This window comes from Lynx rufus, unplaced genomic scaffold (genome assembly GCF_022079265.1).
Source record: "Lynx rufus isolate CCGP_SWC_20201006 ecotype Redwood Valley unplaced genomic scaffold, mLynRuf1.p SCAF_7, whole genome shotgun sequence".
Lineage (NCBI taxonomy): Eukaryota > Metazoa > Chordata > Mammalia > Carnivora > Felidae > Lynx > Lynx rufus.
In genome coordinates, this window is record NW_025814889.1 from 115936626 (window position 1) to 116080804 (window position 144179).

At 43.6% G+C, this 144179-nt stretch overlaps 1 protein-coding gene across 1 annotated transcript; it reads right to left on the reverse strand.

The window, feature by feature from the left end:
* Positions 1-224: 224 nt before the first annotated feature.
* On the reverse strand, positions 225-74790 carry TMCC3 (transmembrane and coiled-coil domain family 3). The gene is made up of 4 exons (XM_047066651.1): positions 74713-74790; positions 9591-10507; positions 6101-6236; positions 225-873 (listed from the first exon to the last, which is right to left on the reverse strand). The coding sequence occupies exons 1-4, from the start codon at positions 74788-74790 to the stop codon at positions 571-573; spliced, it is 1434 nt and encodes a 477-aa protein (XP_046922607.1). The 3' UTR covers positions 225-570.
* Positions 74791-144179: the final 69389 nt, after the last annotated feature.

Genomic DNA, 144179 nt, shown 5'->3' on the forward strand with positions numbered 1-144179 from the left:
ACTGACCGCTATGGACACTGGGAACAGGTGGGGCCTAGGGTCCTCTGGACAAGTGGACTGGATGACACAGGATTTTCTGTACTTTCAAAGGCCACGAGGGTTCACCGTGGCCAATGCGTGTACTTCCCCTCCCCAAGTCCTGCTACATCCTTGCTGCTAACAGGACTCAGGGAAAAAATGCAACCACAAGCAACAGTGAAGCTCGACTGTGATAGAGACTTAAGAGAGAGACAGAGACTTAAAATCCCTTTTCTTCTGGATCATTAATTATGTCAAATGCTCAATAACCAGAGGCTGGCCATGCTGGGCTAGTCAGGTGGGTAGAAGATCTGGTGTGATTAAGGCAGTGAGCGACGTGGGGAGAGCTCTGAAACAGATTCACATTCGCTAAGGATGGGGACTGAGCCGGCAAGTACTACCGTGTGAAGGGAACTGTAGTTATTTACAACGCACAGCCCAGGCCTGGTCACCTCTAGTCAGCACAACCCCGTTCATTTGAAAATTTGGTAGGATGCACAGTTTTCTTTAAAACATAAATCTGAAAGAACCTGAAGACAGGAACCCGCGGCTTCATCTGGGTATTATGATCCTTTCTATGGCACACAGAATATGGTCCCAGTTTTTACAAAATATCGCAAGAAGAGTCACGGCGAAGAAAGTGCCGAGAATGTGGAAGCGGCTCTTCATCATGGGCGAGACAAACTTGGCAATGGTAGACACACACACTAGGATGACAGTCATGAAGGCCAGGATCACGTTTATGCACCTCCCCAGGAGCACTTTGGCATTCACGGTGTCTGTCTGCAGGACTTGCTGCTCTTGCTGGTGGAGCTCCAGCTTAGAAATGCGAGTCTGGCAGGATTCCAAGGCTTCCTGTGGGCAAGAGGGAGAGCAAGGGTCACACGCTGTCGGGACCATGGGCAACACGTGAGCACATGCTTGGACGTGCACGGAAGCTCCCTGGCTCAGGACACTCGATGCTGAGGCAGCTTCAAACAGCCAAGCTGACGGTGATGATGATGACAAAGAAGGGACACGAGAATCCCAAGGCTCATTTATTCTGTTATTCACGGACAGAAAGAACAACCATAAAATACCATAAACGGGGACTTACAGTTAAGTATTTTGAAATAAAGCACGTAAACTACTGGCATCCGTTGGTATCATCAGGACCAAACCAGAGGAGGGGTAGGCCACTGTGGGACAGGCGACTACCCCCAGCCATGGAGTAGGTGGTACCTGTTTCCACTGCTCAGTGGATGTATGCATCCACTTATATAGACTGTGGAGGATGAAGGGAGAAGGGATGGGGACAGGACTGACCACGGGCGACTCGGCTCTCACTTGCTCTCTGAATGCTGTTACTCAGGACACTATCCACTGCTGCACATCCTTCCCAGAGCTCGTTCTTTCTAAGGCTTCAATCGCTAAGACACAGAGGACCCCAAGTGTCTCTCTGGCCAAGTCATCTCCTCTGAGTTTGACTCATGTATCTACATGGCTCCTTGACATCCCCCTCTGAGCTTCTCAGAAGCACCTGGAATGCAACATGTCCAAGTGTGGATTCACATACCGCACCCTCTCCTGCACCTGCCATCAGTCCTGTTTCCCTTCTGGTGCTCCTTTCCTCGGAAAACAGCACCTGGCTCAGCCGGTTCCTCCCACCAGACACTCATTTCCGCTAATCCGTCCCCAGCCCTGTCGATGCAACCTACCGCATCTATCTTTAGGGGCCCATTTCTCTCCCCTCCCAGTCTCCACCCCCCTGCCCCACTCACCATGCTCTGGCCATGCTGGCTTTTTAAAGTTTGGAAAAGGAGCATGTTCGGGGCCTTTGTACATGTATATACTGTGCCTGAAACGTTTGGTTCCCCACTCCCTCCCCTCCTCACCGGTGGATCTCCCTCCCCTCTCAGGTCCCACCTGGGAAGCCGTCCCTGCCCCATGGGACGATGTGAAGTTTCCCCCAGCCCTCTCCCCCAACCAGAAGACCACAGCTGCACAAGAATTGGGACTAGGCCACCTGCTGTTACCCCAGCAAAGGGCCGGCCATGCAGCAGGGAGCAGACAGGCGCCAGGAAGGAGGCATGAGGCTCATGAGAGGGAACTGTGCCTCTTGGGAGAACAGGACCTGACTAGAGGTGGTACAACGAGCCCCTTTTTAGTTCACTAGCCTACTGTCTAACTCGTTTACCAACATGTGCTTGCTTGGTTACAACACAGCCATCTTGTCAGGTTTTAAACAACCATAACAGCTGTAACACTGATTCGCTTTTCTTCCGCTAATATACTCTATGGGCCAAAGAACAGAGTTCTCTGTTACTATAGTAACTTTCATGACATGGGTTACCAACAAACAGAGAAGGTAAAACTCCTTCAGATTTTCACATTCTAAAAAAGCGCTGGCCTCCTAAAAGAGCAGGCACGTGCCCCAGAGATCACGAATTCTTTTCAACTATTTGAGCTCACGGTCTCCTCTTTTTTAGACGCGGCAGGGAAAAGCAGACAGAACAAGACAAAAGACCAACATTTTTGGCAAATTCATTCATCTTTAATTGGGTACACACGTTACATATATAAACAGACTAATCCCAGAACTGAATTCCTTGGAACTGCTATCAAATTTTTTACCAAAAGAAAGATCCAAGAAAACTAAGTAGTGAGTTGCAAGGAATTTTAGTTACAGCACCCGCTAAGTGATGGCCCCGTGATTCTTAGCGCTTCTTTGGATCCAGTGTTTAACTTAACTGGGGACAGGGACAGAGAACTGACTGAATTATCCTTAAGCCTGTTTTAATTGGGAATTCTAATAAAACAAAACTCAATTTCTTAAAACAGTAAAACCCTTGCCTCCCTGTGGACAACAGCCACCCTCACCTGTAGCAGCTCTTCCCACTGTAGAACCCTGCCTGTACGAACAAAACAAACGCGAACTGAAGACGAACTTGAGGGGGCCCGATTGTGAAAAGCCCCGAGGAATAGGGCTCCTCACCAATATAACAGAAAACACGGCCGGCATTTATTTTTTTGACTGCCTGCTATGCGTCAGGAAGATTGAAGTACTTTATATATATTATCCATTTAATCCTCCTGACAGCCTTTTGAGGTGAAGCTCACTGATGAGATTTCCATTTTACAGATAAGGAAACTGAGGCCCAGGGAGCTAACTTATCCAGAGTCACACGGTAAGCGGTAGAGCCAGGATTCTCACTGTCTGAACAAAGAAGACTCTATAGTCACACACACAGATGTCCTCTTTGCATTTGTGAGCTGGAGACGAAACCAGAAAAATGTTCAAATGAACTACTCTATATAGTGAAGCTCGCTTTCTGAAGTCCCTCACTTTATCTTACTCGTTCATCTTTAAAGTATGTTTTTTTTTAAAAAAGAAAAGGAAAAAAGAACACTAACCCAAACTATCCCCTAAATAAGAAAACCACATATTTAGACATAATCCAGTGGCATCCCAGACATGTTCTAAAAACAGAATGTTTTAATAAAACTGACTGCACTGTTCGCCCTGCAACACTTACTAACATTTAAATGGGTCACATTCTTTAAACCAGTCAATGGTGATGCTAAGTCTCCTAACCCAGAGCAAGGGCAAAACCTCCCTAGTGTCTCCCACACCTCGGTCCTCAGAGGTAGAAGGTTTCCCACCAGCTCCGCCTGATGCTCTGGATCCCAGAAACATCCAAGTAGATGCCTGGGATTGGCATAGACTCACGCCTGCGACACAGAGAAGAACAAAACGTGGGCAGCTGAAACTCCAGCTCACACACTGTGGGGGAAAAAAAAATCTCCCTTTATATGTTTCAGTTCTCTCCCTCATAAAGTATGGCTGGAGAAAACCACCACTGCCTACAAAGACAAGTCGTAAAAATGGAGCTGAGCACTACTTGGAGAGTGTGCTTTCTTGCTTTTTAATTATTATTTTTTTTTGTAAAGTTTATTTATTTTGAGAGAGAGAGAGAGAGAGAGAGAGAGAGAAAACAAGCATGAGTGGGGGAGGGGCAGAGAGAGAGAGGGAGACAGAGAATCTCAAGCAGGCTCTTTCCTGTCTGTGCAGAGCCCGACGTGGGGCTCGAACTCACAAACCGTGAGATCGTGACCTGAGCTGAAATGAAGAGTCGGATGCTTAACCGACTGACTCTTCATTTCAGCTCAGGTCACGATCTCACGGTTTGTGAGTTCGAGCCCCGTGTCGGACTCTGCACAGACAGGAAAGAGCCTGCTTGAGATTCTCTGTCTCCCTCTCTCTCTGTCCCTCTCTCCCTTTCTCTTTCAAAAATAAATAAACTTTGAAAAAAGAAAAAAAGAAGATCAATAGGAATGTAAATTGCTGCAGCCACTATGGAAAACAATATAGAAATTCCTTAAAAAATGAAACCTAGAACTCCCTATGATCCAGCAATTCCACTTTTGAGTATATACCCGAAAGAAATGAAACCAGTTTCTAGAAGAGAACCCCCATATTCACAGCAGCATTATTTATAACAGCCAAGACACAGAATAACCTGAGTCCATCAACAGATGAATAAAGAAATGTGGTACACATATACACAATGGAATATTATGCAGCCATGTGTCACTTGTGGATGGACTCTGACGGCATGATGCTAAGTGAGGAGTCAGACGGAGGAAGACAAACAAGCTGTATGATCTCACTTATATGTGGAATTGAAAAAACAAACACTCATAGAAACAAAGAACAGATTGGTGGTTCCTAGAGGCAGGGGTGGAGGGTAGGGGAAATGGGTGAAAGTGGTCAAAAGGTCCAAACTTCTAGTTATAAGATGAGGATGTAATGTGTAACGCAGATGACTACAGTTAACAGTACTGTATTACGTATTCGAAAGCTGTTAAGAAAGTAGGTCTTAAAAATTCTCATCGCAAGAAAACAATGTGTTAATTATGTGAGGTGATGGATGTTAACTCAGGCGATCATTTTGCGTGCGCTTGCTCGCGCTCTCTCTGTATATAAATCATTATGTTGTACACTTTAATGCAAAGTTGTATGTCAATTATCTCAGTGAAAGTAGAAGAAAAGAAAGAGACCCTCTAGTAGCAGGGAAAAAAACGCACTCAGGAAGACTAGGGCTGTTTCACTACAGTGCTGCCATCACATTAATCCCGAGACGTGCTTTTGTTTACACTGACTCAGCAACCCCTTCCTTCCTTCCTTCCTTCCTTCCTTCCTTCCTTCCTTCCATCCATCCATCCATCCATCCAGATCTTACCGATCCCTGCCAAGTCCCACCCTTTCTGGACATTCATTCACGTTCATTATTCAAGGACTGTCCACAAAACCTCATCCAAGTCACTTAACCTCTCTGCCTTAGTCTCCACAGCTGAGAAATGGGGAAAATAGTAAGAACTGCCCGAAAGGGTTATTGTAAGGAGGAGCTGGAGAGAGAAGGGAGACATGGCAAGTGCTCTGCTAACGTATGGTATATGGTATGCACTCAAGTCCTTGAAATTCTTACAAATATCCAAGCTATTTTTAGTCTACAGATGAGCAAACATATCCAAGACTTGCTCAGGGTCACATAACTGGTAAATGGCTGACCTGGGACTAAAATCTAGTATCTGACTGCAAAATGACCAACCGTCCCACCAGTTCATAGCTTGTTGGGCACTGTGTGTCTGAATCCTGTGGCTTTTACTGTCTGGATCACATAATTTGGCCCCTGTTCACGTTTGCTTGAGCCGTTTGGCAGGTTACCCAATCCTGACTCCCCATCTAGTCAGTAAGCTTCCTGAAGGCAAGGTTTGCCTCATATTTAAAAAGTTTTGCAATTTTGGTAGGGGTGGTGGAGGGGGCGGGGAGGGAGGAGAGGTTATAGGCGATGGGCTTGGGTAGATAATAAATATTTGTTAATCAAAATAACTACACAGAGACTAGCCTCTTTACTCAGTGACACCTAGAACACGAGCTAATGGGGTTAATAAGGTAGAGAATGTTTGTGCAGAGAAAACATTTTGCTGCACGTGCCAGGAATCCTGTCGGGTTTATGGGATAATGCATTTAGAGTTCGTTGAATGACTTAAAGGCTGGGAAGAGCCCACGTTGAGTGCCTGACGGCGAAGGGAATGGTACCTGGATGTCCCGTGAGCGCTCATAGGCCTGGTAGGCCACCTTCTCCTCGATGCTGGCCAGCTCCTGCTTCAGGTTGGCTGTCTCGTGCTGATGCAGATCCGTCAGGTCATGCAGCTGGTCTTCCAGTCGCTCGTACCTTTGCAAAGACAGGAGCTGATTCTGAGTGTGACACTTCAAAGGTCTCCTGGTTTTCATTCCCCAGAAGACTATGCTTCCAAAAGAATACGTCCAGCTACAGGGAACATGCTTTTGGCTAACCGTGAATTCCAGCTAAAAGCACTGGTCTCTGTCACATTACCTTCTGCGTCCTCACTCCTGAGGTTTCACACACACCTAAGTTGGCTTCCCCACCTCATCAGACAAGCTAAGAAATGGGGAAAATAGTAAGAATTGCCCAAAAGGGCTGCTGTAAGGAGGAGTTGCGGTGACGACACAACAGGCCTGATGCACTCACCAGTGCCGGTCAACGGACAGGGAGGGCTGTCTGGGGTCCGGCTCAAGACAAGGACCTGCTGGTGTCCCCCCCACCCCCTTCTGCCTGCACAGCGCCTTCTGGTTCACAGGCATGGCTCTCAAGCCCAGAGAGCCCGTAAGGAAAGAACCAACTTCTACACTAGAGTTAACTCCATTTCCCAAGGCATACTCTGATTCTGAAAACATGCTTCAATTCTTGGAACTTAGTGCTGATAAAAACATTAAACTCATTAGAAATTATAGGGAGCCTGGGTGGCTCAGTCAGTTAAGCAGCCAACTTGTCATGATCTCAGGTCATGATCTCATGGTTTGTGAGTTCAAGCCTGGCGTTGGGCTCTGTGCTCCCTGCATGGAGCCTACTTCAGATCTTCTGTCTCCCTTTTTCTGGCCCCTCCCCCACTCAGGCACTCCCTCTCCCTCTCTCTCTCTCTCAAAAATAAGTAAACTTAAAAAAAAACATTTTTAAAGAAAGAAATTATAAATGACTTACAAGTGGCATTTCCAAAAGTCCAAATCTTAAGTAACGGAAGAACAAAGATTGTCATTCCCACCTCCCATTTCCCTCAAAGAAGAGGGATTTGTCTTATATTTGAAAACTTAGAATGTTTATTTGAAAACAGGAAGCACTATTTGGGTAATGCATTAGCCTGCAATGACTTCTATCAATGTCAGCGTTAGATGCTTATATAGGTCACCTGACAGAATCATATGAGAGAGAGACAGAGGGAGGGAGACAGATTATATGTCAATTATACCTCAAGAAAAAAAGTGAGATCAAAAAGTAATTTCATGCAGGGGTTCCTGGGTGGCTCAGTCGGTTTAATGTCCGACTTTGGCTGAGGTCATGATCTCACAGTTCGTGAGATTGAGCCCCATTTCGGGCTCTGTGCTGACAGCTCAGAGCCTGGAGCCTGCTTCAGATTCTGTGTCTCCCTCTCTCTCTGCCCCTCCCCCACACGCTCGCTCATGCTCTCTCTCTCTCTCTCAAAAATAAATACACTTAAAAAAAAGTAATTTAATGAAGATTTAATAATTATTCTCAGATAGGACTTCATAGGTACCCAATGTTGGCATAAAAGCCTTTTAAAGATCTCTTACAGCAAACAATACAGTCAGAGGCTAACCCTTGGACAATCACAAACATAACTACACGACAAATGAGGAAACTACCCTAAATTTATATAAGTAGGTATTTGTGAGTTGGAATAAAATTTGGATCTAAAGAGTAGTATATCCCGAACTATTCAGATGGAATTGAAGTATTTTCTGGAAAACCTGTGACTCAAAAATAGTTATGTGAGAAAGACACTAGAGTCAAAGATGTATGCTGAAAGTTTTAAAAAATGGTTTCATAGAATATAAGAGCTGAAAAAAGCCACATTTACAAATTAATACATTTAAAACCATTTTGAGATATAAAGTATGTAAGTTAAATTTAAAGTTTAACCTTACAATATGTAACGGGCTTTTAATATTTTTTTAATTTTTAAAATTTTTATTTATTTTTGAGAGAAAGAGAGACAGCATGTGAGCTGGGCAGGGGCAGAGAAAGAGAGACACAGAATCCGAAGCAGGCTCTGGGCTCTGAACTGTCAGCACAGAGCCTGATGCAGGGCTTAAACTCACGAACCACCAGATCAGGACCTGAGCCAAACTTGACGCTTAACTGACTGAGCCACCCAGGTGTCCCATGGGCATTTAACTTTTTCTCTACATTTTTATAAGTTAACATGTTCGTTTTGACTAAAAACAAAAAACAAAACAAACAACCACAATTTTCAGGGCGCCTGGGTGGCTCAGTTGATAGCAAGCATGTGATTCTTGATCTCAGGGTTGTGGGTTCAAGCCCCACACTAGTACAGAGATTACTTAAAATCTTAAAAAAACAAAACAAAACAAAACAAAAACTTTGGGGAATCTTTTTACTGAGAAATAGTAGAAAATCACTTCTTATTAATATTTTTATTAATTAGTTATAGGCACATAAAATCTAGCCTATAAATACCTTTTAGAAGTAGCTAATATAGGGGTGCCTGGGCGGCGCAGTCAGTTAGGCATTGGACTCTTGATCTCGGCTCAGGCGATGATCTCATAGTTCGTGGGTTCGAGCCCTGCATGGAGCTCTGCACTGACAGCGTGGAGCCTGCTTGGGATTCTGTCTCTCCTTCTCTCTGTCCCTCCCCCACTTGTGCATGTGCTCTCTCTCTCAAAATAAATAAACTTTAAAAAGATGAGCTAATATAAAAAAATAAAATTAGCTAATATAACCCACAAGATTTGAATTTATACTTTACTCTTAAGATTTCTTTTGAAAACTCTTTATTTATGGTGAAAAGTTTAGTGAGCAAAATATCGTACATAAAAAAAATGTACACTATATAAAAACTTGAAGATTAATGTGCCAAAGAAAATCTACCTTGTTGAACAATGCAGTGATTTCTTTTTAAAATGGTTATTTATTATTTTTGAGAGAGACAGAAACAGAGAGCATACGCGTGCAGGGGAGGGGCAGAAAGAGAGGTAGACAGAGGATCCGAAGTGGGTTCTGCGCTGACCTGATGTGGGCTCAAACTCACAAACCGTGAAATTATGACCTGAGCCGAAGTAGGACGCTTAGCTAACTGAGTCACCCAGGTTCCCCAACCATACAATGGGTCATTTACTTGACAGTTATCATGGAGGAAAATAAAATACAGACCTATGAATTAGTGTAACAAAACTTTATGACAGAAGTCTACTGGAGCTTAAGAAGGAACTCCATGTGCACATGAGCTACAGACTATATAGCGACATTTTAACAGACTCACACAACTCTCTCTGAAGTATCAACCTGTACGTCACAAACTATAAAGTTTAGAATCACGAAGTATGGAAAACACTACTGATTTTAAATGTTTTTTTGATCCACATCCATATTCATGGAAAACACAACCACGAGCGTGTCACTTCCAAGCAATCTCTCTGCACTTAGTAGGTCATGCTTCTAGAAGAATTCCAAGAGAACATTCTGACATACCTGTATCTTTCCTCTTGCAGCGTCTGAGAAATAAAACCGTATTCTCTCTTAAACTGCACCTTCAGCGCCTCGATGTCCTCGGCCAGCTGTGCCTGGGTGTCCTTGATCTCCCTCAGCTCCTCCAGGATCATGGTGAGCTTGCCCTGGCTGTCCAGCGTGCCGGCTCCGCTGGCCCCGAAGGACTGGTTCCCGTTACTGTCGGCGGAGCCCGACGTGCCACTCGAACACTCGTCATCGCTGCCGTACTTGGGTTTGTTCACAATGGTGGCGCTGCCCCCATAGGCCCGCGGACTCCCTTCAGGCCTAAATTCCTCCAGGGAATTTTTTAAGTGAGCGATGTTATCGGCGCTGCCAAACTTATTCCGGATCAGGTTGGCAAACTCCCTGGACTTATTGAAGACGAACACGGGCGGGGTGAGGGACACGCCCGGCATGCCCGATTTACCGCACTCCGTGCCGTGGGGAGCAGTTCGAGACTTCGCATGGGCATCTTTCAGGGAGTGCGGCACGTCCTTCAGGTTGTCTTTGGCAATGTCCTTTGCGCTTCTGGAGGCTCCATTCTGCTCGATCTCCCTGAGCTTTCTATGATACTGTTCTAACTTCTTCTGAAGCTGGGCAATAGAGTGAGCAGACTTCTGATTCTTCTTCTCAAAGACTTGCTTGATGCGGCCCGCCTGCTGCTTGTCTGCGCTGTTGACTAGTTTCAGATACTCTGCAACATTGCCGTCGCGGGACGTCTGCTCGATTTTGATCTGCTCTGTCACCTTCAGAATTTTTTGTTTCAGGCTGTCCGCACTGAGTTTGACCTTGTGGAAGTCCAGGATGCCATCCGGTACGTCAAAGTTGAGGTTGGTGTCGGACCCCCCTCGGCGAATGTTCAGGGGCAGGCTTAGGGTGTTCATGTCATGTCGCTCTACCTGAAAGACACAGGGAGGAAGCACTTGAAGACTTGAAGGCAAAGGCACAGTTACTGTGATAGAATCTGTGCACACACTACAGACATACTTCAGGTCCCAGATCTTTAAACTGCAAGTATTCCTAAGATAAAAACTCCCTACTATTCTCCCAGTTGAACAGAGGACAGCCCAACTCCTTCCTGCATCCATGTGTACTATGAGATTCAGGTTTCCCAGGGCTTCCAATGTTTTGTCTGATTACATGTAATTGTCAGTTGCCAGGGTGGAAAATGCACAATGGGACAAGGTTACCCTCAGTCCTAGTTTCCCCAAATGCCCAGGTAACTAGGGTGCCTGCCATGCTCCACGCATGGTGAATTTCGACACTGTGGGAAATGCATCCAGTTCAGACCTCAATCACTTAAGAAGAAGAATGAGGGAAAAGTTCCAGCAGGTACATTCATCATCAACACAAGAAATTATTTTCTTACTGGAATCATTAAGCAGATGTGATGGGATAATATGATGCAAGATTAATTTTACTGAGTAACAGGACAGTGTGTACAGGTGGAAATAACCCAACCACAACGGAAGTGATTACAAAAAAAAAGAACAGCAAGTGATAATACGCTGTGAAATGGCTTTCTCACTCAAGGGCCACCTGGGGAAGAAGTGCAAAGTATCACTGAGCACCACAGGTTTGTGCCGGGAAAGGGAAAGGGAAAGGGAAAGGGAAAGGGAAAGGGAAAGGGAAAGGGAAAGGGCAAAGGACAAAGGGAAAGGGAAAGGGAAAGGGAAAGGGAAAGGGAAAGGGAAAGACGAAGGGAGCCTGGATGCCAGGTACCATGGATATGTGTCTTGTTTGATCCTCCCATGCCAAGTAAAGACTATGTTAAACCCATGTATGTACAAACTGAGACATCAAGAGCCAGGATTTGAATTCAAGTCACCCTTATGGGGTTCTCTGTGTCAGGACACTCTACCAAGGTGTCCCCAAAGGACTAAAAACAAGCCTTTGCAGAGTCTGAACACAACCTCGAAAGATTTGTAACCTCTAAACTGAAGCATCTGATTTGTCAAGTTAACTACCTCTTGATTAGAATAATCCCTTGATACAGAGTCTCACTGGAAACCAAATGGGAGACAATATTCAGCACAAGTTATTTTTTTTTAAGGAACAGTAGGCAGAAATAGCAAAGTATTAATAAGATATTAACACACCTCACCCTGCCTAAGTGACCCAGACTCGAATGTGTTCATTTCCAACAATGAAGTATTAACACTCTGTCCCATGCACAATCCTGCCCAGTGCTTTCTCCCAGAGAAGGGAGCCCAATGGCATAGTGGGACACAATCCCAGGCTGGTGAGTCAGTCCTCCTACACAACTTACAAAAGTTTGTTAACATTATTTCTTGGCCCCTCTCTTCCAACACACAATTTTGCTATGAATAAGAGACACTGGGTGTTTTATCTGGCAGAAGAGTGTCACATAGGAAAGGCTGGAAGTAAATAAATGCCAAGTCACTTGTAAGACTAGAAAAAAGGAGAAAGGAATTCTGACGTCACCTGATCAAGACAGACGGGTGGGCGTAGGGAATAAAGAAGGTTTGGGATAATCATCTTCAAGTCCTAGAGAAGACGAGAGGGAGCTCAAGGAAATTCTGTATCTATGGCTCACTAGTGAACCCAAACAGGAATGGGTTCAAATGACATTAACAGAGAATGCACTAAATCTAGAAAATGTTTATCTGGGGCAGACAGGGTAATCTGTGGTAACCACACAATCAGGAGCCTACAAATTTGTATCACTGCAGGGATTCACTGATCTGATCATGCTTTTCTACTTCTCAGAAACTTTCTTTGGCTCCCCAAAGCCTCCCAAATTGAATAATACAACCCAGCCACTATAAGGCCCTAGCTTACCTTTCAGGCCTCACCTTGCACCTAATGGATGACATTCATCTCAAGTGAACCTTACAACCCAAAGTTCCCAGAATGGAGGGGAATGTCCTATGGATTTTCTCATATGAATGATATTCACAATGCCTGCCACCCATCCACTTCTGGTTATCAAAATCCCACATATTCCAGGGGCGCCTGGGTGGCTCAGTCAGTTAAGCCGCTGACTTTGTCTCAGGTCACAAGCTCATGGTCTGTGAGTTCAAGCCCCGCGTAGGGCTCTGCACTGATAGCTCGGAGCCTGGAGCCTGCAGCCTGCTTTGATTCTCATTCTCTGTCTCTCTCTCTCTCTCTCTCTCTCTCTCTCTCTGCCCCTTCTCCACTTGTGCTCTCTCTCAAAAATAGATAAACTTAAAAAATTTTTTTTAAATCCCACATATTCTTGAAGCTCCACTTAAAATCCCACTTATTCCACGAAGCTTTCCCTAGTCCATCAGAAAGCTGCCTGTTCTTTCTGTGGTCCTCCATGGTGCTTTCACGGTGCCACGTGACTCATCCTGGCATCACTCATCTATGGATTTTAACCCCTCCCCCCCCCAATCCCGGTTACAGGCTCCTTTAGGGAAGAGACTTGTCATACCTACACCCGGTCTGTAGTGCTAGCACTGTCCCTATTCACAGGAGACTATCGATAATGTTTGCCGAACTCAGATGACATCATTCTTTATTCCAGGAGAGTCACTCCGAAATCACTTAAGTTATATTTTAATAGAATCAAGACAGTGACCTTGGATGTTCTTCCCATACAGACCTGAAAATTTCAGGCAGAGATGTTTCCCCACAGCTGGGTAGTAAGTTCTATACCATTTCAAACAGGTTCAACCAAATGAAAACTTTTCTGGGGCACCTGTATGGTTCAGCAGTTGAGCGTCTGACCCTTGGTTTCAGCTCAGGTCATGATCTCACAGTTCATGGGACTGAACCCTGAACCTGGGAGTTCTCTCTCTCTCTGCCCTCTCCCCCACTCGTGCTCTCTCCCAAATTAAAAGAAAAAAAAAATGGAGATTTTTCTGAGAATCAACGTGCAGCAACACAACACAAATACAAATAAGGATTTTTTTTTTTTTTTTTTAAAGTAGGCTCTAGGCCCAGTGAGTGTGGAGCCCAACACAGGGCTTGAACTCACAACCCTAAGATCAAGACCTGAGCCGCGATAAAAAATGAGATGCTTGACTGACCAAACCACTCAGGCACCCCACAAATAAGGACTTTTAAACTTTAAATGAAGTATAACTTACATACAGAAAAGAACACATTTAATAATAAAACTCAATACTCAATGAACTGTCACAAACTAGACATACTGTATAACCGTGACCTAGTAAAAAACAGTAACAACAACAACAACCAGAACCGAAGCTCCCCGTGCCCCCTTCCATCACAAGTACATCACCCCCATCTCTAGGGGTAACCGTGAGCCTCACCTCTAAAGGCATGCATTAGTTTTGACCAATCATCATGCACTCTTGTCTTTTTTGCTCCACTTTGTCTGGGACACTCTGAAGACCTCGCTTTTGCCCTCTGGAGCTCGAAGATCAGATTAAGTTATTTTTAAAAATTCACTGAAACCTGCTTGGCTCTGGAGAAGTCCACCAAGTTGGAAGATGCGGAGGCTTTTATACCTTACCTTCCCAAATGCAATAGTAAATCAGCTCCCGTTCTTCCTTTAATCCTCAGCCCCACGGCAGCTGGCCAGCCAACGCTGGTGTTGCAATGCAACGGCCTCCTCCCTTACAGACTGCTGGGCCAGGACAGCCTCGAACACCCAGGAGCGTTTGCACACAGAGAGCTGGCTGACTTCTGGCTCACTTTAAAACTGTAACAATGCTTGGCATGTCCTCGACGGTCCACGCTGGGGAAAGCAACAGCATTCAGAGCTCAAATCATTCTACCTCACTGCTTGTCAGCAAATCTCAGGTGAAAATGTCTGATGAGGGTAGAAGGTTGAAACTATTGTTGGGTCACACCTTTTTATAGCCTTTTATAGCCCTCGCTCTGCAGGGTAATGAAGGGCGAGGTGTACACATCGTTACCAGATGCCCATGCATTCCCTAAACCCAAAGTGAAATTTCACATACGTGCTGGGGAGAAAGCTGTGGGCGTCCCCCACGTCATCCGGAGCCAGCCCCGCGGGCAAGTGCACGGTGCAGCTGTCTCAGGGCGGGACCCAGGGCGGACAAAGGTTCACGGATCACCCGGAGTCAGCGTGCACGTGAACTGTGCGGATCAGGAGATGCATGTTCCAGTTTCGGCACTGACAGTAACTAGTTACGTCGTTAGCTAAATCAGGTCACGTCTGTGGGCTTCAACTTCCTCATCTATAAAGAGATGGAACCATACAAGTCGCAGCTAACACTGCAAATTCCATGACCTTTAATCCTAGTTATCTTTACTGTGAGACAGTATTATGGAATAGTGAAGACCCTGGGCTCCAGAGACAGACTGCTTTTGCTTTCTGTCTAGGCACCACTTTTACGAGCTGTGTGGCTTTGGGAAAATGATTTAGCCTCTCTGTGCCTCAGTGACCTCTTCTGTAAAATGGAGATAATCTTTCTTCAAAGAGTTGTGAATGAATGAATGAGATAATACACATAAAGTGCTTAAAGAGTTCCTGGCACAGAGAATGGTTTCAAAAAAGGTTTGCTACTGTTGTCATTCCAATTTCATTTAAAAATGTACCTCCATGTAAAAACTGAAAGGAAACAAGCTCCAAACAATGGTTATTTTTGCATGGCGGGGTTAAGAGGAGTCATTCTTGTTTTTATGTTTCCATATTTTCCAATTCAAAAAAAAAAAAAAAAAAAGAACATGAAATACCATTTTGGCAGAATAGATGCTATTTTTAAAAATGACTGCTAGCCCCTTTCAGTTCTCTTAGAATGACTTGGCTATTATTAGTTTACGTGAAAGGCAGACCACCGACATCCTAGTGAAAAGCCATCGCTAATAATGTTTTCCTTCCGGCAGCGGCAACATTTCCACGGTCACCTCAATGTTCTGGAACAAAGGCTACAGAAAAGCCTAAGCCCTGGACTAACATCAAAAACCGACACTGAGTCACCTCTGCCAACCATCCAAGGCTCCGATACAACGTAAGCGAGCTCACCTCGCTCACTGGGAAGCCAGGCACAGCACAAAGTAATACAGTGGCTGCGGGAACACACTGTTCCTGCTTCCAAAGAGGGCTCTCTTCGTGACATTTCGTATCTACCCCCTAAAAGCTCCAGAGGAAAACGAACAAAAGGGAAGGACAGTCAATGCAGGGGCACACCACCCGAACCCCACCCAAGAGAAGTGGAAAAGGGAACACAGTTGGGGGGGATGGGTTGGGGAGTGTGGGGGGGTTTGGGGAGTGGGGAGGGGGTTGGGGAGTGGGGGGGGCGGGCCTGTGGATGCCTGGAGGGCGCGGACCGAGGCATGAGTCCCCGGAGGCTCTGGGGGTCACGGAATGGCCCGAACAAGCAGAGGCACAGAGAGATCAGAACGAAGAGGGGATGACAACTGCCTGCCTAGACCCGAGGCCGGATACAATGGACCTTCTGCGTTAAGAAAAACTGCCTGGGGAAAAAAAGAAAAGAAAAGAAAAGCTGCTTGAGCTCAGTCACACTAGGAAAGAGTCAGTCCTTGAAACCGGCGGCCATTTCCTAGGCAACAGGTATTCCCCAGCGCACACGAGCGTGCTCTCACAGACAGGCCCACAAAGGCACTCACAGGTCTCTGTGGCCCAGGGTCCAGGCCCACACGGCTGACATTCTGTACCCTTACGCATTTTAGCCGGAATCTAATTTCAGGTCCAGAGGCAAGGCTGCTCCTGTGGCATGCCAATCAGAATGTGCTAGGCTTTGCTGTGGCAACAATGCCAAAATCTCAGTGGCTTTAAAAAAAAAAAAAAGAAAGAAAGAAAGAAAAAGAAAGGAAGGAAGAAAGGAAAGGTTCATTCTTGCTCATGCTAACAAGACTGCTGGGCATCAGCTAAGGGACCCCAGCTGTGAGGGAGCCTCCACCTTCTGCAGTGTTGCTGGTGGCCATGGCAGGGGACTTGGGGAATCGTTCACTGGAGCCTAAAGACTTCCATCAGAAGAGGCACTTATGGCTTCATCCGCTCACTGTACCGGGCCTAGCTAACTTCAAGGGGGCTACAGGACGGGGAAAGACAATCCCACCACATGCCCGGGAGGAAAAATGTCACGTTAGGGACACGTGTGGCATCTCATTTGTTAAAAATTCTGAGATAGGTTCTACCGTTACTATTTTACGAATGAGAAAACCAGGCACAGAGAAGTTAGATAAAGTTGCCTACAGGCACACAACTAGTGAACAGCAGAGTGGGGACTGAAATCCAGGCAGTCTGTCTCCAGGGCCTGCCTCCCTAACAATGACAGGGTACTTTTACTATGAGTCAGGCATTGTACTAAATACTTTTTTTAGCATTCATATATTCTATACACTAACCCTCTTTCATGAGAAAAGCCAGGCTGATAAATAGATTTCTTGAGGTCCTCCACAGATAATGAATAGCTTAGCTGGGGCTACACTCTGACATACGAAACAGGTAAGACTTTGCAGGACCTAAGCTCAGCCACCAATAGTGTGAGAACCTGCTCTGCAGTGGCCCTACCGGGGGCACCAGGACTTGTGTGGACGCCCTGGGTCTGGTTAAGACTGCTCTGTCAGCACGCTTACCCTCCCTCAGTCTGAACTTGAAAAATTCGTCCAGGTTGCTGCCTAACCACAGCGCTCATGTTGCTGGCTGAAACCACACCAATCTCAGGTTTGATACGGCCTGTGACACTCTTCTTCACCCGTGCTTTAAAATAGGCACAGTGGTGCAGGCAAAGTAATTCTGAGGACAAAAAAAAAAAGCCTCTTGCTTTTACTGAAATCACATGCAGCATTTACAATCACTAAGGGAAGAAAGAGAAGGAGAGAAACAGATGGTTAAAATCAGAGAAGTGAGATAAGAGACCCCTGGAGAAGAAGCCAGCCACGTCTAAGGGCCTAACAACTGAGGGGTTCAGCTCTGGACGCATGTGGGGAAGGCGCTCAGTAGATAAGTCACAGATCTGCCTGGAGAAAAGGGAAGACACTCGTCCCTCTGCTGGGTGATAGAGCAGAGAAAACAAGGGACTGCCTGGCATGGCCCTGTAGGGGTACCTTTTTTACGTTTTACCAAAAAATGCGAGCTTTTTATCACTTTGCTGCTAGTAATGCATACGGCACGACTAAGCCACCTTCCATCTTGCTTTGTGGTAACTTGACGTGCACTTGCAAAATGTCTCCCCACTCAGTGAACCCAGGGAAGCCAACCAAAGCCCTGAACCCCAGCACCAAACGCTTGGTTCTCTTGCTAACTGAGCTAACCTGCACTGGAGAAGTAATTCTGAAAGCTTGTTAAGCAGCCTCATAATGAGATACTAACACATTCATGTTGATACCTACACAAAGCAGTCGATACCTGTATTTTAGAAGAATGCCACTTTCCCTCCCTCTACATGCTAGAAATGAAAAACCTTAGGGAGGCTTGGGTGGCTCAGTCAGTGGAGGTTCTCTTAATTCCAGCTCAGGGCATGTTCTCACAGTTCATGAGTTCAAGCCCCACCACGTTGGGCTCTGCGCTGACGGTGCAGAGCCTGTGTGGGAGTCTCTCTCTCCCTCTCTCTCTGCCCCTTCCCTGCTCTTGCTCTCTCTCAAAAATAAACATTAAAAGAAAAATGAAAAATCTTAAAGATCTTCACATAGTATCCCAAAGATATTTTATTAGTAAAGTGACTTCATAAAATGTTTGTTCTAATTCGCTTAGACAAGGAACACACTTCCTTTTGTAGCTCAAGTCTGACAATAGTACACTGAACTTTTAAAGAAGTTCATGGTGTACAGAACAGGAACTGAATCACTAGTTTCACCGTAAAGGTTTTATTTCCCCTGCCTCTTCCTCTCTTAGCATCATGGACCACAGAAATTCGACAGCATCAGAAGTTTTTAATCCTTGCCTGCAGGTAAAGTTCACCCACCTCATTACTCCGGGATTAAGGATCGTTTGGAACAGGGGACAGACTATGTGTACCTTTGCTGGCCCAATCCTTTATCCCAACACTGCGAATTAACAGATGCAGGAGATTAGACAAAGTGTTTACGGTTCTCAAAAACAAATTCTTCAAGCATCTTCAAGCACTTATGAACACTTGACACTGTAATTAGAAATAATTATCTTCTCATTAAGCCTCTACCAGGCAACAGTGGTAACCTACTTTGAATTACATGCACTAGAAAATATAGATGTCTTCAAAATAGCTTAGAACTCACTTTCAATTAATACAAACTAAACTCTTACAAAATTAGTCTGACCTGATAAAAATTTACTAGATGCCGTGTAATCTACAGAAGAATTAAATCAGAGGGGGAGAAGAAGCTAGAAGGGACAGGCTAGGGTAACGAAAAGCAAGCAAGGTACATTTAATACCAACCGCAGGTAAAGGACAGCCATGGTCCCCTGGGGAGGAGACTGGAGAGGCATGTGAAGCAACACCAAAAGAGGGCTATTTCTTTTTCTTTTTTAATATTATTTTTGGGAGAGCACAAGTGGGGGAGGGGCAAAGAGAGGGGGACAGAGGATCCGAAGTGGGCTCTGTGCTGACAGCAGTGAGCCTGATGTGGGGCTGGAACTTCTAAAATGCGAGATCATGACCTGAGTTGAAGTCAGATGCTCAACCAACTGAGCCACCTGGTGCCCCCAAAAGAAGGCTATTTCTAAGAGAAAGAGTCTCTGGGCATCCTATCTATCTTGCCTCAAAAACAGGCAAGTCTGGGAAAGGGAAATGAACACCTAACACCTGCCCCCCATCTCTACAGGTCGGGCACGAAGAACTTGGCCTTCTTGAAGGAAGGGCTCACAGTTCCTTCTGGTGGGGAGATATGGGATGGGGAGTTCTAAAGGGGAAGCAGGAAACCCCAATTTTAGGACTAAATGCAGAATGAACATCATTGTGGCTTTTAGTTCCTACACTTAGAAGAAACTTGGGGTGTGTGAGAACCTCTGGGTGCTGAACTAACCACTTCCAGGGTTCTGGAGTCCTTCCTACCATGGGAGTTACTCCCCCACCGGTTTCTGGCAGTGGGAGGGTCAGTAAAACCCTGGCAGGAAAGGGACTGAGCACTTGCCTTGAGGACTAGGGGAGAGGTAGAAATACCACATTATACACCAAGAGAACCACCTCGGGAATCGAAGCAGGAGAGACAGCTCTGAAGGAGGAGAAAAATGGGTCTCCAAGGCCCTTAGCCAGTGAGCAGGGTTCTTGGGAGGAACGTGTGCTTAACCTAAGTTTCTGAATGATGACCACACAAAGCCAGCACTGTCCTGCAGTCTTTCAGCATCTCCAATCCGAACGAAGTCTTTGAGGATTTCTTAGTGCCCTCTCAGAGGCACATGACAACAGCTAACTTCACCTGAGGGGCACTGATCTGCAACAGAAGTCAGACTGTCGGCACTGGAAGAATCTTCGTAGATCTCATTTGGCTTAATGCCCGTTTTAAAAAGCAATAGTTTCAATACGAACCCAAGTAACTTTTCATTTCAGTCCACATTCTGTTCATGAGAGGTACTCTTCACAGGAAAAGTAATTTTCCCTACAAGGGGAAGTAATTTGTCCACTGAAGTATAGCTTCTTAGCTAAATACATAAAGTAAATATAATAGTCAATATGATAGGGGTGTCCTATTCTCCCTTTTTGCTGGGAAGTTCAGCCCAAATGAATAACTGTTAGACCTGGTGATTAGCATTCCCCTCCTTTTTAATTTTCAATTTTATTTTTGGATATTACTGCTACTCTATTTCCCATGCTTTATCACACCCTCTTAGGATAAAGAGGTAAATGTGCCTCAATCTACAGATGTTAGGTAGGTCACCCTGCCTGGCGGTGAGCACCATACTCTTGCTCCCATATGTAACAGGGGGAATATGGTCAAACACATCCAGCTCATAAGCTGACACAGCTCCTTCTGTCCCCCATTCCCAGGGCACCTGGAGAAAGCCACACTGAAGATTACAACTTGGCTTGTGTCCTTTGAAAAGTTGCTTAGTAAGACTGAGCCAGGAAACAGAACTTGATACTTGGGTCCCAAAGCACATTCCCAAAGCAAACCTAAGCCTCCTTATTAAGTTTTTCTCTGCAGGTCAGGATTTAATTTGGTTTTGGTACTATAAAAAATATTGCATGCGTACTGGATAATTAGTACAGAATTTTGTTATAAATAGAACACAACTAGTCATCAGATAGGGCTTAGAAATAACATAAAACTGATCCTTACTAGTTTATTTCCCTTTTGCAATATGGAGCTTATTTCCTTTAAGCAATTTTATTTTTCCTAATGTAAGCCAGGAGTATTATCACCAACTAACAATTAGAAATAAAAATCTCCCTTAGTTCTACCAAAATAATAAATAGCACCATATTCAAGGAAAAAAATTTTCATGTCCATGAAAAGAACAATCAACATTTTAGTATTTATTTTTCATATGGAAGTTACGTTAGGCTTCAAAGGAGGCCAAGCAATGTAAAAAAAACTCTGCCTTGGGCCAAATAAAACCATCTTTTTAAAAGACAAACCAATCAAGTCCTGTTCCTTCTGAAAATCTTTAAAATTCCCTAGACTAAGGGTGCCTGGCTGGCTCAGTCAGTCGAGCATGTGACTCCTGATCTCAGGGTTGTGAATTTAAGCCCCACATTGGGTGTGAAGACTATTTAAAAAAAAAAATTGATAATAAAAAAAATTCCCTGAGGCACCCGGGTGGCTCAGTAGGTTAAGCTTCCCACTCTTGGTTTCGGTTCAGGTCACGATCTCATGGTTCATGAACTCGAGCCCCACATTGGGCTCTGTGCTGACAATGCAGAGTCTGCTTGGGATTCTCTCCCTCCCTCTCTGCATCTCCTGCGCATGCGCTCTCTCTCAGAATAAACTTAAAAAAAATTGTTAAAAAAGAAACTAATACGTGAAATCCTCAGCAAAGAATTTAGAACTCTCTTGATCAGGGTCCTCTTTTGGCCATATTCCAGGAGACTTGCCCATAATGATATTTTGAGCGCATCTATGCAAGAGGCACCACAGTAAGGCTGGAGCTTTGTATACACTCTCATTTCATCCCCACAGCCCCATGAAGTGGGTATCAATAGCTATGCTTTACAGATTTGGAATGGGAAGGCATGAAATAGGTTGTGGTTATAGCTAATAAGCACAGAACCAGGATTTGTACCAAAGCCTGTAAGCTTTCAACCTTCATCTTATTCCATTAACCCAACAAGCCTCTGAATGCTTCACGCACTTTCCTATTTCTGTGTGTTAAGTACCTCCTAGCTCCTCACCCTAGCATGGCCTTGCATGCCTCCACCCCAATTTACCTTTCCAGGACCAGTTCAAACACTGTCTCTTCCACAAAGCTACCCCTACCCCCACGCTCTGCTAGAACAGACGGCTTCCTTTGTGCTCTCCCCAAAATTTGCATTTACCCCTTGAACAGTGTTTATCCTACTAGGCATCTAAGTATTTATATAACATTGGATCCCCCTCCCCACCCCCCCCATACTGAAGCCTCAAAGCTCAAAGGGACGCAATGTCTGATAAGCCACGTGTGCCCTGCCCCACATTCCTTCTTCAATAGGACCTTAGTCTCTTGCTCAATCAATGGTAGACAAACAGCCAACTGGGGCAGCCAGCTGTCCCTCCTGTTTACATTCTCTTGGTTGCTGGCCAGGAGGGAATCAAGGAGAACCCGTAGCCAAGAGGTTATTCAGGGTTGTATTCCAGACAGACTGGACTGCAGACGGTTAATGCCTCTCGATTCAAGCAGAAGATCAAAAATTCAGGAAACTGACGTGTCTCATGGCTTTCTGTTGCTCCAAACAACACAGGTGACCAACTAACACATGACCCACAATGTACAGAATACACAGGCGTACACCCTTCCTCCCTCAGTGACCTTCTCCCTGCCGGCATCATCCTAACTGTTGCTGAGAATCCACATGCTTGCTCCTTCTTTCACACCATGTTTTAATTCAATACGCTATTTGTGATGGCATAAGGATGCAGTCTTAGAATTGCAATAAATGAAAACCTTTTTTTGAAATAACATATCTACTGTGCCAGCAACATTATCAGGTGTAGTTCCCTGTCCCTTAGGAAAACATAATTCAATAGAACGTGAACACAAAAATAAAGAAGTCCTCTTATCCTCCAGAGTCTAAGGAGACAATGACTTGTTTTAAAGGACAAAAGGAAAGGGGTGCCTGGGTGACTCAGTCAGCTGAGCACCTGACTCTCGATTTCAGTTCAGGTCATGATCTCACAGTTTGTGGGTTTGAGCCCTGCTTCGGGCAGGCTTGGGATTCTCTGTTTCCCTCTCTCTCTTGCTCACTTTCTCTCTCTCTCTCTCTCAAAATAAATAAATAAATAAACATTAAAAAAAAATAATAAAGGACAAAAGGAAGGGCTCCTGGGTGGCTCAGTCAGTTGAGTGACTCTTGATTTTGGCTCAGGTCACGATTCCAGGGACATGGGATCAAGCCCCAAGTTGGGTTCCACACTGAGCACAAAGCCTGATTGAGATTTTCTCTCTCTCTCTCTGCCCCTCCCCTCCTCAGGTGCACTTCTCTCTCTCTCAAAAATAAATAACTACACATAAAAAAGAAAATAAAGGACACAAGCAGGCCTCAAGAAGAATGGTTCAAGAGAGGACAGGATCTTGGCAAAATGGTACAAGTTGATTTTAAAAAGAGATGCTACTGGTTAAAGATTTAAGCATCATATAATTTTCCACTTGCTTCACATACATTATTTTATTTTTCCTTTCAAGAATATGAGATGAGAATAATTACTTTACAGATGGAAAAAGCAAGCGACTTGTCTGAAGTCACAAAGCCAATAAGTGGGAGACCCGTGATTCCGGCTGGCTGAGGTCTGCGCTCTAACATTCCCACCTTTCACTGAGAGTCCTGCTGCCTTATGCCAGACCCTTTACTAGACACAAACATGTTTCCCACACCCCTCCAACTCTAAATTTTCGTTCACTTAAAGCACTGTGTATCCATTAAATATTGCAAAGTGGAAAATACGTACCGGAGAGAAACCAGGAGACCAAATACTAACAAACAGCTTTAGGCAGTTCTCGGTGCCACAAGGCAATTACTGGAGATGTTGCCAATTTAACAGTAATGAGTTAGAGAAGAAACTAGCTTAGATCCCAAGATATCTTGAATACAAAATGTAGCCTGCTTCTGTTTTAACCACCGCTACTGACTCTCCACGCCAGTGAAACATGCCAGTTTGTACAGAAAGCCCCTCCTCTGAGTACAGCCCTAGGAGGCAGATAATAATCAGAGGCTCTGCTACGGGGATGAAGCATAGAAGAGGCTTCTTTCTCCCACAGCCACAGCAGTTTAAAAGCACTGAAGATTTATATTTCAGATACAGGACAGTCCTCTAGGAACACACTGCTTTGTAATCTGGAAAAAAGGAAACTACAAAAAAATAAATTGAACTGTGGATTGTGATTTTTAAGATAAACACTATACCATGACCTTTCTTGGAACCCATGTCTATATTTGGGGTGACGATATTTCCAGAGGGAACAGCCTTCCAGGGCTCACTCACACCTGCAGCAACCAGCCAGCTGAGATTCACAAGAAAGCCCCAATTCCAAAGCCATCTGTCCTAAACAAAGGTTAATGGTATTATGGTGGTAGCATATGTTCATGGTTAAAAGCAGATACAGGGCCAGACTGTGTAGGTTCAAATCCTAGCTCTGTCACATTAAATGTATCATTGTAGGTGATGATGATAGGTGCTCATTCTCTCTATGCCTCGGTTTCCTCATCTGTAAAGTGGGGACAGCAGTACCTACTTCACGGGGTGACTGTAACCTTGAGATGAATTAATATTCGTGAAGTGCTTGCAACAGGGCCTCATACAGAGTTAAATGCTCTAAGTATAGGCTATCGCTTATCAAACCCAACATACCCAGACAGGTGGGAACTTGGGAAAAGTCCAGAGCCAAGAACAAAGATGCTGCTGTCACCACGATTACGCTCTTCCCAGAGAAGCTGGTAACTCCCTCCCCACTCCACATCATGGAATCTGCTTATGTGTGCATATGCATCTTGCAGTGGAGACAGGATGGGGAAAGCCAGGCAGAATCTCAAAGCACACAGGAGGTCCCTTCAGAATCAAGTTCCAATGAATCTGAACTGAACTGTAAAGAGAATTTTTCAAAAGATGCCCATTCACCCAAAAGCAGAACACTAAGTATCTGAGTGATCCAACTTTTGAAAAGGTACAAGACCTCAAATGACTAAAATTTAAAATCTCAATATCTGATCCTTAGTTTTTTTTTCAGTATCATTAGTCTTCTATGTCGCTACTTAAGTGAAACTAGGACTCTAAATTAAGGCCCTAAAGAGACATTATCTAACATTTCCCTAAGTCTTTAAGCAAAACAAGGAAAAATTGTGTTAGAAAAACCTATCTAATTATTGTAACTTGCTACTTCCTGTAAAAAAATAAAAATAAAAAAGCCTCCCAAACTAATTCTTGAGAGTATTATGTCATGGAAGCTTGTTTTTACAGATGATGCGTGGGGTTTTTTTGAACTGGGTGATCGTTAACTCCATAACCGTATCTATCAATGGCATCATTCGCTAATTTTGCCCAGGTTCTCTCCACCCCTGACTCAAGCTGTCACCAAATCCTGTTATCTCTTTGTCCAAGAATCTCTCCCTAGACTGACCCTTCCTCGCTCTCCCCAGATCCACCCACTGAATCCAGACCCTCACTTCCTATTTCATCTACACAAAGGGCAAGAGTTTAAATGGGTTTCACTGTGTTCAGTGTTTCATTTCCTCAGTGCAGCCACGGAGGGTCATTATACTCATCTTCTTCGCATTATAACGCTGTCAAAACATACAACGGCTCTTCCTCTCATAAAGGAATTGGGTTCTTCCTCCTGCCGGTACTTAATCCCTGAGTAATTTTTCCCACTCCAACTTGCCTAGGTCTGTCTTCCTCCTACCACCTCCCTGACAGACTCCAGGGCTACGGTGCATTGAATACATTTCTGCACTTTCTTTCCACCCCAATACTTACGTCATTCCTTCTGGGCACACCCATTCCAAGATCTCGGTCTTACCCATATCCTACCATCCTTCAAGATTTCCTCTATGAGGCCTTTCCAAAACTCCTGCCCAAGTTACTTCTGCTCCTCCCGGATCCATTCTGGCCCTTGTTAACACTACTTATTTTATTCTCCTTACTAGATCTTTACGTTGCTGCAAGTATTCACTTTTTTAGATTCCGTACAACAGCACAGAACTCAGCAGTATCACTGACTAGCAAATACTTATTTAAGCGGCCAGCTTCTTTATGCTATAAAGCGGTATATTCCAAATTCTGAATGAGACCCACAGTAAGAAATATGTATTTACCAATATATACATACACATGTGTGCATGTATACATGTATGTAACTTTTATGAAATAATACTTGTATTTACTACATGCAATCTAACTTTATAAGCATATTTTTAAAAACAGCTCATTTTTTGGACCACTGCATATTAGGAAATTATAATTAATTTTAATTTAAGGGTATGTTAATTTTATTATGTAGAGAATGTCGCTGGTTTTGTATACATGTCAGAAGCCAAGTACCTTAATGTCTACGTGTAACTTACTTTGCAACAGATTATATACACACTACATAAAACAAATATGGAAAATTTAATTGTTGAATCTTGATATGGTAGATGGGTATTTGCTGTACTCTTCCTTCTACTTTTCCATATAAAAATATAAAATGATAGCTGTTATGCATTAAATTTATTCCATGACCAATGAATGGGACTCAATCTTGTTTGAACTAGTGCTTTATAACTGGGAAAAAGACAAGCCATATGTTTCTGTGTCCGATTATTAAAGAGGCTCTAACATACTGAAGAATGTCCTGTGGTTACTTCCTGGCCAGTAGGGTCAATAAAGGATTAAACTTTCCAGTGCTGAGTCCACTAATCTCTCCTACAACATTCTTTCTATGAAACTTTCTATGAATCATTACTAAGAGTAACATATCTGATCAAGGAACAGTTTCTTACTTGCAAAGCTCACAGACTTAGAGTTTACCCTAAAACTTCTCAAGAAAAAGCTTTGTGGTTTTCATCAAGGCTTTAAAAGGACTATACCTGGAAACAGCAGAAGTTCAAGGCTACGCACCGAAACTGCAGAACTCATAATAAGCATGTGCACACCTTAGAATTTTCCCCTTCCTTCTCCTTTAAGAACTGGTTCTCAGGGTGCCTGGGTGGCTCAGTCTTGGGCGTCCGACTTTGGCTCTGGTCATGACCTCATGGCTCGTGGGTTCCAGGTCTGCGTCGGGCTCTGTGGGCTCTGTACTGACAGCTCAGAGCCTGGAGCCTGCTTTGAATTGTCTCCCTCTCTCTCTGCCCCTTCCCCACTCATGCTCACTCGCGCTCTCTCAAAAATAAACAAACATATAAAAAAGATTAAATAAAAAAAAGAATTGGTTCTCATAAAGGAATAATTTCCATGAAGAGAGAAACACCTCATTTAATGGCTACTGAAAGAGAAGTTTTATAGATGAGTGAACAGAATCTCTAGATAATTAACATTCTTACCATTTAAGGGCCAATATTTTTAAGCCTTGCTGATGTTGGATTTCTAAACTGCTAAATTCCCACGACTTCTTCCCTATTGACTGGGGCCATCCATATGATCAGGTGTGAATTGTGACAGAGCACGGTGAAGTCACGAAGAATCCTAGACCAGGTCAGTCGGGGACCTGGGGTCTAGTGAACTCTCCAGTCTTAGGTCCCTCATTTGAGAAAACAAGGTGGATGAAGTCTGTGACCTTTAAGGCCCTGGAGGCTTTTCTACTCAACAGTTCTGTTACTGTTAGGTCTGTGAAGCTCGCAGCCCTCAGCACATACCAAGTAACAAACGTCGAATAGGTACCCTTCCTTATTCTCTTACTCTTACTACCAAAATGACGATTAAGCAAAATGCAGTTAAAAAACCACATGCGGCAAATAAAAAGAACGAACAGCTATTCACACACAACATAGACGAATCTCATCGTGTCACACTTCATGCTGTATGATTCTTGTGATGTGGAGGTCGGAACCGCTCTTGCTGGGGAGCAGAGGCAGGGAGTGTGATCTGCCAGAAGGTGGCACAAGGGAGCCCTAGGGTGCAGACAATGGTGAGGCGGGTGGTGGTTAACGTGGTACACACAGGTAAAAATCATCCGACTGCACATTTAAGATGTATGTACCTGCAAGTCATTCCTTAAAAAAGTAAAAAATACAAAAAAAAAAAAAAAAAACTTTAGACAATGAAAATACAGGGGCTGTCAAATTACTATTTTATCTTTACAGTACTTACAACATTGAAAATAAATGAATGTAGACTAATACAGCATTGTATTATATACAATCGTACTGTTCAGTTCTAGCAAAATTAGAACTTTAACTTCTTTAGTGTCAATTCATACTGCGTTTTATCAGCTCTTTAACGTTTTTTAAAAAATGTTTATTTATTTTGAGAGAGAGCGAGTGAGCGAGCACTGTGAGTGCAGAGCCCTATGCAGGGCTTGATCTCACAAACTGTGAGATCATGACCTGAGCTGAAACCAAGAGTCAGACGCTTAACCAACCGAACCACCCAGGAGCCCCCAGCTCTTTAACATTTTTAAAGTTCCTGAAGCTTTCAAGACTCTGCCTAATAAGTATTTATTTTTACTACCAGAATATAGCAGAGCAAATGCACAAAACACAGAAAGCAAAGATATCTGTATGGTATACTAGCAAAGCACTAATATCTGTGGTTGTAACTAATCCCATCAGGTTTAGATACAAAAATATTTAATCTTAAATTCTGCAAAATGTAGCAACATCCAAAACACCATGCTGATGCAGACTGCAAATGACCTGGTTCATTTACGTAACAGTTATTTAGAAAGCCAATGTTTCTCTAAGAGGCCGAATTTAACTATAAAAGCACACAAAGTACAATTAGAGCTTATTCACTTACTTTGAACCAAATGTTTTTATGATAGTTAATGGAATTGATTTAGACCAAATGTTTTTATGATAATTAACAGAATTGACTAATTTAGTTTAATGGAACTGATAGTTAATGGAACTGATTTAGGTTCCACCAAGCCCCCCCCAAATACAGAATTTCTACTCAAAAAATGTTTCCTTGTCTATCTTTTGTGAGCCGGGCAGTATGCTAAAAGCACCAGAGTCAGAAAGGTAAAAATGACAAACTGTGCCTCTGCCCTAGGAGCTCCCTCTCTGGGCAGGGAGACACATGGAACTACAGAAATGCAGAAAAACGTGAGGAATAAAGAGGCAGAAAAAAGTAACTAGAAGCCTTCAATGAGACGGCTTCTAAGAGGATGATATTTGACTTGGACACAGAAGGGGCAGCTCAAAAATCAGCCAAAGAACCTAGCAAGGAGCATAATGTGTCCACAGAGGCAAAAAGCAGAATATTTGGGAAACTGTGGTTTCTTGAGGTGTCTAGAATTTAGAAGGACTGAATCAGGGTACAGTTGAGAGAGTTGGGGCAAAAAAGACGTGCAGGGCAAGTATCTGTGAGAGGGAGGCACGAGACAGAACACAGACCGCCCCGCAGCTGGCTGTGTGAGCCACACTAGACTGGACACAATACCAGGTGAAAGGGGAAACCAGGGTTTTTAAAGTAAGTTGGGATTTTTTAATCATAAAAATACTGAGAAATAGAGATCTTGAAATATCAAAAATGCAAGGGAAAAAAATCACCCATAACACCCTCCCTTAATTAATTTTTTTTAACGTTTATTTATTTTTGGGAGACAGAGAGAAACAGAGAACGAGCAGGGGAGGAACAGAGAGATGGGGGAGACACAGAATCCGAAGCAGGCTCCAGGCTCTGAGCTGTCGGCACAGAGCCTGACGCGGGGCTCGAATCTACGAACCGTGAGATCATGACCTGAGCCGAAGTCAGTTGCTCAACCGACTGAGCCACCCAGGCGCCCCAACACCCTCACTTAAATACAGACACTGTTTAGACTCTTAACTTTTTAGAAACACCGAACTGTGGTTATGTTGTACATAGAGATTTCGGATACGGTTCACGTGCTGTGTATACAGAGACATAAGAAGGATCCACTAATCTGTAGGATTTGGTCAATATATGCCTGTATACTCACACTGCATTGCATACCAACACTAAGCGGGCGTCTGTTGGAGACACAGAGATTCTATAACCAGACCCACTATTTAAAAAAAAAAAAAATCATTTGAAGCTAAGGATAGCTGAGTTCTCATCTAAAATATTATCTGTCACATAATAAGAAATTGGGCATTTTGCCTCATACACACATGACAGATCATTTATTCCATCTCTACTCTCTCTTCTGGAGACATGAGAGGCTACACACGTTCCAATGATTGCCACCCTCAGGCTTTTTACCAGAGGGCTCGACAGATTACAAAGGATAGAATTTTTACGTAAAATGCAAGAAAAGGCAGGAGTTAAAGATGACTTCCCTGAAGGCTACGATTCCTTTGGTCTTTTATTTATGGATTGAAAAGAGAAATCCTTCAACATAGGCCACAAATCCTATTCCCCTCACTCTAAACCATCCATAGTTGGAAAGTATCCCAGATTCTTCTGGCTATAGGAAAGCACCACAATGTACCTGTGTATCTACAGTATCTATTATGACTCAGATTCTATCTGAAAAAATTTAAAAATCCAAATTAGATTAGTAAAAGGGGAGAAGAGGCATGTGAAGAATAGAAAGAAAGCCGTCTGGGAAAGTTTCAATGTCAGATGCTTTTTTCTCTTTACTGTCAATGGTAATGAACCAAATCCTGGGTCCATACCTGGCCTAGAACCCTAACTTCCCAATGAGATCACAAGAACTCTCAGACAGGACACCTGTTGAGTGTATTACAGAACCACCTATGTGCAGAATTACCGTCGAAAAACTTAATTTTATGCCCAGTCGGAAGACTGCCTTTCTTAAGAGGCTTTACTCATACCTAGTTCCCTAAGATATATGAACGATGGGGTTTTCTTTTTGCCTATACTGGGAAAGCTGATGAACTTAGTAAGACTCCAGGGGCTGCTAACTCCATAAAAGTATTCCAGTGTGGTGCACTTTATTAATTCAACAGAGTCCACCTACCTTATTCAGCATTTCAAAATGTTAAAGAACCATCTGTTCAAGATTCACCAACTGCGAACATTATGAAACCTCATTCAGCCCAAGATATTACTCTGAATTTGATGAACTGAAATGTCTTTGATCTCTATACTTGATGCTTCTGATGTCATCTCATTACTCTGGATGTTGTTATGACTGATGTTCTATCAATAAGGCATTGTAAATATATCTGTAAGTATGTCCACAATCCTTGTGTCAGAGAAAAAATGCTCAACTGCTTTTCATCCTGGATAAACATGTAGTCAACAATCAGTGAATATACACTTCATATTACAGGATTGACTCAAAGTGTTCAATCATATCTAATCAGAAGCAAGGGTATGTTTATCTTATTAAGGGACACATTTTTCAAAGGAACCAAACTTTATATATAAACAGTGGGAAAGTGACAAACATAATTAGACAAATTTAAACAATAAGCAGATTTGGGCACCATCATTTATTTTCCACTTATATAACATCTTTCATCAAAAATTTCAATAAATCTTGCCAAGTGTTCAGTGTTCGTGTCCCAACCTGGGATATGATTATCTGAAAGTGTTACAAGTCTACTATGAATTTCACACTCAACAACAGACAGGCATTCAGTCTTTAGAACTCGTTAATTCTTTCCTCCCTCTTGCTTCTCATATCACTAAATCCTCTTTCTTTCTTGATCACCTCTCCAACTCCTAACCCCTCCCTGCCCTCCACCTGACACTGCCCAGTCTAGGTCTTTTATTCTGCACACTGGGCCACTGCAACCACCTTCTTACGCGTCTCACTATCTCAGGCTGCCCCTCCCAGCGGCAGCACTCGGGTTGTCTACAGGAGGAGGTCTAAATTCAGTTCGCTGGAAATCAAGGCCCTCTGTGTCTCAACCTGAACCTGTCTCTCCAGGTTCTGTACTCACACCCCATTACCTGGACCAAATGGCCTATCCAGGTGACCTTTGACCAGATCAAAAGCGACATGCCCACGTGGTTTCCACTGGCTCGCCTCCCCTTGGCTCATGAGCTCCCCCATGGATGCAGTCTCACTACCCCCTCCACCTCCACCATCTACTTGGTGCCTGCCTGTTGGCATGACAGGTGTCTGACATATTTTGTCTCTATTCCTCACCCCAATTCTACAGGTTATGTTTAGTCTATCATAAGGAATATCGAGGAAGTCAAGGACCCTGAAAAGGTCACAAACCAGTGAGTGATGAGCCCCAGTTCCAACTCAGGTCTGAGTCCACAGCCTGTGTTTGTTGTAAAACCTCAGGCTTCCTCGACTGCCACCCCCAACTTTTTACTTACCAAAACCATGGGTTCCCTCAATCTGGCTCATGTTAACCTTTTCTACACGAACTCATTTATCACCTCCAATCTAGAAACCACTGCTTACTCAGAACTCCTGCCGCTCTGAGTCCTTCCTGCAGCACTACATTTTCTACTGCCTCGTATTATTAGTTATCTTATTCTTTCCCCCGCTTTTCTGCAGTCCTAGAGCCTCACAATGTCTTCTGAACACAGCAGGCACACGGCTCTTACAACGTTGTTTTGTACTTTGATATTATTTCCTCTGGGTGAAATGCCAAATCAGGTAAAAAGATCAGACGAAAGGGCTAATTTTGGTGACTTAAAAATGTTATCAAAGACCCAAGCTCTCTCCATTTTTCCGTTCCACCACTCTTGGGACATCTGCTTGTTCTCTCACGGAGGCAAAAAGAGCTACTGAGGTTCTAAGAATCACATGCAGACCATTTCTGGCTGCAGACAAGCAAACCACTTTTCTTTCACATTTTATTAAGGAGGAAAACATTTTCTAGAAATGGCCCAGCAGATCTCCTCTTAGGGCCCTTTGGCCAGGGCTGAGTCACAGGTCCATACACTAGTTGCAAGGGAGGCTGTGGAAGCAGGATCTAACATTTTCAGCCTCTACTTCAGGAGCCGGCTCAGCCAGCTAGAGAGAAAGAGAAAGAATCGTGCTTGCACAGGCAACCTACAGTGTTTGCAAACAACACTGTTAGAGAAAATATTAATGCGATGATAAGCTCTGTAAAAGGAAACCCCTCCATATCCACACAGATGAATCAGCAGAAGTTTGCTAATCGGGTAGAACAGTCCGGTGCTCACTGCACTAGAGGTGGGAGAGAACGGAGCTGGAGTCCCCCAGTTCTTGAAGCAGGAACTTATGAATACGTTTCTTTCCCTCAGAAACTTAGATACCACAGTCTCTTCCACCACAAGGAAGGAAGGGCAAGGAGGAAAAAGAACCTAGTGCTTCTGAGCTTCCTATGTTCTCCAAAGAGCTGCAAAAGGGAAAAAAAAAAAAAAAAAACCTCAAGAGATTTAAAGAACAGAAGTGATATCCAACTATTTATAGGTCTTTGCCTCTTTTTCCTATTCTTTGCTGTTTTTTAAAATTTTTTAATGTTTATTTATTTTTCAGAGAGAGAGAGAGAGAGAGAGAGAGAGAGAGAGAGAGAGAGAAATGAATGAGTGGGGGAGGGGCATAGAGAGAAGGAGACACAGAATCCAAAGCAGGCTCCAGGCTTCGGGCTGTCACCACAGAGCCCAATGCGGGGCTCGAACTCATGAACCGCAAGATCATGACCTGAGCTGAAGTCAGACGCTTAACCACTGAGCCACCCAGCTGCCCCCCTCTTTGCTGCTTCTAACTGGACAGTCTCCTTGAACCACCACCACCAGCACCGTCATCTATTTCCAGTTCCAGAATCAACACAGACACCTATCAGAGGGGAACCTCTTAAGAAAATTCCAGCACAATGGAAAACAATGTAGCCACTAAAACGGAGGTGAATGTGAATGGGCTACACGGACAGCTATCCAAGTCTCATTGTTAGGGGAGAAAAGCAAGATGCACAGCTAGGTCTACACACGCTCATTTGTGCTTTAAAAGAGATAGAGTTTTGGGGTTTATATAAATATATACAAGCGTACTTTAGTTGTCTGGAAAATTTCCAGAAGGAAATCTCAGGAACTGTGAATGGTGGTTACCTCTGGGAAACAGGGTTGGGAATTTGGGGACAGTGATACTTTTTGTTACATATTGATTTCTGGAAGGGTCTGTTGTTACTCACTTTGATATTATTTTTAACAAAGTTCCCAGGGCTTGTACCCTCAAAGTCAGACTAATAGGCAAATACCTTCAACATTTCATTAGCACTCTCAAGATACTTTCCTGCTCACTCCTCTTAGGCCCTATGATTTTACTAATAGCAAAATAACATATTTTTTTAAAAATAGCAAAATAACTGACCTCAGTATTCAGGATAGTAAGTCAAAGAGAGTCACAGAGTGACTACTGGTGACTGTTTGCATATATACAGCTCATGTGACTCCTGAGGGCTAGACTGCTTTATTTGTGACTCTCAATTTTTTTTTTTTTTTGAGAAAGAGCGTACACAAGCGGGGGAGGGGCAGAGAGAAGAAGAGACACAATCCCAAGCAGGCTCTGCATGCAGAGCCTGATGTGGGGCTCAAACTCACGAATCCTGAGATTCACGAAACCTGGGATCAAGAGTTGGACACTCATCTACCTGTACCACCCAGGCACCCCTGTGTTCTCAATTCTTAAAGTTTGGTTTTGCCCTTCAAAAATGGTTTCTGTAACAACTACGAAAAGCAGTAAGGGTATCTCCTTTAGGTTAAAGTGTCTCAAGGGCCAAAATAGGTGGCCCTACTATTTCAATGTAAAAACATTTTCGATGGCTCCAGGATTTAAACAAAGCAATGCTGAAATCAGATTACAAGATATATTTAAAATGTTCATAATTTAATGAATTCTTAAAACATTAAAAATTGTTGGGGCGCCTGAGTGGCGCAGTTGGTTAAGCGTCCGACTTCAGCCAGGTCACGATCTCGCGGTCCGTGAGTTCGAGCCCCGCGTCGGGCTCTGGGCTGATGGCTCAGAGCCTGGAGCCTGTTTCCGATTCTGTGTCTCCCTCTCTCTCTGCCCCTACCCCGTTCATGCTCTGTCTCTCTCTGTCCCCAAAAAAATAAACGTTGAAAAAAAAAATTAAAAAAAAAAAAACCACATTAAAAATTGTTTGCCACATGCTCTAGAGACCCAGAAATTCCATTCCTAGGACCAAATGCTCATGTTAAGAAAGTGTATTAAAAATATTCATAGCGGGGCACCTGGGTGGCTCAGTTGGTTGAGTGTCCAACTTCAGCTCAGGTCATGATCTTGCGGTTTGTGGTTCGAGCCCCGCGTCGGGCTCTGTGCTGACAGCTCAGGGCCTGGAGCCCACTTCAGATTCTGTGTCTCCCTCTCTCTGTCCCTCCCCTGCTCATGCTGGGTATCTCTCTCTCTCTCTCTCAAAAGTAAATAAACATTAAAAAAAAAATTCACAGCACAGGGGCATGCACTTTCAAATGTTCCCTCTGTAAAGACAGCTTTCTTACTATTCTTCCTTTCTAATCTTCTACTCTAAGAAACTTTTGCCTGCTGCTAAAAAAAAAAAGAAAAAAATCATAGCCACAATGTTCACAACAGAAAACCACCACCACCCAGAAATAACCCAAAGGTCTATAGGCAACAGAATGAATATATATACACTGTGTGCATTTGTTACATGGAAGGAGATGAACCATAGCTACAACGTACAATTAAAATAGATCAACCTTAAAATAATCAAGTGGAAAAAACTACATGCAGTACGAATACTACTTTCTAAAGTTCAAGCACAGGCCAACACTTATTTAGGTATAAACACACAGGTGGTAAAATGACGAAGAAAAAGCAAGAGAATGGTTAACACATACCTTAGGACAGCCAGACCTCAGGCTGGGGGCAGGGGGAGAGGCAGGGGTTGTGATGGAGGGGATATGCAATCCCGGAAAAGGTCATGGGATCAAGTTCAATTTCTTACCCTTGGTTTTAGGTGCAGGAGTGTTTCATGTTATTTTTTAAATGCAATCTTTTATGTTTAGTATTTCACAATCTATAAACATTTAAAAAATAAAAGCCATGGAGTAAGTTACACCGTGTGATAAACTCTGTGTGGGTGTGTATCGTTTAAGTTATACATTGAGTGACATCTATCTTTTAATCCTTTTGGTCTATCTCTGGTTCCATGCTTAACTCTTGGGTAATAATGTTAAAATCTGAATTTGAGGACCTGCTTAATGTGACCTGAACTTAAAGGCCTCCTAGCCATCCCAGGAGGGGGTCCTGACTTGGTCCTCCGGGTCACACCCAGGAATGTAAAGGGTATAGTCTAGAAAAAGAGAGAGAGAAAGAGAGAGAACGTACACGAGACCAAATTTCCCTCAGGCTACGGACGAACCCCCAGGCAGCCTGCAAACCACCCTTGTCTGCGCTTGAGACGACTCCTCTGTCAGCTGCTGCAGGACGGCAATCAGGAGGAGGCAAAGCCGGGAGGGGCCTGCCCACATTGAGGAGGCTTCTCCAGAACAGCCTGGTAGACCAGCAGCTGGCAAGAAGAGACCCCTTCCTACATCCTCTTGAAGAGCGGCCGGCGGCAGCAGCTGTATTACAAGCGGTGCCCTCGCGGTCTGGGCGGCCATCTCCCCTTTCGTTCCAACCCAAACTGTACGTGACTGTTGCACTCACTATGCTGGGAGGCTACTAAGATGCTTTGTTGTTAGAATAGGCTCTCCAATTTTTTCTTTTTTTTTAACAACAGAAATTTAATCTTCAAGATGCAAAAGATCAAATGATAAGCAGCACACTCCTCCAACTTTCCACACCCCTCCTCCATCACCAATTGTTTGTTCCCAAAGGCTAGGGATCATTATCAACAGTAAGCCCACCTTTGGAATATTCTAGATCAACCTTTGAGACCAAACTAATGTGTTCAAATAGTTTAATGTCCAGGAAATGAAACGGTATAGGCATTTTGTAGCAATGTACAGAAACCTTCCGTGGCCCAGGCACCCATACAAAGTCACAAATTGAATACAATTTCCCAGGAGATCGGGCAGCTCACAGGGGCAGAGCTCGGGTGACATGAACGTTCTCCAGCCCACAGGGAGCCCTGCATCCATCACCACGGGGTGGTGTCCCAGGACAGCAGGAGGCGCCCTGCCTACAGACCTACACTTCCCACTGCTGCTTCCTCTCCCGGCCCACAGCCGCCACACCCATCTTTCTCATGGGGCACTGACAGTGGCCGACACTGTCACACAAAATCTGTTTTATGGAGTCTGAAGTTTTCAGGAAAGGGAGGATTCAAGGATATCCACTTTTCAAAAGAGCCAAAGTCAGGATACAGAGTTAGACCCAACTCAGTCTGGGTAGAGCCAGGGGAAGTGGATGGAGAACCAGCTCGCTTCGGCCAGGAGCTGGCACACTCAAACACCGCGTGTATTTGCTCATTCCTTAAATCACACAGGCTGGGTTTACATTCTTAAAGGCCCCGGCGAGACGGTTTGGTGGTTCAGGAATTTAGGCAGTTTAAATACCTAGAAAGCCGCTGGGCAATTAGGGAGGATTTGGGGCAAGCACAAAAATAATTTGTATTTCTTTTAAGCACCTCATAAACCATTAATGACCACAAAGCTCTACAGTATATATTTACACAGGCTGCCTGGAATGGGAGAGCGGGTGAAGAGACTTACCGAACACCACACGACAAATCGGAGGGCAGAACAGGGTCAGCAGCCTGCTCACCTTCCTGCCCGAGAGGCATCTGAGGCTGTAAGGCACACGGGCTTGATACTCCGACAGCACCTACCATATGACTCACCCCAGACTTTGGAGATACTGCTCACATATCTGAGTAGTCCTGTGCTTGTCTCAGGGAAACTCCACGCCCTGCAGTGGGACCGATCCAACTGCCAGCAATAATATACTGTGTTCGAGCCACTGCTGGACAAGTGGGCTCTTTGTGCTGCCAGAAGAGGCACATTCTGTATCGGGGGGGGGGGGGCAGACAAGAAGGGGGTCCTGTCACCACACAGCCCGGGGATGGCAAGAGGACCCCAGAAGACACTCAGTCTGGCGCTCCTGGTTTACTGACGAAGAAATGGGCTCAATTCAACACACTCTGGGAAGAGCCAGGGCAAAGGGGTGAACTGAGCACAAGAAACACCAACATGAACGATCGCGGAGCAAGCAGTGAGTGGCTCCAACGCCGAGGGAAGGGCAGTCGCCGGGATGAAGTGAGGAGTCAGGAGACTCTTTCCTCTGTCGCCTCATTCATGAGACAGATGCTCACTGGTGCCTCTGAGTGTCAGGCACAGCAAGGCGTGCTGGAGTTGTAAGGGGACAGTCCCTCCCTTCCCCCACTCTCAGTCTGGCGGCCAGGAAAGCACTGACAGCCTGTGATGAGCGCCCTGGGTGTACCTGTTGCTATAAGGCAGCACTTGGGAAGGGGAGCCCAGGGGGCAGCGAGGAAGGACAGGGAAAGGGACGAGGTGGATACAAGGCAGGAAGAGACTTGTCAATCAAAAGGTGCTTCAGGTAAAGTGAGTTCCGAACCGGTCAGCCAGACAGCAGGTAAGGGTTTGGAGGACTCAGGGCAAGGTGGAGAAGGCAGAAGAACCGGGCTGGCAGAACAGAGATCAGACCTTGAGAGTTCCCTGAAGTCACGCTAAGGTGTTAGGATTTCATCCAACAGGCCATGTGGCAGTTGCTAAAGGGATTAGGAGGACCAGACCTTGGCTTCAGACAAGTCGTTCTGAGAAGCAGAAGGGAAAACACGTTTGGTGCAACAGACTGGAGCTTGCTGTAGGCATCTAAGGCAAGAGTCGGTGAAGGCTGGACAGTGGCAGTGGGGAAGGAGGGCAGAGCACCTGAGGTACACCAAAGAGGCATCGTCAAAAGGATGTGCCACCAACTGGATGTGGAGATTAAAAGGGAGAGTCAAAGAAAATCTCACTTCTTTTGCATTCGTTCTGGTGGCCAGGAAGATCATTTACAAGACAGAAAAACTGGGGAGAGGCAGCAGGAGGAGACTGGGGGCAGAGGATGGATGTGAGGTTCCTGTGGGCCATTCAAGCACAGATACCTAGATGGACGCTCAGAGAAAGGCAGGGCTAAAGAAACAGAACTGGAGCCTATTGGCGACAGCGTCTGGGGGGCCAGTTACTGACGGGATATGCGTGGACTTTAAGGTCCATCGGAACTGATCACATCCCAGCTGCCATCTAGTAGCTTGGAGAAGCTTGGATCTTGCCTTAAACTAAATGTTAAGTCAATACCATACGTTTAATATAAGAAGAACATATTTTCTTTGCTGAATGCACTTGGCCTATTCTAACTCTTAAGCTTGCCTATTCTAACTCTACTAACTGCCATCTAGCTGCCATCCATGTGACCTTGGGCGATGAAGTTAATGTTCTTGAGACTCTAGTCTCATCTGAGGAAATTCCTCCTAGAAATTAATGAGATCAGAAAAAGAACTTGATGTCATACCAGACACAAGATATTCCTTATTTTTCTCTTGCTCTCTCGTGATCATACACTGGCTCTTATTACGATAACTCGAGTACTAACCCCTGCAACGGATTACAAGCTTCCCTGCTGTCAGTCATTTGTCTTTAAATCCCCTTGACCTTCCTTGTATGAAAAGATTCTCAAATATTTGAATTGCCATAAGCCACAAGAAAAAATCAGGCCAGCATGGTCAGAGGACCAGGGGTTTCCTGCCCTTCACATTAAATAACTAATGCAAAGATCTCAAAACTGCTGTGTGGCTTAAGTGGTATTGATTTAATTCTGTGTTGGGGGCAGGGTGTGATGGAGGACAGAGACACTGGGGTCTGGAAAAGAGACAGAATGTTGTCAGTATAATAAAGCCTAGTCAACAGAACTTTACTCTTTACGTAAAACTATACTGTAAGATTTCAGAGGAAGAGTGTCTACCAAAGTTAATATTGCATAATAAGCTTCTATCCTCTGGCTCTGTTCAAGTAAAAGTCTTAAACAAATGTTAAAGATAAATCTAGCAAATGGATCTTGCCTTAAACTAAATGTTAAATCAATACCATACTTTTAATATAAGAAGAGTATATTTTCTTTGCTGAATGCATTTTGCCTATTCTAACTCTTAAAATGAACATCTTAAATTACAATAAGATTTAAAAATCAGACCACTATGGCATACAGAATTCAATTCCACATAGCCAAGCTCATTCACTTTTCCTCTGGGTTTTGACTTCAAATTTGGGCTCCAATTTGTCTTACCTATTTTTATGGCTGCCTTCCTAGTCTGAGAATACCTTGGTCACTGGATATTTTATGTTATCTCCAACTTGCTTGCTAAAAACACATTCACAATCACCTCTTCCTCCCTTCCTAGTCCTTCCCTGGCAGCTTCAGATATCCACTCTTTCATCCATGGCCCAGCTCTGCATACCTACTTCAGGTGTGTGTCCCAGTCATAAATATCTCAAAAAAAAAAAAACAAAAACAAAAAAAACAAACAAACCCAAAAACCAAAACAAAAATAAAAACAAAAACAAAAAAACCTCTCTCAAGTTTCTAATGTGAAATTACTTGACAACTACCTTGAGGCTATCTAGTCATTTGGTTCACTTACTAATTTTGATTAAAAATAGAGAATGATTCAATTCAGAGCTATAGACTTCAGAACTTGTTTTACTCCTGGCTGTCTTCCACCTGCCCAGGTGTGGCTCGGCTGAAGCATGACCAGTCTGAGAGGGCACTTTGGTCCCTGAGTGCTGAGAAAGAACACATACTCACTCTCCAACATGCCACCTCTAGCCTGAGGCTCTTGCTGCTCCCCGGCTGTCTGGACTCTGGATGGCTCCTTTTAGCTCACAACCCACCTGGCCATCCCTCTTAGCCAGCTGTAAGGTTTCAACTCTTACTGACATATAGATCCAGGACACCTCTTCGTTCTTCTCTGCCTTGAATAGATTTGAATTTCCCAGACTTGAATAAATTCAACTAATTTTCTGGGTCTAAAAGATCCCCTCCTATCTTGCTGCCAGTAGGAGGCAAAACGAAGGCAGGTAGATGGCCAGATTAGATGGCATCTGCCACTAAACCAGCAACATCCCCAGGCCACAGGGCTCCTGATTTGTGTTAGTTATCTCTCAGACACTAAGGACACGCACACAGTCTGGGCCAGAAGACTACTGAAAAGTAATTCTTTTAATTTAAACATTACCTTGACACACACACACACACACACACAAACTAGACTGTGACTTGCATCAGAGGTTATGTAAAATGAACAGCATCTCATCACCATGATGCTTCACTCACAAGTGCCCTACAAGATCTACCAAAGGAGCAGCACCATACCCAGGAACAGGCCATGGCTTTCTCACAGTATATGATGCTCCAAGATCGTCTTACTTTCTTCAGAACCCAATTCAGGTTCTGGGACCTCATGTGACCCAAAGAATTCTATTGGCAAATTCAGGGTTATTTGCTTTACTAAGCTATTTCTCTATTTTCCTCTCCCAGGGAACACCTTAAATACCTTTTAATTTTTTTTTTTTTAAGGTTTATTCATTTTTCAGAGACAGAACGTGAGCAGGGGAGGGGCAGAGAGTGAGATACAGAATCTGAAACAGGCTCCAGGCTCTGAGCTGTCAGCACAGAGCCCAACACGGGGCCTGAACTCACAGATGGTAAAATCATGTCCTGAACTGAAGTCAGATACCTAACCGACTGAGCCACCCAGGCATACTCCTTAAATACCTTTTTAAATTCTTGTCTTTATGAAATATCTCTACTCATCCCTCCAACCAGAGGACCTGAGGTACGTCTCAGGTTTTGTGTAAGTAGACAAGGACAGTTAGCTCCTCTCCTGCTCTATTAGAATAAACTGGGACAGGAAAGTCTTTTGAAAATCAAAGATTTCACCAGTTAAATTGATGAAACCTTTGCAAGGGCACTGTATTCCCATCTTTCCTTATTTAAAAGACACATACCCCTTGACTCAACAATCTCTCTTTTAGAAATCTATCCATACATGGTCACAGAAAAAAGATGTACAAAAATATTCAGTACAGTATTACAAAGCAAACAAACATGGAAAAAACCATCACCCTAGAAGGCACTTAAATTGTATATCAATAGGAGACTGGTTAAATAAATAATTGATATGTATGTTTTGTGTAGAAAACATTTATGTAAAAATACATAAGAAACATTAACAGTGCTTATCTCTGGGTTAAAAATTCTAAGTTAGAACATTTTCCACCTTACGTCCTTTATGAGATTTTTCTCCTATAAACTTGCACTTTTTTAGAAGTTTATTTATTTTCTTTTTTTTATTTTTTATTTTTTACAAGTTTTTTTTTTTTTCAACGTTTATTTATTTTTGGGACAGAGAGAGACAGAGCATGAACGGGGGAGGGGCAGAGAGAGAGGGAGACACAGAATTGGAAACAGGCTCCAGGCTCTGAGCCATCAGCCCAGAGCCTGACGCGGGGCTCGAACTCACGGACCGCGAGATCGTGACCTGGCTGAAGTCGGACGCCCAACCGACTGCGCCACCCAGGCGCCCCAGAAGTTTATTTATTTTCAAAGAGTGAGAGCGAGAGAGCAGGGGAGGGGCAAAGAGAGAGGAAGAGAGAGAATCCCAAGCAGGCTCTGCACTGTCACCATGGAGCTGACACAGGGCTCGAACTCATGAACCATGAGATCATGACTTGCACCGAGATCATGACCTGCACCGAAATCAAGAGTGAGCCACCCAGGCGCCCCTAAACTTAACACTTTTTTAAGTTAAGCTAGTTAATAGGGGAGAAAAGTAAACCTTCATAAATTCAGGCTTACACCAAAGTTTTACTAAACTCTTCATTTTAACAATGTTATTCCATCTTTGTTAAACAGTAAATAGAACAAACAAGGCACAAAACTCTACAAAGCAGATACACATTAAAATGTGTTTGCTCCAGCAGCTAATGATTTCATCGTTCAAGTTTAGGAATTTTGTCTTAGAGTCTCAGAAGATCAGTTTTTTTTTTTTTCCTCAAGCACCTGCTGTATGAGTTACAGACCCTTTTTTAAACTAAATGGCTTGATTTAACCACAGAACTTGTGCTAAACATGTGTTTACACTTAAAATCGGTTTTACTCTGGAAACTGGGGTGAGACTGGGGAGAGAAGCCCACAATGTTTGTCAAACCTAAAAAGAGGGGGGCCTGAGTGGCTCAGTCCATGAAACATTCGATTCTTGATTTCGGCTCAGGTGACAATCTCACAGTTCATGAGATCAAGCCCTGTGTCACAGATCAAGCATCCGGCTCTGTGCTGACAGCATGGAGCCTGCTTGGGATTCTCTCTCTGTCCCTCCCCTGCTCGCTTGCTCTCTCTCAAAATACATCTAAAAACAAAAACATGGGAATGCAAGCTGGTGCAGCCACTCTGGAAAACAGTATGGCGGTTCCTCAAGTAACAATAGAACTACCCTATGACCCAGCAATGGCACTACTAGGCATTTATCCACCGATACAGGTGTGCTGTCTCAAAGGGACACATGCACCCCTATGTTTATAGCAGCACTATCAACAATAGCCAAAGTATGGAAAGAGCCCAAATATGTCCATCAATGGGTGAATGGATAAAGAAGATGTGGTAAATATATATACAATGGAGTATTACTCGGCAATCAAAAAGAATGAAATCTTGCCATTTGCAACTACATGGATGGAACTGGAGGGTATTATGCTAAGTGAAATTAGAGAAAGACAAAAATCATATGACTTCACCCATATGAGGACTTTAAGAGACAAAACAGATGAACATAAGGGAAGGGAAGCAAAAATAATATAAAAACAGAAAGGGGGACAAAACAGAAGAGACTCATAAATACGGAGAACAAACGGAGGGTTACTGGAGGGATTGTGGGAGGGGGATGGGCTAAATGGGTAAGGGGCACTGAGGCATCTACTCCTGAAATCATTGTTGCACTATATGCTAACTAATTTGGATGTAAATTTAAAAAAATAAAAAATTAACTTAAAAATAAATAAATAACAACAAAAAAACAAAAAACAAACCTGGGGCAGCTGGGTGGCTCAGTCAGTTAAGTGTCTGACTTTGGTTCAGTTCGTGAGTTCAAGCCCTGCACTGGGATCTGTGCTTTCAGCCAAGAGCCCCCTTCAATCCTGTCCCCCCCTTCTCTCTCTCCCCTTCCCTTGCCTCACATGTGCTCTCTCTCTCCCTCTCTCAAAAATAAACTTTAAAAAAAATTTTTTTTAAAACCCTAAAAAGAAATACACACACACCCTCAAATAAGGAAAAAAAAAAAAAAAAGACCGATGCCCAGGCCCTTTTATAGGACTTACAATATCTTTGGGTCTGGGAGTCCAATTTCTATATTTTTAACAAGTTCCCCAGGTAATTCCTATGATGATGGTACTGTCTCGTGCACACTGGGTGTAACTATGCTTAGCAAACACTGTCTTACCCAATGGAAACAACACAGCATAGAGTCGAAAATTCTGTGAATTCTGCACAACTCCAAGATTTTAAAGCAAGTAACTTTTACAAAAAGCAATGTGGAGTTTGGAGAACCCTCCAAACCCTGCCATCAACCCACATCTTTGGGCTTATTTGTGGTGGTCATGGGCGACATGTGGAAGGGCTATCTTTGGGGCTAGGAGTGAGCTTGAGTAGTACAGACCAGTGTTTCTCAAATTATGGCCACAATCACCTGACTCCTGGGCCCCGCCTAGACCAATGGTGCAGGGGCAGAACCTGGGGGTCTGCATCCAACCGTCTCCTTTCTCCCTCCCATCTCCACCCACCTTCTTACAACCAAGTCAAGTTTCCTAACTACTAAGTTAGTCTGGTATTTCCTGAACATCTGATTGTAAGTCACCTTGGGCCCCTGCTATGCCAGTCCCACCCCAGACCTAGAGAATCAAAATCTCTAACAGAGGTTCCGTGTGTTAAACCAGGGCCCCAAGTTAATCCCATAAACAGGGAAGTTTGGGACACACAAATTCAGGTCAAACTCATCTGAAGATAAAGAAACCAAGGTCCAAGGAAGTTAAATAATTTCCCCAAAGACTTAACACCTGATTAATGATTGCCGGGACACAGAAAACCTGGTGAGCTCATTCTTTGCTCTTATACCAATACTACTTATTAATGTTTATCATGAGTACCTGTGTGGTTTCTGATTCATCATGGTGAGGCTGTAAGTGACTCATGAAGTCTGAACCCAGGGAGCATGTCGGAACATCTACCTGCTCTTTGGAGTTTTTCCACTTTCAATGTCAGGATGAGGAGAAATATAAACACAGCACATCTGATAAAAAAGCAAAGACAGTCCTACACATTCGTAACCGGGGAAGAGGATTCGAAATTCTTGCTATTTCTTTGCCAAATATTAGAACCTTTAGCAAAAAGGTCTCTAACAAATTACAACACTTTCGGTCAGAACATCAGCCCGCACCTTGCTGTGGGAGAGCACAGAGGGCGTCTCCTACCGAGACTCTACAACCTTATCCTGGAACCCGTACCTCTACACCCATCAACGAGGAACAGGGATGGAAACAAGACCCCCAGCTTGGAATGCACACAGCAAGCTTTAATTCAGGGGGCGTTCAATCGAGTTATAATTGCCTCTAATTGGCCCTCCCACACAGTCTCACAATTTACAGCTGTAATCAGTTGCACAAAGAATGAGCTAAATTTCTTTTCTACCTTTGAAATCAGAATCCTCTCCGGTTAGGTTCTTACCATTACTGTTTTGATTTTTTTTTTTTTAATATACCAAGATATAAAAAAGGATGAATGAAGATGCGGGCAGATCTTTTGGAAATAAGCACTGATCCCTATGACCTAATGATAACCCGGTGGGATTCAAATTTGCAACAGAGACTGATGCCAATTCGGGGAAATGTTTCGTTCCAGGGCACGCCATCCAAAAAAACACATTCATCTGGTCAGACATTTTCCATACTCTGATTTTTATCTTTCTTGGCATGCTCGACTCTTCTCTAATAAAGTCACAACCCTTTGTTGCCATGGAACCCAATCAGACATGGAGCCTGTTACTATGACTTCCCTGCAAGTCTAAAAAAAGACCCAGTGACCAAAAGAACAGCCCTTTCTAGAAAGAAAGAAAGGAAGGAAGGAAGGAAGGAAGGAAGGAAGGAAGGAAGGAAGGAAGGAAGGAAGGAAAGAAAGAAAGAAAGAAAGAAAGAAAGAAAGAAAGAAAGAAAGAAAGAAAGAAAGAAAGAAAGAAAGAAAGAAAGAAAGAAAAATATGTATTTCCAAGGCAAAGAAGCTCCAAAAAATGACCCAACCCTTTCATACCCATTGAAGTTTAAGATTTTATGCAGGCTAACTTGAACTCTTGAGCCAAAGCTCAGCCAGTGTTTTATAGAAAAATTTTCAGCTGGGTCATTCCATAGAAGACAATTTTATAAATAAGTACCTGGCAAAGAGGGTAACTCTTCTTAGGATTTTTTTTTTTTTTAATTTCTAGGCAAGCTTCCTGAAATTTGAGTAGCTATTTAGCAAACATATGTCAATCAGCAGCAACCAAACTGCAATATTCATTTCCATCGATACTTAATTTTAGCCAAATGCTTATTATTTCTCTGTGAAGAAAAGATAAGCAAAACAGTACAATCGACCCTGTGTTCAGTCATATCTGGAGCTGGGCTAAACCTGTAGAGAAAAACATGAGACGAACAGCAGAGCCACTTATGGAAAGTGAATTAACATTTGCTGAGCGAGTACCAGGAGCCAGGCGCTTTTATGTCACCGTGGGAACGCTGCAGCAGAGGCAGTTGGTATCTCTCTCTTACAGATAAGGTACCAAGGCTCGGGGAGCTTAATGGCTTGTTCCAGCTGCGATGCTCGAATAGTGTCTGCCTCCCAAAGCCAAAGCAATTCATTCATTAAACCAACATTTACTTTTGGCCTCACAGGTGCTATGCATTTTGTTAGGCTTCTTGTTCCTTACGAGGGAATCTGCAGGCTGTAAAGCTTGTCTGTAAAGAGGACATGGGAGTCTATGTGTAGTGTTCGGGCTGTACCCATTTATACTCCCCACCCTATCTGCCCGGCAGCAGCTAACCCTTGGGAGAATCAGGAGTAAATGCCCCGGCCAATTACATGTGATGACAAGGGGCCGGACACCTACTACCATCCCTCAAAAGGCTGGCTGCTGACGAAGCCTCCCCACCTTCAGCTCTGCAGTGAGAAGGACCCTGACGCTCCAGGCACCTGTTCTTGTGCAGTTTGAGCAAGGAAGTACAAGCCGCACTATACACACTCACAACTATTCTATCCAACACTGGTTTGGGATGATTGGCTTTGACAAATGACTAGTAAAGAAGGAATAAGGAATGGGGGGGCGCCTGGCTGGCTTAGTCGGAAGAGCACGCAACTCCTGATTTCAGGGTTGTGAGTTCAAGCCCCACGTTGGGAGTAGAGCTTACTTTTCAAGAAGGAATATGTAAAAGTATGGAAGTTAATTTAGAAGTTATATTATTAATTATACCAGACTTTTCAGCTAGAGATATTTCACTTATTTCCTCATATAATGAATACAACTACTTTGATTAAAAGAAATTTCAAAGGGGCACGCCTGGGAGGCTCAGGGGGTTAAGCGGCTGACTTCAGCCCATGGCATGATCTCACAGTTCATGAGTCTGAGCCCCATGTCCGGCTCTGTGCTGACAGCTTGGAGCCTGGAGCCTGCTTCAGACCCTGTGTCTCCCTCTCTCTCTCTCCCCCACCCCTCTCAAAAAAAAACATTAAAAATAAAACTTAAAGAAATTTCAAGGGTTGCCCGGGTGGCTCAGTCAGCTGAGCATCCGACTCTTGATTTCGGCTCAGGTCATGGTCTCCGGGTCTTAGGATAGAGCCCCGTCAGGCGCGGCGCTGAGTGTGAAGCCTGCTTAAGATTCTCTCCCTCTGCCCCTCTCCCCTATTTGCTCTCGCTGTCAAATAAAATTTAAAAAAAAAGAAGAAAGAAAAATGAAATTTCAAAGACCAATACCACAGCACAGAGAGACACCACTTCACACCCACCAGTAAGACTATCAACCAGAAGACTGGTTGTAAGCGGCACCGGTGAAGACGTGGAGAAGTCGGAGCCCTCGTGCACTGCCCGTGCCATGTAAACCCGAGCGGCTGCTGGGGAAGAACACTCTGGCGGTTCCTCAAAAGGTCAAGCACAGAACTACCACGTGAGCCAGCAAATCTACGCCTAGGTAGGTACCCGAGAGATAGGAAAGCATATGCCCATGCAAAAACCTGCACACACACGTTTACGGCAACACTGATCCTAAGAGCCCGACACTGGAAACAACCAACCCAAATGTGCACCAGCTGATGAGCGGATAAACAAAATGTATGGTGCAGCCACACGACGGAAGATCATTTCGCAACAGAATGAAACGAAGTGCGGACGGAAGCCACAACACAGACGAACCTTGCAAACTTGATGCCGACTGAAAGAAGGCAGACACAAAAGACCATGTGACATCTGATTCCATTTACAGAAAGTGTCCACAACAGGCAAATCCAGAGAAACAGAAAGTAAATTAGGGCTGGCTTGGCCTGGGGATTTGGGAGGGAGGAAATGGAAAGTGATTGCTAATGGGTAGAGAGTTTGTTTTGGGGGCAATGAAAATGTTCTGAAATTGATTATGGTGGTTGACTGCACAATTCTGCAAATATACTAAAAAACCATTAAGTCTACACTTTTAAATGAGTGAACTGTATGGTATGTGAATTATATCTCAATAAGGCTGTTATTTAAAAGAACAAAAAAGAGGAAAAAAAACAACCAGTTTTTTGTCTGTTCTGTTTTTGGTTATCCTATTAAGAAAAAGACTGAGGGGAGCCTGGGTGGCTCAGTCGGTTAAGCGTCCGACTTCAGCTCAGGTCACGATCTCGAGGTCCATGAGTTCGAGCCCCGCGTCGGGCTCTGGGCTGATGGCTCAGAGCCTGGAACCTACTTCCGATTCTGTGTCTCCCTCTCTCTGCCCCTCTCCCGTTCATGCTGTGTCTCTCTCTGTCTCAAAAATAAATAAACGTTAAAAAAAATTTTTTTTTAAAAAGAAAAAGACCGATGCCTGGGTGGCTCAGTCGGTTAAGTGTCTGACTTCAGCTCAGGTCATGTTCTCATGGTTCATGAGTTCAAGCCCCACGTCAGGCTCTGTGTTGACAGCTCAGAGCCTGGAGTCTGCTTCAGATTCTGTGTCTCCCTCTCTCTGCTCCTCCCCTGCTTGCTCTCAGACCCTCGTGCTCTCAAAAATAAATAAACATTAAAATAGAAAAAAGAAAAGAAAATAGCCCAAATGACAAGACCACCTGACAAAGAAAACAGCCCAAACAAGATGGCCTGACCTTGGACAAGCCTCTGGGGATTCTCTGTGCCTTGTTAAGGAAACAAGGCTTACACCCGCACCAGATGCTCTCTTTAAGGTAGAAAAACCACTTGGATGAAAACCTCTCAGTGTTCAAAAACAGGGGAATCAGACCCCATCTGACCCCCCAGGCCAGGACCTATCCTACTCTAGCCCTTGTCTGATTCTTACCTTCACCCCAGGATCCATTCTTCAACCAACTCCTGAACACCTGCCAGGTACAAGGCTTGATGCTAGACCATTTTCATAACCTCTAGTTCTAAGCCCACAACCCACAGGGGAGAGAAGTATCATTCCGATTCTACAGGCACAAAACAGACTCAGAAAGATTATGCAGTTGGCCAAGTGGCAGAGAGAGCTTTTGAACTCAGAATCAAAGCCTGGGCTGTTTCTCTTATTCCTACATCAGGGTTTTTCAAACTGGCTCCACAGGCATATTCTTGGAAGTTCCACAGGTTTGCTACAGATGATTTTAAATGATGTATTTATTTAGATGGCAAAGAATATTAGTTTAACTGTATTTGGGGGATCCCAGAGATAACCAGCTGCTAACCAAGTACTACCCTGAGGTTCAAAGACCTTCCAGACTTCCACTCACACTGGGCCCAGGTATTAGTACTTCTTCAGTCAACAGGAAACGTGATGGCTGACTCCAGTGTCCTGGGACCGTACCACAAACTGGGTTACTTAACACAACAGAAACGTATTATCTCTCAGTTCTGGAAGCCTGAAATCAAGGTGCCAGCAAGGCCATGTTCCTTCTGAAGGTGCTGGGATTAAGGCGTCTCTCCCAGCTTCTGGCAGCCTCATCAGGCATCCCTTGGCCTGTAGACAAATCACACCAATCCTGTCAGTCTTCACATTGTAAGTACTTTCCCTGGGTCTTCACATCATCTTTCTTCTCTGCATGCCTGTCTCCAAATCCCCTCTTTTTGTAAGGACACCAGTCCTACTGGGTTACAGCCCACCCTGATGACCTCATTTGGACTTCACTACTTCTGTAAAGACCCTATTTCCAAGCAAAGTCATACTCTGAGGTATTGGGAGTTAGGGCTTTTGTAAAGGGCAAACTCACTCCTGTGTCTCCTCTCACAGCTGGTCACCACACAATCCTCCAACACCCGCTGGGTGTCCTATAATTCAACTCAGTTCTGACACTACCGACAGACAGCATCAGATCACATAGCTGAAGGGTCTGCAGCCCCCTATTTCAGTCACCAGTCCTAGTCCAGGTTGTTACCTGTGCTTCTGACCCACCGGCTATAAACTGGAGGTTTCCATGACCCTCTCTCCGGAGTCTATTAATTTGCTAGAGTGGCTCACAGACTCAGGAAAACATTTACTTACTAGACTACCAGTTTATGATCAAAGGATGTATCTCCGGAATAGCCAAATGGAAGATATGCAAAGGTGCATGGAAAGTGTGCAGAGCTTCCATGCCCTCTCTGGGAGCCACTGTCCCTGAATCTCCACGTGGTCATCAACCCAGAAGCTCTCTGAACCACAACCTTCTGGGGTTTTATGGAGGCTTCATCATGAAGGCATTGATAGATTAAACCACTGGCCATTGGCGACTACATCAACCCAGGCCCCCTCCTCTCCTAGGAAGTGGAAGGTGGGACTAAAAATTCTAATCTTCAAATCAAGGTCTCTATTCTATTCTACCCGCCCCCCCCCCAGCCCTATCCTCAGGGGCTTCCCAAAAGTAACCTAAATAACACAAATTCCAGTGCGGTTGAAAGGGGCTTGTTATATAAATAACAAAAGACACCCATTTCACTTTCATCATTACAATCACTTAAGAAATTCCCAAGGTTTTAGGAGCTTTGTCAGAAATGGAAACAAAGACCAAATATATACCTTTGCCCCTTGAACAACAGGAGTTGGAAGGACCCAGGTCCACTTAAAGGTGGGTTTTTTTTATAGTACAGTACTGTATATGTCTTTTCTCCTCATGATTTTCTTAGTAACTTTTTCTTTTCCCTAGCTTTATTGTTAAGAATACAGTATATAATACACATAATCTACAAAATATGTGTTAATCGACTGTTTAGGTTAGTGGTAACCCATCAACAGTAGGGTACTTGTAGTTTTTTTTTGAGCGGGGGCAATTAAAGTTACGCACGGATTTTCCACTGTGTGAATGGGGGTGTCAGTGCCCCCAACCCTTCATTGTTCAAGGGTCAACTACTTGTTATTATAAATTATAATATCACAGACTTCAATATATCTTTTTGAGGGGACACAATTCAACCCATAACCCTAACTTTAAATATAAACGATGCAGCATTTCCCGATGAAGGTCAAAGGGGGTCTCCTCACAGTGAAAGGAGGTGTCATACACAGAATTTTTCTAACAGGGAAGTTAACAGACTGAGCCTTCTCCGTATTATAGAACAGGTAACAGAAGCATTCTAAACGCAAAAGAAAACCTGTCCTGTACTGATTTAGATTATCTGTGTATTAAGCTAGTGTTCAATTGTTACTATCTTTGTATTTTATGTGCACTTGAAAATTTTCATGCTAAAATGTTAGGAAAAATTTCCTTAGACCGTTGATGAAACCTGCTAATGAGGTCTTTGTTCTTAAATTTTTTTTCTTAACGTTTATTTACTTTTGAGACAGAGACAGACAGAGCATGAATGGGGGAGGGTCAGAGAGAGAGGGAGACACAGAATCTGAAACAGGCTCCAGGCTCTGAGCTGTCAGCACAGAGCCGACGCGGGGCTCGAACTCACATACTGCGGGATTATGACCTGAGCTGAAGTGGATGCTTAAGGGACTGAGCTACCCAGGCAACCCATGAGGTCTTTATTCTTAAAGAACACCTAAGTAAAAACACCAATTAGCATCTCTGAACAAACACTTCTTTGTAAGCCAAAAGCAGGGAAAAGATAAATTTTAAAACACAAAGATAAGTGTACCTGTCTTCCTAATTAGACTTATTTAAATAACAAATATGGCCAATGCCTTAACTCATCATTTGAGGTCCTTAAACACTGAACTCCGAAAAAAATAAAGTCCCACCATCTGTTGGAATGTACGAACTCAAATATTACACTAATATCTACAGCGTGGTTTGAGGTGTTGGGGTTTGGAGGCAATGGCCAAGAAAGAATTCTTGAGACAGCTTCGGGGCAAAAGGGTGGTTTTATTAAAACACAGGGGACAGGATCTATGGGCAGAAAGAGTTGCATTATATGTGTGAGGGGTGATTATATAAGATTTTCTATCCTATGCAGGGGAGGGTGATGGGGTCCCAGAAAATTGTAATAGAATCTATAGGTTTCTGGAAAGTTTGGTTATTGGTAAGATTGCTTTTTTCTCGTAAATCATTAAGACAGTTGCAAACTGAGGTGCTTGGGTGGCTTAGTCAGTTGAATGTCTGGCTTCGGCTCAGGTCACGAGCCCACGGTTCATGGGTTCAAGACTTTGTCGGGCTCTGGGCTGACAGCTCAGAGCCTAGAGCCTGTTTCAGATTCTGTGTCTCCCACTCTGCCCCTCCCCACTCACACTGTCTGTCTCTCTCAATAATAAAAACATTGTAAAAAAAACTTTTTGTAATAAATAGAAAAGTTAGTTGCAAACTGATAGAAACACTCAGGTCCCACATGACTGTGATCTCCATGAGGTAACCACAAGTTTTTCCCTTTCCTTTGTTCTTGGGCAGCCAGGAGTGCCTGAGGAATGTCACACAGATCCCACCTGGGGGGAGGGGAGGGGAGGGGGTTGTTAGCTAGTGCTTTGCCTTCAGCTTGCCTTCTGCTCCCTCATTATCTATGCATGAAATTCCTTTTTTTTTTTTTTTTGTGAGTGCACGTGAGTAGTGGTGGGAGAGGGAGAAAGAGAATCTTAAGCAGCCTCCACACTCAGAACGGACCCCAACGTGAGGCTCAATCCTACAACCCTGGGATGATGTGACCTGAGCAGAAATCAAGAGTGGGACATTCCATCAACTGAGCCACCCAGGTGCGGCTATATATGAATTCTTAACTCATTCTTTTCTTCCTTGCTTCCTTCCATTTCTCTATCCATCCAAACACCTATTGTGCATTTTGTGCCAAGCACAGGAGCCACAGTCCCTGCCCACTTTCTGGTGGGGAGAGAAACAAGTCAACCACAAGTGACTAGAATATAAAGGCTCACGGCAGACTTGGGCACAGGCAGGGAGGCCGGCCCAGTGGGAGATGAGAAAGGGAGTCTGGGAAGACCCTTTCAGTATGTTATCTCAGAAGCCTTCCACACCCTTCTAAGGAAAGAATTCTCTTTCCTTTTTACATGAGGAAATGATCTAAGATGAGCTCACACAGTGTGTAAGAACTGAAAACCCAAAACCCTGGCCCATCCTCCCAAAGCCCTGGGACCACACTGCCCCTCAGAGCTCTAAGCACACCCTCGGAGGGCGGGGGAAATGCATTTCGAAGACCTGGCCACTCCTCTCCTCACCTCCGCTGCTGCTAGCACCCTCCTCCCAGGCACCGTCACCACTCCCCACCTGCGCCAGCTCATGCCCACCTTTAATCTGGACCCAAGGCAACCTTGGAAAATATAAACTGGCCTCCCACTACCTCTTAGATCTTATGTCCTCACTCTGCTCCTGCCACAAAGCCTCTGGGATGTGCCTCGCACACAACAGGCACACAACTGTCTCAGGCAGTCTGTACTTGCTGTTCAGGCTCCCTGGATGGCTCTTCCCCTTAGCTGCCCAGCTTACTTCCTCAGATCCTCCCTCACTGACCTCTCTGGGAAGAGCTTTCCTTGAGTTTCCTATTTAAAACTGATTCTTTCTATGGGCCTCCCCAGCCCCCTTTCCTTGGTTTGTCTGTGAACACTTATCACCATTTAACATATTATATGTTTTCCCTGTTGGTCTGGTCCGTCTACCTGGGCTTATCAGAATATAAGCTTGACGAGGGTGATTTCTGCTTTAGTTCCTGGGACGCCTGGCACATAGTAGGTGTTCAATACGTATTTGTTGACCTAGGCTGAAAGCAGGATGGTTACAAGCATGATTCATGCCCGGGCTGCTTATGCATGGGCCCTCCCACACACCACACTCCCGGCTTGGTGAGAGGCAATAATGAGACAACTGGGCGGTACGGGGTGGGAAGAAGCCAGCCCAAGGTTTGCAAGGAAACTCATTTGTCTTGTTTTGTTTTTAATGTTTATTTTTGAGAGAACGAGCAAGTGGTAAAGGGACAGAGAGAGAGGGGACAGAGGATCCGAAAGGGGCTCATGCTGACAGCACAGAGCCCAACACGGGGCTCGAACTCACGAACTACAAGATCGTGACCTGAGCTAAAGTCGGAGGCTTAACCCACTGAGCCACCCAGGCGCCCTGCAAGGGAACTCATTCTTAAACTCGATGCCACGAAAAGGTGCCTGAGCGACTCCTTCTCCATGCCACAAGCTGTGGAGATACAGGTACCATCAACCCTGATGCTACTGTCCAAGGAAGCACATTAGAAGCAGTGGTCCCACAGCTGTCAATCTCAAGGTGTGGTCCCGGGTGACAGGGACTCAGACAAAGAAATGAGGGGAAGTGGAGAGAGGTCTACATTTTTGCCTTCTCTCAAAGTGCAAATCAACAACAACAAACAAACCTCTGTTAGGGCGCTCGAGAAAGTCCTTGATTTTCCGAGCTGAGCTCTACCTGTTCACAGAAGGGGTATTTTCTCACACTGGCCTTTTGAGCCCTGGGTCTCTGAAAGCTCACCAGAGCTACTAAGAGAAAAGCACAGGGTTCAGTTCTCCAGAAACTTTTGGACAGCAAAGGGTGGACTCTGAACTTGCCTACATGGCGCCTGGCGGGAGTCAGACAGTCTAAGCAACTAAGCATCTGCTGAGTCTACAGGGTGACGGACGATGAAGCAGCAGCCACAACAGGATCGCACAGGGTCAAACGGCAAAAGCAGTCCGAGGACGACAAACGGAATACTCTTCCGAGGGGAGGACTGTGTGCCACAGAATGCACTTCTGCCAGATTCCAAACTCATCCTCATTCTACTCCCCTGTGAAAAATCCTGGCTGCGTGCCGCAGACCGAGTGGGGGGCAGGAGAGGAAATGGGAGTGACACATAATAGTAACAGGAGATCCACAAGCACCTGACTTTGTAAGGTTCTATGTAAGGCACTAGGGTGCCATTCGGCTCTGAAATTCTACGAAAGAACTAAAGTCGCTGCAAGGCTGATTCTGAGAAGCAAATAAAACCCCACTGAAAAATGGTACTATAATTTCTCAAGTTTGCGTCAGTCTGTTCTCTTTAGTGAGAAAAAAGGTGACTGGTTTAAGGTTACAAAGGCAACGTTCCACTATAAAAACCTGCTGGTTGCCATGACAATTAATATCTCTGTTCCTCCCTTTCCTGCAGCATCCTTCTTCCATCTGAGTCAAATCAGAGCAGCTCTGTGACGCCCATGATTTAGTGTTTCCTCTGCACAAGGATATCACAGACGTGCATGGACACAAAACACGTACCAAAAGGCTAATCAGAGGTGAACTTAAAAATCTGTCCTCCTCTGCCAATAGTGTCCTACAAACAACTACCAGGGACGCCCCTGCAGCAGGGCGTGAGAAGGGACGGTGGCCCAGAAAGGCTTAACAGCGGACACCCACTCTTTTCTTCGGGGTGGGCTCTGGGTCAGTCCTTCCCAGAAGGGTCCACATGAGGCCAGGGCTCCCTAGAGCACCATCATTATTCGTCTGCAGGCTGTCCTCCCCAGCCTGCGCTCTTTGTGAGCACTGCCCACGTCTGAGTCACCTCAGGGCCTAGAGGAGCACTGGGTACAAAATGGAGCACTCAGGACAAGAAGGGGGCTTTGGGATAAAGCAGATGCACCTCACATTTTATGGTAAGATCTGGAGTTTGGGTCTACCCTGCTTCAAACAGGCCCTGTGGGAGAAAAAAGCCAGAGGAGAATTCTAGATCCACGCTCTAGGGTGCGAAGCTTGGGATATCAACAGTGCAGCCCTGGTCCTGGTTTCCACCACTGCAGTCATGAGTCTTGACCGCTGAGCCTTCCCCAGATCCAGGGCAAAACAAAGTGAAAATCAGAAAGTTATGGCCAATAATGTGATTTATCATCTCGTGATAAAGGTTCTCATCACGTAGCTACATTCAACTGCAAAATGTTTGCTTTAGAAAAGCTATGAAAATACGGGAAAGCCAGAGGAAAGAAAATAGAGCACCCATCATTTTACTACCCAGAGGTGACCAGTAGTCTGCACTTGGGTGTCTGTTATCACCGTCCCCGCTGATGTGGAAGCAGGTCACCTAATGGTCAAGAACGAAGGCTCTGGAATGCAAACCAAGCTGGGTTCAAGTCCCACACTTCTTGTATGACCCTGCACAAGTCATTTACCTGTTTGGGCTTCCATTCTCCAACCACAGAATGAGGACAACTCCCATTCGGCACTGTCATAAGAATTGTTTTAACCCGTGTAAAGCCTGTCACGGTGCTGGCAGAACTTACTTATGCTCGCTCTACTAATATCCTATTTGTACATGCCACTTCATAAACAAAAACGACTGTCTTCTGTGCAAATAGTTTGTAAACCCTTTCAATCGACACAAAAGCACAACCCACTGACATGTCAATACATACACTTCTATAAACTGATGATTTTAATTCTGCAACAAGAGCTTACATGAGACCAGTGGTTCTTCATCTTTTTTACAGGTCACCTGCCACTGACAATCATTCCAAAGAAAGTTGTGGAACTTCTCCCGAAGAAATACGTACAAATATACAAAGACCACAGGGCCTAGGCTAAGACACAGAACAGCGGCCCTGATTTCATGCACATTTAATTTAATATTCTGAAGTAATGAAACATTCAAAAGGTAACAGGATTACAAATTAATGTACTGTGGAAATGGATGCTCTAAACTTTTCATACTGTGGTAGTGACATGAGAAAAACATAAATTCACTCACATGAGAGGCACAGGATTTAAGTCATTTTTCCTCTCTGTTCATACATGCATACTTCAGTACTCCTAAAAATATACTGATTCTACTTATCACTAAAGGGGAATAAAGCACTAACACAGGCAACATGAAAGAATCTTTTTTTTTAAGTTTATTTACTTATTTTTGAAAGAGAGAGCAAGTGAGCACAAGCAGGGGAGGGGCAGAGAGAGGGAAACAGAGAATCCCAAGCAGGCTCTGTGCTGTCAGTGCACAGCCCGAGGTGGGGCTCGATCCCACATACCTTGAGATCATGACCTAAACTAAAATCAGGAGTCTGATGTTCAACAGACTGAGCCACCTAAGCACCCTGCCATATGAAGTAATCTTAAAAGGATTATCCTTAAGTGAGGGGCGCCTGGGTAGGTCAGTTAAGCGTCTGATTGGCTCAGGTCATAATATCACACTTCATGTGTTCGAGCTCCACAATGGGCTCCACGCTGACAGTGCAGAGCCTGTTAGGAATTCTCTCTCTCTCTCTCTCTCTCTCTCTCTCTGCCCCTCCCCTGCTTGTGCTCTCGCTCTCAAAAGAAAGAAAGAAAGAAAGAAAAAAAAGAAAGCATTATGCTAAGTGAAAGAAGCCACGCTCAGAAAGGCTATATACTGATTCCATTTATAGTGCACTCTGGAAAAGAAAAAAAAATCACAAGAATAGAAATCAGACCAATGGCTGCTGGGGCTGGGGACAGCAGAGAAGATGGTCTAAAAGAACAAAAAGGAATTTTCTGGGGTGAGAGAAATATTCTGTATCTTAACTGGATGGTGATTACAAGACTGTGCTTGTCACAATTCACGTAACTGAACACGTAAAGGGGAAGATTTACTATGTAAATAATATCTCAAAAAATAAAATATTGACACATTAATTTTTATAAACATTAACAAGAAAGGCTAAATTCTTGACAACGTCTGAAAAACTGCCTACCAGCAAATTCAAAATAACTTTATATTTCCTTTCAGGCAAAGTTAAAATGCACACAAACTGGAAACAAATACTACTTAACACCTATACAAAATCTAGCATCATTATGAAAATTTCCTGTGAGAGATATTAAAACGGGGCTTTAACAAATCACTCTTATAAGTACAAGTGCTTGACAAAGCTACTTAAGAACAGATGGTAAAGTTGAAGATATTCTTTTTCCTCTGCCCCAGTGCTGTCACTTCTAGGCAGCTTCCCCAGAGAGACTCTCCCACAGTATACAGACCTCTGAATCAAGCTACCTGTCCACCATGAGGAGAATGGCTATACACACTTTGGTTTATTCATATACTGAAATAATGTACAGCAGTTAAAAAAAAAAAAAGGGAATGAAGCAGGATAAATTTTAAAAACACCATGCTGGGGGGAGCCTGGCTGGCTCAGTCAGAAGAACATGCAACTCTTGATCTTGGGGTGGTGAGTTCAAGTCCCACCATGGGTATAAAGATTACTTAAATAGAACTTCAAAAAAAAAAAAAAAAAAGGCTAACCCCCCCCACAAAAGAAAAATAAAAATAGGAAGTGAAAATAAAATAGCAAGTTACAAAAGAGATGTCATGTGTATAAATATTTAATACAAGAAACAATATTACATATTGCTTATGGGTTCATTCAATGCATAAAAGTTTGCAAAGGAATGAAGCACAACAGTGTCAGGTTATGGAGACCGCTGAGGACACTGGAAGGGAGAACCGTATCTGGGGCCATTTATTTCTTAACAAGTGGCAGCAACTGGATGCAAACATGGCAAAATGTTACCATCTGTTAAATCTAGGACACAGGTAGAGGGGCATCATATTTTTAAAATTGTTTCATGTCTGACTCATTTACTAATTAAAAATATATCTGTCTACTATATAACCAGAACTATGTGGTTAATGATTTGATACGGTTTTCCTCATGCTCAGAACATCCTCCCCTGTGTGGATCTGGTTTACTTTTTAAATATGGCATAAGCTGAGGTTTCTGATGGGCCATTTCATTACCTTATAACCTGAGAATCTGATGTCACTGCATTTACTTCCAGAGAACATATCCAAGCAAGCATAGACTTAAGAAAATGAAAATCCACCAAGAATTTAATAAGCTAGCTGCCCCAGACAAACATCCAGGCTCATTTTAGGCTAATGGGTAAATAAACTAAGGAACAAATATTTTATTTCAGTTTTTTTAATGTTTATTTATTTTGAGAGAGACAGCATGAGCAGGGGAAGGTCAGAAAAAGGAGGAGAGAAAGAATCCAAAGCAGGCCCTGCACTGTCAGCATGGAGCCCAACATGGGACTTTATCTTACAAACCTTGAGATCATGACCTGAGCCACAATCAAGGGCTGGCCACTTAACCGACTGAACCATCCAGGCTCCCTGGAACAAATATTTTAAAGAATTACTAACAAAGAAACTGTGATTTCTGAAATGTCCAAAGTATCAGAAAAAATAATCTCTGTAGATGGATTTAGAGTCTCTTCCAACAATATGCGTATTATTTAGCAAATCTGTTACCGTTAAAATTACCCCAAATGTACAACAAATTACTTCAAAACAGAAGGTTGAGAAGGTATCAACATTTAAAGATAGCCACGTAAAACAAAACCATTTCATTCATTTCCTATTTGCCCAAAGAAATAAAAGCTCCCAACAACGTCTGCTGGAGTGGGGCTCAGTTTGCAAAACTGTCCTCAAACAGCAACAAGGCTGAAGAGCTCTCATTCTGACTCTAAGACTTCCTTTAAAAATAAGATCTTATGGGGCACCTGCGTGGCGCAGTCCGTTAAGCCTCTGACGCTCAATTTTGGCTCAGGTCATGATCTCACAGTTCATGGGTTCAAACCCTGAAATTAGGCTCTGTGCTAACAGCGTGTGTGTGCACACACTCTCTCTCAAAATAAATAAAAATAAACTTAAAAAAAAAAATCTTACGGGCACTTGGTTGGCTCAGTCGATAGAGCATGTGGCTCTTGATCTCAGGGTTGTGAGTTCAAGCCCCATGTTGAGTGAAGAGTTTATTAATAAACAAAAAAAAATCTTTTATTTAAAATTTTTAATGTTTATTTATTCTTGAGAGACAGAGAGACAGAGCATGACCAAGGGAGGGGCAGAGAAGGAGACACAGAATCTAAAGCAGGCTCCAGGCTCTGAGCTGTCAGCACAGGCCTCGATGTGGGGCTCAAACCCACAAACCATGAGATTATGACCTGAGCTGAAGTCAGATGCTTCACCTTCTGTCTGAGCCACCCAGGTGCTCCAAACAAACAAAAAAAAATTTAATAAAATAAAAATAAAAATGAGAGCTTAATTTGAGCCCTCAATAGATAAAAACTTTCTTGCCATCAGATCATTGTTAGTCAAATTTCTCAATGGTAGGATTTAATGTGCTCCCACTCACCAAATAACAGAGCATTTCTGAGGGCTGAAAACAGACCAAGATTGGGTAGAAGAGCCTTTGGGGCTTCAAGGTGGTCACAGGACATAAATGAATGAAAGAAGACTCTTGCTTCAGGGCACCTAAGTGGCTCAGTCGTTTATGTGTCCAATTTCGGCTGGGGTCATGATCTCATGGTGCATGAGTTCAGGCCCTACATCAGGCTCACTGCTGTGAGCACAGAGCCTGCTTTGGACCCTCTGTTCCCCTCTCTCTGCCCCTCCCCTGCTCGCTCGCTCTCAAAAATAAACAAACATTAAAAAAAAGAAGAAGAAGATTACCCAACAGATGCCAATTCAGTGAGTAGCTCTAAATTGCTCAGTATAGGAGGTAAACTTTGGCTGGCTTCATACAACAAATTATTACTTGGTAATTGCTTAAAGTCAGGAGGCTTTTATAAACATGATGCCTTTCTCAAATGAAAGCACACACGATGAAGGCATATTCATTCCACCATTAATATGCTCTTGGGTCAGGTTATGAAATGGTAAGTGTTAGTTTCTGGACACACACAACAGTTTTCACCTCCTTCCGTGTCATATGTGAAGATGACAAGGCAGGTGAACCTCTCAATAACTAACATACGTGCACAAAACAACCCCTAAATACCTAGTGATATTTAGCAAGCCACAGGGGTAACTTACAAACAAGGATAATCAAGCCAAATAAAGGGACAGCTTGGGGCACCTAGGTGGCTCAGCTGGTTAAGTGTCCAACTCTTGGTTTCAGCTCAGGTCATGATCTCGAGGTCCACGATGACAGCGCAGAGCCTGCTTGTGATTCTCTGACTCCCTCTCTCTCTCTGCCCCTCCCCCGCTCATTCTCTCCAAACAATAAACTTGGGGCATCTGGGTGGCTCAGGTCATGATCTCCCGGTTCATGAGTTCGAGCCCACATCGGGCTCCACATTCATGGCATGAAGCGTGCTTGGGATTCTCTCTCTCTCTCTCTCTCTGCCCTTTCCACACACTCTCTCTCTCTCTCAAAATAAATAAATAGCCTTAAACAAATAAACTTTTTAAAAAGCTGGGTACAAACTCTTCTTAAATTCATTATCCTAACATGAGTGACAAATGAACTTAAATGTCCTAGTACGAGGATAGCACGAGGGCACCCATGTTTACAAAGAGGAGGGCAGGCCTGAAAGAGGCCTGCTGCCCCACAGAGCACGAAGCTGGGCCCAGTCCCTGCCCTTCCATCTCTCCAGCTGGGATGGTCAGCTACAGGTGAGGAGGGCAGCGAAGCCGGTGTAGGAAGCAACAATACACATTCTTCATACTATAACAGTATGGAGTGGAAGGTCAGGATTCTACAGTAAATAGAACCTGTTGAGAGGCATTATCTAGTTCGAGAGAGAAAGCTGAAAGCAAATGTTTTAAAAAAAACAACAAACTTCACCATCTCTTCCCCTCCACCTTTTGGTCTTTCCTTACTACAAATGGCACTAGAATCATGTCTGTTTGAAAGTTTCTTAAATGAATGAGCCAGAGTTTTCAAAATGCTCATTTCCAATCCTGGTTTGAGCAGGGAAGGGGATATCAATCCAGAAAAAATGTACCAAAATTATAAAGTTTGATTCACTAGTCTTTTTAAAAAAGTTTTAAAACCCAGAGAAAAAGTAGAAATTTTTAAAAATAAAACTACAGATGTGGACAGCAGTATATTTTAAAGGCAGGTAACTATGCAAAAAATGATAGAGGAATAACTGTCACTTATGTATAGACTTGTTAAAGGGAAAACAAATTCTAAATGGGCCAAAGATTGGGGCACCTGGCTGACGCAGCACAGCATGCAACCTTTGATGGTGAGGTCATGAGTTCAAGCCTCATGTTGGGGACAGAGTTTACTTAAATTGTAAAAAATTGGCTAAAGACAAAATTTATAAAAATAATCATAAATAAAATGTCTTAGAAGAACACGGTGTTTGGGTTTTTAAAAGAATCTTAAAGGCCACTGTAAGAATGATACAAATCCTACAAGCCCTCAAATTTTTATATTTCTTTATGGCAAGGTTTGGTTAATATTCATTGTTTGCTACATGCTAGGCTCTATGCTCAGCACACACGCAATATATTGTTGAAACAGTGTACTAGGTAGAATCCTAAGATGGTCCCCACGATTCCCACCTGCTGGTATCCATAACCTATATGATACCCTTCCCTTGTGTGTGAGCAAGACTTGTGACTACGAGGAGGCTTCACTCCCAAGATTAGGTTACATTATACAGCAAACATGAAAATATTTTGCAGATGTAATTAAGGTTCCTAATCAGCTGACTTTGGTAAATCAAAAGGTGGATTATCTGGGTATACTTGGCCTAATCAGGTAAACCCTTTAAGAGAGGGTCTAGAGGAAGAGACAAAATGCAAGAGAGTTGTTCCATTGGTCTTGAAAAAACAAACTACCTACATTATGAGAGGGCCAAGTGGCAGGGACGAGTGGGCAGCTTCTGGGGCTGAGGGCCACAGTCTTATAGCTGCAAGGATGTTAATTCAGTAAATAACCAGTGAGACTACGGACTAGACTGCAGTCCTGGCTGACACCTTGATTTTAGCCTGATGGAAGTCTGAGCAGTGGATGCATACAGCAAATGCTGAATAAATATGAACCAGACCTTATCATGAACAACGTGGAGGATGCGGATAGGCTGCACCTGCCTTCCTGGTCCACGGAAACTGTTACATGGTCATAGGTTTTTAGGTTGCTAATCTATAGTAATCTGTTACACAATAATAGAAAATAGAGTCAGGAATGACAAACTGGAGAAGATATGTGGACAAAACAACTTATTTAAGGAGTAAAAAAAACTTTTGCAGAACAATTTAAAAGATTAATAACCCGGGGCGCCTGGGTGGCGCAGTCGGTTAAGCGTCCGACTTCAGCCAGGTCACGATCTCGCGGTCCGGGAGTTCGAGCCCCGCGTCGGGCTCTGGGCTGATGGCTCAGAGCCTGGAGCCTGTTTCCAATTCTGTGTCTCCCTCTCTCTCTGCCCCTCGCCCGTTCATGCTCTGTCTCTCTCTGTCCCAAAAATAAATAAAAACGTTGAAAAAAAAATTAAAAAAAAAAAATAATAAAAGATTAATAACCCAGTAGATAAGTGGCCAGAATTTATTAACAGTTCACAGCCCAATGATGAAATATGCAAAAATATGATCAACCTTTTGTAGTATGTTACATAAGATGTAGCCACTGGGAGAATCTGGGGGAGGGATACATCCCTATACTATTTTTTGCAACTTCCTGGGGGTCTCTCATTATTCCAAAATAAAAAACGTTTAAATATGACCAACCTAATTTTATCAGGAAAAATATAAATTAAAACGAGCTACCAGTTTTCATGCAGCAGACGGTCAGGATCAAAACATTTTAGAATACACTGTGTCAGAAAGTTTTGAGTTGAGGCATGCTCATACACTGAAGGGTATACAAACTCTTATCAGTTCCATTCACTGCTGTACCCCTAGCTCCTAGCATGTGACAAAGGAGGTACAGTGTTCAATTCGGCAGTTTCATAATTTAAAATACATATACTCTGGGGGGGCTGGGTGGCTCATTCGGTTAAGCATCCAACTTCAGCTCGGGTCATGATCTCAGTTTGTGGGTTCGAGCCCCGCGTTGGGCTCTGTGCTGACAGCTCAGAGTCTGGAACTTGCTGCGGATTCTGTGTCTCCCTCTCTCTCTGCACCTCCCCCGCTCATGCTCTGTCTCTCTCTCTCAAAAATAAACATTAAAAAAAAATTTTTTTTTCAAATACATACACTCTTTGCTGAGCAATTCCACTTTTAACAATTTAGCCTATGGGCACCTGGGTGGCTCAGTCGGTTAAGTGTCCGACCCTTGATCTCGGCTCAAGTCATGATCTCACAGTTTGTGAGTTCAAGCCCTATGTCAGGCTCTGTGCTGACAGCTCAGAGCCTGGAATCTGTGTCTCCCTCTTTCTCTGCCCCTCCACCGCTCACACTCTGTCTCTCTCAAAAAAAAAAAAAAAATTAAAAAAAAATTTGTTCTAAAGAAAAAAGAATTTAGCTTAACTAATATAATCTTCATACGTGCACAAGGAGCATGTCCAAGGACAGGCAATGTAGTCTGGAAGCAATGTACGTGTCCTTCAACAAGGTAGTCATATTAAATAGATTATGGAATACCCATAAACTGGAATCCTGTCAGCAATTAAAATAAGGTAGATTGACCTGCACTGATCTGGCTCAAGAGTAGAGTATCTTTTCCAGCTTCTCAAGTCCCATAGTGCAATTTTGCAACATACCCACATTCACGCATTCATTCCATCAGTATTTACAAAGCCCCAACCGCGTACCGAGATCCATGTGTAGATAAAAAGAACACGACCATCCCATGTGAAAGGATGGAGCAGGTGTCCACAGGCACAGAGGGGAGCCATGGGAGTCCACAAAGAAGGATGCCAGAGTTCCAAGGGCTGAGAGCGGAAGAAAGACAAAGATCAGATGAGAGACTCTGGGCGGCAGGGGAAGAAACTGGCATTCTGTCCTCTTGAAGGATTTAAAGGAAGGATTCACAAGACACCTTGCAAAGCATACGTTGACGGTTTCAAAACCAAACAAAACCAAAAGGAGTGGTCCAGTTCTGAAGAAGTTATAATCTAGAGACCATCTCTGATGTCAACAGAGGTGTCTTAGAGTATCTCAACTTGAGCGCCTGAGGTAAGCTGAGTCACTCGGGCACACCTGTTCAGCTCGTGCCTGAAGATGTGCTAATTCCTATAAAACAGGAGGACTGCGTGAAGTCCTCTTCAACCATGCCATCTTGTGGGGTGGATTCAAAGGAGACACTTCAGACACTGTCCTCATCGGGAGAAATATTTACAAGTGGCCCTCTCAAGCGTCTGCACCTGCTTCACTCCACCATGTTCCACTGACTAGCTCTGCGCCCAACAGTGAAGAACTGAATCAAAGCAGCAAACTATTAAGCTCCGTTTCTTCAATCTTCCTCTCAGCCTTCTGTGCTTATGGTTGAAGCTTTCAAGCACTTTGCCTGATGCCAATACGCAGCCCGAACAGCTCTTACTGAATGGGCCTCATATTTTCAGATAAATTAAAACCTGTGCCAACTAGAGAGTCAGTCTCAAATACAGGCCACCTGTTCCAATTAGTGAGATTAAAATAGTACACCACTGACTATCTGAGATCGAGTTCCACGCCTTCTGGATGATCACAGTATCTTTACAAAGACAGAAAAAAGGGACTTTTGGCCCCAACACAGTTGCACGCACTGGAGTAAATATGCTGAGGTGCTAAAGCAGAGCTTTCACTGAGGGCTTACTTTATTTTTGGACAAGCACTTGTATCAAAATTCCCATGGAAGGCTGCAGCTCAAGGCACCATTTAATTTCCTTACAACAAGCCTACATACACATCTTAATTAAATTCAAGTTTACTTCAGAAAAACAGAGAGCTTAAATTTCATTGCCACCCACTTTCTGTCCTTGCCTGAAATTCCCAGAGTCCTTATTTTCTGACATTGCACTCTTTAGCCTAAGGCCTTCTGTGGCCCCTCAGTTTCTCTCAGGTCGTCAGAAGATGAGACATCTGGCTTGGAACAGGTACGTCTTTCATTTTTCCAACCTCTTGCAAGTATTCCCACCCAGACAAGGCTGCCTTCAAATCACTAGAGTGGGTTTCTGTTCACCTCCAAACACTCAAATTTTCACCAGCCATGAAAAAATATTTCTAAGCATCTTCTAAGTCGTGGGTCTAAAAGAAGTATTTCTAAAAGAATGAGAAGAGATGATACATTAAGACCAGTGTTTTCCAAAAGGATTCTGAATTATTTTAGGTGGCATGAAAAGAAAGCAGTAACACAGAATCACAGTGAGCCAGTAACTTCTTTGAAAACAACCCTCAAGGCCATGCAGGTGATTCATCCAGGAGAAAGTCTCTGTTCAGTGCTAACAGCGCTCTAGGAAAGCTCCAGCATTTGCTAATATTCTTAATCTCAAACTGCAGGCCTTGGGGGCTCAGACAATATTTAGCTAAAATAGGAACACTGATACTTTAAAAATAAAAAAGTTTGAAGGAGTGAATGGATATGGAAATATTAAGTAAATAATAGTACATGTGGTACAAAGCTCTGTGTAGGTGTGGGAATGAGTGAGGTTTGGGGAACTCTGTGGCAGACAACGAGTGACTCAATGTCAGAACAATAAACGCCTCGAGGGGTTTCCTAACACCATTTCTCCTGGTTGTTCACACGCCTGGTAAGTGGAGGACATTCAGGTTTGACTCCCTAGTCCATCTTAACCCTTCACTCATCTTCAAATCCTGAAGTAAACTAAGAGAGTGATGCCGGGGATCAAGAGGAAACAGTGGTTGAGAAAACCTAATAAGTAAACCACTGGATGTGGGGGGTAAGGGGAGGGGCTGAGGGAGCTCCCAAACATACACTGCACAGGGAAAGTATTATCCAGGTGGGGGGACTTGGGAGAATGAATGAAGTCAGACACGTAGACTTTGAGGTGCCTGTGGAACATCCAAGTGGTAACATCTTCTATTATGTGAAGCCACACCTTACTTCCTGGCCGTGGAAGGCAGAATTCACATAGTTTCCCTTGGGGGAGGCGCTTCTCTGAGGACGGGCAATGTGCCCGACCGACTCTACCCCTGTCTTCCTCCCAGTGTGGGGGCAGATGATTGTTTCTTTGGCTAAGAACCAGATGATGTTTCTGGTTTGTTTAGGGGCTATGTTGCATGAAAATTACGTATGCTAAAAACACCTGGTGCTGGAAGATGCCCTCAATTAGAGTCTCACAGGAACAGAAAGCTTCAGAGGTCTGCATTCTAAGTTAAATGTATATATAATGTGCTCTGTGACTTACACATCTGGCACATGTGTTTTCCCCAATATCCTATCCCAACAGTGGAAGGTAAAGACAAAGATGAATTCATTTTGCAAAACTTCACTTTAGGAGTGGATGGAGGGGAAACAACAATAAAATCAGAAAAGGTGATTTTTAAAAGTAGCAAAACATCTAGTGCAGCTACATAGTTTGATGTATGAAATGTCACACCCTCCTCACCCTAGTCCCACCAAAAATTTCCAGGGGCGCCTAGGTGTCTAAGTTGGTTAAGCACCGGACTGTGGCTCAGGTCATGACGTCACGGTTCACGAGTTCGAGCCCTGTATCAGGCTCTGTGTTCAGAGCCTGGAGCCTGCTTTGGGTTCTGTGTCTCCCTTTCTCTCTGCCCCTCCCCTGCTCACTCTCACACTCTCAAAAATAAATATTTTTAAAAAATGTTTTAATAAAAAAAATCTACAAGTTCATGAAGATGATGGCCTAACACTAAATCATCCAAATTCACTTTTTTTCCACCTAGAAAATTCACAAAAGGTAAAATCTGTTCACCAATTAAATCTCTACTGAAAATAATTCCAAATTTCTCCATCTACTTAAATTTCAAGATATTTATCCCATATAACTTAGCAATTAGCTTGGTATCTAAAAATATTTAAAGCAGTTTTCTATTAAGGAATTCTCTTAAGACAGAGACTGGTATAATGGTTAGTCCTAGTCAGCCAGCATTAGTTACGTGGTTTGACTGGTTACAGTCTGGCTGCTGTCACTTTTCTACTCCCACAAAGGGAAAGCTCTGCAGTTCATGACTAAATCCCCTTCCAGTTCTAACAGGTTAAAACCTTTGGGTCTACTTTCCAATACTCTGCCTCACATAGTGAGAAGCATATGCCATCAGTCCAGAGAAGCTAAAGTTCTACTGGGAGATCTGCAGAGGCCAGATTGTGACCAGACTGTCACAAGAAGAACCGCCCTTGTTATATCCTTCAATTGCTCACGTTCTGGAGACCAAACACCAGGCTAGAAGATGGTTCTTTACTGATAATCATTTAAAATTTTTTTAGGTTTGTTTGTTTATTCACTTATTTATTGAGAGAGAGAGAGAGAGAGAGATAGCACAAGTGGGGTGGGGGGAGAGACAGAGGGAGAGAGAGAATTCCAAGCAGGTCCGACACTGTCCGCACAGAGGCTGACATGGGGCTCAAACTCATGAACCACGAGAGTATGACCTGAGTCAGAGTCAGACCCCTAACTGACTGAGCCACCCAAGCGCCCCTTTTTCCTGATGTTGTTAAATCACGAGCTTATTTAACAGCCTTTAAGACTTCTCCAAAATAATGGCAAGAATCTTGTACTGGAAGCATCGTAAAAAGTTCATAAATTATCACTCTACACCATTCATTCAACAAAAGTTTACCAGGCACATAAGACTATATACACCAAAGACTGGCAAAGTGCTGTGTCATAAGAATCCCAAACACAATTTGGCTAGGCACCCTGCAGAAGTTGAACACAACCGTCTTCACAAGGACCAGACAGGTTTACTGAGACTGAGCTGCTTTCCAGTATTCATCTGAGACAGAAGACGGGAAGTGGTTAAAATGCAAGTTCTGCAATTAGATCTGGATTCACCAAATCTTAGCTCTACCATTTCCAAACCGCCACGAGACTCTGGACAGATCATTTAAACTGCCCAGGCCTCAACTTCTTCACCTGTAAAATGGAACTATAAATAAGCTTTGTGAGGATTAAGGAGACAGTGCATTCGAAGTGCTTAACACTGTGGCTGGTATACAGTAAGGAATTGGCACATGCTGGCTGTTAACATTGTTCCTGCACTTTTCATTTATGTTCTTTTTGCCTCCTTACAGAGGAATAATCAACAAATACACCGTTTTCCTTCGGTAGCACCCCCCTTTCCCCAATCCAATGGAAGCAGTTGGATCACGCACAGATCATATATCCTGATGTTCCTTTTCCAAGGAATGTAAAGTCCTCATTCTGATTCACAGTAGAGTGATTCATGGTTCTCTTCCTTCTCTCTCACCAACCCCCTCCACTAACAACTTAAAAATGCAATAAGGAAACAGCAGGGCTGAACGCTGCAGCCTGTCCTAAGTCAAGACATGGGCAATTTCCATCCAGAAAGATCAGGTTGGTTTCTGACCTTAAGAGCAGCGTTGGAAATTCAGGCAGTGGCTCTGAAGCAAAACACATCTTGCCATCCAACTTGGGAGCAGCTGTCTCGGTATTCGACAGCGGATGTGACAAGCGGGTGTGCTGGTGGCTGGCAGTTTGCTCTCCTCTGAAGGGAGAACCGGTGAGCCAGCAGCACAGCCCAGCTCGAAATACACACCCCACATCAATCTATCCGTCCTGAATTTCAGACAAATCGGACTTGAGGCACTCATCATTATTCGCCGTGCTTGTAAATGAACTCTTCGGAGTATAACGCATCACTGATTAAAGGTGGACTCACAAACTACTCAGTTTACCCCTTCACCAGGTCAGGGCCCCCCCCCCCGAGACGGAAGTCTGTTCCCACTCAGTTTTGTTCCTGCCCAGGAAGTAAGCATGCGATCATCAACTTATTACATCATTGCCCAACCACTTCCACTCTGAGAAGGGCTAGGACAGCCTCTTCTTGAACGCTTTTGGCCATTACTCATCAGGCAACTCAGGATCTATTTCCAAACCACAGAACACTTACACAGGTACTACAGGTAGCCACCGTGCCCAACACTGGTTTTATTTCAGATGTTAGAGACTCCTATACTTACTATCATTTCCTCCTGTAAAATAGGAGGGTATTTCCTGGGGCCGCTAGTCTAAATAAAATACAATCACAAAACAAAATACAATTAAGCTTCCAGAGAGAGGCTGTTTCATTCACCATTATATTCCTGATGCCTAGAATAGCAGCTAGCATATAAAAGGTGCTCAGCAAGCATCTGTAGAATGAATGAAAGCTCTTGTTCCCAAAGTGCCAGTGTCTACAGTTTATAAACATAGCGACAAATATGTAAACAATCAATGTGATAAGGAACGTGTATCACAGAGGAGGAACAAAACGCTAAAAATGCAAGAATCTATTCTATTCACAAAATTAGCAGTATTCCCATTTTGAAGCTTATGATCACTTCTCATACAGTAATAACAAAAATGGCTACCATCTAAGGGCGCCTGGGTGGTTCAGTTAAGCATCTGACTCTTGATTTTGGCTCAGGTCACGATCACACGGTGGTGAGATCAAGCTCCGTGACGGGTTCCACACTGAGCACAGAGCCTGCTTGGGATTTTCTCTCTCTCTCTCTCTCTCTCTCTCTCTCTCTCTCTCTCTCTCTCTCTCTCTCTCTCTCTCTCTGCCCCTCTCCAGCTCAGGCTCTTTCTCTCTCAAGAAAACAAACAAAAAAACACAAAACAAAAAAAAAACATCAAAAATAGCTACCATCTACTGGGTTCTTTCTGGGTACCAGACATTTTATAGATGTTACTGCATTTATTCTTCGTAACACCCCTAGGGTGTAGAAGAGGAAACTAAGACAGAGAATGATTATAGGGTACATGGCATCACTAGTGCAAGACCTGCCTTCTGGGGGGTAGCCTAAGGAAAGCAGTTCTGTAGGCAGAATACTCTGGCCCTTGGGGGCAGGATGGAATAGGGGCTGATGAAATCATAGAGCAATGAGGAAGCGAATACACCATTCTCTCTTCCAGAGGTCATAAGTGGCTAAACTAAGGTGGGAGATGACTGGGGACATTGGAGAAAGGAACCAATTCCAGAGAAATGTCAAAGAAAGGCCCAGTGGGATGGCTGACAGATTAGAGACGGACAGAAGGTAAGTACTCAGGATGACGAGCGATTCTGTTAGTCATTTCTTTCTTTCTTTCTTTTCTCTTCTTTTTTTTTTTTAACAAATGCTCTCTTACTGAAGACTCATGATGCACTCACTCCCTGAAGTAGGGACTATTATCACCTCTGTTACAGATGGGGAACTGGAGACTCAGAGAGGTTAGACCTTGCCCCAGTGGTCACTCAGTTGGGAAATGTGAAGAGCCGGGATATGATCCAGGTCACAAGACTGGAGATTCCTAGCTGCTGACCACTATCCACAAGTGGCTCAAAGTGGCATTTTATAACATCTAAAGTTAGAACAAAAATTTGATTCACACATAATTAATAAAAACCAGTTAATCTAGAGCAAAGCAGACTGACTGTGTTCTTAAAATGATGACAGGCTTTAACTATCTAGGGCACAAAAAAAGGTAGGATTCTAATTATGCATGCTTTCTTTTAAAGTAGGGGGATATTTTGTGTGTTGAGTTAACATGCATCATTTCTGAGTTCTACACAGATTAAGCTTAAAACTGTGAATGATCCTGACTTGTCAGCTTAGAGATAATCATGGAATTCATTAGTTATATTACATTTTCACTGCGGGCGGGGGGAGGGGGGTAAGATATCTAGGTTAATCCACCTGGCTGTAAAAATAGATTTCTGCAATGTTAAAATAGTACACTGCCTCATTATTATTCTAGTCTCAAAGGCTTAACCAAGCTCACCCAGAGAGATGTGTATGTTTCCTGTTATCTCAACACGGTGTTAGTTTTGAACTTAAAAAATGACCATTCAGTAACCAAGAACTTGATCTCTTAGAGTCTTAGAGCCTTCCTGGGAGGAAACTGCCTGTCTCTGAAAGGCTAATCAACTCCTCACATGCACCTCCAGTTCTCCTCATAGTATTTTTAGGTGAGCTAATTTACCAAGAGTCCACAAAAAGGTTCTCATAAAATCCTGTACTAGACAGTTTATTGCCAAGGGGAAGGTGACATCAAGAAATTAAACCCTAATACTGCCAGATGTTCTCCTTCTGCCTCACATGTTTTCTGAGTGTAAAGAAAATACGTCTTTATTGTTAACTCTAAATGAGTTCCACAAAACAGGAGCTAGAATCATCTGATGGGATAAATACCTTCCACACAGAAGACTGCTGGTACTTTCCCTTCATCACGGCAGGCTTACTGCAGCCTTAAGGACAGACTCAAAATTACATCAGCCTCACCTGAGAAAAGTTAGAGGCGTTTACAAAATTTCCTCCAGTTCTATTCCTTGCCACCTCAACAGCAAAACCCTAAAAGTAGACAGTCAGAAAGTTTACACAGGGATCGCAGCATCATTGCAACAGAATGTGTCCATCACTGTCTACTAGAGTTCTAGTCCTCCTTGGTCTGAGTTCCTCTAGTCCTCACTAGACTTCATTTGCCCAATGAGCTAATTTAGCATACTCAGTACATATAATGTCTAACTCAGATTTAATACACAATCTATTTTAAAAAGCAGGTGTCGGGGCATCTGGGTGGCTCAGCTGGTTGAACACTGGCTCTTGATTTCAGCTCAGGTCATGATCTGGCCGTTGGTGACATCGAGCCCCGTGTCAGGGCATGGCAGAGCCTGCTTGGGATTCTCTCTCTCCCTCAGCCTCTGCCCCTCCCCCGCAACCCTCTGAATAAATAAATAAATTTTAAAAAATAAAAACAAAAAATCAGGGGTCCCATGCTAACAAAACAATGTAGTAACTATAACATCACCTGTAGAATTTTCAAGAAAAGAAGAAACCCCTTTCGCATAAGGTTGTGGTACTTTAACAGAAAAGGGGTGTGTGGAAATGGAACACGGGCAGAAACCGAGACAAACTAAGCCTGCAGTTAAGTTACATGTTTGTTTTGCCACTTTCCATCTAGGTAGCTCAGGTGGGAACTCTATCAGCACCATTTCACAGAATACGAAGAGCGGTTTTGCAAAGGTTCAGTTTTGCCAAATCGCTTAAATGAGCTCACAATGAGCCACCCATCCCTCAAAGATTACTAATCTTGTTGTTTACACAAAGATTATCACAGTTGTGACAAGAGAAACCAAGCTTCCACACTTTTTTTCAAGTCTGAAATTTCTTCTGTCAACTGAAACATTAATAGACTCCTCCAATTACAAATGCATTAGAAAAAGATCTTCACCTTTCTTCCTGGTTAACTCTGTGTTAACCAGCAGACATCCTTCCAAAAATTTCTAACTGTAGGTAACCAATGATCTTTCACCAATGTTTTCTTCCAAATGGAGTTCATGGTCATTTTCATAACAAACTGCTACAAAACTTTTAAAGAAAATGCAAAACGTATCATGGTGAACATTTTGTAGTGTAACTGTCGAATCACTCACTATTCTGTATACCTGAAACTAAATACAACATTGTATGTTAAAAAAACAAAACAATGTCAGCTACACCCCAATAAAAAACTAAAGTGCAGAACATAAGAATTCTCTTGGGGAGTGGAGGAGCGTGAAGTGGCTGCAGGACGTAAGTATTACTCCACCAAATAAATTCAATCTGTAACTCGATTCTGTAAATTCAATTCTGTTAACTCGATTAACAAGATACTAAAGGAAAAAAGGAAAACAGGAACTAGTTACTTCACTTATAGGATAACTGATTAGTTCTCCGAATTGTGATTAAACACCCAAATCCTGCAACACAGGCCGAACTGCATTTGTCACTACTGCTGCTTTTCCCATCCAGTGGCCTCTCGACCTCGGGAGATGACAGGCCAGAATTTGAGCAAAACTCTACCTGTGGACTTCATACAGGGAGGCTGACACTCAAATGCTGCGATCTCGAACGAGTAGTTAGCAAAGCACAACTCCAGGTTCCTCCGCCAGAACAAGTGCCAGGGTGGAGGACCTGCGGTTTCTCAAGGGGAGGACGGCACGCCGAGGGCCGAACTGCCCGGGAGAGCCAAGGTCCCCCCCACCTTCCCGAGCCCACGGGGGCGTCCGCTCCCGGGAGGGACCGGCGCTCAGGCTGCGGCCTCCGTCTTCATCTCGAAGCACTACAGGGCTCGTCTCTGCTGCTTGCTCTGAGAGCTATTTTCGCCCACAGCCAAAATCAGCAACAGCAAATTACACTGCAAACAATGGAGAGGGCGCCCGCTCGGCACGGCTGGGAACTCCGGGACGGCGGCGCGAAGGCTGACTTTTCACTCGGGCGGAGTCGGGGCGGCCGCCGCGCGAGACCGGGAAGCCGGCCCGCCGCCTCTGCCCCGCGCCCGCAACCCCGAGTGCCGGGGAGGCGCGGGCAGCACCGGCGGTCAGGAGGGCGAGCGAGCCGTCCCGGCGGGGCCCCGGCTGGCGGGATTCCCTCGCGTCCGGGCGCCGCGCGGCGGGCGCTCCCTTGCGGAGGGCGGCGGAGCGCGGGGCCGTCGGGGAGACCGGGCGCCCGGGTCCGGCAGGCGAGCGGGGACCGAGCAGCGGCGGAGGGCGGGGTACGGCGGGCCCGGCTCTGCTCTGCCCCCGACCCGGGCTCCGACGCCCCTCACCCTTCCCAGGCCCTTCGGCGCGGACCCGTGGCAGCAGGGGAGGGGAGAGAGGCGGGGAGCGAGAGTTGGCTAACACCGGAGCCGAAGCCCACCCGGCCTCGCCCCTCGGCGCGGCGCCCCCACCGCCGCCCTGCCCGCGCCTCTCACCCGGCTCTTGCAGCGGTGGTGCCGGCCCGGGTCGGAGTAGGTCCGGTCCACGGTGAGCGCCGTGTCGCTGCCCGGCATGTCGGCGCTCACGCCGGCAACTTTCCCGTCTCCCCCGGCCGCCGCGCCACGAGCCGCCGACCGTGCTCCGGCTCGCCCGGGGAGCCGCGGCCGAGGGGGCGGCGCGGGCTGCTGCAGCTGTTGCCGACACCCGCGCGGCCGCCCTGCGCCGCCGCCGCCGCCGCCGCCGCTGCTGGGGGTGGGGGTGGGAAAGGGGGTGGGGGAGGCGGGGCAGGGACGCCAGAGTCTCCTCCCCCTTCCCCTCTCCCCGCCTCCCCCTGCCCACCCGCAGGGCCCAAGACCCTGACCGGGTGCAACTTCTCCGCCTCCCTCCCTTGCTGAAACTTGAATCTACCGTCTCCCACCCTGGCCTCGTTTCCTTCAAAATTTGATTGACATCTACCCTATCTGTGGGCTTATTTGTATGTTTATGATAAAAGGTGGATTTTTGGCAAGACGTTGAGGCTTGCCTTAAATGCTTTCTTTTATGTTATTCTATTACTCAACATGCACTTACTGGGCATCTACCATGTGCCACGCCCTGGGGCAGGGACCAGAGATTTTTTTTTTTTTTTTAAGTCCATGTTTTTCTTATCCCACTGAGCACACTCCCATTTAAACAAAGGTCTATGGTGTTGTGTATTTTAATTTTGTGTATCTGGCTCACTATTTTATGTGGAAGTTACTTGGAAGTCAAGATACATCTTTTCATATTAGTATTCCCTATTTCCAGGGAATAGTCCCTGCCCACAAGAAATTTGGAGTCTACAAGAGAAAGCACTGACTAGTGAACAATGAAATATGTTACCTAAGCCAACATCCAGTTATGGTTTGGTTAGGAAGGGTGTACTAGTGGGAGACTGAGTGAAAATATTGAGATTGCAGCTGCTCCAAAGAGGGGTTTGGGGGGACAGGTGACAAGCCTAGAAGGAAGGAAGCAAATGCTCCTCCCCTTCAAAGGGTTTAGGGGGAAGGTCTTGCAGGCACAAGAAAAATACTGAGCATAAAAACAAAGGTCCATTGGGAAAACCTCAAGTCACCAGTTTAGGGGGTGTCTTTAGGCACAGGACACGAGCAGAAAAGTAGGTGGAGACCATGTGGTGGTGCTGGGCTTTACCCTCAAGGAGAAGTTCAGTTTTTTCTGTGGGTGCTAGACAGCTGCTGGAGGTTTCTGAACAGGAAAACGACAGTATCAGGATGGAGGTTTAAGGACATCTATCTTATAGCCATGGGAAACACTGACTGATTAGAGATGTGTAAGGGACACTGGTTAGAAGTCCACTGCAAAAGGAGAACAACCTAAATGTCCTTCAGAAGGAGACAAAGTAAATTATGATATATACATCCCGTAGGGTATTAGGTAACTGTAAGAGAATGAAGCAGCCCTTTATGCATAGCCACAGAAATATCTCTAACATACATGGTTAAGTGAAAGAAAGTCATGTGCAGAATAACATACACAGTATCCTACCATCTATGTAAAAACAGAATATATGTATAGGCTTATATATGCAAGGCATATTTTTCTGAGAGGATAAACAAGAAACGAGGGAAACCGACAAGAAACTGATGGCAGGAGAAGGGCCACATACTAGGTGCTTCAATTTATACCTGTGAATGGATGAATTACTCCCATGATCAGAGGCCTGATCACATAGGACAAAAGATTTAGGCCATTTTAAGAACTTTGACTTTAATTCTGAGGTACAAGGAAAGATTTAGAAAATTTGAACTCCTGAGTTCAAGCCTGACTCTTGGGGAGGGGAGGCACAGTCCTAAGTCAGTAAAGCAGGAAGAGCCATTCCAATAAAGTCAGAGAAGCCACTGACCAAGGAGAAATTCCCTAGGGACTCCCAGATGCAGGTAAAAGTAATGAACAGAGCAGATGTCCCCACAGAGCCAAAGAAAAGCCATCGGACTGTAAAGACAGGCATCTGTGTTCATTTAAAAAATAGGGGTTCTGGGGAGCCTGGGTGGCGCAGTCGGTTAAGCGTCCGACTTCAGCCAGGTCACGATCTCGCGGTCCGTGAGTTCGAGCCCCACGTCAGGCTCCGGGCTGAGGGCTCGGAGCCTGGAGCCTGTTTCTGATTCTGTGTCTCCCTCTCTCTCTGCCCCTCCCCCGTTCATGCTGTGTCTCTCTCTGTCCCAAAAATAAATAAACGTTGAAAAATAGGGGTTCTGCTGAGATCAGGGAAGACTCTGACAGGAACAGAATCTCCACACACAGACTTGAAGATCAAAGGAGAACAGAACAGTTGCAGATAGATGGTTGGACCAAACTGACCTCACTCATGTGTTATTTTTTAAATTTGGGATACGGGCACCTGGCTGGTTCAGTCAGTGGAACATGTGACTCTTGATCTTGGAGTTGTAAGTTCAAGCCCTACACTGGGTGTAGAGATCACTTAAAAATGAAATCTTAAAGAAACAATCTTTTTAATAAATAAATTCAGCATAAAATGGAAGCCACAATATGCCTACCTAGACAGCTAGAAGAAAGGGATGAGAAAAAGATTTATTTGTCACTGTATATGCTTTTGGAACTTGAACACTTTCATTGTGTGCACATATTAACTATTCAAAAAGTAAAATAAAAAAATATTTTTAGGGGCACCTAGGTGGCTCAGTCAGTTGAGCATCCGACTTTGGCTCAGGTCATGATCTCACTGTGAGTTCAAGCCCCACATCAGGCTCACTGCTGTCTGTGCAGAGCCTGCTTTGGATCCTCTGTCCTCCTCTCTCTCTGCCCCTCCCCTACTTGTGCTCTCTCAAAAATAAATTTTAAAACATTAAAAAAATTTTTCAAAATACTTTTTTAAATAAAGAGGGCAAACTTATTAAATCTTAAGAAGAAATAGAAAACCCTATATAGTCCTAAAACCATTCAAAAAATGAAATCAACACTTGAAAACACTGCCCACCACACCCCCTTCCCCAGCCCCCAATTCAAGACACAGCTACACAGGTCCGGAAAGTTTTTCAGGCAAGTTCTTCCAAAGCAGAAAGCAGAGAAGAGAGATATCAAGTGTGTGTATGTGAATTTAGCTAGGGTGAGTAGAGAAGGCCACTCTGATAAAGCGACATATGAGCAGAGACCCGAGAAGTAAGGAAGCCAGCGATGTAGATAAATGAAAATTTCAGACAGAAGGAACAGCAAGTACAAAGGCCCTGGAGCAGGAACATTTTGGGAGTGTTTAAAAAAGCAAGAGGCCAGTATTCACCGTAAACACAGTGGATGAAGTCAGAGACATTTCAGAGGCCTGATCACATAGGACAAAAGATTTAGGCCATTTTAAGAACTTTGACTTTAATTCTGAGGTACAAGGAAAGATTTAGAAAATTTTAAGCAAAGTAGTAGATGGTCATGCTCTGCCTTTTCACTTGGCGGGGGGGCAGGGTCGGGGGGGAAGATCCCTACCTCACAGCATACACAAAAATCAGTACCAGATAGATTCAAGACCTGAAGTTGAAAAACCACAGCTTCTAAAGCTGTCAGAGGAAAATGGGATAATATCACTATGATCTCAAGTCATAAAAAGCATAAACCTTAAACATTTTTAACTTCTGCTTATGAAAAAAAAATAATGATAAAAATAAAGATAAACCACAAACAGAACTCAAGCTAAAAGAATCAGTATGGATGAAGTTCACAATCAATACTAAGAAACAAAATAAACAAGCCACATGAATGTACATGAAGATTCATGTAAAGTTAAAAAAGATGAAGAATAATGCCATTTTTATGAGAACAAAGACTTATAACTAAAACTATGGAGAAAAGCAAGAGCTTGAAACACACAAATTTCAGGACAATATCTCTGGTCGGGGGGACAAAGGATTCAGACAGGAGAGAGGTATAAGATTATAATATAAATAAGGTTCTATTTAACAAGTGACTACTGGTACACTGGATGTGTATTCATTCACACACAATGTTTCCAAGTAATTAAAATTTTTAAAGACAGCAAAGACTCAGGGACAGATGTGATAATGGCATCCTTAATCCTGACAGTAAGTTACCAGTTGGGGTATCTGCTCAAATAAACATATGTAATAGCACGTTTATAAGTATTAAAACTTGATGGGGGCGCCTGCGTGGCTCAGTTGGTTAAGCATCTGGCTTTGGCTCAGGTCATGATCTCACTGTTCGTGAGTTCAAGCACCGAGTCGGTTGTCAGGGCAGACAGAGCCTGCTTTAGATTCTGCGTCTCCCTCTCTCTCTGCCCCTCCCCCACTTGTGCATGCACACTCTCTCTCAAAAATAAATAAATTTTTTTAATGTTTATTTATTCTTGAGAGAGAGAGTGCAGGCAGGGGAAGGGCAGAGAGAGAGGGAGACACAGAATCCGAAGCAGGCTCCAGGTTCCGAGCTGTTGGCACAGAGCCCGACGTGGGGCTCGAACCCACAGACCGTGAGATCATGACTTGAGCCAAAGTCAGATGCTTACCGACTGAGCCACCCAGGTGTCCCCAAAATAAATAAACTCATTTAAAAAAGTATTAAGCCTTGTTATAAAAGCAAGAAAGGTGGTTGGGGCGCCTGGGTGGCGCAGTCGGTTAAGCGTCCGACTTCAGCCAGGTCACGATCTCACGGTCCGTGAGTTCGAGCCCCGCGTCAGGCTCTGGGCTGATGGCTCAGAGCCTGGAGCCTGTTTCCGATTCTGTGTCTCCCTCTCTCTCTGCCCCTCCCCCGTTCATGCTGTGTCTCTCTCTGTCCCAAAAATAAATAAACGTTGAAAAAAAAAATTAAAAAAAAAAGCAAGAAAGGTGGTCTATTATTAGTAAGTCTTTATGTCAATCTGATCTCACAAAGATCCATTCTGAAAATCTGTGAAAGTCCATCTCTGGGTTTTTCCCCCTCATTTGCCTGACGCCCAATTTTTTTTTTCCAGCTACTTAAGGCTACGCCAGGTGTACTACTCAGGTGCATTTGTATGTGTAATATGGTGTGCACAACTTTAGAGAGGCCACACCTAAGTGAGGTCCCTGACAAACCAAGGCTGGGCTTTGGTAGTTGTGTCAACAGGCATAAGCTTCCCATATCTATTACTGCCTTGGTGTTCCTTAGAACTCCATCCTGGAAAATGCTGACCCTCGATGAGAATGATGAATTAAAACTTCATTAGGCTCACTGAAATTTCAATTAGCAGAGGATGTTCTTTTCTAGATCACTTATGTCATAAACTAGTTAACCAAAACTGCTCTATGGGACATTCATACAAAATAATGTTTTTTTAAGACACCATTTAATTAGCACAAGCACAAGTGCCCTCCAAAAGAAAGAAAACAAGCAGCCTCTCGCTGATCACCATTTGGCTCTCCTACTGGGAAGTGGGGTCCAAACAGACCAATGCCTAAGATTTTGTCAGTCTCTGAGAGAGGGAGGGAAAGAGAGAGAGAGAGAGAACACAAATTTCAAATTTCTCCTGTCAATATAAGAATTGTCTGTGCCTCTGACACCTCCCCAAGACCTTCTCTCTACCAAAAAGAAAAAAGATTTTTTAGTTTATTTCAAGAGAGAGACAGAGAGTACATGAGTGCATGAGCAGGGGAGGGACAAAAGAGAGTGAGTGAGCACCTGACTCAAGGCTAGACACGGGGCTCGATCCCAGGACTGCGAGATCATGACCTGAGCGGATATCAAGAGTTGGACACTTAACGGACTGAGCCACCCAGGGGCCCCAAATCACACTTTTAATGTCATAAATACATCCATATCAAGAAGGAATACAAAGGTGCAAACTCTAGGGTGTGAGATAAGAATTTACTTCCAGGGGCGCCTGGGTGGCTCAGTCGGTCAAGCATCCGACTTCGGCTCACGTCATGATCTCGTGGTTTGTGAGTTTGAGCCCCGCGTCGGGCTCTGTGCTGACAGCTCTGAGCCTGGAGCCTGCTTTGGATTCTGTGTCTCCCTCTCTGTCTGCCCCTCTGCCACTTGTGCTCTCTTTCTCTGTCTCTCTCCAAAATGAATAAACATTAAAAAAAAAAAAAAAAAAGAATTTACATCCAAAGTGTAAGCAGCACAGTAAGGCAGCTTACTGTGATCCAAAATGGATGCAAAGATTTAGATCCAAAGAAATGGACCGGGTCATTTGTGCTGCAATAGTTTAAAGTTTAGAATGACAAGAAAAGGCTTTGTGAAAGACGTAGGATTCCCCTTGACTTCTGTAGTACAAATCTGTTATGTTTGCCTGCCTAGCGGGCAGCCCTTTATTCTCAAAACGGTGCCTGGATTTTCTTTTTGGGCCCTATGCGACACCCATCCTCCACAAGTGGTTTAGGTAAGGCAGCCCACACCCCTCACCTGGCTCCAGGGAGAGGCGTGCCATCCAGCCTTGGCCAGTTGGAGCTACTGTGACTAATGCAGGAGCAGGCACGTGCCCCAGTCTGAGCCCACAGGAGTCACCCCGATGCCTGCTGCAGCTACTGGGAAAGAGCTGTGCCCCTGCAGGAAGCACTGCTAAGCTGGCGGGATAGAAGCCTGCTGCAGCGGTGGGCATCCTTGCCACCATACAAGGACAGCCCCCCTGAAAAAAGCCGAGCCATGAAAGGAGAAAGATTCATTACTAAATTATTAAGGGACTACATCCAGCTTTTCCCATTATCTATTTCCACATGACAAATCATCCTAAAGTGTATTAGCTTATAACAACTACCGTTCAATTGCCCGTGACTTTGCGATTTGAGCAGGCCTCCAAGGGGGGTGGCTTTTCTCTGTTCCAGGTGACACTGGCTGGGGCTGGAGAGTCCAGGATGGCTTCACTCAGTCCAGGGGGTGGCTGGAATGCCTCAGGCTGGCCAGGTCTCTGTATTTGTTTTAAATGTTTATCCATTTTTATTTTGAGAGAGAGAGAGAGAGAGAGAGTGAATAGGGGAGGGGCAGAGAGAGAGGGAGAGAGCGAATCTCAAGCAGGCTTCAAGCTGTCGTCACAGAGCCCAACATGGGGCTCAATCTCACAAACTATGAGATCATGACCTGAGCCGAAATCAAGAGTCGAGCCTTAACTGACTGAGCCATCCAGGTGTCTCCTCTATATTCTTTTTTAATAAAATAATTTTGTATTTTACAGTCTCCTCTTTCCCAAGGCTCCCCTCTCTCCATCAGGGTAGCTGGACTTCTTTACATAGTTGCTGGCTTCCAAAAGAACAAAAACAAAAGCTGCCAAACCCCCTAAGGCCCAGCCCGGAACTGGCAGGGTATCACTTCTGTCACACTGTGTTAGTAAAAAGGAGTCAAAAGTCCAGTCCAGACTCAAGAGGAGGAGAAACAGCATCTGCCTCTAGATAGGAATGGTGTGCACATACAGGGAGGGGAGAAATTGCAGGCTTCCATTATGCAGTCGAGCCATCACACCAGACACAGCTAGCCCCCCATATGAAGAAATGTATTGCTTTATGGGGGGTAAGCCAGGTTTAAGAATCCTGACTAACATGGCATTAAATGCTGACTATGGGTAGAAAGAAGACAAGTAGAAGGGTGGCATTTCAAGAGGAGGCAACAACTATGGACAGCATGAATACAGGAGAGTGAGCAGAGAACTCCGGGGGGGGGGCGGGGCACAGAATTTTCTCAGGCTACTAGCTAAACAGCCTTCCTTGGTCAATCCATGCCAGATGACCCCCAGCGGACGATTATCTAACTATGTCTGTATTTCTCTTTTTTTTTTTTTTTTTTAATTTTTTTTTTTTTTTCCAACGTTTATTTATTTTTGGGACAGAGAGAGACAGAGCATGAACGGGGGAGGGGCAGAGAGAGAGGGAGACACAGAATCAGAAACAGGCTCCAGGCTCCGAGCCATCAGCCCAGAGCCCGACGCGGGGCTCGAACTCACGGACCGCAAGATCGTGACCTGGCTGAAGTCGGACGCTTAACCGACTGCGCCACCCAGGCGCCCCTGTATTTCTCTTTTTAACACAAAAGTTACAGTATCTTACCATGTTATTTAAATATTTTTATGTGAGGCCTCCTGGACGGCTCAGTTGGTTAAGTGTCCCAACTATTGATTACGGCTCTGGTCGTGATCTCAAGGTTCGTGAGTTCAAGCCCTGCATCAGGCTCCACACTGACAGCACAGAGCATGATTGGGATTCTCTCTCTCCCTCCCTTTCTCTCTGCCCTTCCCCCACTCATGCGCATGCTCTCTCTCTCAAAATAAACTTTTTAAAAAATGTATTTTATGTGATAATTAATATGTGATTCCACTAGATTATGGGTTACCTGAAGGACTATGCCTCTTAGGTAAATGTGTATATTCCTGATGGTCCCTAACACAGCATCATGTATTCAATATATGTTGAATGTATTGTTGAATGATGGATGAACTCAACATTTACTAAATGCCTACTTATTTTCCAAGCACTGGGGCTTAAAAAACAATAAGACATAAGCAAAAGGTAACTCCTGCCCTCAAGGGGTTGGAATGAATAATATACAGGAATAAAATTTGTTGAATAATAAATATTACCGATTTTCAGATGCTGACTAGTTACTGAAGTTTGTGAATTCTCCAACGATTTATCGAGTGCTGTTGATGTGACAGTCTCTGTCCATTCTTGGTACTGGAAATAAAAAATGAATGAGACATGGTCCAGTCTTGAATCCATCCAGACAGGGAGAGACACATTAAAAAGAAAACAAAACAAAACAAACAAGCAAACAAACAACAAAGAAAGAACGCTGTTATGGGTGTAAAGATAGCTATGTCTCAGGTTCAGCGGTGGGGCAAAAAAGGAAGTGGTTCCTCACGAACCTCACCTCCTTAGGTGTTACAGGCTTACATTACAGCAGGGAGAAGGAAACAGACATAAAGAAAAGTCTGACTTTAAAAAGGGATAAAAATGTAAGCCTCTTACAAAGTAAAGGAAAATGTATTTCCTTTCATATTGCATTTTGATTTAATAGTACAAGAATGTGTTCCCTCTGGGAGAAACATTCATAAGACAAAAAGTACAATAAGCTTTTTTATTTTTATTTTTTGAGGACTTAAGGAAAGAAACGAATAAATTGGTATTTAAAAATTTATACAAGTAGCTTAAGGTGAATGCATAATCAATCATATATATATGTGTATGATATAAACATATATAAACAACCTCAATATAAATGAGGATCAAAGAATCTAGGCTGATGCATTCCCAACTGGAAATGACCACTCTTCTTTTTTTTTTTTTAAGATTTTATTTTTAAGTAATCTCTACACCCAGTGTGGGGCTCAAACTCACAACCCCAAGATCAAGAGTCGCACGCTCCACCGACTAAGCCAGCCAGACACTCATGGAAATGACCACTGTTAATGTTTATATTTGATTTTTAACATAAGTTCTATATGACTATAAGAAAACAATCACTGCATTTATTTGGCATTAGCAACCATCTGGCAGAGAAGCCCAAAACTTCTAAAACTTTGATAAAAAATAGGGAAGCACAGGGGCACCTGGGTGGCTCAGTTGGTTAAGCAGCCGACTTCAGCTCAGGTCATGATCTCGCCGTCCATGAGTTCGAGCCCCGCGTCAGGCTCTGTGCTAACAGCTCAGAGCCTGGAGCCTGTTTCAGATTCTGTGTCTCCCTCTCTCTGACCCTCCCCCGTTCATGCTGTGTCTCTCTCTGTCTCAAAAATAAATAAATGTTAAAAAAAAAAAATAGGGAAGCACAAAGACTCAACTCGAGCTCTACAGGCTGGCAAACTTGTCTTCTAATATTCCTTTTTGCAAATGCAATAATTTCATGCTAGTCATTTCTCAGGAGCAATGAAATTAAAGAAGATTTTACAGGAAATCCGGAAATTGGTCTCTAACACTGTCTTCCCTATAGACTTGAGGCTGCATTAAAAAGTCCAAAAAAATGCATTTTACCATATCAAAATGAAACACTTTTACTTAGTGTTTCTTGTTGAGAGGATGAAAAAGACAAAATAAAGATGGGGAGAAAACCCATATCCAACCCAAAACCACATATCCAACAGACTAGTTGGATTAGTGTCTAGAATACATAAAGAACTCTCAAGACTCAGTAGTAAAAAAATACAAACAATCCAACTAAAAATGGACAAAAGATATGAAGAGACATCTCATCAAAGAAAAAATACAGATGGCAAATAAACACATAAAAGTTGTTCAGCATCATTAGCCATTAGGGAAATGCAAATGAAAACCACAAGATATCACTACACACCTATCAGAATGGTTAAAATATAGTGATAGCACTAAATGCTGACAAGGACACAGAGAAATGAGATGATTCATATGATGATTCCTATAAAACTAAACATGCAGGGGTGCCGGGCTGGCTTAGTCAGAAAAGCATGCGGCTCTTGGTCTCGGGGTTGTGAGTTTAAGCCCCATGTTGGGTGTAGGGATTACTAAACTAAACTAAACTAAACTAAACTAAACTAAACATAAAGGGGCACCTGGTGGTTCAGTTGGTTAAGCTTCCAACTCTTGATTTCAGCTCAGGTCTTGATCTTTCGGTTGAGAGTCCAAGCCTCACATTGGGCTCTACGCTGGGCATGGAGTCTACTTTCAAAAATAAAATAAGGGGCGCCTGGGTGGCTCAGTTGGTTGGGCGTCCGACTTTGGCTCAGGTCATGATCTCGCAGTCCGTGGGTTTAAGCCCTGCATCGGGCTCTGTGCTGACTGCTCGGAGCCCGGAGCCTGTTTCAGATTCTGTGTCTCCCTCTCTCTCTCTGACCCTCCCCCATTCAAGCTCTGTCTCTCTCTGTCTCAAAAGTAAATAAACGTTAAAAAAAAATTTTTTTTTTAAATAAAAAAAATAAAAATGAAAAATAAAATAAAATAAAATAGGGGGGCCTGGGTGGCTCAGTCAGTTGAGCATCCGACTTCGGCTCAGATCATGAGTTTGAGTTCAGTTCGTGAGTTCGAGCCCCGCATCGGGCTCTGTGCTGACAGCTTAGAGCCTAGAGCCTGCTTCGAATTCTGTGTCTCCCTCTCTCTCTGGTCCTCCCCCACTTATGCTCTGTCCTCTCTCTCTCCTTCAAAAATAAATAAAAACATTAAAAAAATTTTTTTAATAAAATAAAATAAAATAAAATAAAATAAAATAAAATAAAATAAAATAAAATAAGGGCGCTTGGGTGGCTCAGTCCGTTAAGCATCCAACTTCGGCTCAGGTCATGATCTCATGGTCCATGAATTCGAGCCCCGCATCGGGCTCTGTGCTGACAGCTCAGAACCTAGGGCCTGCTTTGGATTCTGTGTCTCCCTTGCTCTCCACCCCTCCCCCGCTTGCACTCTGTTTCTCTCTCTCTCTCAAAAATAATAAACATTAAAAGATAAAATAAAATAAAAATAAAAGTAAAGTAAACATGCAAATACCATATGACCCAGAAACTGAACCCTTAGGCATTTATCCCAGATTGAAAAGAAAATGTATGCTCACACAAAAGCCAGCGCACGAAGATTCATGTTAGCTTTCTTCACAGAAGCCCAAAACTGCAACCAGCTCGCATGTGCTTCAATACGTGAATAGACTGTGGGGCATCCATCTTACAGACTATGGCTCAACAGTAAAAAGGAACAAGCTGGGGCGCCTGGGTGGCTCAGTCGGTTAAGTGTCCGACTTCGGCTCAGGTCATGATCTCGCAGTCCGTGAGTTCGAGCCCCGCGTCAGGCTCTGTGCTGACAGCTCAGAGCCTGGAGCCTGCTTCGGATTCTGTGTCTCCCTCTTTCTCTGACCCTCCCCCATTCATGGTCTGTCTCTCTCTGTCTCAAAAATAAATAAACATTAAAAAAAAATTTAAAAAAAAAAAAAAAAGGAACAAGCTACCGCTAGACAATGACTTGGGTGAGTATCAGGGCAATTATACTGAGTGAAAAAGCCAATCCCCAATTCCATTTATGTAGCAATCTTGAAATGACAAAACTACAGAAATGTTGAAGAAACTGGTGTTTGCCGAGAACGGGGAACGAGGTGGGGCGGGGAGGCCATCGCAGGAGGGGATGGACATGGCTATCAAAGAGTGGCACGAGGCGATGGAACGTGCTGTATCTAAACTGTGGTGGTGGATGGGGCCCACTCATGCAAAATAACTACAGAGAACTAAATGCACAAATGAATACAAGAGAAACTGGGGAAATCTGAGTAAGATCACAGATTGTATCAATGTTAATATGATATCTGAATTACTATACAGGTTCTGCAAGATGTTGCCTTTGGGGAAACTAGATCTCTTCTGTATTACTCCTTATAGCTGCATGTGAATCTACAATAATCTCAAAATTAAAATTCTAATTAAAAATCTATTTTCAACTTAGGCGCAACCGTGATAACTTTCACGGGAAAAACTTTGGGTTTTGGAAGGGGGAACACTACAGCAGATAGGAGTGGGCGGTATAGGGATTTTTTCTCTGGAGAAATTGTCTACAGAACAGAGTTCTTCCAGGTCTGGCCCCTTGTGACATCGGAGGAGGGGCCAGCTGTTGAAACTGAAGGGAAAGGAGAGATGACAGGTGGTGCCATTATGCAGTGAGTCTATAAGGTTTTTGTTGAACAAACAACTGACAATTAAGTCCTGATTTGGTCAGAAGAATGTATTACAGTTCACAGATTTGGTTCAGGTTCATTACATACTGAGTTGTTTACTAAAAATTTACATTGGAAGTTGAGCAGAGAATTCCACAAATTTGTGGGCTTTGTTCTCTTGTGGGCTTTCCATATTGGTTTGAGCCTTTGTTTTCCCTTTTTTTATATTCACTTATTTATTTTGAAAGAGAGAGAGAGAGAGAGAGAGAGAGCATGAGCAGGGGGAGGGACAGAAAGAGAGGGAGAGAGAATCCCAAGCAGGCTCCACACTCAGCACAGAGCCTGACACGCGGCTGGATCTCACGAACCTTGAGATCATGACCTGAGCTGAAATCAAGAGTCAGACCCTAAACTGACTGAGCCACCCAGGGGCTGCTGAGCCTTTTTTTTCTATCATGTACACATGGATTAGAACTTAATGGGCTTTGTTATTTCTCTCCTTTTGATCCTACCGTTCACTACGAAAGGGTCTGACCACCTAATGACTGCACAGGACGCTGGGCTGCTTGCTACTGCATTTTCCCACAAGTCCACAACAAGGTCAGAAAACACCTTCTTTGGCACGAGGCACAGAGCGTTCCATTCAGTTAAGTCATTTGCTGGAGCCGTGACGCTCAGAGTTCCTACTTCACTGGACCTCAGAGGAAGCGGTTCTCTGGAAATCTCTCTAGCTGACTCCATTCTACGCATGGCCGGCCCAGGAGAATTTTTTCATCAAGCACATCCTGAATCTGAAGGAAGAGCTAGCTACACCTCAGGAACACACTGTCCGTGAATTCACTCTGTGTTTTATCAGTTCACTTTGCAAGATAAGGATGGTGGGAGGTGAAACTGCCAGAGAAATCTGATGTGATGTCTAAAAAAACAGCCCGAGTCACAGTTCTATCAAAAGAGGAAGCTGCTTGCTGAAGCCTTCCTTGTGCACCCAGTCCACACTCGCTTCTCCCTTCTTTGAATTCTGACAGTATCTGCTGCTTCTCTCACATAAACACCTAAGTATAAATGATCCCGCACCCTTACAGGGAGGCAGTATGGTGTGCCGGAAACCGACTGCCTGGATTCAAATCTTGGTGCCGCCACCTACCAGCTATAAAGCTTTGGTGCTCTCATTTGTAAGCTCAGGACAATAACGGAACCCCCCTCGGGTCACTGCTGAGAATTAAAGGAGGTAGTAAGGTACAGCACTTCCAAGTAGGAGCTCAATGAATGTCTGCAAAAAACAGAACAAAACCTAAAACCTGTCTTCATGTGTTCTCTTTTCTTCCTTACCAGTGAGACTTCCAGGATTTATGCTGTTATCCTGGAGAAGGTGGCATTCCCATTCCTTTCCTTATTGTCACAAATTTGGAAAATAGAACTAGAAAGAAAGTAGAAGCCTCTGGCTAAGCTCTGGGCCCTGACTCTGTTCCCTGCCCTCACGCTTCTGCAGCCGCTGTGGCTACCATCTGGCTGGGCCAACTCTCGGGACCTAGAAAGGCAAACTTCCTCCCTGTACACCCCTCTTCAATTCCCCTCACCCCCAAGGCGACTGTGCCCACGGTTTCTTTTTACTTGTCAACTGTGACCGTACAATTCTACTGTAGAAATTGACCCTAAAGAAATAATACAACACAGGAAACGTTTTATAGGCAAAGATTGTCCGTCACAGTGTTTTATCATTCTGAAAAGTCTGAAAAATAAATCTAAAGGACTGTTTATGAAACAACCGTTCGAGAAAATTAAGGGGCTGATTACACAAATTATGAGACATAAATACTGTACATATATTGCGAATTATACTTAGAATTTGTAATCGTACGGGGAAATGTTTATGCAGTGATGTTATACCCGTCCCCCCCCCCACACACACACACAAAAACAACCTGAGACTGACAAAAAGTATTACGATACTTGGTGCTGGCAATGATGTGGAGTAAGCAGGAACTCTCACACATTACAGGCGGAGCATAAACAGGTACATCCCCCCGGAAGCATGATTTGGCATTACTTCATAAAGTTGAAGCTATGTGTGCCCTATGGCCCAGCCACTCCACGCTTAGTACCCTAGAATACACAAGTGGACCAGAACAAGGATGTTCCTAGGAGTAACAGTCCCCATCTGGAAACAACTCTATTGTCATCAACAGCAGAATGGATAAATACACTGTAGGACAGTTCATTTCCCAATTAACATCAGCAGCCTGTTGTCGAAAATCAAGTGCTCTGCATGAAAATGCTAGCCACAGCCCTTTTCCCATTATCTTAATTCATTTTACAAAGTAGGATTTTTCTTTCATATGGAGGCAAAGCTGATCTGACAGAGCCTAACGAAATGCCTAAGATGAAGTATCACAAATGTTGACGCTTCCTGCCCCACCCTACCTCACCCCTCCAAACATTCGGGGCAAACAATGGAGAGAAACAAAATGTTCTACTACTGCAGAATAAGAAAAATATCTTCATCCATATTTTTGTGTCTCCCTACAACATCTCTAGTATTCTGTACAGAGTCAGCAAGTGATAATAGCTGTTATTTATTTAGCCTGCTCGGTCTGTACCAGGAACTTTAAATATGCCGACTCTGAGTTACTGCCAAACCCCTTCCCCAACCTGGCCTCTATGATAGGAGGTGCTATAATTTTCCCATTTGACTGAGCAGCAATCAGAATCTCTGAATAGATGAAGTGATTTGACCAAGGGTACCTAAGCTAATAGATGGCAAAAGTGGAATCCAAATTCCAGGCTTACCTGACTCCAATACTCATTTACTAGGTATGTATCCTTGGATGACTTATTTAACCTTTACAGGCCTCATTTTCCTCCCCTGTAGAATGGGAATAATTGCACCCATTAAACAATAACTGTCTTGGGGCACCTGGGTGGCTTAGTCTGTTAAGCATCTGACTTTGGCTCAGGTCATGATCTCTTGGTTCGTGAGTTCGAGTCCCACATCGGGCTCTGTGCTGAAAGTGGAGAGCCTGCTTGAGAGTCTCTCACTCTCTCTCTCTCTGTTCCTCCCACACTTGCTCTCTCTCAAAATAAATAATCTTTAAAAACAATAACAGTCTCTCTCTCTTAATCAAAGGCCAAAGCTGGCACTACAGAGAATATGAATGGGAAAGAACTTTAATGCATCTGGAAACTCCACTCACATAACATTTACCTGACATGACTTTCACCTGCCCCCACCCCCTGCTCCACCTTTCCCTGCTTCGCCCAAACAGTCTGATGAACATCCAGCATTCCTAATAACCCCATGAAGATGATCTCAATATTCTAAGCCTTTTGTTGCCTGTTCTCTTCCTGAAGAAACCAAACAGGGCTTTTTTAATTCAAAATTATATCATTATGACTTTATCCCCCATCTGAAGGCTCCTTGTAAGTCTTTTTTTTTTTTTTTATCATTTCCAAGCATTTCCAGATTTTCAGCTTTGCAGTTCAAGTTTCACAAAATGAGAAATCCATTCTCCTATCACTTTGGAAGTGAAGGTTACATTCTTGCAAGTATTTAGAAGTACTCACCATCCAAGCTGACACTTTCAAGAGGTACTGTTCTATTATTTCTCATTGCCTCACATCCCAGATCAGCTGTGGCTGATACACTCCCAGTTAGTATTTCTGACATTGCATTGATTTTTCCTTCCATTAGAAGGAATATCTTTCATGAAAGGAGAAAACTGTCATATCAGGAACAAGTATCGAATATAATCTCATGGTGTATACAGAGTACCCAGAAGGCAGGCACACCACTCACATACATGAGCATGCACTTAACACACATATATGCAGGAATTATCAGAAGTTACCAGGAACAGGGCAGCTAGGTGGCTCAGTTGGTTCAGCATTGGACTCTTGATTTCGGCTCAGGTCACGATCTCATGGTTAATGAGTTTCAAGCCCCGCATCGGGCTCTGAGCTGGCAGCGCAGAGCCTGCTTGGAATTCTCTATCTCTCCTTCTCTCTCTGCCCTTTCCCCTGCTCTCTCTGTCTCTCTCTCTCTCTCTCAAAATAAATAAATAAACATTAAAAAAAAATTTTTTTAAGTTACCAGGAATGCAACAGGTTTTTCAAAATATTAGCAGGGTTTGGAGTTAAATATTCCTTTCAACAGCTAAAAGGGACTCTTGGAGGCAATACGCCGGAAAACAAACAAATAAAAGATCTGGGAAGAGACCAAATAGCTTATAAAGCTCAATTTTGAATTTCTGCTCCACCCAAAGAGGCAGAAAATCCATAAATTTCACTGTAGCCTCCCAACACTCCTAACTGTAAAACTATTCTCTAGACAACACTCTACTGAGATGAGGCTTTTTCCCATTCTTGATTACTTCCATCTGATCTTTTTGCAAATGAAATTACATTTTCTTCAATCTAAAATATCAGGATGTTTTAGATATCATCAATTAGAATACAAATCATCAGTTAGAATCTGCATTACTCATAAAACCTCAGCCTAGAGACACCTACTTAAATGACTGCACTTCAGGGGCACCTGGCTGGCTCACTCGCTGGAGCATGTGACCCTTGATCTCAAGGTTTTGAGTTCGAGTACACTGGGTGTAGGGATTACGTAAAAATCTTGCGGTCTGGGTGGTTCAGTCAATTAAACATCCGACTCTTGCTTTCAGCTGCGGTCGTGACCTCATGGTCGTGAGACGGGGCCCAGAGTCTGGCTCTGCACCGGGCACGGAGACTGCTTGGGACTCTCTCTCCCTCTCTCTGTGCTCCTCCCCCACTGGCGTGCATGACAGCTAGCACTCTCTCTGTCTCAAAATCAATCTTAAGGGGCGCCTGGCTGGCTCTGTCAGAGGAGCGTGTGACTCCTCATTTCGGGGTTGCAAGGTTGAGCCCCATGTTGTATGTACATATTACTTAAAATCCTTTAAAAAAATAATAATAAAATCAAGCTATTAAAAAAAATGGCTGCACTATAGATATTTTCCTCATTTAGATATCAAAATTAATTATGTAATAAATGATTGTCTAAAGCTGCACTATCCAACACAGTAGACGCTAGCCACACATAACCAATGAGCACTTGAAATGGGCTTACTAGGACTGAGGAACTGAATTTTTTATTTTTAAGTAGGCTCCACACCCAACACGGGGCTTGAACTCATGACCCTGATGTCAAGGGTCACATGCTCAACCGAATGAGCCAGCCTGACAGTCTAATTTATATTAAATAAACTGTGTATATGCCGACCATTCTCTTTCCTATCAGATTGTGACCTTTTTAAAATAGAGGACTACCTTGCTCATTTTATTTATTTATTTATTTATTTATTTATTTATTTAAGTTTACTTATTTATTTTGAGAGAAAGCAAGGGGCAGGAGCAAAGAGAGACAGAGAGAGAGAGAGAATCCCAAGCAGGCTCAACGCTATCAGGGCAGAGCCCAACTCCAGGCTTGAACTCACAAACTGTGAGATCATGACGTGGGCTGAGATCAAGAGTGAGAGGCCGGTACCCTTACCTTGCACATTGTAAAAATGCATCAAAGCCCAGCACAGTCCCTGCAATGGAAATCCTTCCATAAATATCTGAGTTTTGAACACAGTATACACTACCATTTTTTTAAATTCATTGTTTTTGTTTTTTTGTTTTTTTAACGTTTATTTATTTTTGAGAAAGAGAGAGACAGAGCATGAACGGGGGACGGGCAGAGAGAGAGGGAGGCACAGAATCGGAAGCAGGCTCCAGGCTCTGAGCCGTCAGCTCAGAGCCTGACGCAGGGCTCTAACTCCCGGACCGTGAGATCGTGACCTGAGCTGAAGTCGGACGCCTAACCAATTGAGCCACCCAGGCGCCCCTTTAATTCATTGTTTTATAAAGAAAGCCTAAAACTAATAGTGTGGTATTCCATGCTCATGGAGAGAAAGATGCTGTATTGACTAGATATCAATTTTCCCTCAATCAATTGATAAATGAAACAGAACCCAATCAAAAAGGTTTGTTCCTAATCTTGACAAACTTATTTTAAAATGCAAAAGAAGAAAACATAACTTTGGGGAAAAATACGGTGAGTGAGGGCAAGCCAGGCAAGTTCTCTTTACCAGATATCGAGACATTTTACAAGCAATAATCACCAGTTAGCATGACCGAGAACAGGCATGTAGATCAATGAGTGCAAAGCTCAGAAGATCCAAGCACACTTGAAAGCATAATGTATGACAGAAGCAACGTTATACATCAAGGGGAAAAGGAGAAAACTGGTGGCTGACATGGAAAAAAGGAACACTGCCGCAGATCCCTATTTCACACCAACATGAAAAGTTCAGGTGCGGGGTGCCTGGGTGGCTCAGTCGGTTAAGCGGCCGACTTCAGCTCAGGTCATGATCTCATGGTCCGTGGGTTCAAGCCTCGCGTCGGGCTCTGTGCTGACAGCTCAGAGCCTGGAGCCTGTTTCAGTTTCTGGGTCTCCCTCTCTCTCTCTCTGCCCCTCCCCCGCTCTCACTGTGTTTTTCTCTCTCAAAAATAAACATTAAAAAAAGTCCAGGTGCAATTCATCTTTGAAAATTATGTCATATTTTCTATTATTGATGATTCAGTGAGAATTCCAAGTGGACTGTGCAATCCATGAATTATACATTGTTAAAACACTGTTCCTACCCAACAGAAATAAAAAGAACAGAAATGATAGTTTTTAAGAACTTATTTTAAAGATTCCCACACAACAGGATACGTAAACCGCATTTTTTTTTTCTTCTTTAACGTACTGAATCAAGCCAGAAGTCACTGGGGCTTTATAAAGGTCAAAATTTCAGAACTGAGGTGGAGGCCAACATGGAGGGACTCAGTTACTGTACAAAGTACTTCTGAAGGCTTCTTTGAAGCTGACTCCATAAAGCTAAAGCCAAAATCCAGCTGAACAGGGACAGGGCTCCCGTGCTATTGAACAGCGTGTCTGACTCACCTCCATCTGCTTGTTGTTAACTAAGGCAGAGCTCGGTTTTATCCTCACTTCCCTAGATCTGAGCAAGGTAACCCCCCACATCAGACACGCAGAGCATCGGCACACGGGCGGCTCTCTCTGGACGCGACAGGGCTTTTGCTTGCACTTCTGAGCCTGTGGTGAAATTTCCTCCCCGACTTCCAGGGAGACCAGAAGCCCAAAACCGGGCTTTGATTGAGAAGAACGTTTCGAACGTGTTCCACATCACGTGTGTTCCAGATGGTCTCTCAAATGAGTTTATTTCCCCGTTTTCTAGATCCCGGATCTTGGATTCGCCTGTTTGATCCTGTGGCCATCTCCAAACACAGAGGTGGTACAGCTGTGACCATGGGTGTTACGAGTCTGCTAGGGAGGCCATCATAAAATACCAGAGTCGGGGGCCAAAATCAGTGAAATGTCCTCACAGTTCTGGAGTCTGGACCCAGGATGAAGATGAGCCAGAGGGTTGGTCTCCTCTGAGGCCTCCACCCTCAGCTTGCAGACGGCCACCCTCCTGAGCATACCGGTGCCCCGGCCTGTGCCTCAGTGTGTTCAAGCTTCCTCTTGTTAGGAGGACACCAGCCAGACTGGATTAGGCCCAACCTAATGGCCTCATTTCAACTTAAAGACCCCGTCTCCAAACATGGTCACAATGGAGGTGCAGCTTCAAGTTGGGAATTTTAGAGGAACACAAATCAGCCCAGACGCCATTTATGTGATGACTAATTTGACAAACGCATGCAAGCAGCAGTGCTGTGGGGCCAGGAGGCGCAGCAGCCGGGAGGCGAAGAGAAGGGATCTCTAGACCCACAGAGACACTCTGCATCCCTGGGAAAATGAAACCCCGATTTCTTTTGTTGAAAAACTGCTCCTTTTGATTAGGTACTCTCTTAAACTCCTTCTTTAATTTCACACAGAGAGAATTTCATAAAGAATTTCACTCAAAGAGATCACGAGAGGGGTAATGATTCATTAAATGTCTTTAACAGCTCCCGCAAAATATCCCGTCTTCGCCTTCTGAGCAGCAACAGCTCTCAGAATGCCACCCCACTGTGTACTATGCATGTGCAGGGCTGGTGGCAAATGGGCAGAAAGTGAGAGTGTGGGGAGAGGAACAGACTGATGGGAGAAAAGAGAAACCCGCGAGTTGAGGGTTTTTTTTTTTTAAGTTTATTTATTTATTTTGAGAGAGAGCAAGCCTGAGTTGGGGGGGTGGGGCAGAGAGAGAGGGAGAGAGAGAATCCCAAGCAGGCTCTGCACTGTCAGCATAGAGCCTGACGTGGGGCTCGATCTCATGGACCTCATGAACTGTGAGATGATGACCTGAGCCGAAATGAAGAGTTGGTGTCCCCTGACTCTGAGTTTTTAAAGGAAGAAGTATAGTAAGAAAAACAGACACACTATAAGAACAAACTGCCCGATTTGCCTCAGAATGAAATGCAAGGACAGGATTACGAAAAAGAGGTAATGGGAAGGAAAATAAGTGTCAAGTCTTTTCAGACTCAGTGATTCGTTTTTTAAAAAATATTTATAGGGGCGCCTGGGTGGCTCAGTCGGTTAAGCGTCCGACTTCGGCTCAGGTCACGATCTCGCGGTCCGTGAGGTCGAGCCCCGCGTCGGGCTCTGGGCTGACAGCTCAGAGCCTGGAGCCTGTTTCCGATTCCGTGTCTCCCTCTCTCTGCCCCTCCCCCGTTCATGCTCTGTCTCTCTCGGTCTCAAAAATAAACGTTAAACAAATAAATACATAAAAATAAATAAAGAAAAAATAAACAAATAAAAAATATTTATGAAATACTGGGTGTAATCTGGACGCCGATGTGGGGCTCAAATTCTCAAGAGTCACTAGCTCTTGCACCTGAGCCAGTCAGGCACCCCCTTCGGTGATTCGTGTTTGCGATGAGACGTATCCTACTGAGAAGGACTCGGGACACAAGAAGAGCATGGAGTTATCGGGGCAGATGATGCCACAGCAACTGGGGGACAGCAGAAAGTTCTGCCATTGTCATTGGGTCAAATGAGGAGTGGGTTTTGGGGGTCAAACAGTATCCCTGAAGATGTGAACCTGAGATTAGCAAAGGACCCAACAGGCCCTGATCCTAGTGGTAAAAGTCGATACCATGCATACAGAAGTATGTCTAAGGAGCTGGGGCCAAAGACGGGATTTTATAATTACATATTGATTTATACTGGATTTCTTGGTCTACTGCAGAGTATGGAATCTCTCCAGGATTACATCGCTGCCAATTTCTAGGTAGCTTATAGCAATTTCAAAGTACCTCCCAATATACATTTTCAACAGATGGGATTATTAAACGCTTAGTGCAAACAATGATCCATCGATGTGTTACCACCCACCAGGAGACAAAGCAGATCCTCTCTCTGTCCCACTCTTCCTTCCAATAAATATTTACATCCTTCCATGTACTCATTTCATGACTGCAAAAGATGGAATATCATTGCTCTTTTGAGGTGAATAGAAGGCCTTATCGGTGCTTTTTGGATTTTTCAATTAATTGCTCTCAGAAGAATTTATTTTTAGCATAAAGAACAGCTAGTTCACGGTCTGTAGATACTTTCACTTACGTATCAGTCATACTTCTAAGCATGGTGTGCATATTTTTTTTCCAAGTAGGAACCATTTTTTAAAAATCTATACTTTTTTTTAAGATTTTATTTTTAAGCAATCTCCACAACCAACGTGGGGCTCAGACTTACAACCCTGAGAGTGAGTCGCATGCTCCACCAACTAATCCAGCCAGGCAGCCCAGCATTTGTACTTTCAAAGCCCGGAACGGTAGAATTTTTCAGAACCTTCAAGAGTATATAGTCCAGGGGCACCTGGATGGCTCAGTCAGTGGAGCTTCCGACTCTTGATTTTGACTCAGGTCATGAACTCATGGTTGGTGGGACTGAGCCCTGCTGCTAGCATAGAGCCTGCTTGGGATTCTCTCTCTCCCTCTCTCTCTGCCCCTCTCCAGTGCAAATCTCTTTCTCACAAAATAAGTAAGTAAACATTAAAAAAAAAAAAAAAGAGTGTATGGTCCAGCCTTCTTTTTTACATGATGAAAGTGAAGCACAGATATATTAAGTGACTTGCTAATCACCATCGGAGGACGAGGTGGGAGAAGAGGGAGGAGAGGGACTCTGCAGTCATTTTGGACATCTATGGTGGCCAGGTCTCCCTGCACTTTCACACCTCCTTCCCCCAAAGCATCCCAGTCATAGTCATAGGACAGTGACACTGAGACCCAGAGGGGTTAGGAAACCTGCCCACTGTCACTTGGAGCAACTGATTTAAACCCAAATCTGTCTGGTATCACACACCAACCCTTTCCCATTTCCCTACACTTTCAAAGAAAATACATAGAACCAAGTTATATTCTTAAGTTCAAAGCTGATATTTATAATGGCATTATAGAAAATCAGACTTAATAGCCTCTCAAAACCTTGGGTTTATTTCCTCCTACTCAATCTCTGTATTATTATTGGTTTCTATTGTGGCAATATAATTGATATTTACTTAAGAAAGTATGAATTAGAACATATTTAAGTGGAAATCAACTTAAATTCTGGCTGTTTGACCTTAATAAATCAGGGTTGAAAACTCCTTAGAGTGCTTTTCTTTTGAATGCGATTATATGAATAAAAATGCAATGCAGTAGGGGTGCCTGGCTGGCTCAGTGGGTAGAACAAGGACTCTTGATCTCTCTGGGTGGTGAGTTCAAGCCCCACACTGAGCACACATCTTACAAAAAAAGGGGAAGGGGAAGGGGAAGGGGAAGGGGAGGGGAAGGGGGAAGGGAAGGGGGAAGGGAAGGGGGAAGGGAAGGGAAGGGGGAAGGGAAGGAAAGGGAAGGGGGAAGGGAAGGGAAGGGAAAGGAAGGGAAGGGAAGGGGGAAGGGAAGGGAAGGGAAGGGAAGGGAAGGGAAGGGAAGGGAAGGGAAGGGAAGGGAAGAGAAGGGAAGGGAAGAGAAGGGAAGGGAAGAGAAGGGAAGGGAGAAGGGAAGGGAGAAGGGAAGGGAGACGGGAAGGGAGACGGGAAGGGGGAAGGGGGAAGGGAAAAGGGAAGGGAGAAGGGAAGGGGGAAGGGAAGGGAAGGGAGAAGGGAGAAAGGAAGGGACTCAGCTAGTGGAGTGTGTGACTCTTGATCTCAGGGTTGTGAGGTTTGAGCCCTATATTTGCTGTAGAGAAAACTTAAAAAAAATACATTAAAAGGAAAGAAAGAGGGGGAAGGAGGGAGGAAGGGATCCCTTTACTTGGCAGAGAGAATAAATAATTCTTATTTGATATTGTTTGCTGACCACTTATCTACAACTAAACTTGCAGCTGAACACCAATAAGCCACAGGGCTAATGAAATGCTTCACACCTATTGCCTCAAAGTTCTGAAAACACAAAGGTCATCCTTAAATAATCCCCATATGGTGAATGTGAACTGCATGAGCAACTAGGTAAGAGTGTGACCTATTACCACTGCCATGAAAACAGCTCAGAGGGCACGTAGTATAGTATCTGTAGGAGTCCAGTGGCATTGTATTAGTTTTCAATAGACCAGCAAGTAACATTTATTGGCAGACTTTTTGTGTCCTTCTGCTCACGTTTAATGAACAAGGTTAGAGTCTAAGTTGTTTTTACTTAACATTACTCAGGTTTCTTCTGGATCACTTAGAAAATCCAAGTCTGCCCTTAAGTCACTCTCAGTAGAATGGAAACTGGAAAGGGAATGAACTGCTTTTGTCTTCTATGTCATCACGTCCATAATTAGGCAGTGTTTTCATAAGAAAACAACCAGAAAGTTCCAGGCAAAATAACCTTATAACCTTATGCAATTTTGTAATCTAAAGTGGTCTACTGACAGCCTGCTTATTATTCTTTTTGAATCTCAGATAGCCTTCTCTCAGTTGCCAAGGGTATGTTCGGCAAATCAAATCGACTTCCTTCAGTATTTTAAATCTCATTTGTACCCTGGCAGAAACACACATTTCCTGAAAAAAAAAAAAAAAAGGAGCCATGTCTTTAAAAAGGAAGTTGGAAGTCTTTAAGCTTGAGATAAGTCTTTTCAAAAGAGAAAGAAACTTTTGGCAGGACTCGAGTGCATCTTACCCCAGTGGAAAGTGGAAACCTGTCCCTTATTTCATGGACGTTACTATACACATTATGAAATACACCAGAACCACAGCAACCACCTCCACAGAATGTATTTGCAGCTTCAAATGGCAACCTCATCCGCGGAGGTCCGGGGAGGCGGAGGACAGGCGAAAGTAACTTAATTTTGGTCTGGGGAGTCTGTGAAGATACTTTCTATCTTCACTATGCCTGACTCCCCTCAGCCCTCAACTCAGGGAGAGCACATTATGAATATTCATTCAAGTCTAGATTGAGAAGAACCCCATGCTACCGGAGCAGGCATTTGAACTCATTAGAGTTTATGAAGCAGGACCAAATGAAATGGAGCCCATAAAAAAGCTGCTGTAAGAGCCACAGGATTACCTCAGCCTTTCTGCTCTCTGAGTTCCCCACCATCCCCCTTGAAAACTCTATTTCCGTTTTTTTAAGAGGTACAGTTCCTACAACCACTGTACCTCTCTCTGTGAATGAAACGGATCACCAAATAATGAGAGTGGGAATTCAATTTCAATCTTCACTTGGAAAACATTTTGTTTTATAAGCTACCCTGAGACTTACGGCAAACCAGCCAGCTGATATTTATCGAGGACCCACCCACTGTATGTCAGGCTTTGGCCAGGTTGCGGGGAGGGGGGTGTGGGGGGGGGAACGGCAGCTGGATGAGACTACCAATGGAGCCCTGCCAAATGGAGCAGAGCACTGATCAGGGAAGACAGATACTAAACAAGTCAAGTCTGATTTGGGCTCTGAGGAGGAAACACAGGGTGCATGTGACAGAGAGACCTAACCAGATCTGCAGGTTGGGAAGGATTCCCTGATAAAGAGACTTTTACGTTGAAGCGTAAAGGAAGACCAATTCTTAAGTGGGTGCAGAAGGAGCAGAGAAAGACAGCTGAGGGGAGAGCGGGGTGAAGATCTTCTTCAACCTACAGTGGGGTTACATCCTGATGAACCCATCGTAACTTGGAAATACTGTTAAGTTGCAAATGCTCTCAATACACCTACCCTACCGAACATCAGAGCTTAACCTCGCCCACCCTGACGGCGCTCAGAACACTTACATTAGCCTACAGGCTGGGCAAGATCATCTCACACAAAGCCTACTTTATAAGAAAGAGTTGAATAGCTCATATAATGTATTGAACACTGTACCGAAAGTGAGAAACAGAAGTGTATCAGTAGAGAGACTGATAAGTAAGGCTGGAAGGCAGACGAGAGACAGGCAAGAGAGTCCAGTTTGAGAGTTGTGGGCGCAGAGATGCTACCTAATGCCAAGCACAGGCTAGGAGAGAGAGCAGGGGCGGGGAGCAAGGGTCTGCGACAGACCCAGAGGTGCGCTGGACGATTTCAACGGCCTCCTATCCTGCTCCCTGCTTCCAGCCTTGCCCCCAAGTAGTCTATTCTCCACCCAGAAACCTGGGTGATTACTTATTAAAACTAATGTCATTGTTTTGCTCAAAACCCTACAATGGCCTCTAATTTCACTCAGAGTAAAGCAAAGTCCTTACTGTGTCTGGAAAAGGCCACATGGTCTGCTCTGCCCCTCTCCTAACCCTAGCCTACTTCTCTAACCTCATCTCCACCTCTACTACCCTCCCACTGGACTCACTCTGCTCTAGCCCTACTGGTTTTTTGCTGTTCCTCAAATGTACCAACTACTCCTGAACCTCAGGGCCTTTGCACTTTCTGCTTCCTTTGCCTGGAATGGTCTTCTTCTAGGTATTCTACATGTATTAGTCTCTCACTTCCCTGAGGTCTCTAGTTAAATATCGTCCAATCAGAAGAAGATGTGAATAGATATTTTTTCAAAGAAGATACACAGATGGCCAACAGACACATGAAAAGATGCTCAACACCACTTATCATCAGGGAAATGCAAATCAAAATCACAATGAGGAACGCCTGGATGGCTCAGTCGGTTAAGCTTCTGACTTTGGCTCAGGTCATGATCTCATGGTTTGTGAGTTCGAGCCCACATTCGATTTTCTCTTGGAGGTTGGGACTCTCTCTCTCTCTCTCTCTCTCTCTCAAAATAAATAAATCAACTTAAAAAAAAAGAAACTACAATGAGATATTACTTCACACCCATCAGAATGGCTAAAATCACCAACACAAGAAACAGCAGGTTGTTGGGTAAGGATGTGGAGAAAGGGGAACCCTCTTATACTGTTGGGGGGAATGCAAACTGGTGCAGCCACTGTGGAAAACAGTACAGAGTTTCACAAAAAGTTAAAAACAGAACTACCCAACAGTCCAGCAATTGAACTACTAGGTATTTACCCAAAATGCGAATTCGAAGGGATACATGTACCCTGATACATACAGCAGCATTATCTACAATAGCCAAATTATGGAAACAGCCCAAGTATCCATCAATTGATGAATACAGAAAACATGGTATATACATACACCATGGAATATTACACAGCTATGAAAAGAATATGCTCTTGCCATTTGCAATGACATGGATGGAGCTAGAGAGTATTATTCTAAGAGAAATAAGTCAGAGAAAGACAAATACCGTATGATTTCACTCATATGTGGAATTTAAGAAACAAACAAGTAAAGGAAAAAAAGAGAGACAAACCTTGAAACAGACTCTTAACTACAGAGAACAAACTGATGGTTACCAGGGGAGAGGGGGGTGGGGGATGGGTGAAGTAGGTGAAGGGGATCAAGGAGGGAACTTGTGATGAGTACCAGGTGATGAATGGAAGTGATGAATCGCTGACTTGTACACCTGAAACTAGTATTACACTGTAGGCTAACTGGAATTTAAATAAAAATTTTTTTAATTAAAAAAATAAATAAATATCAGCCAATCAGTGAGGACTTCCCTGAGCACCTATTCTAAATTGCAACATCCAAGGGGCAACCTAGGTGACTCAGTTGGTTGAGCGTCCGACTTGGACTCAGGTCATGATCTCACGGTTCGTGGGTTCCAGCCCCACATCGGGCTCTGTGCTGACAGCTTGGAGCCTGCTTCAGATTCTGTGTCTCCCTCTCTCTCTGCCCCTCCCCTGCTCATGCTGTCGCTCTCTCTCTCTCTCAAAAAAATAAATAAATATTAAAAAAAAATTTTTTAAATTTTTTTTTTAACGTTTATTTATTTTTGAGACAGAGAGAGACAGAGCATGAACGGGGAAGGGTCAGAGAGAGAGGGAGACACAGAATCTGAAACAGGCTCCAGGCTTTGAGCAGTCAGCACAGAGCCGGACGCAGGGCTCGAACTCACATACCGCGAGATCATGACCTGAGCCGAAGTCGGACGCTTAACCGACTGAGCCACCGGGGCGCCCCTTAAAAAAAAAAATTTAATTGCAACATCCATTCACCCATTCATCCCCCCTTTCCCCCTTTCCCCCTAAGCTTTCTGAAACTTATTAGTGTCTGATATATCCACTTGACATATAGTTTATAATATATAATATGGTATTGTATATTTGTATGTTATGTGCTACATTTATATTTAATATGTGTCAATCATCACCTGATGTATTATGTGTTAACTGTTATAATTTCCCACCCCAGAATATAACTCCATGACGGCAGCAACTTGATTTTGTTCACTGCTGTATATATACCTAAAGTCACAAAAATTTCCTGGTATCAACATGTACTTGCTAAGTTATTTGTGGAACAAATTCTAACATTTCATGATACCGCAGAAGAGTAAAAGGACCACGGGTGTAGCAGGAAAATAAGAAAACACAAGTGTCACAGAAAGCAAGGGAAGAACATACTGATACAAGCAATGGTTAGCATTTATTGCCGCTTATCACAGTAGCTGATACGTTCTCACCACTTCCCACAAAATATCTCATTTAGCCATTGCTACAATCTTACCAGGAAGGTCCTACCCTCCCTTTATAAATAATTTAGAGAAGCTAAGTAACTTTCCCAAGGTCACCATATATGCTAAATCCTGCTAAGAGAGGCATTTAATTGAGTCCTAAAAACTCTCCACTGAATTGGTTCACACGGAGACCTTAATACTGGTGACCTTAACAAAAACCTGGTCAATGTCCAAGCGAAGAAAGTGAGAGACAGAAGGGAGGGGAGGAAATGAGGACAGGGAAGTGGCCAGCTCTCTCCAAAATTGGCTTGAGAAGAGCAGAATAGTAGAGAGAGCTAGACCAGGGGTTAAAGGGAAAGAAGGTTCTATTTTCAGTGACAACCAAATAATTTGAATTTCTAAAACCCAACCTCTTTTCAGAGTTTTGGTTAGCATATCTATATGAGCAATCAGCACAGATAAGGTGTTGTTTTCCTGTTTCCAAAGAAATTCAGATTTTGCTTATCACTTTGGGTTTAAAAAAAATTCCTAGCTATGCACAGAATTTGCTTTCCACATCCCAGAGGATGAAGAAATCTATAGAAAAGAAGATGTGTAATTGGGTCAACATAACAAAGAAACAAAAAGATGACCTACTCCAGTTCTCTGGGGAAGCTGAATCAGGGCTTTAGAAAAATCAATCAAGCCACACAATTCTGTGACACTGTGTGGGAGAGGCCCACACTGAGTCTGGAGGCAGAAAACCTAGCTGGCTGAGCAGTCTGGGCTGGCCACTGTTTGTCACCTTGTGCAAGTCGCTCAACTTCAGTGTCGGCATAACATTTATAATGCCTCTCTCGGTCCTGGGCCAACTCCGACGAGGTGGAGACAAGAAAAGTGCTTTATACGAATGCAAGATACTCCCAGTATCTCTTGTGATTGAAGTTAAGCATTAAAAGCCACCTATTATAACACGCGCAGCCAAGAAGCAATCTGTCTGGATATGTGTACAAACATTCACCAACTGATTCAAGGGGAAAAAAGAGTGATTAACAATTCCACATGCTGTATATTTAGAAACACCTGCATGTTTGCTTTTCATTCCTACAACTGGTGCTGTTGAAGCAGGCTCACTGTGAATCAGGTTAAGCCATGCCTAGGCTTGAGGCAATGTCTACTCTTAAAATGCTCAAAGTGTGACTTATTTTCAGTTTGCTCCGGATCTGACAATGTAACAACTCAGAAAAACTGGTACAGCCAGTCTAATTATAGACCTGCCAAGGTTTGGGACTCTTCCTTAAACACTTGAGAAGCCAGGCCTCACTTAGGGCAAGATCACACAGGACTCCAGCCCTGTACCAATTCCCCAACTGCGTCCATTTCTTACGGAGACAAGGACATGGCCATCTCCAAATGGAGAGACAAAGAAGAGAACCAACCATCAGGAGTTTACTTTTAATGTTTTAAATGTTGAAACATTCAAGTCCTGCCCTTTAGCCATCGCTGAAGATTACAAGTATTGAACATGTTGGAATGGGGGTGGAGGCGGTGGATTAAGTGTTACAGAGACCAAATGCATCAGGTGTGTCTCACTTATGGAACACTCTGGGCTCCTGGAACCTCTGAGCGGGAGTGAATCATTCCCACATCCGGCAGACAGCAGCTAAAATCACTGCCTCAGCACAATTTTTCAGGGACACCTCTTTCATCGCAGCAGACCTAGATGGGCCTCCTGCCTCCCCCCCCCCCCCCCCCCCCCCGACTCCCAGCGCCTGGGGGCGGGGACTGCCCAGTGACAGGAACACCTGCACTGTCCTCTGGGCTGGGCACCTGTGGCTGAGGGGACAGTGGAGCTCTCATGACCTATAAAAGGGTTGAGAGTCATGTGCCTTCAAGAGTACTCCTTGTAGCCTCCTAAGTCAGGCAGGGAACTCTTCTTACCCCCACCCCCCTGCTTCTGATCAGCCCCGGCCAGGATCCTAAGAATTACAAATACAAAAACGAAAACAAAAATGATGAAAAAAACAGCGCAGTTCTTCTTTATACCGGGTATTAGCCCCCAAGACTGAGGTGCGGACTGGGAGATGAACATCATCATCTCCATGTGAGACCTCCCCCAAACTCCCTGTTGCCCAGTCCTTCCCTCCTCCCTTCCCGCAGGGCGCTGGCCCTCGCATCCCCACCATTCCCCCCACACCCCTGCCTGCCCCGGCTCCGCTTGGCAGGTTGTCTTCCTGCTGGATGGAATCACCACTCTTCTCACAGAAATTCCTCCCTTCAGAGCCCAGATCAAATGCTCCTCCTCAAGAGAAGTCCTTCCTCCGTCACCAGAAGCAATATTTCCTTCCTCCTACCACAGATAATATTTTGTTTAAAACAGTGATAAGAGCTGGTAATAAGATTACTGAGCACACGGGGACAGGAATTGCGTGAGGGGCTTATAAATTTCATTTCATTTAGTGCTCCTGATGCCCTCCTTGGGAACATGCTACTATTATTCCCTTTCATAGATGAGAGAACCAGGGTGGAGAAAGGTGAAGTACTTTAAATGTTTTTTTGTTTTGTTTTGTTTTTTGTTTTTGTTTTTGTTTTTTTAGTGTTTACTTATTTTTGAGAGACAGAGACAGAGACAGAATGCAAGTGGGTTAGGGGCAGAGAGAGACGGAGACACAGAATCCAAAGCAGGCTCCAGGCTCTGAGCTGTCAGCACAAAGCCCGACGCAGGGCTTTAAATCATGAGTTGTGAGATCATGACCTGAGCTGAAGTCAGACACTTAACCGACTGAGCCACCCAGGCGCAGTACTTTATTTAAAAAGGCAATGGGAGCACTGGACGATGGCAATGGGGGTGTGGGGAGTGGGACAGGCAGTCTGACTCCAGAGCTCACTCCACCTGTTGCTTTATATTCTAATGATTTGTGCATAGGTCCCAACTGCTGTACGAATTTCTGAGGCCGCATATCCTTGTAAATCCCATTATATTAACTCTGGGCCTAGCTCAAAGTGGGTCCTTGAATTTAAGCAAAAGTAATGTGGTGTGGTTTTCTGCATTTCTAGACAGAGCACTGCGGCTGATTTTTCCAGGCTTGCTATCCTTCTCTACTCCGTCCTTAATCTAGCAGAAGGCTTTGCAACAGGTCACAAGCAGCAACTGTAAGTGGCCATCCAAAACTGAAAATCCAAGACCGGGGGAAGTAAGAGAAATCTAACCTACCTTCTAGAAGCAAAGAAGGGGCCTTAATTTTAGTGACCAGGTACCTGAGACATAAAAGACCTGCCTCCGTGCACAGCAGAAAAGAGCTCTTAGAATAACAAATCCGGGTCACAGAGGAACCTTTCTCTTTAGGTTAGATTTATTATAAAGTTCTGTGTGTTGCAGTCAGTGTTTCTCCAGATTCTCTGATTTTAGTCTTGTGGAGAATAATAATAAATTCTTGTTGAGAGAATAAGGCAGTATGGCTCAAAGGTTAAAAGCAGATGGGCTTTGATGTTAAATGGACTTGGTGGGAACAAGTCCTACAGGGAAAAGTTTTCCTTGACCTTCTAAAGGTCCCTGGCTGGGTATGAAAAGTAAACTGAGGAAGGAGTTAAACCTGAGGGTTTTTTTGTTTTTGTTTTAATGTTTATTCATTTTTGAGAGACAAGAGAGTGAGTGGGGAAGGGGCAGAGAGAGAGGCTCCAGGCTCTGTCAGCACAGAGACCAGCATAGGGCTCGAACTCACGGAGTGCAAGATCATGACCTGAGCTGAAGTTGAACGCTTAACCAGCTGAGCCACCCAGGTGCCCCTTAACCTGAATACCTCTAATGCTACGTCTGATGAAGAGTGGACGGTCATGGAGGGATTGACAGGTTACACGGTATGAGGTATGTGTAATAACCTGGGGGAAGTTTAGCAAGGCCTGTTTGTTTGGAATTTTCCAGGTGTCCCCTTGTCTTCAGAGATAAAGATGCTTCTTTCCTCAGGGTATAGGGAGGGCATCTTTCATAGAAGGTTTTATGACCTGTTTGGGGGTGGGGGTGGGGGTGGGGAAAGGTCAGAGCAAACTTTCTGCTTCTCCTGTAGTCTCAAATTCCTTCGGCTTAAAATATTCAATACGCTAAGATGCCATATTTAGGGGTAGCATGTCCTGAACCCCATCAACTCCAACCCTGCCTCCACATTTGTGATGTGGGACAAGTTATTTGACGTCTGTGTGTCAGCCTCCTTGTCTGATAATGGAAATAACATCAGCACCTATTAATTTGTAAGGTGACTGAAAGGAAAGAATGGGATAATGCAGAGTGCCTAGTACAGTGCATTTGGTAAACATTAGCTATTATTATTTAATGATTACTGTTATAAATATTGATTGCTACTGTTAGTAGTCCTGGTTTATGGCTCACAAGAGCAATTTTTTCATCTGGAAATTCTTTACTGAAGGGTACTGGTTAGTGCTATTCTTTTCTGCTCTATAGCACCCACCCCTCCGAACATAAAGGGTGAGGAGATGTAGACTGCAAGGGTACTAACAATTATTTTTTTTAATGTTTATTTACTTTTGAGGGGGGGGAGGGGTAGAGAGAGAGGGAGACACAGAATCTGAAGCAGGCTCCAGGCTCTGAGCTGTCAGCACAGAGCCTGACGCAGGACTCAAACTCTCAAACTGCAAGATCATGACCTGACTCCAAGTCGGACGCTTAAGCAACTGAGCCACCCCGGAGCCCCGGTACTGTCCAACAATTAAGGCTGCCTGAAAGCTGGGATTGTGAGCTTCCCCCTTTCCCTATCCATCGGAAATGTCTCCTATGGGTGTTGCCTTCGGTTCAACTTAAGACATCAAGGTCCTGCTTCTAAGATATTAGCCAATTTTCCCCAGCTACTCACAATGGTGACTCTCAAACTTGAGTGAACATAAGAATCACTATGGGTTGGGTGGCTCAGTCACTTAAGTGTCTGACTGTTGACTTCAGCCTAGGTCAGGACCTCAAGGTTGTGAGATCGAGCCCTGCGTTGTCAAGCTCTACGCCAAATGTGGAGCCTGCTTAAGATTCTATTTCTCCCTCTCTCTCTGCCCCTCCGTGTGCTCTCCCTCAAAAGAAAAAAAAGTCACATAGGGTATTCACCAAATGCATATTCTTGGGCCCACTGCAAGAAAAAATTATGATTTAATAAAAAGTATCCCAGGTGATTTCAATACCAGCGGTCCTAGGAACCACACTCTGAAAAACAAGGACGGTAACTGACGTGTTAGAAATATTTATCCCATGTAAGTTTATTTCCTGAATCAGAAAAGAACCAAAAAACTTCTAATTTTCCAACTCTCTCTCTGCATTTTTAAAAACTAATGTCCATTTCACGCCCAATCCTTGGATTCCACAGTAATGAGTTTATCTTTTGTTCCTTCCTGAAGTTGTTTACTGGCATAAACTTTTTTTTTTTTTTTAAGATTTTATTTTTAAGTAGTCTCTACACCCAACACAGGACTCAAACTTACAACCCCAAGACCAAGAGTCACATGCTTTACCAACTGAACCAGGTAGGTGCCCGTGGCATAATTTCTTCAGACTGACCAGGATCGAGACATAGCTCAAATTCTGGAAAGGAGGAATGAGGCTTCCTTTCCAAATGGCTACAGTCAGGATGACGTTGGTGATTACAGAGAACAAGATGCAGAGATGGCTGTAGTCTCTGAGGTGGAGGGTGCTCTCAAAGCCTTCTAAAAGTCTTCAGCATCTGATATGATACATATCTGACGTCCTCAAAGACGGTCTGGAGCACAGGCTGTCAGCAGAGAATGCAGTTGCAAAATGGGATCTGCTCCAGGACCAGCCAGTCAGCACATGCCTTTCCCTTCACTCTAGTGACTGGAAGCAGCAGAGCATTTAAGACCAGTAAGCCCGTAAATTCCAGGGGCAGACGACCTGAGTTTCAAGCCACAGCTCCTACACACACTACCAGTGGATCCTGAGCAAGTTATTTAACCTCTCTGTGCCTTGATTTCTTCATCTACAAAATGGGATGTTGCAAGAATAAAGTTGGTTCCTAGTAAGTATTAAGTGAGTGTTATTATTCTTAACGGTTATGTGACCCAAACCAACCCAATGACATGTCATCCCAGGTTTTGCTGGAGATGTTTCCGCTGAAGTTGCAAAATTGGTAAAAAAAAAAAAAAAAATCTGAGAAATGCCATGAGCCACCTGTGGAGAAAGTCTTCCTGAGAGTGAAGCTACCACAGAGGAGAGACAGCTGACAGATGGACGGGAGCATCTCGGGTCTAATGATATTGTTTGAGACTGGATCTGGTCGTGCATGGATGTCTCGTGTGGGACTCTCCAATGGCATGGGCTATTAACTCCCCCTTTGAAAGCTTTCGTCAGTTTCAGTTAGTTTCTGTCACCTGCAAACAAAAGAATTCTGACCTAGTTTTTTAAAGATATAATGCACACACCATACAATTCACCCGTCTAAAGTGTACAATCCAAAGGTTTTTAGTACACTCGCAGAGTTGTGCAACCGTCTGTATAATGTAGGATTTTTGATCCAAAACCCTTCAGAGATGGCTCAATAGGTGTAGAATGTGGATGGTAGTGGGGATGGACAGGTGCAAATCTGCTTCCAAAGCCACCACAATTTTGAAACCACTTTTAAAGTTGGAATCACCAACTTTCCGAATTAGAAGTAGCTTAAAGCTCAGCACAGTCTAATGGAAAAGGAAGACGCTAGGCATCAGAACCCCTGGTTTCTTTTGAGGGAAATTAGAAAATCCCTCTGATCCCTTCATACTCTGTAGAATTGTACAGGTTTAGTCAAATCCCCTCATTTTTCAAGATAAAACCGAGGGCCAGAGAGACTAAGCCAACTGCCTATGTTGACAGAGGTACTTTCGGTCAGACACATTCAAAAGCACAGTTCAGTCTTCTGTGTTGCTAGTTTTAAACACTTCCTGCTTCTTCTGCAGGATTTCATACTGGAGTCCAGGTCAGTCTCTTGAAATGGTGGCAGATAAAGAGCCTCTTCATAATACCAATCCAATATCCATCTGTTCGTTCAAGAGTACACTGTGACTAAGGGTCTTCCCTGTATTTACGTTCAATTCCAGTGTCTCTCTTTGGATAAGATAGTGTTCTGCCTACAACCTAGTAGGCTTTCCTTGAAGCGGGACAGGTTAGGGAATTTCAAAAACATTCTATGGTGTTTTAGTGTGTCAGGCAGATGAGATTTGCGAACTTCTACATACGTTTGTGCAATAATCTTGGTTTGCCGGATCAGGAGCTTTAATTACAAAGAAGGACTGCTGGGGATAAGATGAATGACAGTTAAGGGAATAACTGTGCTCTTTAATAAAAACAGGTATTTGATAACCAAACTGGGAAATTTCAAATAATTTCACTTCTAACAGCCCTTGAGGCTTCAGATGACTTAGCAAAGACATAAAGAACCCTTTAGCTCTTAGTAATCACAAATCTGTGTATCTGGGCACATAAGAACGCTCTATATAGGCTTTGGAAATTTTTAGAAACACACTTCCTGGAAGAACCTGGCGGTTTGGATCTGGCCAACAAAATGTAATACAGTCTGGGGCAGGATGCATTGTACTTAGCCGTATTCAAGGACAGAAAGGCATTTGCCTTATCTGGGATATCCTGTGAAAACACATTAAGAACACCCAGGGAAATGTCATCAACAGGGGTATTATTTGTGGTCACTGTTGTTTTTGATACATGGTTTTTCCTTTGTGAATCTAGACAAAGTAAACTGAACCCTGTAGAAACATACTGGATGTCTTATTTAAATTACAAGCAAGAGGTGGTAGCATTTTTATTTTTTCTTAAAAAACACATTAGTCTGTGAGGTTCTTTTTTTTTATGTTTATTTATTTTTGAGAGGGACAGCATGAGCGGGGGAAGGTCAGGGAGAGAGAGGGGGACAGGGGATCCAAAGCAGACTCTGTGCTGACAGCAGTGAGCCTGACTGACACAGGGCTCGACCTCACGAACTGTGAGATCGTGACCTGAGCCGAAGTCTGATGCTCAACCGACTGAACCACCCAGGAGCCTCGAAGTGGTAGAATTTTTAAGCTGAGTTCAGTGGTGAGGTCCTTATATTCACTGTATATAGCTGCAATTGGAGGTAACAAGGCTCTGTGATGTCCTGGGACCCTCCCCCACCACACCTACATTCTCAGCCTTCAAAACCAGCAAGACCCATCCCACCAAGACCTTTACCCTTGCCAAGGTCAGTCAATACGTACCCAGGATCTCTAGGGGTGCAGCAAATAGATAATCGTCACCAGGCTGCCACCCCCAAAAGTCCTGACAGCTCAAAGCCCCAAACCTTTCCAGTTTGTCCTCAGAACCCATCAGAGGGGCAGAGAGAGAGGGAGAGGGATGGAGGGAGGAAGAGAGAGAGAGAGCAAGAGCGAGAGCAAGAGAATCTTAAGCAGGCTCCATGCTCAGCATGAAACCTGACTTGGGGCTCAATCCCATGACCCCAGGGATCATGACCTGATACAAAAGCAAGAGTCAGATGCTCAACCAACTGAGCCACCCAGTGGCTCAGTTTTTGTTCTAATTGAAACCTGGCTTTTCCCTGAGGACACTGCTTCCTCTGCTATTTCCTCCCCTACTCCTGTACCACAGGCTCAAGTCAACCTCCATGTCAGTGACTGTCCTTTCTCTCTACCTGCGCCAACTTCTGAGAATTGTCATAAGGCTATACCCTAGGCTTGCCCCTCCTTGTGGCAGTTATCAGTGGAACTGCCCCCCTCCCCCGCCTCCCAACCATCACTCTCCTCTTATTCCTTGAAGATTTTAGCCCCTGAGTCACTGTTACCTTTGCCAATGTTACTCATGTTATAAAATGCTTGGTGATTTCAACATCCACAGAGGATCCTCCCAGCTTCCCTGCCTCTACTTCCTTGACCAGTTCTCCATCATGTACGTATCATGTCCTCTTCCCTACCTCAGCTTCCCCCATGGTCCCATCATTCCTGTTGGACCACGTCATTACCAAACCTGCACTGTGCCCATTACCCAATTCAAGCATCCCAACCACCACTTACGAGGTTGCTAACCCCCTCCGAGGAGACCTGAGGCATGGATCCTACCACCTTTTCACCATTATTCATATCCTCCCTTAACTTCTTGTCACCACTCACTTTCCTATACCTCCAACTCCCTGGCCTCTCCTTCCCGTCACCATATTCACCCAGCAAAACCCCCACCTTGGTTAAATCGGACTCTCCACTTGTACTGCGCCTGCCTTCTTACATCTCAACATGGCCGGCTTAAAATATACCCAAGTGGCTGTAAAATTGTGGAGTCAAGACCAGGAACCACAACCGCCACCTGATAATCCTACTACATACATCTCCCTGGTCCAGTTACTCTCCTTCTCTCCTGGATGGCTGCTTCACACCCTCTCTTCTCAAACCTCCAACACCTCCTTCACCCCCCCCCACGCCCCCCACCCCCCCTAACCCCCGGCTAGGAAAAGCTCACAATCTTGCTCTCTGCTTCTCTGGAAAATCCCAGAGCAATCAGAAGAGAACTTGAGGAGTTCTCACCTTCATGGGTCTGTGCCTTCCTTCCTATAGTCCTGGCTGACCTGTCGGCGATCCTGGGGCCAAACCCCTCTCTTCCTGCTCTACGTCCCAACCAGCCTTCCGTAGTCAAGGGCCTCCCACCAGCAATTCTTCCCTCTCTTTCCTACGACATCACATTTTCTCTGGGCATTGTTTCCAATGGAACAGCAACATGCTGTTAATTTTTCCCCATCTTTAAAAATCCCTCTCTTGACCAGTTAACCTCTGTGAAAATAAAGTCACATCTTTTCAGTCCTGCTCAAACCCTTTCGTGGGTCCATCTCACTCAGTGAAAAGCCCAAATCCTACAGGGACCTACGCAGTCAGACCTCACCTCTCACCTTACCCTCTCCGGCCAAGCTGGGGAGACCTTCCCAGGACACACACCAGGCCGACTTTCTCAGGGCTGCGTACTGGCTGTTCCCTCTGACTGGGACACTCTCCCTCAAGATATCTGAACGCTCGTTCCATCTCTTCACGTCTTTAACCAAATGTCACCCTCTCAGTGATGCTTTCCTCAGCCTCCCTGAGTAAAGCTGCATTGTAACTGCACGCCGATTCTCCCTCTCTCTCTACCCTGATTTAACTTCTTAGCACTTATCGCTGTGTAACATACCAGACAATTTACTTACTTAGGTGTATTGATTGTTTCTTCCAGCCAATATTCACGGTTCTATAAAAGCAAGACTTTTTTGTCTGCTTTGTTTACCGACCAATGTATCCCCAGCACTGCGGTGTTTGGCACATAGAAGGTACTCGATAACTATCAGTTGAATGTATGGATGATTAGAATTAAACACACATAATGTCTTACAAATTTTAAAGTTTGCACAATCACGCTTATACAAGATTCTTCTATAGCCTCTGCATTCGAGTTCTCTGAATCAAACACGGTCGGACCTTTGTTTTATCATGTTCTAACTGTAAACATGTCTGTCTTTCAAATAGAATTTGACTTCAGAATCAAAATGGTTAAAATCCTGGAGTACCAGTAGCAATTCAGTGAGTCTCTTCCTTCGCTTTTGTTTTGGTTTACACTTAACTTGGTTTGGAGGAAGGAGGCCTTTGTGTCAGGTGTGGAGAGGGAGCAGAGAAGATCTTGGGGAGACCTCAGAAGAGAGTATTTGGCAACAGAAAGCGTCATTCAGAGGTTAGACGTGATACCCATTCAGAAGCTAAGGGGAAAAAATAGAAGCTGGAGAAAGAAGACGAATCAGTCATATTGCCTGAGACTATGGTCCTCTGGGTCACAAGGACAATGTGGCCCCAAACAGCCTCCAAGGATCAGAGGAAAAGTGGCAATCCACAGCAGAGATAGAGATTTTAGCCATGATGAAAAGTCAAAACAAAAGCAAAGCCACAAGGGGATGGAGAGTCCAAAACAAGAGGGGAAGACAGTCAGCTCTGGAATAGGAAAGACCCGAGTCTGAGGCTGTCCCCACCACCTTCCAGCGCTGGGGCACAGTTCTCAGGTGGACGGGGATTCGACACAAAGCCCAAGTCACCGTGTGGCAAAGGCAGGGGCTTGGTGGACGTGAGCTGCCCCGCCACCCCAACTCCCACGGAGTCCCCCAGAGCCCAGCACAATGGGAGACACAGAGCGGGTGCCGAACCGACAGCACTTTAACGAACACACGCGTGGGACTCAGGAGGGGCAACTTCTCAGACTCCGCTGTCTCTGCCCCGGTGCCAGATTTCACAGAACTGGCTTGTTTTTTTCTCACTGTACTGTACCCTCACCTCTTTCTGCCCTACTCCCGGGATCACCTTCCCGTTTATTGTTGGTGTCCCGGACTCAGCGACGTCAATCCCCACCCGAGCTGCCAGACATTAATTTCCATTTGAAAACATAGCATTTGGGCAGAGAGTCCTGGAGCGAGGAGGCACCGTGCAGACTGGGAGGCACCGGGCAGACTGCGGGCTCCAGTTATATGGGCTGACGGAAGTTTTTAGCAGGTCCTTGTTGTCCTCCTCGGGAGGAAAGCTGGTTTCCAAGAAGGATTTCCCCCCTTTGTGTTCACTCTTTGTTCACAGTTTTAATGTTTATTTTCGCTTTTTATCTTTGCATATTCCTTGCCCTTTCAGAACCTGAAGAGACTCTGGACCAGAATCCCTCACCCTTCCCTGAAAATATCTCTGGTTCATGCCAGTGGAGGCTGACACATTTTCCTCGTTTCCCTTTCACATCATTGTGATGTGAAAGGATGCTGGTAAATCATGTGAACAATCCTGATTATTTGTTTAAGGAATTTTTTTTTTTTTTTTTTTGTGGGTCATCAGTCAAGATTTTGTGCAACGGTAAGTTCATTTCAATGGAGTTCCTGGAGAGAGGGGTCCAGATCAGTACAGTTTCCAGAACCACTGATCCATTTAGAAGTCCAGCAAGGCTAAGGACATGGAGGGCCTCCTTGCTTAGAAGGCAAGGAAGCCCCATAGTCAAAGAACAGCTATGCCCACTAAAGCGAGTGGCTGACCTCCCGGACTAGCTCATAAGCAACGGGGGACAGGGACTGAGAATTCCCTCGTAAAACTGGGGCAAGAGAAGCAACACATTGAGGGTACCCCCAGCACAACATAATCCCCATGAATGAAGAAGGAGGCCTCTTTCTGTTTGTTCACAATATCCTCAGCACTTAGCTGTAAGTGGAAGTTATGACTGGTATTCAGTAAATATTTGTGGAATGAATGAATGAATGAATGAATGAATGAGGTACCATAAGAATCCTCTTAAATAAAAAGAAAGTTTTGAAAAAGGTTAAACCTGTTGTCATGTTTAATTTTACTAGAAAATATTTGTAATTCTATTGAAACCCCAGTTTGGTGTGGCCGGGGAGAATAAAACATGAGTCACCAAAGCTTCTTTTCTTCTTCTTCTTTTTTTTCTTTTTGCTATATATGACAAACCAAAAAAAAAAAAAAAAAGAACTTTAGGCAAAAATCATGGGGCCTAGTGTGTGCCAACTAGGGTACTAGGTAGGAGATGAAAACCTAATAAGATAATGAGTACAAAGGGGTGCCTGGCTGGCTCAGTCAGTAGAGCATGTGGCTCTTGATCTCAGGGTCATGAGTTCGAGCCCCACATCGGGTACAGAGATTACTTTAAAAAAGAGATAATGAGTACATACAGCTATATCTACATGAGTTATTATGCATGTGTATGTAGAAATTAATTGAGTTACAATTTACTGAGTACTTGCCTCATGTCAGACACTATTTTTTTAACCGAACTACAGTTGACATATATTATTTTCAGGTGTGTCAGGCACTAATTCTTCTAATGTCATTAAGATGTTAGAGCATTGTTATTTCCATTTTATAGATGCAGAAATTAAGGCTCTGAGAAGTTGAAAAAAATTAATGTAAGGCAACTTGAAAATAAGGCGATCCTTCCTTTTCCCAATGAAAAAAACTATTGCCTTCCAAAGATATGTGATATATAGATAGAGGTATGGCATCTGTATCACATAAGATGATATAGATCATCTTTATCCATTCATCTATAGACAGACACTTGGGCTGCTTCCATATCTTGGCTATTATAAATAACGCTTTTACAAACATAGGGATACATGCACCTTTTCAAATTAGCGTTTTTGTTTTCGCTGAACAAATACCCAGTAGTGCAATTGCTGGATCATACGGTATTTCTATTTTTAATTTTTTGAGGAACCTCCATGCTGTTTTCCACCGTGGCTGCACCCGTTTGCATTCATTCCCACCGACAGTGCAAGAGGAAGAGGGTTCCTTTTTCTCCACATCCTCACCAATACCTGTTATTTCTTACCTTTTTACTTTCAGCCATTCTGACAGGTGTGAGGTGGTATCTCATTGTGGCTTTGATTTGCATTTTCCTGATGGTTAGTGATATTGAGCATCTTTTCATGCATCTGTGGAAAACTATGTATCTTCTTTAGAAAAATGTCTATCTAGATCCTCTGCCAATTTTTAAATCAGATTATTTGATTTTTTTTTGGTGTTGTTATATAAGTTCTTTATATATTTTGGATATTAATCCCTTATCAGACATACCATTTGTGAATATCTTCTCTCATTCAGTAGGTTGCCTTTTCATTTTGTTGATTGTTTCATTTGCTGCACAAAAGCCTTTTATTTTGGTGTAGTCCTAATTGTTTATTTTTGCTCTTGTTTTCTTTGTCTGAGGAGACATACCTATGAACATACTGCTATGGCCAATGTCAGAGAAATTACTGCTTGTGTTTTCTTTTAGGTGTTTTATGGTTTCAGGTCTCATGTTTAGGTCTTTAATTCAGTTTTAGTTTATGTTTGTGTATGGTGTAAGAAAGTGGTCCAGTTTCATTCTTTTGTTTTTAGCTGTCCAGTTTTCCCAGCACCATTTGTTGCAGACGTTGTCTTTTTCCAACTGCATATTCTTGCCTCCTTTGTCTAGATTAATTGACCACATAGGTGTGGGTTTCTATCTGACTCTATACTGTTCCATTGATCTATGTGTCTTTTTTATGCCTGTACCCTACTGTTTTCATTACTAAACCTTTGTAAGTTTAGCTTGAAATTTGGTAATGTAATACTTCCAGATTTTTTCTTTTTTTCTCAGGCCTAGAGTTTCTTTAACTAGCAATTGCTAGAAAGAAAAACTAAAGTTTTAGGCCATAGACAAGATTTAATTTGTTGAATTTGAATCAGAAACAGAGACTGATCTAAGGCTAAACCAAAGAATATGAGACTATATAGATTAAAGGAAGAAATGTAAGGCCTGTAATATTTTTTCTTCCAGGGAGATGAATAATACACAATCCGATATCTATTAATACCTATCAACTTGATTCCTATACATATTTCAAACATGTTCATCATCTCTAGAGCTATTTTTGGGTAAACTAACAGCTCTCTGGAGTCTTTACTAGGTCTATCTTGTTTCCTCAGTAGAAACACACACAAATACAAACATAGCCCCTTTCCCACCATGTTGTTTAAATAGCTGCATATTATCACAGCGTATTTACCCATTCTCAAAACTGAACACTGGATTGTTTCCAAATGCTCAACGTTAAAAAAAGGAAACCTGAAATGAACACCCTGATGGATAAACCTGTACCTATGTTCTTAATGATTTCTATAGGATACTGCTAGGTCAAAAGTGTCAAAGGTCAAAACCTATTTCTATGGTGTTTGTTTTTCTAAGGATTAAGAAAAAAATTTTAAGTACAATTTACTCCCCAACATGGGGCTCAAACTCTTGACCCCAAGATCAAGAGTTGCGTGCTCTACCAACTGAGCCAGTCATGCACCCCTCCTAAAGTTTTTTACTCCACACTGACAAACTCTCCAAAAAGAATTGTATCTCTATGCATACTCTGAAGTAAGGTAAATGTTTCATTGTGTTTTCCTAGTATTATCATTGCTACATCTGTCAAGGTTTGGCTTTAACACTCAATATACTTTCTAAAACAAACAAGCGTTTTTATTTAAGTATATTATATAGGAAGCTAAGCAGGTAAAGTTCACAATGTAAAAGTATGCAATCTGAAGAATTTTTATATAGGTATACCTCTGTGACACCATCCATATAAAAATATAAGACATTTTCAGCTCCCCAGAAGGTTTCATTATGTCTTCTAAATCAATACCTCCCTACCCCCATCCCAGCACAAGATATAATCTTTTTTTTTCCTTTTTTTAATTTGAGAGAAAGAGCAAGCAAGCAGGTGAGAGGGGTAGAGAGAGAAAAAAAGAATTTTTTTCTTTTTTTTTATTTTTATTTTTATTTTTTTTATTTATTTATTTTTGAGACAGAGAGAGACAGAGCATGAACGGGGAAGGGGCAGAGAGAGGGGGAGACACAGAATCAGAAGCAGGCTCCAGGCTCTGAGCCGTCAGCCCAGAGCCTGACGCGGGGCTCGAACTCACGGACTGCGAGATCGTGACCTGAGCCGAAGTCGGACGCTTAACCGACTGAGCCACCCAGGCGCCCCAAGAATTTTTTTTCTTAATGTTTGTTTACTTTTGAGAGAGAGACAGACAGAACGTGAGTGGGGGAGGGGTCAAGAGAGGGGGAGACACAGAATCTAACTCAGGCTCCAGGCACCCAGCTGTCAGCACAGAGCCCAACGTGAGGCTCGAACTCATGAACAGTGAGATCATGACCCGAGCTGACATGTAACCATCTGAACCACCGCCCCAGAGAGAGAATCTTAAGCAGCCTCCACACTAAGCACAGACGGGGGGCTTAATCCCACAACTCCGGGATCATGACCTGAGCTGAAATCAAGAGCTGTCCGCTTAACAGGCTGAGCCACCCAGGTGTACCCTCTCCTTTATTTTTTTTTAACTTCTATCACCATCAATTCATTTTACCTGTCTCTGAACTTCATACAGGTCCTCTTTTTGTGTCTGGCTTCTTTTACCCAAACATAATATCTTTGAAATTCACCCACTGTTTTGTATGTGTCATTAGCTCATTATTTTAATAATTAATTCGTTACTTTTATTGCTGTGAAGTATTTCACTGTATGAATGTACCACAACTTATTTTACCCATTTCCCTGTTTATATCTATTTGGGTTATTAGTTTGGAGCTTTTAGGAACAAGGGTGCTATAAATAATCTTGTACATATCTTTTTGGTGGATATGTGCACTCATTTGTCTTGCATATATACCTAAGAACTGCTGCTGATGGCATAGGTATTTGTACGGCTTTAGTGGAAAGTGCCAGTTATTCAAAACCGCTGACCTTACTGACATTCCCAAGAGTAAAGTGTTAAGTCCCACTTATTCCACATGGTTACCAATGTATTGTCTAAATCTTAAGGTGCGTGGCAGATATGTCATGACAGTCTTTACATGTTCAATTTGTATGTCAGTAATTTATTCTGAGTTTCACCTGTAGTACGCAGACTACAATAATAAAGGAGAACAGGTGATTCCAGTGGTTGACTCTTGGTAGAAAGTGCCCCAGTTATCATGTTGGTCAGCATGTCTGAGACCATCTAACATGCAAAAAGATCGGAGAAAAACCCGTTCAAGTCAAGCTACTTATCTCCAGGATGAACCCCTAAGATAGATAGTCCACAATATGCCACAGAGGCAGCAAACTAAGGTCAAGGGCACTTTTATCTCAAATCTAAGTAACTTAAGAGATTCATACCGAATTACTATTACATAGTGTACTCACCATAAGACTTCTCATCTCCATGAGAAATCTCAAAAAAGCGTACAGACTACTAGAAGCCACGTCTGTCTCTGAGAAGACGTATTACTAGGTTTATTTTATGTAAGTGGGCGGAGATTTTGAAGAGGTATGGCCAATGTGATAGTGAATCAGCCTCAAAAGCTATTTGGAAGTACCAACTCCAATTCTTTGTCCTCCAACTAAAGCACTGTCAGAGGTGTTCCTTTCACATGTGCATTTATAAGAAGTAATCTGTAACTGTCTACCCTGGTGGGTCTAGCCATCTGTTCAACAGCTGGAGCAAAGAACATGTGAATCTGCACAACCACAAGGAAGTGTGGTCCTGGTGAGCAATGCAGTTCTCTCACCATTTCCCAGTCATGCGCAGGGTCCACAGCAACCGAGTTATCTTCCACCTGCCCCCCAGGACTGCTCCACCTTCTCTGGGAACCCCATCTGCACACACCACATCTAGGGGCTTACAGCTGGGCTTGCCCATGGAGAACACTGGACGGGAGAGGGGAGGGAGGGAGGGAGGGGGTTGAGTATTCATCCCTTCATGTTTCTGGTCCATGTCTCGCTCCAGCTGGCTGCATCCCTTAACCAAAGGTCACAGATCTGGTCAGGCCACCCCCTCAGCATGGCTTCTTATCACTAGGTTCTGGTAACCACTCCCTCCCTCTGTGGGTCTGGGGCTGGTGTCAGCACTTCTGTTACCAGACTAGAGTAGCCCTGCTCTATCTCCTGCATTTTCCCTCCCCCTTTGTACGGAGCTTCTTTGTTAATTCTCTTTAAATTATCTGATTTGTATCATCCGGCTTCTGTTTGGACTCTGATACTGTAGTTTTGTCAAAGGTCCAAGCCGAAGCCTTGTATCAATGACTAGAAAGGCATCATTAGAGACCTCCTAGGGGACGTACCTAATCTTAGGAGGTCTGGAGGATGAAAAAGGAATGAATGGGCTTTGCCTACCAACCCACAGACAAACTACCTACAGAGAGCTGACGGTCTCCTTTACAGCTGCTGCTATGCAGGATATGGCGGGGGTGGGGGCATAAAGGGACTTCATGTATGAAGTTCACATGGATTGAGCACCTGTACGTGCCAGGCCTGCTGTGGCGATCTTCACATACACCACACAATCATGTGCTGTGTAACCTGAGCAGACTTGTAATGTCTCTTCATCCCAGTTTTTCATCTGTAAAATGGGAATAATAATAATAGGACCTACCTTGTGTTACTGAATTAAATAATACATGTAAAGTGTCTAAGATAGGACATAATATGTGTTCAATAAATGCTAGCTACTAATAATAATGATATTAGTAATAGTGATGAGAAGAATCAACCCTTACAATAATTTTTTTTTTTTTTAAGAGACAGAGCAGGTGTGCACACATGTGTGAACAGGGGAGGAGCAGAGGGAGAGGAAGAGAGAAAATCCTAAGCAGCTTCCAGGCCCGGCGTGGAGTCCAACATGAGGCTTGATCTCAAGACCATGAGATCATGACTTGAGTGGAAATCAAGAGTCAGATGCTTAACTGACTGAGCCACCCAGGCGCTCCAACCCTTATAACAATCTTCTGAAGTAGAAATCATTTCTCCCACTTTATTTATTTTAATTTTGTAGGCTCCATGCCCAGCATGGAGCCCAACATGGGACTTGAACTCAGTATACTGAGATCAACACCAGAGCTGAGATCAAGGACTGGACATTTAACCAACTGAGCCACCCAGATGCCCCCATTTCACCTATTTTAAAGATGAGAAAACTGAGGCCTCATGAGCTATGTAAAGAAGAGGCAGAAAAGAAATCAGTTTTTGTTTGTTTGTTTTAGGAATTCAGTTTTAAGTTATCTCTACTCCCAATGTGGGGCTCAAACACACAACCCTGAGATCAAGAGTCACATACTCTACCAACTGAGCCAGCCAGGTGCCCCAAGAAATAAGTTCTTGATAGCAGGGATAAAAAAGACTGTAATGATCTGCTGATTTTGCTTTCTATGTAAGTGGAAATTCTTCTATAATTTCCAAAAGACAACTAATGGGTTGGTCAACTGAAATGTAAACACACATGCATATGCATACACAATACATACACATATACATAAAAACCAAAAATAAAAACCATGGGACCTTTTAACTAAGTACCCTTGATTTTTTTGAGTCCCTGGTTAACAAAATACCCTATGCCTACTGAATTCAGCCACCAAGTGCACTTGCATAGAACGATTTGGTTGATGCCTTCTTCAAATATTCTGTGAAGAGCTATGGCACCAGACGTCTTAGATCTTTAACTGAGAAAGGATAAAAGTATCCTCAGGGAGTTACAGGAAGTCTATAATTTTATAACCGTGTAAGATAGAAAAAACACTTATGTAGAAAGTAATGCCATTCTTTAAAATTGATCAATGTCTTCTCATTGTTCAATACAACATTTAATTACCCCTAAAGAAGTCTGACTACTTCTCTGTTTCCCATAGATTTACAATCTGAAAATCTCCTGTCACTTTACATATACCTATTTCTATTAAAGGCCAGTAATAAAATATTTAAGAATCTTCTGCTATCCTCCTTTAAACAAAAGTGAATTAATTTTTTTAAAGGAAAGAAATTAATCTGAACCCTGACACCAGATCTGTATCTATTCTACCATCACCATGTCACCCTCCCCGTCAGCTGCCTACCCTGGGCTGGGATTCATAACCCACATAAGAGAGACCACGTATGTGACCATTTGCTCTCACACCCTTCTCCCCAACTGAATGACAGAAGAAAAGAGTTTTCCAGATGATCCTCAGAATGCCTCCTAACATGCTACCCACAGCAGCCACTGACAATCAATCGGAGTTGACTTGTGAGGTGAAACTCGTTTGCCAGCCCTGAAGGAAAACATGACTTCAGATGAACAGGACAAAATCAGAGTCAGCAAGGAATGTGCTCCATAGATCAGGAACTTTGCTTTGATCACTCCTAGGCTTCAGGACCTAGGACAATGCATGGTACATAAGAAGCGCTCAGTAAATACTTGTTGAATGAGTGAATGAATGAATGAACGAATGAATGAAAGCTGTGATCTATAGAGCCAGTGTCATACCTTCAGGAAATTTACAGAAAATGAAGACAGACAACACTTAAAAAAAAAAAATTTTTTTTTTAAGTGGGGGCAGGGGGGCACCTGGCCGGTTAAGTGCCTGACTTCAGCTCAGGTCATGATCTACGGTCTGTGGGTTCGAGCCTCACGTCCGGCTCTGAGCTGACCACTCAGAGCCTGGAGCCTGCTTCAGATTCTGTGTCTCCTTCTCTCTCTGCCCCTCTGCCTCTCATGCTCTGTCCCTCTCTCTTTCTCTCTCAAAAATAAACATTAAAAAAAAATTTTTAGAAAATGCAGACAGACAAGAACAAAAACAATCCTAATGCAAATTACTCTAAGATAGTACCATAAAACTTTGTGGGTAAAATGAGAAAAGAGAGTAGTCTGAATTAGTCTGAGTAACACAGCATTTAAAAAGAAATATGGTGGGGCGCCTGGGTGGCTCAGTCAGTTAAGCATCCGACTTTGGCTCAGGTCATGATCTCATGGTTCCTGAGTTCAGCCCCCAGGTTGGGCTCTGTGCTGACATCTCAGAGCCTGGAGCCTGCTTTGTATTCTGTGTCTCGTTCTCTCTCTCTGCCCCTTCCCCAGCTCACGCTTTGTCTCTCTCAAAAATAAATAAACATTGAAAAAATTACTTTTAAATTAAAAAAAATATGGTAATGCTTTCAAGAAACTAAATCTAGGCTCAGTCTTCTCAGTCCAATGGGCTTGCTTTAATAAGCAGATGAAAATATTTATAATTAGTAACACCATTTGCCTTACACTGTTTACAATTTAAGTTAGTAAATAAATGTCTTCTTTTTGGAGTCAGCAAATAGGACCTTTAGCCCAAATTCTGAGTGGGTGAGTCTGAATGAATGACATCTTGAAGTATTTGAACATGAGCCCCAAGGGCTATCACATGTCCTTTTCTCACTGAAATTAGCAGAGCCCTTGTACAGAGACTTTTTTTTTCCTTTGACTCTAACACGGACGTATCTTTAATTTTCCTAATGTAATATCCATACATGGATGTTCTTAAAAGTTCCAAGAATACAAATATTCAGAACGTAGAGGGCACAGGGCCCTGGCTGGCTCAGTCAGAAGAGCATGTGACTCTTGATCTCAGGGTCATGAGTTCGAACCCCATGTTGGGTGTAGAGATTACTTAAATAAATAAATAAAAGAAAAGAAACTAGAGAGCGGAAAGCAAGCCATTTCCTCTCCCCTCAATCATTCAACTCTTCCGCCACCCAAATGACAACGAGGTCAGCAAACTATTGCCTATGGGCCAGATCTGGCCTGCTGTTTGTTTTTATCCGCTTGGGAGCTAAAAATGGTTTTTATATTTTTAAATGGTTGAAAAAAATCAAAAGAAAAATATTTTATGGCATGTGAAAATTACATGAAACTCAGTTTTCAATGTCCATAAAGTTTCATTGGCACATGGCCATGGCCATGAGTTCATGTGTTGTCTGTGGCTGCTTTCTCACCAGAGTTGCAGACTGTAGCAACCCTGCTCTATCAGAGTATGTCTGGTCAGCCTTTCTGAAAAACACCTTTTTCAAACTCGCTATCTTTTTTTTTTTTTTTTTTTTTTTTTAATTTTTTTTTTTTTTCAACGTTTATTTATTTTTGGGACAGAGAGAGACAGAGCATGAACGGGGGAGGGGCAGAGAGAGAGGGAGACACAGAATCGGAAACAGGCTCCAGGCTCTGAGCCATCAGCCCAGAGCCTGACGCGGGGCTCGAACTCACGGAGCGCGAGATCGTGACCTGGCTGAAGTCGGACGCTTAACCGACTGCGCCACCCAGGCGCCCCAAACTCGCTATCTTTTATCCATCCATCTATACGTCAAACAAATTGCTTGACACAACACCCCTTGTTTGTCAATCTGCTTTTTTGTCTTTCGAGTACATACTGTGGCCATCTTAAGTTTCCCAAGCCCATCAACTTTCTAATAGGTATTTCACCACCAGCCATAACCCTATTAAGTTCCTCAAAGACATTTTACCACCAGCCATGCATTCAAGGGCATTTCTCCCCTTCCCTGCTTATCTTATAGAGAATACTGAGCACAGGGAGTACAAATTGGAAAGGACCCAGAAGAAATGAGAGCGATAATCCCATGACTTCCCTTCGCATAAACATGCCACCCTGGTAATCAATCACTCTCCACCTTGGCCTGGCAGAACACACCCTACGTAATTGTGCTGTCTTGTTGGGAAAATATTTGCCAACAAATGTCTTGGGTGAGTAGGGAGCCCCAAAGAAAAATGTTAGATGTTATTCTTCTGTCCTTTTAACTAATGTGAGGAACTAACTTTAGACTCTATAGCTCTTATACCTAATTTCCAGTGACTCACAGATTCATATGGAGTCTGATTTTATGTTGATTCAGCTCCACAATTACTCTGATGGCACTTTGTTGACATTCCACCAGCAAATGCTTTTTCTTAGAAGATTCCAATTTAGTCAGTAAATGCATACTAATGTGGGTGGTCTTCAGTATTTGCTTTAGTGAGGACAAAGGAAAAAAAACATTTTTAACTATGCGAAAAAAAAAATAGTTTCTGGGACTGATTCTCAGGGAGGGTTTGAATTGAGAGTTAAGTTTTTCCTAGAGGAGACTTCCTGTGATAGACTAATATTAAAGGAAATGAAAATTTTTGAGCTCACATTTAATCTAGCTTATATTGGTTCAGCAAAGCGGACACATGTTCCATTTACCCACTGGTGCATAACATACCATCCCAAAATGTAGTGGCTTAAACGATAATAGCCATTTCTTTTCTTTGTGAAATCTGCAATTTGGGCAGCGCTCAGTGGAGACAGCTCACCTCTGCTCCATGTGGCATTAACTGGGGTCACTCAACTGAGGCTGGAGGATCCACCCACAAGACAGCTCACGCACATGGTTGGAAAATTGGTGCAGGCTGCAGGCTGGGAGCTCAGCTGGGGCTGTCGGCCAGCATCCTTACTTCCTTTCCCTATGGGCCTCTTGATGGAGCTCTTGGGCTTCCTCACATCATGGCAGCTGAAATCTAAGGGCCAGTGATCAAGGAAGCCAAGGCAGATGCCGCAAGTCTTCTTTTCTTATAGCTCACCTCAAAAGTCACACTGCATTCTAACAATTAAGCAAATCATCAAAGCTTGAATTCAAAAGGAGGAGAATCTGATCGCACACCTCAACAGGAGTTGCAAAAAATGTACAGCCATCTTTAATCTACCATAGCACATGAAAGAAATAATGTAAATGTGTCCCTGAAAATCATGCTTTAGATACTTAAGTGGTAGCACAGAGAAGCTAAGAATAGAATTAGAGTGCCTCCAGACTGAACAAACTCTCCCAGGGTGAAGCAAGCCATAGTGGTCAAGAGCAGAGGCCGCCTGGGTATGATTTAAGCTTGGCCATTGACCTGCTGTATGAGCATGGACAAATTGCTTGACCTTTCCATGTCCCCATACCCTCATCTACAAAAAAGAGAAAACAATGATGTCTACTGCATAAGGTTTGTCTGGGGGAAATCCAGATTCTGCTTTTTAAGCAATTAAAATACTTCTAAAAACTGATGAACACTATGCATAGAAAAATACACAAGTAGTAAGTACTCTGAATTTTCACAAAATGAATGCACTCACCTGACCACCATCCAGACCAAGAAACAGGAACTCTGCCAAGACTGGAACAACAGTGGGTGGTAGGCACTTTGCTCCCTCTAATGGAGACACCAGACTCTTGGCTTTTGGTGCCCCGGACGCATAAAAGTGGCATGGCAAGCTGAACAAACATAGCAGAGGGCCAGACTTAGCCCCCAGGCACCTGTTTAGAACTTTGCAGGAGGGTCTGGAACAGTGGGAAGGGGGTGGGGAGATGGGAGGAGACAGAAGCACAATAAGGGGATGTCAGCACAGAAGTCAACAAGTCAGGTGTAGCTAAGCGTGGCAGGGGTAATGGGTACGGAATGGGCTCAAGGTTCCGGAAGGAACCTTGGCTTGAAGTTGTTCTAATACAGGAAGAAGGTTTCCTGATTCTGGGAAAGACTCAGAGACAAACTTGACACAAAGCCAAGTGCTCCCCCTTCACACAGACCACCTATTTTAATCACTAAACATCCATAACCAACTGTCCTGAATCTATCTCCCTCACGCACCCCCTTCCTGCCTTTCCACTCAGAGGGACACTTTTACTTTCCTTCCTTTCCTGTCTTGTCTTGATTTTTTATATATTGCCCTTCTGCATGGAATTCCTACAGTTCTCCCTCTTCTGAAAGGTCTCACAGCACACATACTGTTGGAAGATTTGGGCACTTCTGAGCCTTTTTGGAAAGAGACAGATACAGGTAGTGAAATGAAAACAAAGTCCTGTTCACAACTCTGTCTCTGGCATCTGGTGGGCCTCTTCAAATAACCCCAAGCCCTCCGCACCCTGGCTGGGGCACGTGGTGTAAGCAGTGGCTGATGGAAAGCCTAGTTGTGGCAGGAGGAGAGAAATCTGGAATTGCTAGCAACGAACTGCACAACCGGCAGATCTGGGGAATGGCTGCCCACGGGAAGCAGCTGGTAAGAGCGACATCAGAAAGAGGCTTGACTTATTCAGAACTATTTAGACTGAACGACCACCTGAACACTGTATATATGTGCCTGCAACATCCTAAATAAGAGAGTGCCCAGTCAGAGTTGAGCTTAGTGCCTGGCAAAGAGCAGGTGAGCTCTAAACCTTTTCCCTCTCCCCACCCCCTTTCCTCTCTTCCAGGATTCTATCAGGCTGTATGTGGTTACATGAAGCTTTATTTACGTATCAGTCCTGCTAGTTACAGTGGGTTCTTATTCTCCAGCTCTTTTACTGCCTGACTGATCTGAACTGCATGGCCATGCTGGTATTCTGTGGACCTGGGAAGAATGGTGATTTTGAATCATTTCATACATGTGTTAAAGCTGAAGTCTCTAGTTCAGAGATGTTGAGTGTTTCTGGAAGCATGTTTTGTCTTTTACAAACTGTCATTACCTTGGAGGCAGTATAATGGTACAGCTGGTTTGTTCATGTGCTTGGCACACGTTCTGTTGGGATATCCAGGTACTTTGAATACATTCAGAAAGAGTCAAGACAGAAATTAATAAATCAAAGTGAAAAAGGAGGTTTCTTTCTCCTTCTGAACTCTCATTTTTTTTCACCCAGTATCCTTAAGTATAGTGCTTTTGACAAAACACTGTCTTGAGTATTTTAACTATTGTAGCATAAAATAAAACTAAAAAATAACTATGTATTGGTTTCTCATTGGTTAAGAGAACACTAGATTCTTCTTCACACTGGCAATAAAAATCCTTACTCAATAATTGACAATGAGCTGTAACTTTTATATAAGAAAGTCGGGATTATTTAGGAGAAGGAGAGTATGAGTGGTGATGGGAACATGTTTTAGGTTCTACAAATAGTAGTAATTTATGAGACAAATATAGTTTATAACACTCAAAATTTGGCATGGAGAATCTATATTTTGGTTTATATTTTAAAATATTTTTATTTGCATCTACATTTTGAAGGCATTTAAGTGTAGGCATGTTATTCTAGAAACACAAATGCACACATATGTTTTTATATAAACTGGACTATAAATTCATTTTGAAATATGTTTTTTTCAAAAACTTAATAATGCAAATCTTTATATTATAATAGCTACATCTGCCACGTTAAAATTATTAACTCTAGGGGCTCCCAGCTGGCTTAGTCGGTAGAGCACGCGATTCTTGATTTCAGGATCATGAGTTTAAGCCCCATGTTGGGCATGGAGCCTACTTAAAGAAAAAATTAACTCTATGGTTAGATATTAGGTCCAGTATTTCACTATTTTAAACAATCATAATGTACATGTATCTTTACATGCCTATCCCAGTATTTCCTTAGAACAGTCTCTGTTAGAAGTGGAATAACTGGAACAAAGAACTTTTACTTCACTTCACCTCATTTTTTAAAGTAGACTTCATGCCCAGCACGGAGCCTAATGCAGAGCTTAGTGTAGGGCTTGAACTCACGACCCTGAGATCAAGACCTGAGCTGAGATCAAGAAGAGTTGGATGCTTAACCGACTAAGCCACCCAGGCACCCCAGAATATACACCTTTTAAAGCTTGGAATATAGACTCCAAACTTCCCTCCCAAAAGATCTTTTCAATTCATGTACCCACCAGAGTGATCTTCCCTGTACCCTTGCCAGCAAAGGATCTTCCATTTCTTTACTATCCTTACCATCTCATTGGAATATATTTTTAATTACGTATCTTTGACTGTTTGTGAGGTTTATTTTTCTCACACATTTACTGCCATCTGAATTTCTTCTGCTGGGAGCTGCCTATTCATGGCCTATGCAGGTATGGGGTCTTGGCTGTGGTTCTACCATCCACATTGTTAATGCACAGCTGACCTCACGGGCCTCCACAGGCCTGTGCACTGGTGAAACAACTCTGGCTGTAAAATGTAAACAGGGCGAGACAGAAGCAATGATTCAAACAAAGCTTTTAACTTCTTGTGTGAAGTAAACAAAACGTGCTCTCCAGCGCAGGTCAATACAATGAGTACTTGCTGCTAAAGAAAAAGGGCTGGCTCCAGCTGCTAAGTCACTTAAATAATGTTCCACTTGGCAACATGACTTTGATTCCTTTTCCAAGTAAAAGGGGCTTATAGCTACCCAACCTCCAAGCAATACATTAATGACAATAGGATAAATATATTCACACAAATATATATCTATATTATGTAGACACATACATATATACATATATATGAGCTCATATATATATGAAAAGTCCAGTTTTTTACACAAAGTCTAATCAGTATCTTATTATTTAATCCAGTTAATTTTTCTTTCTTAAATTGGGGTTTAAATGTCAAATACTGCTAGGCTGAAGATCCTTTTTTTTCTTTTATTTATTTTGAGAGAGAGAGAGAGATAGCGCACACACACGTGAGCAAGAGAGGGGCAGAGAGAGGGGGAGAGAGAGAATCCCAAGCAGACTCTGCACTGTCAGCACAGAGCCTGACTCTGGCCTCGAACCCACCAACCGTGAGATCATGACCTGAGCTGAAACCAAAGGCTGAAGGCTCCTTTTAAACAAAACATCTGAAATCCAAAATCTTGTTCCAAATATTTTACCACTTTAAGTGTTAAACAGTATCTCATAATCAAGGATGTCCCTGGTACTCCAAGTTCATTATTTCCTATTCCAAGCCGATTTACCTCCTCTATTCACTCTTTCTGTCCAATGGCATGGCTATCTTCTCTGGTATTAGACTGAAGACTTTGATATAACTTTTATTTCTTGATTTTTCCTTCTCCCTTGTCCTCCATGGCTAGCCAACTACCAAACTGGAGATTTCTCTCTCTCTCTCTCTCTCCATACATACATACATACATACACACACACACACACAAGTATATATTTATACTCACACACATATATATATATCAGCTTTTAATTTTGAAAGTCTTACATTCACAGCAAAATTGCAAAGACAGCCCAGAGTTGCTGTAACCTGCTAACCTAGAGACACCCCCCTCCCCCTGCCAATGTTGACACCTTACATTACCGTGGTACATCTGTCACAACTAAGGAACCAACACTGCTCCAATACTCTTAATGAAACTCCACATATCGTTCAGATGCCACTAGTTTTTTTCCTAATACTGTCCCAGGATCCCATCTCCAGGACATTACACGTACTCATCATGTTTCCTTAGTCTCCTTTGGTCTGTGACAGTTTCTCATGTTTTCTGTGTGTGTGTGTGTGTGTGTGTGTGTGTGTGTGTGTGTGTGTTTTACCCACACTTCCTTGTTTCTGATGACCTGTACAATGTTGAAGAACACTGGTCAGGTATTTTGGAGAATGTCCCTCAATCTGGGTTTGTCTGATGTTTTTCTCATGAGGTAATGAGTTTTCTGGAGGACAGCCACAGAATTGAAGTGCCACTGTCATCCCATATCAGGGGTACGTGCCACCACCATGACTTGACTCACATTAACTCCCATCACCTGGCAGAGGTAGTGTTTGCCAGGTTTCTTCCTTCTCAAGTTACTCCCCCACCCACCCCCATGCTGCTTTCCATACTCATTTTGCAGATGAGGAAATGAAGGTCAGAAGTTAAATGACTATGTCACTGCTAAAAAGTAGCAAAACTGAAATTGGCACGTAAGGCTTTTTACTCCTGCTTCTGCATTTCTTCCTCAATACCAGGACTTGGCAAACTGTCATGGTCTGTGGGCCAAATCTAATCTACCACCTGTTTTTATAAGGCCCACAAGCTAAGCAGGGTTTTTATATTTTCAAATGGTTAAAAAAATCAGAAGAGTAATATTTTATGACACGTTAAAACTTATGTGAAATTCAAGTCTCAAACAAAGTTTACTGGGTGTGACGATGCTCAAGTATTGTTCAAGCATTGCCTATAGCCACTTTTATAATACAATGGCCAAGTTCAGTAGGGGTGACAGAGATTGTATAGCTCAGAAAGCTTAATATTTATGATCTGGCCCTTTACAGAAAACGATGGCTGACCCTGTACAATACCATCGTGCAAACTACCCACCAAGCAGCCTCCTTTTTTGCCACAGGATGGAGAAAAGAAGACCGTCATCCCTAAGAAGATCAGTTAATTACACAATTCACAAAGTGTAAAACACGAGACCCTCTAAAATGTTTCTTTGGGGGCCCAGGTTTGAGGTTTGCTGTGCTTTTCCACTCTTAGTGATAAAATCATATACATGGGATGGAGGGCTTGGGGATGGGAGAGAGGCAGAGATGCAGACCTAGGGACAGAGAACAGAGAGAAACAGAAACATATACTACTCTGGACATCAGAACTGGTCACTGGAGGAAAGACTCCCTCAATTAGCAGAAGATACATTAAATTTCTGCAAAGAGCCAAAAATCTATACCCCGAGAGACTGTATGACAGACAGGGTCTTTAATTCTTTTTTTTTTTTTTTTTTTTTGGTTTATTTATTTTGAGAGACAAAGAGAGAGAGAGACAGAGAGAGAGAGAGAGAGAGAGAGGGAGCGAGCAAGTGACCTGGGAAGGAGCAGAGAGAGAGGGAGAGACAGAGAATCCCAAGCAGGCCTCTCGCTGTCAGTGTGGACAAGGGGCGTGGACCCACAAACCGTAGGATCATGACCTGAGTTGAGATCAAGAGTCAGATCCTTAAGTGACTGAGCCACAGACTGAGCCACCCAGGGGCCCCACAGCTTGAGCATCTTCTAAGGGCAAATCTGCCACTCAGTCCCCTGTAGAACGAAGAGAGAGACTGAACATCCCATTTCTTACGCATTTTAAGTTAATTCCACTTTAGGGAGTGGATTATATTAATCTCAAAAGGCAAATGTAGACATCACATTATTTATAGAGGATTGATATTTATAGAGAAGATGCTACTTTCTAATAATTGTTTTTTTAATACAATTTATTGTCAAATTGGTTTCCATACAATACCCAGTGCTCATCCCAACAAGTGCCCTCCTCCCTGCCCATCACCCACCTTCCCCTCTCCCCCACACCCCATCTACCCTTAGTTTGTTCTCAGTCCTTAAGAGTCTCTTATGGTTTGCTTCCCTCCCTCTCTGTAACTTTTTTCCCCCTTCCCCTCCCCCATGGTCTTCTGTTACGTTTCTCAAGATCCACATAGGAGTGAAAACATACGGTATCTGTCGTTCTCTGCCTGGCCTATTTCACTTAGCATAATATCCTCCAGTTCCATCCACATTACCGCAAATGGCCAGATTTCATTCTTTCTCATTGCCAAATAGTATTCCATTGTATACATAAACCACATCTTCTTTATCCATTCATCAGTTGATGGACATTTAGGACCTTTCCATAATTTGGCTGTGGTTGAAAGTGCTGTGCTGCTATAAACATTGGGTTACATGTGCCCCTATGCATCAACACTCCTGTATTCTTTGGGTGGATTCTTAGTGCTATTGCTGGGTCATAGGGTAGTTCTATTTTTAATTTTTTGAGGAACCTCCACACTGTTTTCCAGACAGGCTGCACCAACAGTGCATTCCCACCAACAGTGCAAGAGGGTTCCCATCTCTCCACATCCTCGCCAGCATCTATAGTCTTCTAATTTGTTCATTTTAGCCACTCTGACCGGCGTGAGGTGACATCTCATTGCAGTTTTGCTTTGTATTTACCTGACGATGAGTGACGTTGAGCATCTTTTCATGGGCCTGTTGGCCATCTGGATGTCTTTTTTGGAAAAGTGTCTATTCACGTCTTCTGCCTTCTAATAATTAAGTCTTAAAGTTGCTTTCCAAGCTTATGGATGGGACTGGCTTTACTTAACAGTTTAGCAATGATAAAGGAGATGAGAATTCTGCAGAATTCTTTAGCATTCTGGTAAAAGTCACATCTGTTTAATAAAAGAGAAAATGCACAAAAAAAGCAGAAGAAAAATCCAGCTGGTTTTTTGTTATTTTCTCATAAAAACAGCCAAACTCACAATCACAGTATATTCTGTACAACTGATTCATTAACCCCTATCTGCATAAAGACACAAGTGTTTTGAGGCCACAACTTTCCTTGCAGGAGGCATGGCTAAAAGCAAATGCCATCACAATGCTACACAAAGTATGGAGATGCCCAGTGGGCAGTGCCATGGGCTTTCGGAGCCCCTTTCAAAAATATCTCTTCCCCTTTCAATCTCTGAAATGAACAGGGGCTTTCTGATAATGCCATCTAAATTTGTATTTTAGGGACATACTGGGGATAACAAGGCATGAAATTGCTTTGCACAAGAAATCATTTTTCTGATCCAGAAGTGGTGGCTGAGGGGTGGGCTGGAGGGGGAGGGGGTCCATTCAATACCTGATCTGAATTAGGGAGAGCAAAGAAAATATTTCATGCTATTCCGGTTAGTCCTGGACTGAGATATTGGTTCTGAGCGATGATAAGAGTTTATTTAAGAAGAAAACCAAAAGAGCAGAGAGACTGCTTTTGTTATTCCCAAGAAAACAGTATATTGTCCTCAGAATTTGGTGACAGGCCACCCTACTATGATGGGATAACTAAATAATAAAGCCTAGTGTCTGCGAAAAGCAAATTGGCTCCTTAGGCAAAGCAGTAATAAGTCACTGGCTGGATGGTGAAAGCAGCTAAGACAACAGAGAGCTCGTAGTCCCCAGAGGGAAAAGTTATTTTCTTGCCAATATTGGTCAAAAGTGCAATTCTTTAGGAATAATTCAGCAAAGGCTACCTCCCCCCACTCCACCAAGGCAGGCAATAGAAATGTATTTCTAAAGTGAATGAATGTTTTAGTAATACTTATGGGTTTTGATAAATGTGATCACATAGGTTGACTCCCCTTTGCCTTATGAAATGGAGAGAAACTGGAACCGATCGCTGGGGGTGGATTCTGTTGGTTTCATATCCTTCTACATATGCTATGAAATCTCAAGCAGGAACTTGGAGAGGTCACTGATCTGTGTGGATCACTGTTTGCGAATCATCCCCCTGATTTTCAGTGTGGCCCTCAGAGCAGCAGCAGCACCCGAAATGCGGAATCTCAGGCTCCTTCTTGGATCTTATTAATTATTTATAATTAATTTATTTATTTACTTACTTTAGATTACTTTTTTTAAAAAATTTATTTTTTAAATTTACATCCAAATTAGTGCATATAGTGCAACAATGATTTCAGGAGTAGATTCCTTAATGCCCCTTACCCATTTAGCCCATCCCCCCTCCCACAACCCCTCCAGTTACCCTCTGTTTGTTCTCCATATTTAAGAGTCTCTTATGTTCTGTCCCCCTCCCTGTTTTCATATTATTTTTGTTTCCCTTCCCTTATGTTCATCTGTCCTGTGTCTTAAAGTCCTCATATGAGTGAAGTCATATGATATTTGTCTTTCTCTAATTTTGCTTAGCATAATACCTTCTAGTTCCATCCACATAGTTAGCTGCAAATGGCAAGACTTCATTCTTTTTGATTGCCGAATAATACTCCATTGTGTGTATGTATATATGTGTGTGTGCACATATATACACACCACATCTTCTTTATCCATTCATCCATCGATGGACATTTGGGCTCTTCCCATACTTTGGCTATTGTTGACAGTGCTGCTATAAACACTGAGGTGCATGTGTCCCTTCGAAACAGCATACCTGTGTCCCTTGGATAAATACCTAGTAGTGCAATTGCTGGGTCATAGGGTAGTTCTATTTTTAATTGTTTGAGGAACCTCCGTACTGTTTTCCAGAGTGGCTGCACCAGTTTGCATTCCCACCAACAATGCAAAAGAGATCTTTCTCCGCATCCTCGCCAACATCTGTCGTTGCCTGAGTTGTTAATGTTAGCCATTCTGACAGGTGTGAGGTGGTATCTCATTGTGGTTTTGATTTGTATTTCCCTGGTGATGAGTGACGTGGAGCATTTTTTCATGTGTCAGTTGGCCATCTGGATGTCTTTGGAGAAGTGTCTATTCATGTCTTTTGCCCATTTCTTCCCTGGATTATTTGTTTTTTGGGTATTGAGTTGGATAAATTCTTTATAGATTTTAGATACTAAGCCTTTATTTGATATGTCATTTGCAAATATCTTCTCCCATTCCATCAGTTGCCTTTTACTTTTGCTGATTAGTTTCCTTCACTGTGCAGAAGCTTTTTATTTTGATGAGGTCCCAGTAGTTCATTTTTGCTTTTGTTTCCCTTGCCTCCGGAGACGTGTTGGGTAAGAAGTTGCTGTGGCCAAGATCAAAGAGGTTTTTGCCTGCTTTCTCCTCAAGGATTTTGATGGCTTCCTGTCTTACATTGAGGTCTTTTATCCATTTTGAGTTTATTTTTGTGTATGGTGTAAGAAAGTGGTCCAGGTTCATTCTTCTGCATGTCACTGTCTGGTTTTCCCAGCGCCACTTGCTGAAGAGACTGTCTTTATTCCATTGGATATTTGTTCCTGCTTTGTCAAAGATTAGTTGGCCATACGTTTGTGGGTCCATTTCTGGGTTCTCTATTCTGTTCCATTGATCCAAGTGTCTGTTTTTGTGCCATAGAACCGCTTTAATACAAGATCCCTAGGTGGTTTGTATTATACTCACATCCCCTCTTTTTCAATCTGAGAAGCACTCATCTAGCCTTCAGATGGTTGGTGGTGGTTTTCGATCTGAAAAAAAGAACTGCTTTGGCCATTGGTAGGATGGGTGCCTGGATGGTGGTAAAACCAACAACAAATAGAGACCAGCCCTGAAAATTCCCAGTGCAGACAAAACCTGTTCAGTCATTTAGACAAACCTTCATTTAATTTATTTTCTGCAAGGCTAACTTGACCTGAGACACGGTTCACTTACATTTCTGGAAACCATAAGCAGAACTTAAACAATTTCCCAAGGTTGATAGGAGGTAACCACCATTCAATTCCGTATCATTTAAGAAAATCCTAACATTATAATCAGTCATTGTAAAAAATGGTCACAGCTTTCTCACTATATAAGCTGCTTTATAACAATATCCCTCTGAACCTCATTCCATGTTTTGGTCTGAGTGCTCCCAGTTGGCCAAATGTCTCTTTGGTGTTGCAAAATAAACTTTTACCAATGACTACTTCAGTGATTCACTGGTTTCACTTCTGTTATTTCTGAACTTTTGACAGTAGCATGCTCATCCCTAGAGGACTGAGAGCTGAGGGAGAAAATCAACCGAGGTGCTCTTATCCGAAGAACAGGGGATGGATGACGAGCAAGCAAATCAAAAGACATTCCCAGAAGTGATCAGTTGTTAGGGATGAGCATCTGACCCAAGCCAGGTCAATGGGTCTCATTTGTGGGATTTTTGCTGTCTGTAGAGAAGGGAAAGCTCTCTGTTCTGAGGTTATAAAGTTGATGAAACAAAGGCAGAGCTCCGGGGGCTACTCCTTGGGGAAGGCGTGCCTGAGAATAAAGCAAACTCCAAGCAAACAGTGCTAAGAAGTAGAGACAGACCAACTCTTCATGACTTCAGCCGTGCACCTACACTTGGGCCCCTGATTCCAGGGGTCACCATCACAATGTTTCCTAGCACAATGTGAATGTGCCCCCTGGAGATGTGTGACAACACAGCAGCTCCTCCTGGACGCATCTCTGCTTAATCCAAATTTGACTCTGGACTTCTGTTTTATGTGGCAATAAACTCCTCCATTTAAAATTTTTGTTGTTGTTGTTTTAAGATACACTGAGGTAGATTTTCTGTGACTTGTAACTATCTGCAGGGGTGACTTTTCAAAATACTTGTGTTCATATCCAGCCCCAAACCTCCTCCCCTATGACAGGCCAGCTCTGATATGGCCTTGGTGGGGATGGGAACAGGAAAGGCAGTTAGGGGTAAGCACTCTGGGAAGGTATACATGACTAAATCCTGTACAGGAAGGCAACTGGACAACTTTTATACAAAGTTGTCAATACAAAAGGCAACTGGACAACTTTTATACAAAGTTTTGTCAACACAAAAAGGATATACCATTAGGCCTAGTAATTCTACTTCTGCAAACTGATTCAATAGATAAATCAGCACATGTGGCAAAGATACGTGTTCAAGGATATTCGGTTAAGTACTGTTGGGATGGCAAAAGATTATATAGCCAAAAATATCCAACAATAAAAGACTAAGTAAATAACGATCCCTCTAAACAATAGAATAAACACTCTATTAAGAAAGAACATGGAGGGGTGCCTGGGTGGCTCAGTCGGTTAAGCGGCCGACTTCGGCTCAGGTCATGATCTCGTGGTCCACGAGTTCGAGCCCCGCGTCTGGCTCTGTGCTGATAGCTCAGAGCCTGGAGCCTGCTTTGGATTATGTGTCTCCCTCTCTCTCTCCACTCCTCCCCCACTTATGCTCTGTCTGTCCATCTCTCTCAAAAATAAACAAACATTTTAAAAAATTAAAAAAAAAAGAACATGGCATCTCCACATGTGTTATCCTGAAACAATTCCCAAGATCAATGAGAAAAAGTAATGAATGGAACAATACGTATAGTATGCTACCATTTGTGCAAATAAAGAGGATAATTAAATAAATCTATTTATACATATATATATATATATACGTATACACAATATGCATAAGCATTTATATATGAATAGAATATCTTTATTTTTTTAAGTAAACTCTACCCCCACAATGTGGGGCTCGAACTCATGACCCCAAGATCAAGAGTCGCATGCTCTACCTAATGAGCCAGCCAGCTGCCTCCATATATGAATAAAATATCTTTCCAGGAACAGACAGAAACTTAATAGTGGTTGTTTCTGGAGAGGGGACGGGTTGAGAAACAGAGCTACTTTATATCCTTTAAATTTTGTAACTATTATATACATCCATTAAATACTTAATACTCTGACCTGTCTGGAATTGTTCCCTCCTTCCTTCTTCGGAACCGCTGGCCTGGGGAAGATGAAATGCATGCCTCAGGCAAGAAGTCCAGAGACTGAGTGATCAGCGGTCTCCTCTTCTGGAACCAGTCCAGGGGCTGATCGGATCACAGCCTCTCAAAATACTAAACACCACGGAGAGAACTGGATGGAGTGGGCGAGGATGGAGCTACAAGGAGCAGGAGTTATTTGCCCGGGGAGCAGACGTGCCTGGAGACTGGGCCCTGGGAGCACCAGCTGTCCGGCTGCCGCAGGGCAGGAGGGGCTCCCGGCTGCCATCCAGCAAAGCAGTCCTACCAGTGATTTCTTTCTCTCACGTGGCCTGAGTTCCCTCTGGCCGCTGGCCTGCCCTACTGGCCACTTAGAATTACAGGTGTCCCTGCTTATCGAAAGTTCACATCATGCCACCTTGCTTTTACAAAAGACCTACGTCAGTACCTGTTTTCAATAACCCAAAGAAATCTGACGAGGATTTTTTTCGCTTTTAAGAAAAAAGGCGAACAGTGCAGTGAAAACAGTAGTGTTCAGCATTTGTTTTGCAGCAAGCTGTTAGCGAGGCGGGAGAGCCCCCCCACCCCCCACCAGCTCCTTCCCCGGGGACTCCCTCAGCATCTCAGCATCCAGCACCACAGCCTTGAACTCTGTGAGCACCTGTGCTTTATGTGGATTTATTTTGTGTAGCCGCTACCAAGATGTGTCCTCAGGTATAGGAAAAGCCCCGGAGAGGTTATTTTTTGAGTCTGGGAATGCTAAAAAGTGTTTTCCATATAAATTAATGGCAATTGCTTCTTCACTTTACATCATTTTAGCTTATGAAAGGTTTATCAGGAAACCTTCTGAATGGCGGGAGAAACCTCAAAGCCCTCCTTCAGAACATTGCATTAGTTTCTGAAGACCTTCCCTTCTAATGTGTGTGTAGATGGAAACATTTAAAGCTTCAAGCACAGTGCAAATGACAAGTGTAAGCAAGTCTGTGTGTTGAAGCTCTGACTCTCCTGTTTACCTTGAGGGTCCAGTGGCCTCTGCTGGGAGTCTGGGACTCCCAGCAGCCACCACTGTGTGCTAATTGACAGTGAAACACAAGTGCAAGAACACATCAGGGTGACCGGAGACAAGCAGCCAAGTCTGCCCACACAGTGACAGCTGCTGTTGGGGGAAGCTCGGGGACTGGTATTTGAGTTCACTGTCGTTTTACTGCTTTAAAATGTGCAACCCAAGCACGATGATGGTGTTGTTTCCACTGAACTATAAATCACCTACAAATTAATCTCTGCTGCACTGATTCTGTTAAGCCACGGTTTTTTTAATATTTGTTTTTGAGAGAGAGAGAGGGAGAGACAGAGACAGAGTGAGCGGAGGAGAGGCAAAGTGAGAGGGAGACACAGAATCCGAAGCAGACTCCAGGCTCTGAGCTGTCAGCACAGAGCCTGACATGGGGCTCGAACTCACAAACCACGAGATCATGACCTGACCCGAAGTCAGACGCTTTGACTGAGCCCCCCAGGTGCCCCTAAACCATGTTTTAGAAAACAGTTCCGATCCCAGCTTTGGGAAAGAGACACTCATCCTTCTCCTCCTTTTCCCCAGCAAAGTCTGTCCCCATCACTACCCCAAATTACATATTCTGCTGCTTATGAGAATAATTGCTGGTAGCCTTCCAAAACTGATGTGGGTTAATTCGTGTATACATATGGGGCGGTAGGGGGTGAGTGGGGAAGGTGGCACGTTTGCCATCAGAGAACACAGAAGGCATCCTAATACTCTCTCTAATGAATGCTCAAACTTGGCATGTTATACCTTTCCACGGCCTCAGACTTCTCATCTGCCCACCCTGGGGCATTCGATAGATGGTAAGAGTTTCCTGCACTGCACGATGTACCCAGAGAGGAGGGGTAGCATCCCTGTTTTGATTATTACTGTTGGACCTGAGTGTGTGTGTTCTGACCTTTCACAATGCCTCTCCTAGGAAACGCTTAGTAAACACTCGCTGAACTGAGTAACCTTTGACTCCATTCCAGCTATCTATAGGATTGTCTGTGATTTCAGCTTAAACATTAAAAAAGTGCAATTGTGAAATTTTGCAGAACACACAATTTAAATGTATTAAAAATGGACTATAGTTCACTATTCATTATTATTTGTTGGTGAGTGCAGAGGAAAATGCTGTCCTTTTCACTTTGGGGAGCTTAAAAACCTACACGGGCAGTTCCAATTTAAACAAACTGGCCAACGGGGCGTCTGGCAAGGGGCTTCTTAAGTTTGGGCAGACTATGACAAAGCCCAAAGAGAGCCACACGTTGTGCCCTGGGTTTCTGGAGAAATGGCTTCACCCTGGCTTCAGTCTAAGCCTACCCATCCCTCATTCACTGCACAGGACAAAATGCAAAGTCACAACAGGTGCTGGATGTCCCATCTGCCCAGAGATTTCTTTATGCACGTCAGTCTGGGCAGCCCCAGACAGAATGTGACCCTGTTCACTTTACATGTGGTCAGCCAGCATGTAGTTGGGTTAGACTGGATTACGGACAGCAATCCTAACCAAAAAAATGTCTTGAACAGCCTGTGAGCAAGTCTGAGTCATGGTAACACCTCTGGCAACAATGCCAATGCTGGGGATAGGGTAGGTACTCAATAAAAGTTAGCTGAATGAGTGAATGAAGTAAAAACCAGAACTAAATTCTTTTTTTTTTTTTTAAGTAGATTCCACACCCAACATGGGGCTTGAACTCATGACCCTGAGATCAACAGTCGCCTGATCTACTGACTGAACCAGCCAGCTGCCCCCAGTACCAAACCCTTTTTAAAGCATCTGTTAAACCAGACTCATAGCAACATCTAGTTTTCATCTCAAGGAATGACTTTGAAAAGCTCACTGTGGATGGGAGATGTGGGGGGCGATGAGAGTACCGGCTAATAATTCCTCACATGTGTGCAGTACTTACTTGGTCCTTCCATTTCCATCATCTCATCTAACACCCACAACAACCTGACAACGTAGGTTATGTTCATTCTACAGATGAGGAAACTAAGGCTCAAACAACTGTGATTTGTTTACTATCTTTACATCAAACAGAGCCAGGACACAAGCTCTAAGGTCTTAGAGAGATTCTACTTCACCAGTTGCAGAGGAAGCTATAGTTACTGTTGTTTACCTTTTCACACTAAACTACATACAAACGTACTCTCAGACATGTGTATGCTGCTCTGAACACCTTCCTTCTTTCATCAGCGGCTGCCTCAGTGTTTCCACACAGGAAATCCACTAACCCCGGAGGCAGGCACACCTGGGATTATGTCCCCACTTATGTCTATGTGACTTTGGACAAGTAACTTAACCCTGCTAAGCCTTGGCTTCTTCATCTATAAAACGGGAATAGCAATACTTATGGCCAAGGGTTATTCTGTATGAAAAGAGATAATACAGGTAAAATGCTTCCATATGAAGTTGGCCACAAAGCCAACATCCATCGAGTGACAGCTCTCATCACAATTAGAACGAGATGAAGGGGAGGAGAAGTCATCGGGGGCTCTGAGTTGGAACGAATAATTACACAGCCCAGCTCGTAGTAACACATGCAGGCCTATTCATGCATGTGTACACACTTAGGCACAATGGAGAAATATACCCTTTCACACATTAAAAGCAAACTTCAAGATACATAACTAAAAGTCACAAAATCAATGGATTTCTTTTTCACCACAAGCAATACTGAAAATAAGATTCATTCTTTTTAATTTTTTTAATGTTTATTTTTGAGAGAGAGAGAGAGCAAGCAAGCACGTGAGTGGGGAAGGGCAGAGAGAGAGGGAGACACAGAATCTGAAGCAGGCTCCGGGCTCTGAGCACTCAGCACAGAGAGCGACACGGGACTTGAACCCACAAACCGTCAGATCATCTTCCTGAGCCGAAGTCGGAAGCTTAACCACCTGAGCCACCTAGGCACACCTGGAGTAAACTCATTCGGATAGGACTGTAGACTTACTACAGGTAAATTTTCATCCCCTGAAAGTACCAACACACAATAAAAAAAAGTCTGAACAATTTTCTTTAAGTCTATAAGTTAGTTCCGACCCCCAACTGCAATATGATATGTCACTGTTGAAAGCTCTTCAATGCATTTCACAGCTTGACAATTCAGTAGTCTCCAGGGATACTCCTATCGATGGCTAACAATAATTAACCATCTTTTTCCTTTTTAAAAACTGGAAGCCACCAACGGAATGTATCAATGAGCCAACTGATTCCTCAGTAATATTTCCATAATGAGCACAGATTCTGGAGTTGGACTGCCTGAGTTTAAATGGAGATTGTTCCACTTTTTACTGTGTGACTTCTAGCAAATTATTTAATGTCTCTGTGCTTCGGTTTCCTACCTATAAAAGGGGTACAAGAGTACATACTTCTTACGGTTTGCTGTGAGTATGAAATATGGTAGCTGACGTGAAACTTTCAGAAAGGCATTTAACACATGGTAATATATCATGTACCTATGATTATTGTGCATATACCCAAAACATAGCCATTTAACAAACACTCCCTGCTCTAACCCTAGATCTATCCCTCCTCAATGCCCAACCCTGGTATTTCCACCCAGACAACAATTATGCGGAAACTAATTTATCTTGCCTTCCCTGCTCCCACGGGCCTGGTACTGTGACTGGCACAGAGTAGTCTGAAAATATTTGATAAGAGAATGAAATGATGTTAGTATTTTAAAGCATTTTGAAAATATGTTATGAAAAGCATGATATTCACAGTGCTCCTTAGGGGTAAGGGAGAAAGAGGAGGTATTCTAAGCTTAGATCGTCTCTCTCCCATGGGACAAAAAGGAAATGAACAATAGCAGATACTGGAAGGTGCACTAGAATTAAATTGTGTCAATTTCCCAGCAGGATGATAATGGAAAGCTCCACCACGGAGCCAAGGCTGGTCAACTATTCATCTACTGTATTCTTTTATTTTTTATTTTTTTTTTTTTTAATTTTTTTTTTCAACGTTTATTTATTTTCGGGACAGAGAGAGACAGAGCATGAACGGGGGAGGGGCAGAGAGAGAGGGAGACACAGAATCAGAAACAGGCTCCAGGCTCTGAGCCATCAGCCCAGAGCCTGACGCGGGGCTCGAACTCCCGGACCGCGAGATCGTGACCTGGCTGAAGTCGGACGCTTAACCGACTGCGCCACCCAGGCGCCCCTACTGTATTCTTTTAAAAAACAAACCTCTCTCTCACACAAATCCTCTGTCTCACCAACGTGCATGAACTACTAAGAATTCACATTCTATAAAACCACAGAAAAGCAACAGGAATAACAATGCTTTTCCAGATTTCACAAATGTTTGGCTTCCCAACCAGCAGGCAATGGAGAGCACTGAATTTCCAATGGATTTTACAATTGCTGACAGCAAAATCCTGCGGATGCTTCCCATGGGGAGAGTGTGCCAGGAAAGATTCATAACCAGATAAGTGAGAACTGCCCAAGAGTCACGCTTAAAGCTCTGGTGGAAGCCCAGAGGAACTCCCGGCTTCAAACGCAGGTATTCCCCCACAAAACGCTGAAATTATCCCCCAGGGTGCAGAGACTGCAATGCTACAGAAGCAAAGGATTTTGTTCTCTTTAGGGGGAAAAAAACATCAATTCTCCTTGATATACTGTGCTCCCCGCCCAAAAAGAGAAAGTTGTAGACCAACAGAAGTAATGAATCCATTTAATTAAATAAAACCAAAACCAAACCTCCATTACCCTTCATTGTCTCTGTAATTTACATATTAAAAATTTCTAGAAAAATATATATGTCAAATTGTTAATACTGCTTACTACTGGAACGTAAGTAGAGATTTTTACTATTATTTAACCTTTTATCAAAGAAAAAAAGCAGA

What these genes read in the sequence shown, in the direction of transcription:
- TMCC3 (XM_047066651.1), bottom strand. Translation starts at nt 74,790, where the DNA reads ATGCCGGGCAGCGACACGGCGCTCACCGTGGACCGGACCTACTCCGAC. An exon ending in CTGCAAGAGGAAAGATACAG is followed by an intron (nt 6,237 to 9,590) that starts GTATGTCAGAAT and finishes GTCTTTGCAAAG; the next exon opens with GTACGAGCGACTGGAAGACC. An exon ending in AGCGCTCACGGGACATCCAG is followed by an intron (nt 874 to 6,100) that starts GTACCATTCCCT and finishes TCTTGCCCACAG; the next exon opens with GAAGCCTTGGAATCCTGCCA.